The 144,179-nt window shown below is 44.0% G+C and overlaps 1 protein-coding gene across 1 annotated transcript; it reads right to left on the reverse strand.

The window, feature by feature from the left end:
• Positions 1-281: 281 nt before the first annotated feature.
• On the reverse strand, positions 282-66,696 carry LOC126210446 (arylalkylamine N-acetyltransferase 1-like). Its single transcript, XM_049939678.1, has 5 exons — positions 66,640-66,696; positions 53,216-53,414; positions 30,650-30,816; positions 16,567-16,691; positions 282-515 (listed from the first exon to the last, which is right to left on the reverse strand). Exons 2-5 carry the CDS (start codon positions 53,394-53,396, stop codon positions 314-316), a joined length of 675 nt encoding a protein of 224 aa, XP_049795635.1. The 5' UTR covers positions 53,397-53,414; positions 66,640-66,696; the 3' UTR covers positions 282-313.
• Positions 66,697-144,179: the final 77,483 nt, after the last annotated feature.

Here is a 144,179-nt window from a genome sequence, read left to right on the forward strand (position 1 = left end):
GCATGTGGGTACACAAGGACTGGAAAGATAAATCAAATGCCCGCATCTCGTGGTCGTGCGGTAGCGTTCTCGCTTCCCACGCCCGGGTTCCCAGGTTCGATTCCCGGCGGGGTCAGGGATTTTCTCTGCCTCGTGATGGCTGGGTGTTGTGTGCTGTCCTTAGGTTAGTTAGGTTTAAGTAGTTCTAAGTTCTAGGGGACTGATGACCATAGATGTTAAGTCCCATAGTGCTCAGAGCCATTTGAACCATTTTTGATCCATCAAATAACTAAGCACTGACATCAAGACAGATAGAATTTTATTAGAGGTACAGTTAATTTAACTTTTGAACGTATGTCGCAAGTTCATCACCAGATTCTTTTGTGGGTGGGAAAACTACTTTTCCATCACGCTGATAAGTATCATATCTGATGGAAAATACCTTCTTGAAGCCAAAATACTCACAAGCCTTGATGGAGTGTACACTACTGCAGTCAGCCCTCATAAGAGGTATCCCTTTTTCTTTTCCAATTTTTCTGTAAAAAATAATAATATAATGAATATGCGTGAAACAAGTTTCAGAAGCATATACATTTTTTGTTGTTGTAGCCTATAAGAAATGAATGAAGAAAGTTTAATGGCTGAGTAAATTGGATGTCTGTTCACTAATAAAAGGATGTGATCTTTCAATTTGACCTCAGCCATTGCCAAGATTTTTATCAGTTGGTCTTCTGATAAAATTATTTGATCAGGTATTTCAATATGTAATTACGAATATGTAATTATTCCTCAGTCAACTTTTACAGTGTAGCCTCTCAGAAGATTTACTCGTGTGCCAGAACAGCGCTGAAACCCAGATATTTTGAGCGTCTCATATCGTGAATCCTGTTTAGTACATAGTTTCTCAGGCAGCGCATATCTTACAGTAAACTAGAAATAGTAATGCGTTTGAAATGTTGAGAAACGTAGACTTTTTCTCATTCTTGATAATTTGCACTGTTACAGAACACTACCACTTTGAAAATAATGCATGCGAAATCGGAGTTTACTAGAACATTGTCTGTAAGACTGTCCCATTATGTAACATATCAAACAAGAAGGAATGCGCCTGAGTCACGTTATTCAAATTAAGTTACACTGTCTGCTACAAAAAAGCGCTGGCAACGTCAGGTGTACTTCGCAGAAGCTCAGTGGGCTTAACAATATCGCATTCAAGTGGAGGCTGGTAGTGTTTGTATACAGCGCCTTGTTTAAATTTACGAGAAAAGTTGTTTTTGAAGACACTGTTACATTTTTGACTTTGGTAGACTTACTTTTTTTGCGTTACAAATCAAATACCATTCTCTAAGAAAGTACCCCGGTGCCTTGCACAAAAAGGCAACGGCTGTAAAATTACCATTTTAAACTGATTTTGGAAATATCTGAAGAATTACAAATCGGGTTGATAAAAGGCATGAATAAAATTAGTTCGTCTCAAAGGGTCTCAGGAGGCAGGAGAGGAACTAGCTCTGGAATCTTAAATACGAACCCCCATTTCTTATTGCGAAAAAAAAGAGCAAATTTTGTATTAAAAACTTTTTTCGTCGCGTGATACGTGGCGCTGTAATCCACAAACATGAAGATCGGTTAGAAACAGTTGAAAATGATATCATCTCGAGATCATATTAGGATCTCAGGATGTTAGAAAGGTGCTTACTCTAAATCTTTTGTGAGAAAACGGGCTTTCATAGCAAACATCTTGGCTTCATCAACACTGAGGATGCTATACAAACTTACACTCAAGCGCCAAAGAAACTGGTATTGTTACGGTATATTGATAATTTTTACTTCTGGACCGTCTGACAGCAACTGAATTAAAAACAATTTCAGTGCCATACGCGTTTCGCCTTTATTTTCTGCAAGGCATCATCGGTGGCCTGGAATATGTACATATGTTAGCTATTTAATTTACATTTTTTGTCACTGTCCCTATAGGTTATAAACAGTTCTGGTGGTTGGTATTTTCTATTAAGTAGTAATGTTTTGAACTGTACTTACAGGTTGCGTGGACAATTTCTTACATATTACGCTCCTGTTGCAAAAGAAATGGCTCTGAGCACTATGGGACTCAACATCTTAGGGCATAAGTCCCCTAGAACTGAGAACTACTTAAACCTAACTAACCTAGGGACATCACACACACCCATGCCCGAGGCAGGATTCGAACCTGCGACCGTAGCAGTCCCGCGGTGCTCCTGTTACATTTTTGGTGTTGTTCTTCTTCTTATGAATGCCAATTTGCGGTTTTTTCCCCACATTCCACAGCACTATGAACTGAACGCATGTTTCAGTGCAATGTTTTGGTTTCTGTTGCCGACTGTCAAATGTTTTTGCCAAAGATCGAATGTTATTGCCAAACTTATGAGTGTAATTATTGAAGTATCTGTGATCTGATCGTGTATGCATTTGTGTGTGTGTGTGTGTGTGTGTGTGTATATATATGTGTGTGTGTGTGTGTGTGTGTGTGTGTGTTTTGGTGTGATATACTTTTTTTGTGCTGCGTGTGTGTGGTTTTTTTGTGTGGCATAATTTTTTTTTTTGTTTTTTTTTTTTTGGCTGTGTGGTGTGTGTGTGTGTGTGTGTGTGTGTATGAATGTGTGTGTGTCCAGATGGTGTGGGGAAGAGTTTTTTTGTTTTATGTTACCATTTCCTTTATTAAGTGTAGTAGGGAGCCTGCCCTGGTGTGTGTTTGTTCATTTATCACATGTTTGTTTTCTACTATGGCTTTCTGGATGTGGAAGTTTTCTTGCGTTTGTATAAGATGTTTGTCATGGTTGCTTATTCTCATTATTTTCATTTCTTGTTCCATGTTTGCAGGATGATAGTTATGGTGTTTTAAATGCTCTGTAAATGTGAAATGGTTTGTTTCATACTTCCAACATCTGGGAAAAAACCGCAAATTGGCATTCATAAGAAGAAGAACAACATCAAAAATGCAACAGGAGCGTAATATGTAAGAAATTGTCCACGCAACCTGTAAGTACAGTTCAAAACATTACTACTTAATAGGAAATATGAACCACCAGAACTGTTTATGACCTATAGGCACAGTGACGAAAAATGTAAATTAAATAGCTGACATATGTACATATTCCAGGCCACTGATGATGCCTTGCAGAAAATAAAGGCGAAACGCGTATGGCACTAAAATTGTGTTTTATTCAGTTGCTGTCAGACGGTCCATAAGTAAATATTATCAATATACCGTAATGTTACACGCAACTGAGGTAGACAGCACTAAAAAAGTTGAAGATGTCAAACTGGTATAGGCCTGCGTATTCAAATACAGAGATTTGTAAACAGGCAGAATACGGCGCTGCAGTCGGTAAAGCCAGTGTAAGGCAAGAAGTGTCTGGCGCAGTTGTTAGACCGGTTACTGCTGCTACAATGGCAGCTTATCAATATTTAAGTTAGTTTAAACGCGGTGTTATAGTCGGCGCACGAAAGATGGGACACAGCACCTGCAAGGTAGCGATGAAGTTGGAATTTTCTCATACGACCATTTCACGAATGTATCGCGAATATCAGGAATCCGATAAAAAATAAAATCTCCGACGTCGCTGCGGCCGGAATAATATCCTTCAAGAATGGGACCAACGGCGACTCAAGAGAATCATTTAACGTGACGGAAGTGCAACCCTTCCTCAAATTGCTGCAGATTTCAGTGCTGAGCCATCAACAAGCGTCAGCGTGCGAACCATTCAATGAAACAAAATCGATATGGGTTTTCGGAGCCGAAGGCCCACTCGTGTATCCTTGATGACTTCACGGCACAAAGCCTTACGCCCCGCCTGGGTCTGGCAACACTGACATTGGACTGTTGATGACTGGAAACATGTTTCCTGGTCGGACGAGTCTTGTTGGAAATTGTTTTCAATGGATAGACGTGTACGGGTAGGGAGACAGCCTCATGAATCCATGGACCCTGCATGTCAGTAGGGGACTATTCAAGCTGGAGGTTCTGTAATGCTGTGGGGCGTGTGCAGTTGGAGTGATACGGGACCCCTGATACGTCTAGATACGACTCTGACTGGTGACACGTACGTAAGCATCCTGTGTGCTCACCTGCATCCATTCATGTCCATTGTGCATTCCGACGGAGTTGCGCAATTCCAGCCGGACAGTGCGACACCCCGCACGCCCAGAATTGCTACAGAGTGGCTCCAGGAACACTCTTCTGAGTTTAAACACTTCCGCTGGCCACCAAACTCCCGAGACATGAAAATTATTGAGCATATCTGGGATGCCTCGCAACGTTCTGTTCAGAAGAGATCTCCACCACCTCGTATTCTTACGGGTTTATGGACAGCCCTGCAGGATTCATGGTGTCAATTCCCCCCAGCACTACTTCAGACATTAGTCGAGTCCATGCCACGTCGTGTTGCAGCACTTCTGAGTTCTCGTGGGGGCCCTACACGATATTACTCAGGTGTGCGAGTTTCTTTGCCTCTTTAGTGTATTACATAGCCAGACAGTTCATCTATTCCGGGAATCGAGGATACTGGCGATTTTTGTCTATTATCGACATTGGTACGGTAAAGATAACGGTCCCAGGTATCCCAAGACTCTTGAGAATGTTTTAAATCCAAATTTGAAGTCTGATAATAAATGGCATAAGAATTTCTTTTGCCTTTGATATGATTAAAAATACCAACTTCGGATTTTTCCGGTTGCTTGTGCACTTCAACTCCGCTTCTTGCCAAATTTCATGACTAGCTCAACGGGAAGTGCCCTGTCGGTTTTGATGAGTGGGTTTTTGAGTACCAGAATATGTGACATAAATGGCTATGTCTTTTTATACACTGACTTAGAAAGTTGTACTCTATAGTCTATTCGTTCCTGAGAGAAATGGCTCTTAACAGTTGCACAGATACACAAAACAGATAGACAGACAGACAAAGCGATCGTCTAAGGGTTCAGCTTTCACGGATTGAGCCACAGAACCCTAAAAATACATTAAGTCTCGGCAAATCGCACGAGGTACAGGAATTTCGAGAAAAGTGCTCTGCGCATACTGTTGTTGTTGTTGTTGTGATCTTCAGTCCTGAGACTGGTTTGATGCAGATCTCCATGCTACTCTATCCTGTGCAAGCTTCTTCATCTCCCAGTACCTACTGCAGCCTACATCCTTCTGAATCTGCTTAGTGTATTCATCTCTTGGTCTACCTCTACGATTTTTACCCTCCAAGCTGCCCTCCAATGCCAAATTTGTGATCCCTTGATGCCTCAAAACATGTCCTACCAACCGATCCCTTCTTCTAGTCAAGTTGTGCCACAAACTTCTCTTCTCCCCAATCCTATTCAATACCTCCTCATTAGTTACGTGATCTACCCACCTTATCTTCAGCATTCTTCTGTAGCACCACATTTCGAAAGCTTCTATTCTCTTCTTGTCCAAACTAGTTATCGTCCATGTTTCACTTCCATACATGACTACACTCCATACAAATACTTTCAGAAACGACTTCCTGACACTTAAATCTATACTCGATGTTAACAAATTTCTCTTCTTCAGAAACGATTTCCTTGCCATTGCCAGCCTACATTTTATATCCTCTCTACTTCGACCATCATCAGTTATTTTACTCCCTAAATAGCAAAACTCCTTTACTACTTTAAGTGTCTCATTTCCTAATCTAATTCCCTCAGCATCACCCGATTTAATTTGACTACATTCCATTATCCCCGTTTTGCTTTTGTTGATGTTCATCTTATATCCTTCTTTCAAGACACTGTCCATTCCGTTCAACTGCTCTTCCAAGTCCTTTGCTGTCTCTGACAGAATTACAATGTCATCGGCAAACCTCAAAGTTTTTACTTCTTCTCCATGAATTTTAATACCTACTCCGAATTTTTCTTTTGTTTCCTTTACTGCTTGTTCAATATACAGATTGAATAACATCGGGGAGAGGCTACAACCCTGTCTCACTCCTTTCCCAACCACTGCTTCCCTGTCATGCCTCTCGACTCTTATAACTGCCATCTGGTTTCTGTACAAATTGTAAATAGCCTTTCGCTCCCTGTATTTTACCCCTGCCACCTTCAGAATTTGAAAGTGAGTATTCCAGTTAACATTGTCAAAAGGTTTAAGTCTACAAATACTAGAAACGTAGGTTTGCCTTTTCTTAATCTTTCTTCTAAGATAAGTCGTAAGATTAGTATTGCCTCACGTGTTCCAACATTTCTACGGAATCCAAACTGATATTCCCCGAGGTCCGCTTCTACCAATTTTTCCATTCGTCTGTAAAGAATTCGCGTTAGTATTTTGCAGCTGTGACTTATTAAACTGATAGTTCGGTAATTTTCACATCTTTCAACACCTGCTTTCTTTGGGATTGGAATTATTATATTCTTCTTGAAGTCTGAGGGTATTTCGCCTGTCTCGTACATCTTGCTCACCAGATGGTAGAGTTTTGTCATGACTGGCTCTCCCAGGGCCATCAGTAGTTCTAATGGAATGTTGTCTACTCCTGGGGCCTTGTTTCGACTCAGGTCTTTCAGTGCTCTGTCAAACTCTTCACGCAGTATCTTATCTCCCATTTCGTCTTCGTCTACATCCTCTTCCATTTCCATAATATTGTCCTCAAGTACATCGCCCTTGTATAAACCCTCTATATACTCCTTCCACCTTTCTGCCTTCCCTTCTTTGCTTAGAACTGGGTTGCCATCTGAGCTCTTGATATTCATAAAAGTGGTTCTCTTCTCTCCAAAGGTCTCTTTAATTTTCCTGTAGGCAGTATCTATCTTACCCCTAGTGAGACAAGCCTCTACATCCTTACATTTGTCCTCTAGCCATCCCTGCTTAGCCATTTTGCACTTCCTGTCGATCTCATTTTTGAGACGTTTGTATTCCTTTTTGCCTGCTTCATTCACTGCATTTTTATATTTTTTCCTTTCATCAATTAAATTCAATATTTCTTCTGTTACCTAAGGATTTCTATTAGCTCTCGCCTTTTTACCTACTTGATCGTCTGCTGCCTTCACTACTTCATCCCTCAAAGGTACCCATTCTGATTCTACTGTATTTCTTTCCCCCATTCCTGTCAATTGTTCCCTTATGCTCTCCCTGAAACTCTCTACAACCTCTGGTTCTTTCAGTTTATCCAGGTCCCACCTCCTTAAATTCCCACCTTTTTGCAGTTTCTTCCGTTTCAATCTGCAGTTCATAACCAATAGATTGTGGTCAGAATCCACATCTGCCCCTGGAAATGTCTTACAATTTAAAACCTGGTTCCTAAATCTCTGTCTTACCATTATATAATCTATCTGATACCTTTTAGTATCTCCAGGATTCTTCCAGGTATACAACCTTCTTTTATGATTCTTGAACCAAGTGTTAGCTATGATTAAGTTATGCTCTGTGCAAAATTCTACAAGGCGGCTTCCTCTTCCATTTCTTCCCCCCAATCCATATTCACCTACTATGTTTCCTTCTCTCCCTTTTCCTACTGACGAATTCCAGTCACCCATGACTATTAAATTTTCGTCTCCCTTCACCACTTGAATAATTTCTTTTATCTCGTCATACATTTCTTCAATTTCTTGATCATCTGCAGAGCTAGTTGGCATATAAACTTGTACTACTGTAGTAGGCATGGGCTTTGTATCTATCTTGGCCACAATAATGCGTTCACTATGCTGCTTGTAGTAGGTAACCCGCACTCCTATTTTTTTATTCATTATGAAACCTACTCCTGCATTACCCCTATCTGATTTTGTATTTATAACCCTGTATTCACCTGACCAAAAGTCTTGTTCCTCCTGCCACCGAACCTCACTAATTCCCACTATATCTAACTTTAACCTATCCATTTCCCTTTTTAAATTTTCTAACCTACCTGCCCGATTAAGGGATCTGACATTCCACGCTCCGATCCGTAGAACGCCAGTTTTCTTTCTCCTGATAATGACGTCCCCTTGAGTAGTCCCCGCCCGGAGATCCAAATGGGGGACTATTTTACCTCCGGAATATTTTACCCACGAGGACACCATCATCAATTAATCATACAGTAAAGCTGCATGTCCTCTGGAAAAATTACGGCTGTAGTTTCCCCTTGCTTTCAGCCGTTCGCAGTACCAGCACAGCAAGGCCGTTTTGGTTAGTGCTACAAGGCCAGATCAGTCAATCATCCAGACTGTTGCCCCTGCAACTATTGAAAAGGCTGCTGCCCCTCTTCAGGAACCACATGTTTGTCTGGCCTCTCAACAGATACCCATCCGTTGTGGTTGCACCTACGGTACGGCCATCTGTATCGCTGAGGCATGCAAGCCTCCCCACCGACGGCAAGGTCCATGGTTCATGGGGTGGGGAAGTAGGATGGATGGCTCCGAACTGCTTGAACTTTTGTAGATAGATACAAATAGCACCCTATGATGATTTTGTTTCACAGATATTTTTCTCTGATCAACCAACTTCTACGAATCGTCTATCAAATCGGCATTATATCGATTATTAATCCCCACTGGTTAAGGAAAGTTGAGCGTCATCTGTGAAAGAAATTATACCAATAATGTCGACAAAGTAAAGCAGTTTTCTGCTATAAGGAACCTGATATTAGTTAAAGATTTCAGAAGAATCACCTTTCTAACCTCCTGGGACCCTAATCTGATTTGTATTTCTTGGGATCCTTTTTTCAACGGTTTTAACCAATTTTTATTTGTGTCAGTTAGAGGACGGAACGAAACTGACGGCAAATACACAAGTTACGTATTTTTTCCCAGAGAATCCGAATATGTAGTAAAGAGAGGGGATTTCTTTTTAAGATTTCCAAACTGGTCCCCCACCCCTTAGAGTTTCGACGGAGGGTCGAGTTCCAGATGAACAACTTTTTTCCGAAGCTTTCTCAAATTTTATTTGTAGTTTTCGAGTTATTTCCAAAAACAGTTTTAAGCGCCTCACCCTGTATACAGGGTGAGCCAGCTGTCCGTACTGCTGTCATCTTATGCAACCCCTAATGTTATCATAAACCAGGAGCGAGATTTTCATATTCTCTCGCTCGCTGCAGAATTTCCTTGCAGGAAATTGAATGTAGTTAAATTTTGTTCTCTGATATATTTTCGATAGAAGCTGTAGTTTTCCAGTTATCCAAGAAAAACGTACTGAAATGACCTTCAGACCCCCACACCCACACTCACGCCCCATCTCTCAAGAGTTGTAGTATGTTGTTCATGGCACTCCCTCCTACCACTGTACAAATATTTCTGATAGCACAAATTATTTCCCACATTCGACCTGTTTTGTCTTCATTGACTGGCCTTATTACGCCACGCGCTTATTCGAGCACATACAAATTGTAAAGTTGGAGTATGTGTAAATTTTACCTAACGATTTTGTGAATTTTACTAACTTAAAAAAACAATTACATCGTTGTAATTGTCGGCCTTCAGACTACGAAACTACTGTGCTTGTAAGGTTTGAGTTTAGATCGAATTGTCAACGTGATTAGTGTTATCGTAACGTTTACATAAGTCATATTTCGTTCGTTACTCTTACCGACACGTTTAAATTAATAGTGTTAACGAAGTAGCCAATTATGCCGGTGGCGTAATAGCCAAATCTATAGAGATAAAAAATGATCGAATATTGGGAATAGTTGGTGGAGTCGCAAATTTTCGTACAGTGGTAAGAGGAAGTGCCTCAAACAACACCCTAGAAATTCTGACTGATGAGGGATAAGTGAGAGGTGGAGGTGCGTTTGGACGTCACTTTTGTACGTTTTTCTTGAGTATCTAAAACCGTTGCCATCGGCGAAAACATATCCCAACGCAAAATTTAACTGCGTTAAATATCCTAGAAAAAGCTCTATTCACTTTTTTTGTCTAGGACTAACAGTTTGCGCGTAGTGAGCAAGTGAGTATGAAAATCTCGAGAGTGGTTTACTACGGCAAACTATAACATTGCGGGTTGCATAAAACGATAGCGGTAGAGGCAGATGAACCGCCCCGTATAGGGTCGGCAAAATACGAACGTCCAGTGAAATATTTAAAAGACAGACGCGAAATTCACCCGGCCAATGAACAGGGGAACTGTTCCATCACGTAATATGCTGGAAACCGTGATTTCATTGCACCAATCGTTTCTGTCACATATCTGCGCATGCGCTTCTCCTGCTTGCTCTGTCGCGAGTATCTTCCTGCGTCATGACGTTTGAGAGAGGGGAGCAGGAATGTACAGATGTAAGAACAAAAAATGGCGCTCACGATGAAACAGCACGTGTTCTCTGTCGAGTGTTATGCAAAGCGCAATTCGACGAAGGCGTGTGCTGAACTATTTGCACAAGGAGTTACGACTTTTAGTGTTTTGCAAAACCTCCAGCAAAATCTGCAGTGCAGAACTTAGCGGCAAAATGCCGCGAAACCGGCTTTGAAGCGAATAACAACTGTAACTGCCTGGAAAGTGTTCGAACACCAGAAAGGGTTGATCTATGAAGTGGCTGGGGCCAGTTTCATTTTGTCCACCCCATACACGTCATTATACCTCTTCCTACTCGTTATAACAGCTACAAAGCCTACATACAGTGGTCAAAATAAATGTTGCATCTTGCTTTATTGTTAATACTAGAGATGATAGGAAACAAAAACTTATTCTGTCTTTTCAGGTACAGGCATAAGAAAACAAAAATAAAAGTAATCACATTTCCCTCTGATAAGTACAAACAAAAAGTAAAGACAAAATTTTACAAAATGTTCCACTGCAAACATTATAATTTCTTCTCACATTTGTTTTGTGTAACACATTGTTTATGAAGCAAATTCAACATAGTACAATGAAGGCTTTCGCGACCAGATGAAAATTATTCCAGGTTCTATGGCGGTGGTCCATGGAACTCTTCTATCCCTGGCGCTTCGTCCAGAGCTACGTTGGACATCTTTGGAGGTGCTCCTGGTTGTGCTGAGTCTTTCTAACTGATGAGTCAGACGTCAAAGAGCAGCATAAATACCGTGAAAACTGGGCGTGGTTTGGATTTCACGTGATAGCAGAGATAAACCTTGTCAAAGATAAAATTTAACTATCGATCATAGTATGTCAAAGATAAAAACTTCTAATCGATTCTGTAGCGCCACTGTCCATATATGACACTCAGCAATATATGGACAGTGGCACTACAGAATCGATTAGAAGTTTTTATCTTTGACATACCATGATCGATAGTTATATTTTATCTTTGACAAGGTTTCTCTGCTATCACGTGAAATCCAGACCACGCCCAGTTTCCACAGCATGTATGCTGCTCTTTGACATCTGACTCGTCAGTCGGAAAGACTCAGCACAGCCAGGAGCACCTCCAAAGATGTCCAACGTAGCCTTGGACGGAACATCAGGGATAGAAGAGTTCCATGGACCACCGCCATAGTACCTGGAAGAATTTTCAGCAGCTGAAATTCAAAATAGAACAATGGAAAATTCAGTATGGAAAAATGGCAATATTAATGAAAAGGACAGACTGTTATTCACAATATAGCACAAATACTGAGTCGCAAAAAGACATAACAAAAACTCCACTAAGCACTAAGCTTTCAGGAAAAGGTCTTTTGTTGCTCGCCATATAGCAGAGATATTGAGTCATGGAAAGGCATAACTGTTGTGTCTAGTTCATACAGCATAGACACAATGAGGTAGCTAGGTGCACGCTAAACTAACGCAGACGGGCTTGAAGTTCTGGAACATGAGACTTATTAATGAATAAGAAGAAAAGTACGTAGCGTTTTAATACTTATCTTTAATTCTCTTGTTGGAATACATCTCTCTTGAATATTAGTACGCTATAAGCACTGATACAAATGGCGCCTTGCTAGGAAGTAGCTATGGACTAAGCTGAAGGCTATTCTATCTGTCTCTCGGCAAATGAGAGGAAAGCTTCGTACGTCTGGTCGCAAGCTATGTCTTCCGTACAACTGGGGCGAGGTCTATTCCGTGTCTTGTTACCTGCCATGTGGTGGCGCTAGGATTGCGATTACACAGTGGCGACACGCGGGTCCGACATGTACTACAGGACCGCGGCCGATTTAAGTTACCACCTAGCAAGTGTGGTGTCTAGCGGTGACACCACAATAACAAAAAGACCACTAAACACTAAGCTTTCTGGAAAGTTCTTCTTATGAAACAGAAGACAGCATATACACACATATTCACGCACAAAGGATTTATTAGAGAGGGGGCGGGGGGCTGTGGTAGCCGCCTGAGAGGTGGCCCATGTTTGAGTAAGAAAAGGATTTGACATGAGGCTGGGGTCATGGAGAATGGGAGTAGGTAGCCGCCCCCACCCCTCTTCCCACCAAGACAATCAGCAAGTTCATTACTCAGGATACCCATATGGCCAGAATCCTAAAGGAAATCAACTGAACAAGCAGCATTGCCAAGATTGGTGAGAAGAGGTCGTGGATGGCAGAGCCCAGGAGGCGGTGGAAAAAGCACCGAGCAATTGCCTAATGGCCACTCATTGTACATAACAAAATTTGGGTGAGTGAGGACTGCTTAATAAAGCAGAGGGGCCCCAATAGATTGCTATCAATTCCACAGTAAACATATTATATGTGGCAAACGAGAGATGGTGTTCCATGCCAATAGAAAATGTGATCAGCGGATTTAGAGCCATCAGTGTAAAAAAACAAGAGGAAAAGGAGGGAAGATGGAAATCATGGTGGGGAGAAGTGAAGTGGTGCCCAACCAGTAAACCCATCCGATGGTGAGCAGCAGGTGGGTGATGTCCCTAATCCACAAAAATAGGAGCAGGGGAAGAGTGAATACTTATGGTATAGAAATCAGCAGCTGGGACAGCTGAACCAAAAAGAGAGAGATCCCAGCATTTACCAGAAGACTACCAACAGGCTAGTGTGAAAGGCAGCGGTGGCTAAATTGATATCATGATGTGAACTGGGTCAAAGAGGAGCAGTGTGGAAGGGGCAACGGGTCAACAAACTTGGCAACCATAGTCCAGACGATACAGAATTAATGTCCGATAAAGGTGAAGAAGAGTTGAACGGTCTGTACCCCAAGAGTTGTGGGCAAGGAAGTGAAAACAGCCAACCTACAGATGGCAGATATGGATCAACCAAGTAAGCTGATTGTGAAAAGGAAGACCCAAGAAGTGGAACTGGGGAACCATGGTCAGATATTGGGATTTGCAGTAGAGCTCCAGATCAGGATGGACATTAGTACAGTGACAAATTCATTACCCTGGACTCTAGGGGAGAGAACATATTGACGGGCACCAGATGGCACCCTGAACCTGTCATTCCACAGAGGCTCAGAGTGGGAGCCAGTCCAGATACAGAAATCATCCACTTACAGCGCAGAGTCTCATGAAGACCACAAGTTCATTAATAGCATGAGAAGAAGGACACTTAATATAGAGCCCTCTGGAATGCCGTTCTGCTGTGTCTGTGGAGAGATGAGAACAGTGCCATTTTTTGTCACATTGATCATTCAGAGCATTAAGTAATGGGAGAGGGGCCCCAAAGACCTTACTCATGGAGTGTAAGTAGGATTTGTTGGTATCGAGCTGTGTTGTAGCCCTTATGAAAATCGAAGAAAACTGCAGAAAGATGGTGTAAACAGCAGCTGGGACGTATATAGAGGGGATTCAGCGCATTTGAAAGCCCAGCAAGGAAACCTGGCTATCAGGAGGCTGGAAGGGAATGAGAGAATCAATGGGAAATGGTCGCTGTCGCAGAGGTCATCGTTTGGCGACCATTGAAAGGAAGGAAAAAGTGGAGGGGAGGAAAAGTGAACGAAAGATAATGACAGAGAAAGTGCCATATGTGGCACTAAAATGAGTAAGGGAAGCATCATTAAGAAGGTATGGGTCGTGGTCTGCAAAAAATTGTCAATGAAGAGCCCCAAACTAGACGAAAAAGCACTTCATGTGCATTAAAATCCTTAAGCAGAAGGAAGGGAGGGGAGAAGTAGCTGAAAGAGGGCATTTAGTACACCAGCTGTAGGTGGCCTGTCATGAGGCAGGTAGAGACTGCAAACTGTGACCACTGTGTCCAAGTGAATCCAGGTGGCAACTGCTTTCAATGTGGTACAAAAGGGGATCCGTGTACTAACGACATTTGTATGTACCAATGTGTGAATGCCACTAGAAGCCCTCAAAGGGCCGACCTGGTTCCGACAAAGCATGGAACCCATGCTGAGTGAGAATCAGTAAAATGAGATACCCGGAAAGTGACACAAGCTGCTTCGTAAAACGAAATAAGGGATTGAAACTGTGGGAGCTGATGGTAGTACTCGTTGCAGTTCCACTGAATAAGGATGATATGGGATCCGAAAGGGAGCTGAACCAGCTGGAGCCAATCACACTATTGGGTCACAATCCATCATCAACTAGGACAGGGTGACATCCATAAATAAGAGGTCAGACTCAGGTTATGAGGTGGGAGGCCTTGTCCTGTATTTTTCTTCTCCTTCTCCTCCTTCATAGGTCAAGGAGGGCAGGGCACTGAGGAAGAGCAGGCTTCTGCACTTCTGGAACTGAAAGGGAGCAGGTGACCTTGGGATGCATAGATAGTGTGTCCCGTGGTCGAGTTGTGGCAGCAGGCCTACAGCCTGGGAGACATGAGGGAAGGGTCCTGGTAGGAAGCCCCATTACCAGCAGGCATAGAAGAAGTGAGACACTGGGGAAGGGAAACAGTACCTGTAGGGCAGGGCGTGGGAACTGCAGGAGAGGTGTGGGGTGGGACTTGAATGAGGTGGAGGGAGGAGGGGGAAAGGATATAACAGAGACATAGATGTCATCGACACATGGTGAAATTGGTCATATTTCTGACGAGCCTCAGCATAGGATAAATAATCAAGGAACTTATACCCCTGTATCTTCTTCTTATAAACCAGGCAATCTGGCGAACATGGCGATGGTTCTGACAATTAACACATACTGGCGGTGAAACACGGGGGCTCCTCCCATGGAATGAGTGTCCACATTCACCACGTAGAGGGCCATCGTACATTGGGAAGACATGGGCCCAAAATGCAAGCACTGACAACACCTAAAGGGTGGCGGGACGTACGGTTTCATTTCACACCAATAACACATAACCTTGACCATCTCTGGGAAGGTATCTCCCTCAAATGTGAGAATAATAACGCCAGTAACAGAGTGATGATCCTTATGACCTTTCTGAACACATTAAACAAAAAGAATGGCCCACCTTTCCAGACTGGTTCGGAGTTCCTCATCAATTTGAAGGATGAGGCCCCTATGAAAAATGACTCCCTGAAACACATTCAAGGACTGGTGAGGAGTAATGAACACTGGGACGTCGCCAAGACGGTTACAAGCATGAAGGCCTGCAGACTGGCTGGCAGAAGAGGTTTTAATCAACAGTGAACCCAACTGCATCTTATTGATAGACTCCAATTCGCCAAATTTGTCTACGATATTTTCCACAAAAATAATTGCTCGTTGATGGCGAACGTGTTCCCGTCAGTGTTAGTGCGGACTAGGCAGTGGGGAAAGTGTTTCAGTCCGCAGCTCGTGGTCATGCGGTAGCGTTCTCGCTTCCCACGCCCGGGTTCTCGGGTTCGATTCCCAGCGGGGTCAGGGATTTTCTCTGCCTCGTGATGACTGGGTGTTGTGTGATGTCCTTAGGTTAGTTAGGTTTAAGTAGTTCTAGGGGACTGATGACCACAGATGTTAAGTCCCATAGTGGTCAGAGCCATTTGAACCATTTGAAAGTGTTTCACCCCAAGCTGACGAGCTTCGCCTTCCTCCCAGGGTGTAGCCAGGGAAGAGAAGACTGCAGGGTCATATAAACAGCTTAAATATTCCATTAACAACTGAATAGATAGCCATAGAAGAACGTCCAGTTTTTTGGAGCTTAATACGTTTCACAGGCAAAGCATCCACCCTGATACCATCCAGTCAGATTGGAGGCTCTTGTCATGGGTGACACCCAGACATGACAAGAGTCTGTCACAGTGGCCACTGCTGGGCGTTCCGATGTTCCAGAATGACAAGCAATCTCTCCTAGGCATACACAGGGACGTGGGGAGGCAATGCTTCAGGCATCAGAAGTGTGACCCCTGTGTTGCCAGGGGGCTTGGTGACATAGTGAGGTGGAGGAAGGTCTATGGTGAGGCATGGACGGAAAGGGAGAGAGGTTTCCACATCATAAATGCTAGGGATGCTTCACCAAACGGCTCACAAAGCTATGAGGAGACAATGTAGACATGGAGGTCAAACCCCAAAAGGAAATCAAAGATGTCAAAAAGGAAGGTTGAAAAATAAAAGGCAAGGGAAACAAAATCTGAAGGAAGACAGGAAACTATGTGGACAGCCAGGTCGTCATAAGTAAGAACATCTAGACAGGGCGAGGAGGGGGGGGGGGAGAGGGGAAGGAGCGAGAACAAGGAGGGAAGGGCACGGGGGACGAAATGCAGCACAGGAAGGAAGAGTGGGCCCTGACAGCTTCGGGATTCATGTGTGCCTTGCATGAATTCACGGAAAAACCGCGAGCTCCTTGGAGGGGAGGGGCGGGGGAAGATCTTAATAAGGAACAGTATTTAGGAAGAGCTGTCTGGTGCTTATTTATTTATTTGCTACTGACCTGCTGTGTTCAATGAGATCCGTGATGATCCCACGGCGCCTTACTGCTGTATCAACGGATCCCCCGAGGACTTCCACCTGGTGATGGTCGATGTCAGGGTACATGTTACGCAGCTTCTCTGACACCTACAATGCGCCAAATATGTTATTAATGACGCATTCACAAATGATACTTCACCTGCATGAATAAACACACCAACCTTACACTATGTACTATTACTGATACAAGGTGTTTACACTTGCTTTAACCCATCTCTGTTGGGACCAGGATTGCAAGAAGAGCGGCCATACCCCCTCAGATCATTTTTGCGTTTGTGAGTGTGTGTGTGTGTGTGTGTGTGTGTGTGTGTGTGTGTGTGCGTGTGCAAGGAGAGCTGATATTCGGACATGCACAGGAAATTTGACAAGTTAACGAGCAGGACGTGGTAACTCGGTTCACTGTAATAGACATCCACTCCAGAATCACGAAATGATTGAAGTAACTAAAATAAGACTCATCAGTACGGATTTGAGTAACGTCTAAAGTTATCGTGACGTTGCTGAAATTCACACGGCGCCAGTCTGCTAATTTCAAACGCAGAGGCGCGAATTTAGCATTCTTCACAGCACCAGATTGGAAACGACATCTGTACTAGAGTGTACTTCACCGTTATGTGACCCTGAATGTTTTCTGAACCCTGCGCATCTCGAATTCTGACGGCGCAGACAAAAGAGCACCAAAACCGGCGTCAGCCAGCGAGAGATCGTGATTTGTTGAAACGAGATTTGTCAGAAATCCCATGCACTCTTCTAATTAGTACCAAAGAAGACCGCGTCAAAATATTAGTCACCAACCGGAGCTCTAGTCTTTTCGTTAGAGTAAAGAAACAATGCTCGCCTCTTACCCCTTCCATTACAATTATTTGCGAAACAGCTTACCTTGACCTTCAAAAAGGGCACGTCCTCGATTAGTTTACAGGCAACAGGCGAGAGGAGGCGTGTGCGGTACCTCATCCTCAACCAGATGCATATTTTCTCCGGTGCATTCCAGCTAAATTTCAGCGTGCCGAACCCCTGCCTTGCATTACAGAACCAGCGGTGGACCTTCTCCGACGTAGTGTCGCCTGTGTAAATTAGGTGAAGAAGAGTCCATTGACTAGAGAGAACAACAGGTGGCCGTGTAGGGCTGTTGATAAAATATCGATATACCCATATTTTTCTCCAAGTGTAACGATATGTATCGGCGATATTCTTCTCCGTCATGTATCCATATCGAAATGGCAACTTCGAGTACCGGTATTTTTATTTTATATTATATATTTTCGCAATTATCAATAAATATTTGAAATTGTTATAGTACTTGATTTTACCTTCGTTGTAAGAAGGAGTCGTACCTCTTTTTGAACTTTCATCACGTCCAATCTTTCTCTTTGACTCTTTGATGAAAGAGTATGTTTCAAGATTTGAAACATGGCTGACACAGCAACTGTTGAAATTCTTCACGGTAATTGTTGACAGCCAAAACAGTTGCAGGATAAAGATTTATTAAAATTCTTGACCAAGGTTTCGGTATATATAAATATACCTTCATCAGAAGTAAAATATCCTGAACAGGAACACACTTTCATTAGCAAAAACTTGGCATTGTTTCCATATTTTCTATTTTACATAGATGTTTTTAACTGGTTCTGATATGTTTTATTTATTAAGAAAGAAGGTTTGAATCAGCACAACTTTTAATAATTTTGATGCGCATGTGTATGTATCCATGGATTTTAATGTGCGCGAGTGTCTGGCACATACCACAAGTGCCCTCTCTCGGCGAAACCATTCGCCCTAGGGCTTTCACACTCTCGTCACGATAGTTCATAGGCGAAGTACTGATGCTAAACTGTGTTCAAATTGACCCTGTGTCCATAATCATGTTGTATAAATGGAGATGATGTCTTAACTGCTGACGACGCCTTTGGCACAATTGTTTTATTAATCTCCATTGCAAGAAGTAATTTTAGTAAGTGACTAAAAGTTTTTGTGCCTGTAATACTCTGGTAATTTTGCGGTTACCTAAGCTATAGTGTTTTTTCTTTCTCATTTCCGATGCCAAGGTTTTGCTAATTAAAGTGTCTCCCTGTTCAGGGTAATTTACTTCTGATGAAGGTATATTTATATATACCGAAACCTTGGTCAAGAATTTTAATAAATCTTTATCCTGTAACTGTTTTGTGTGTCATCATTTACCGTGAAGAAAGTATATGTGGTACAAAAGACGAAGGTTTGGGGGGGGGGGGGGCGCTGTGAATGGAATAACAAGATTTACAATGAGTAGACAGCACGCCAGTGGCGTCAAAAAACAATTTTTAACACAACTAGTGTGCTATTTCTTCATATCGACATTCTTCCAAAACAGTTGCTGAAAATGATGGACAAAGATCTAAATGACGAGGTTTTGTCTTTGCGGTAGGCGCAGACGTGTGAGCGGAAATGCTGACGTAATCGGCGCTCGGCGCTACCAACAGAACCTTCAACGTTTACCTCACCACGAAATTTTGACACTACAGTTTCTAGGTCGCTGGTGTTGGTACAAATGAAAAAACAGGGAAGTCGACATGAAGAGTCCCAGACATATCTTGTATGTGACGATACCGAGCGACGGACCCATCGGACACCTTTTATTGTGCCACTTACAAATACATGAAGTGTCATTTTTAGAAAAGTGGTTATCGGAAAGCGTGAACGTGCATCGTTTTCCTTTCAATTCTTGCTCTAAGGGGATACGCCGTTCGTTAATGTACAGAATATCTGATAATAAATCAATACTTGAATCTACAGCTCTAAAACCGGCAGTATATTTACAGTCTGAAGCCGATATTTTTATGGGCCAGTAAGTCCATATTTTTCCGTTGATATATCGATTCTTTTTCTCAATAGGTAGCGAGACGATAATGATATTTTTTTAACTATCGATATACTGGCTGTATTTTTAAAAATATCAGCAGTGCTACTGTGTACATTACGTGAAGGAAGAGTCCATTGTTTGTGAATTGCTATAATAATAATTATAAAAGGTGGCAATTTTATTTACGCACTGTCTTTTAACTAGATATGATGGTATCTGATACTCAAGTACTAATGCAAAGAAACGTAATGATGCTAAAATGCTTTAAATTCTTGCTATGATTTAATCTTTAAAATTTAATAATTCTCTTCCTGTTAATATTCAATTAATTAACTTACGTCGTTCACATTTCGTAACGCTGACGGCGTTAAAATTTAAAGTTGTTCAGTTCCTGTTTTGTTTTCTTTCAATTGTTGCGAGCCAGCGATGGTGCAATGCTGTTCGCTTTCAAGTCTACACATTTATGAAAATCAGGGCCAGGAAACACTTTTGTGATCACTGTTGCGATTTAGACGATATTCGCGTAATTGTACTGATTAAGAGTTATCGTTTCCGAAAGATGCAGGTTCGATTAAAGCTGTGTGCACTTTTGCGCGTATAATGAAAATATTCCTAACACGTCGCGTAACAAAAAGTAACAAGCTAATAAGAACCGTGGTCAAACGAAGAAAATATACGATGACATAAATGTTCTTCGCTGTTATTCAGGGCATGTTTAGATTAAACACTGCAATTCTCAGTATTTATAAATCACAAGACGATACACTTTAGAGATATTTGTTTTGAATAACTTGTATTTACCTTTTCTTATACAATATGGTGATTGTCCGCAAGGATTCTCTCTCTCTCTCCTTTTTATAGCCTTTATACAGTCACATTACATACATCGATTAAGAAACTTTTCTTTCTCTACCGACCAGTACGAGAACAAAATCCGCCCAGACAAAATGTCTTACATAGAATCAGTTCTCACTTAACAATCATATACAGTTTCGTAGTACAAACAATACTAGTTTATTCCGTGCACTAGAAAGTCTTTGATTCACTGAGCACAAAAATTAAAATAATAAAATTATAATGACATTTTTAATATCGTCAATTCTTCTTTATATCGTGAAAAAAAGGTTTTTCATCGTTGTAGCACTATATCTGGGGGAATAACAGTTGGCCTTACTCAGGATGCTCACGACTCAGATTACAGTCTTCTCAGGCGAAACAAATGTTAATAAAATCTGATTTGCCGGTTCCCTACCTTGTTAAGAGGAACATCTACGAGGGCGTAGTTCGTTTAAAGGATTACATGTTATTATTTGGTCGAATGTCCCACTTTGCTGAAGCAAGTTGCTACTCAGTACCGCTCGAGCGCTCATAAATGTATCGCGTAATATGGTGATGTGTAACTTAACTGTGTCGGAGCGTGAGAAATAGACCCTCAGCAAACTGAAAACGGGAATTTGAAGAGTTCTTCCACACATGGGGCACCCTCTCGTTCAGCATGACAATGCTGCGACATCTGCAGCAACCTTAAACCTCCGAATCGCTTTCAACGATCATCCTCCGTACTTGGCCCCACCCGATTTTCATGCGTTTCCAGAACCTTACGAACGCCTTCGAGGACTTCACTTTGATAGTGATGAAGCGCTGCAACAAGCAGAGGTGAGATTGTGGCTCCGTCAACAAAGATTCTACAGTGATGGTGTCAACAAACTGGTCTCTGAGAGAGATGTGTACGTGGTGACTACGTTGAATAATGAGTATGTAGACATGAAAGATAAGGATCTAGAATATCCATATAGTCTACTTTATTCCAAAACCTTTAAGAGCTTTCACGTGACAGACTCGGGTGCGTTACTTTTTAGCACGGCCTCTGTAATTATAAGTAAATGGTGGTAAAAAATTGGGTAAGTAGAAGTAAGACTCGGCAACGAGTGTTCCGTTCAAACTCAGTTACGCATATATATATAAGTTCATCCATTCCAGGAATCCAGAATCTCAGCGATTTTTGCGTTTTATATATATATATATATATATATATATATATATATATATATATATATATATATATATTGGCAAGATATCATTCCCAGAAATTCCATGACCGCATCAAAATCTCTACAGCAGTTCCTCACACTAGCCTGTACGTACAAAAAGAACCGAGCAGGGAACTTCAGGTTAAACAGAGTAAACGTTAATAAAACCGACAAACCGCAGAAACGGATTTCTGACTGGAAATGGGGGAAGAAAGGGCGTATAAACATGTGTCCGGAAATGGACGGAGTGCGTGCGACGATGACAAATCGTCGCGGTTGGTTGGTTGTTTGGCTAGAAGAGGGAGGAGGGGGGGGAGGTACCAAACTCCAAGGTCATCGGTCCTGTTCCCGGTAAAATAATTACGCAACGGAAAGAAGAAAAGAAAGTAGACGTACAGCACAATGACAGGAGAATGGAAGAACTAGAAGAACGACAGAAGGCCAACCAACACTACTATGGAACACTACAGGAAAAGAAAACCACAGAGAGAGGCAAGAAACAGGCAGAAGGGGTAAAAACAACAGAGCAGATAATCAAAATATCCACGAGTGTACTGCCGGTCTACAGTGTCCAACGGGCACAATATTTCGGCGATCATACATGTCGCCATCATCAGGTGAATTGACGGACTGAGCCCCTGTGAACGTGCCGGCATGGAGATCCGTACACTATGGCTGCTCAGGGGGAACTGGGTTCGGTCGCGGCGGCGGCCGATTTAAATACCCTCCGCCCGTGGCGCGCTCACTCCGCCGTCCGCGCCCCGCGCCACGGTCGCGCGGTGGAACAGATTGCGACGGCGTCTGAGATGACGTCGGTGTGATGGCTCTGTCCGCCGTGGTCGTCACAACTATACGTTTGCTCGATTTACTCTTGATTAACCCAGTCGCTGGTTCCCAAGCCTTCCTAAGATTATAGCCACAGTCACGGTGTATGAGGTCGTCATTGGTGCGAATTTCGATGGCCTCTCTAACAACGCTGTCCCAGTATCTTGACGTCTGTACCAGAATCCTCGTGCGGTCATACTCCATGGTGTGATTTTCCGACAAACAATGTTCAGCGACCGCCGACTTGCTCGGATACATCAGTCGAGTGTGCCTCTGGTGTTCACGGCATCGATCCTCGACGGTACGAATCGTCTGACCAATATACGACTCGCCACATTGACACGGAATCTGGTACACGCCGGCCTTCCTCAAACAGAGGTCATCATTGGCGCTCCCCACCAGTGCACGAGTTTTATTCGGAAGACAAAACACAGTTCCGATGCGGTGTTTCTTCAAAATGCGGGCGATTTTCCCCGAGAGTGCGCCTGTATATGCGATAAACTCAGTGCCTACCTCCTCCCTCGTGATTTCATCCATCTCCACAGGTTGTGCTATAGTGGTTGGGCGGAGAGCACGTTGAATCTGCAACTCTGAGTACCCATTTTTTCGAAATACAGTTCTCAGATGTTTGAATTCCTGGGGCAGACTCTCTGCGTCAGAGATAGTGCGCGCCCTATGTAATAGAGTTTTAAGCACCCCATTCCTCTGTGAAGGGTGGTGGCAGCTGTCTGCGTGCAAATACAGATCAGTGTGCGTTGTCTTGCGATACACCCCATGGCCTAGGGTGCCGTCAGGCCTTCTCTTGACCAAGACGTCAAGGAAAGGTAGTTTACCCTCCCTTTCAGTCTCCGAATAAAATTCGTGCACTGGTGGGGAGCACCAAAGATGACCTCGGTTTGAGGAAGGCCGGCGTGTACCAGATTCCGTGTCAATGTGGCGAGTCGTATATTGGTCAGACGATGCGTACCGTCGAGGATCGATGCCGTGAACACTAGAGGCACACTCGACTGATGTATCCGAGCAAGTCGGCGGTCGCTGAACATTGTTTGTCGGAAAATCACGCTATGGAGTATGACCGCACGAGGATTCTGGTACAGACGTCGAGACACTGGGACAGGCCATCGAAATTCGCACCAATGACGACCTCATAAACCATGACTGTGGCTATAATCTTATCAAGGCTTGGGAACCGGCGATTGGGTTAATCGAGAGTAAATCGTATAGTTGTGACGACCACGGCGGACAGAGCCATCACACCGACGTCATCTCAGACGCCGTCGCAATCTGTTCCACCGCGCGACCGTGGCGCGGGGCGCGGACGGCGGAGTGAGCGCGCCGCGGGCGGAGGGTATTTAAATCGGCCGCCGCCGCGACCGAACCCAGTTCCCCCTGAGCAGCCATAGTGTACGGATCTCCGTGCCGGCACGTTCACAGGAGCTCAGTCCGTCAGTTCACCTGATGATGGCGACATGTATGATCGCCGAAATATTGTGCCCGTTGGACACTGTAGACCGGCAGTACACCCGTAGATATTTTGATTATCAAATACGCCGGGAGAAACTCAAGAATCACAACAGAGCAGATGACCGTGGCTGCCCGACCACGAGAATTTTTTTTTTTTTTGGGAGGGGGGGGGGTTTAAGGGCGCTCAACTACTGAGGTCATTAGCGCCCAGTCACAATTGTTAGAGCACATAGAATCTAGTAAAACTCAAGGGGGGGGGGGGGGGACACCAGAAAGTTCTTACAAAGATGCAGATAAAATAAGGAAAGAGTTAGATGTCTTTGGACAAGCCAGTCAAAGTAATGAAACGAAGAACACGAGCAGCTGCTCGAGCGTCATCAGCTAAAATATCCGGTAAAGTAGATGGCAGAGACAGGACAACACGAAATTGACTAAAACGGGGACACGACAATAAAACATGGCGCACTGTTAATGCATGACCACAAGGGCACTGCGGGGCTGGGTCACCGGAGAGCAGGTAGCGGTGGCTAAACCGGCAATGCCCAATCTGCAACCTGATCAGAAGGACCTCTTCTCGCCGAGATGGTCGGGAGGAGGTTGTCCAAGCAGTTGGGAGCGGTTTTACCGCCCGGAGCTTGTTTCCGTGAAGTGATGACCAAGTATTCCACCACAACGACACAAGCCACTTACAAACAACCCCACTAACGTGAGATGACGGGACACAATGGGAGGCTGGCCGAGGCAGGAGGACTGCAGCCTTGGCTGCAGCATCAGCAGCCTCATTCCCAGGCACTCCTACATGGCCGGGAACCCACAGGAAGCTGACAGGAGAGCCATCAGCAGCAGAAGAATGGAGGGACTGCTGGATCCGTTGCACCAAGGGATGGACCGGATAGGGAGCTCCAAGGCTCTGAAGAGCACTGAGTGAGTCAGAGCAGAGTACATACGATGAATGGCGGTGGCGGCGGGCATACTGAACGGCCGACCACGAGAATAAAAAGGAAAAGCCAGCCACTCTGCGACACGTTAAGACATCCACCCGAAAGGCATTAGAGTGCCGAACACAAAGGGACAAACTGATATAGAATGATAAAACCCACAGTCACGTATAAAACGTAAAACTAAATTAGCCGAAGAGGCGTTGCCAGCTAAAATTAATGGCAACGAGTCCGGTAACCGAAAAGTCCGTTGCAAGGCAGCCAAAGAAGGACGGCTCACCAAGATATGGGCCACTGTCCCCGGGCGCTGCACCGACTCTGAGGTGGGTCATCACAGCGCAAGAGGCAGCCATGTATCATCCAAGTGTGGCCAATGTGAAGCCGGCAGAGAACCACAGAGTCCCGCATGGAGGACTGCCACATGTTCTTAGTCTCCTTAATGGCACGCAGTTTTTGTGCAAGCTGAGGTTATGCCACTTCGTCTCCCAAAGCCGCGAAACCTTGCGGCGTAGTATTGAATACAGGTCAGTTACAGAGAATCCGATCTCCATAAGCAGTTTCCGCGTAGCCTGTTTGACCAGCCTGTCGGCAAGTTCGTTACCTGGAATTTTCGACGTGACCTAGGGTCCAGACAAACGCCACTGAACGACTGGACCGTTCCAGGGCATAGATGGTCGCTACCAAGGGATGGCGAGCTTGTAGGCTGCTCAACGAGTAAGTACGCAGAAGAAACGACTCCCCAGGGCATGAACGGATGTTATTGATTGGCGACTCCATGGCGTGTTGTGTGCACCACGACCAAATAGTGGATAGAATTGGAAGGAAAATCAGCATTGGCCGTATTTTCTTTATTATCAGCAAAATCGATTTTCGGTCACTTAGTGACCATCCTCAGTGCTGTAACATACAATTAAAATTGGTAGGCACTGGTATCAAGCTATAACCACCGAGCCGTCGGTGCAAACCACTTCGTGGCCTCGGTAAATGTCAAGAATCGAGAGGAAGTGGCAGCGCAGAGCTGCGAGGTTAGCTGAGTCCTTAAGAGCCACGTGAAAGGTCCAGGCGAAACCGTGGCCTAGGTGTACACCATGGAGGTATACGTGAATGGACCTCATAGGCGGTAAAGGCAAGTACTCCAGTTCGGAAAGAAGGAATCAGACACGAACTGCGATTGGAAGCCGTGACCTGGGGCGCCGATGTGAGAGATGAACCGCCGTGGGTGGGTAAAGGAGACAGTGATTCGGATGCGTAGGAGAACGGAAAACAGGGCAAAGCTGCATCGCATCCACGTCACAACAGGTGTTCCAAGTGGCTCCCATATGATACAATGCACGCGTTCACACATCACATCATGGATTGCCGTGCTCTTTTGCACATTCTGGCCTCTCTCTGAATAGGGTCACAGGCGTCGTGAACATGCTGTTGAAGGGACTGCATATCAGGAACTGACTCGGCACACACAACGCTTTTCAGATGCTCCCACAGGAAAATATACAGAGGGTTTATGTCCTGTGATCTAGTAGGCCATGTTACAGGGCCACCGCGTCCTAAGCGATACTCGGGGAAGATGATGATGAGGTTTCGGCGAACTGTAATGCGGAAGCACTTGCCTGAAGCGATTTATGGAAATCACGAAAAACCTAAATTAGAATGTCGCACACGGGTGTTTATTAATGTTCACCCTGCTTATGTAGATATAGAAGATTTGATAAAATATTTTATATTTGGTTATTAATACATGGCAACAGCATACATTATTGTTTACATGCAGTAATAGTCGTCTGTTATGCTTTTGACGGATAATGAATGCAAAGTAGGCATATCAAAAGAAGTTTTACATCACCTGGCTTCCCAGAGTTTCGGAACCTGTATAGAAAATTAGAATAGAGATCAACATAAACATCATTTCCGCCATTTTTATTGCTCATGAAAACCACACATTGTATGTTGTACCACCATACAGCGAGACCTTCAGAGGTGGTGGTCCAGATTTCTGTACACACCGGTACCTCTAATACCCAGTAGCACGTCCTCTTGCATTGCTGCATGCCTGTACTCATCGTGGCATACTATCCACAAATTCATCAAGGCACTTTTGGTCCAGAATGTCCCACCCCTCAACAGCGATTCGGCGAAGATCCCGCAGGTGGTTGGTGGGGCACGTAGTCCATCAACAGCCCTTTTCAGTCTATCCCAGACGTGCTACATAGGCTTCATGTCTGGCCACTCTAGTCGAGCGATGTCGTTATCCTGAAGGAAGTCGTTCACAAGATGTGCACGATGGGGGCGCGAACTGTCGTTCATGAAGACCAGTGCCTCGCCAATATGCTGCCGATATGGTTACACTATCGGTCGGTAGATGGCATTCACGTATCGTACCGCCGTTACAACACCTTCCATGACCACCAGAGGCGTACGTCGGCCCCACATATTGCCAACCCCAAAACAGCAGGTAATATCTACTTTCCTGCATTCGCTGGACTGAGTGTCTAAGGCGTTCAGCCTGACTGGGTTGCCTCTCAACACGTCTCCGAAGATTTTCTGGTTGAAGGCGTATGCGACACTCATCAATCCTGAGCGGTCCATTCGGCATGTTGTTGGACCCTTCTGTACCGCGCTGCATGGCGTCGTGGTTGCAAATGTGGACCTCGCCATGGACCTAGGGAGTGAAGTTGCGCATCATGCAGCCGACTGCGCACAGTTTGAGTCGTAATACGACGTCCTGTGGCTGCACGAAAAAGCATTTTTCAACATGGTGGCGTTGCTGTCAGGGTTCCTCCGAGCCATAATCGGCAGGTAACGGTCATCCACTGCAGTACTAGCCCTTGGGTAGTAGCGAGGGATGTCATCGACAGTTCCTGTGTCTCTGTATCTTGTCGAGAGCCCTTCCTAGCACAAAATAATAATGCGGGTGCGATAGAACCGCAGTATTGACCGTCTAGGCATGGTTGAACTACACTAACACGAACCATGTACCTCCTTCCTGGTGGAATGACTGGAACTGATCGGCTGTCGTACTCCCTCCGACTAATAGGCGCTGCTCATGCATGGTTGTTTACATCTTTGAGAGGGTTTAGTGACGTCTCTGAACAGTCAAAGGGATTGTGTTCAAATGGCTCTGAGCACTATGGGACTCAACTTCTGACGTCATCAGTCCCCTAGAACTTAGAAGTACTTAAACCTAAGTAACCTAAGGACATCACATACATCCATGCCCGAGGCAGGATTCGAACCTGCGACCGTAGCGCCTAGAACCGCTCGGCCACTCCGGCCGGCAAGGGATTGTGTCTGTGATACAATATCCATAGTCAACGTCTATGTTCAAGAGTTCTGGGAACCAGGGTGATGCAAAACGTTTTTTGATGTGTGTATGCCGCAACGTCAAAAAGATTTTTGATGTGATATAATTACAATTTAACACTTTTCAAATGATTTTACTTGTACTGTGAAACCTTGCTTCTTGCCAAATTTCATTATTCTACGTCTAAGGGAGGTACCCTACAGGTTTTGATGAGTGCGCTTTCGACATCAAAATACGAGACAAATCACCGAATCATTTGCATGAATTAATTTAGAAGCTTAAATTTTTACGCCGCAAAGAATGAAAGGGTTCGGTGTGTGACAAATTTGAACTTGATACACCAACCTGATCCAAAGGAAAAAAGAGTGTTAAAATGCCGGACAGATAGATAGATAGACAAAGTGATCCTATAAAGGCTCCGGTTTACTGATCGAGGCACAGAACCCTAAAAAAGGAGCTAGCTATTAGACTGATTAAGCTGAAATAACTGGCGGAAATTAGTACTTAACGACTATTGATCACAGGTGGAGGGATATGTCCCTTAAAGTAGCTGCTTGGTCTAAGGCGCCTTGCCACGGTTCTCACGGGTCCCCACGTCGGAGGTTAGAGTCCTCCCACGGGCATGGTTGTGTGTGTTGCCCTTAGCGTAAGTTAGATTAAGTAGTGTGTGAGACTAGAGACCAACGACCTTAATAGTTTGGTCCCACAGGAATTTATCACCACCGCCACCACCACTATCCCTCACAGTACAAATAGTGAGAGGTACGCCAGCATCTTTCTATGATCCCTTTATTAATTTCTCTCTGTGTTGGCTGTTACCAGAAACAATTTTAAAATTCGCTGGCTGGGAATGCAGTAAGAAGTGTAGACCCATATCAATGTTAATTGTGTAAGAATACAATGGCTCGCTTCATTCTGAGAGGCTAAAAGCACAAAGAGGTTGAGAGTTGCAATATAACATGAAAAGTCAGGAAAGACAGAAAGATAAGGGAGATCTGACGAATTTCTCAAGATATTAGATTCCTCTACCACCTGCAAAATTTTGGCCGTACAGATTCCGGACACACTGCAATCAGCGTTGGTTGGTCAACATCTTCAGCTGTAACATCACTGTGTATACATCAGGACTACTGATAACCCTGTGGGGTGGCGGGTGGAATAATTGTTATTATAAATGTTCCCATTATTTATTTAATGCTGTTGTTTGCCGTTCTCAACACTGGCTCTCTAACTACAATATTGGCAACCAGAAAGTGATTAGCAAAATGTGAAGCCTGTAATTAGAATTCCTAGTGCCCACTTCATCTGAGAAATACATTTATAGCTACAGCTTACAGCTCTGAGGAATTAGGAGATTGTCTGGGATTCGTAATCAAAAACCATTCTCTCTAAAATGTTCACTATATTCTGAAAGTCACAGACCAAAAAGAATCCACACAATCTAACTACCAGAGCAGTTCAGAGTCTAATGCACTGATGCAACTATAACTGTTCAAATTAAATGTTTAAGTGAATGCTCGCCATAACTTGATGATAATGTTCATCAAACACCACGCTAATAATGGTAGAATGTCTGTCCTGCGGCGGCACGTGAAAATACGACATACACAAATTAAAGATAGATCATTAACGTCATCCCAAAATTAACACTTCACTCGAAAATGATTTCACGGTTACACGTATCCCGAGTAACTTATTACTGCATTCGAGGCTGTTTATATCAACGATACCGACGCGACGCGACGCGACTCCCGGCACAGGTGGTGCGCTAATCAACGTCTGGAGAGAACGGGGGCCTTCCTTCTCTCGCGCAGCGTTCTTACATATAAAGCTGCGGTGAGGACGGCTAAGGGAACGCCTGATCAAATCTGCTCTCCCGACTAGCCACTGGGCTAGTAATGCACCACATTAAATTATCGAATAAATCATTGCTTCCTTTGCTGATGGCCGATGAAGCTCTCAATTTAATTGTGCAATCAGCACACAAGTAAGTAATCGTAATAAAAGTCTGACGTGGCTAAGTCAAATATTTTGGGCGAGAGAATTAATTTAATTACACTACACGCAGTAGATGAGCTCTGAACTTGCTCTTTGGAGATACGCTATCGCTATAGTTTTATAGTTATTCAGTTGAAACTTCTCACATCTTTATGATTATAGCGGAGCTCCCTTCTACTTAAATTTAAACATCCTAGCTTTATTTATTCGCCTACTTAATCTATCTTGCTTCCTTAATTTCTAAGACGAAAACCAGAAAATGATGAATTTCAACTAAAATTTTAATTTGTGAGATCCAGAATACTGTTTCTACTAAATTATTATGCAAAATGAATCCAAATATAAATTTTTAAGTTTCTAGCTCTTTTCTGCTGCGCCAATGATTTTTACAGAAAAATGTCCAAATTTCGAAAATAGTTAAAGTTATTGAACTGATATTCAACGCGTATTGATTTAGTATTACTGCTGACATGCTAGAAACGTTTCAGGTTATTTACTTGATTTTTAAAGTATTGCGCAACATTTATGACGACAGAGCTAGTTACAGCAGACTAGGCTGGCACACAATGGAAAGACTGATGTGAATTTTATACGGCGTGAGCATGCTGCTTCCCTACAACTCAACAACACCTACGAGAATGCAGGGCAGTCACCTGGAGATCGACGAAGGTGACGAAGCGACGAATCTCACGGAATGCCGGGTCCCGCAACTTCTCTGCCCTCCTGATATTCTCCTCTTCGTGCCCCGCTCGGTGCAGACCATTCATGATGACTCCCAGTAGCCTTCCCGTCTCCACGTCCACCGCCTGCAGTGACAGGCCTGCCGGCACAGAGAGAGAGACACACACTAATCTGTTGTACTGAAACTGTGTAAGCGTAGGAGTAGGCATCTAGCGGTGTACATACACCGAAGCGCCAAAGAAACTGGTATAGTTATGCGTATTCGAATACAGAGACATGTGCACAGGCAGAATATGGAGCTGCGGTCGGCAATGCCTACATAAGATAAGAGTCTGGCGCAGTTGTTAGATCGGTTACTGCTGGTACAATGGCAGATTATCAAGATTTAAGCACCTGCCCGCGAAAGGCAAAGGTCCCGAGTTCGAGTCTCGGTCCGACACACAGTTTTAATCTGCCAGGAAGTTTCATATCAGTGCACACTCCGCTGCAGAGTGAAAATCTCATTTCTGGAAAGATTTAATTGAGTTTGAAAGTGGTGTTATAGTCGGCGAACGGGTGACGCACACAGCATCTCCGAGGTAGCGATAAAGTTGGCATTTTCCCGTACGACCATTTCTCGAGTGCACCGTGAATATCAGGAATCCGATAAAACAACAAATCCCTGGCTTCGCTGCGGCCGGTAAAAGATCCTGCAAGAACGGGACCAATGACAACTGAAGATATTCGTTCAAGGTGACAAAAGTACAACCCTTGCTACAGATTTCAGTGCTAGATCATCAGCAAGTGTCAGTGTGCGAACCATTCAACGAAACATCATCGATACGGGCTTTCGGAGCCGAAGGCCCGCTCGTGTACCCTTGACGACTGCACGACACATAGCTTTATTCCTCGCCTGGGCCCATCAACGCCAACATCGGACTGTTGATGACTGGAAACATGTTGCCTGGTCGGACGAGTCTCGTTCCAAATTCTATCGAGCGAATGGACGTGTACGGGAATGGACATAACCTCTTTAATCCATGGACCCTGCGTGTCAGCAGGAGAATGTTCAAGCTGGTGGAGGCTCTGCAATGGTGTGGGGCGTGTGCAGTTGGAGTGATATGGGACACCTGATATGTCTAGGTACGACTCTGACTCGACATGTATGTAAGCGTCCTGGATCATGACCTGGACCCATTCATGCCCATTGTGCATTCCGACAGACTAGGGCAATTCCAGCCGCACAATGCGACACTCCACACGTCCAGAATTTGCTACAGTGGCTCCAGGAATATTCTTCTGAGTTTAAACACTTCCAATGGCTACCTAACTCCCATTATTGAGCGTATCTGGGATGCCTTGTAACGTGCTGTTCAGAAGAGATCTCCACCCCTTCGTACTCTTACGGATTTATGGACAGCCCTGCAGGATTCATGGTGTCAGTGAGCCGCGCTCACTCTCAACTTTGCGTTTTCGTCGACTCCGCTGTCTGTCTGTGTTTGGTTTCCCGCCCTTGTTGCGGTTACGTCGTGGTTCTTCTTCCTTCTACGTGTGCCAGCAGCGATGTGTATCGATATTTGCACCGTGTACCATCTTTGGTTTTGTACATATAGTTTCTGGCTAGGGGGTCTGCGGTGACTCGGTCGGTTGGTGCGGACCAGGGAAGTTGTCTCTGCGCAGTGCAGTCGGCTGGATCCGCTGGCGGTCGTTGTGCAGTGTCGGAGCGTGTGTGGAGCTGTCCGGTCGCTACGAACTTGGTGGTTCACCGACCCAGGACGTCAAAGTTGAGTAGTGGTTTCAAGTACCCGAGCCACGTCTATTCATGTTGTGGTGGCTCGCGTCGGTGGTTCGCTGTTGGGGAGGTTTCCCTGTAAGTAACACAGAGTGTTTTTATTGCTGAAATTTAGCCGCCATGTGGTGCAATCAACCATAATGGTTGACTACAATTCGAGTGCACCAGCGTGATTTTATGCCTTGTGGCCGTCGTTAGTGTTTTGGTTACCTGACCTGGCCACTGACGTAAATTCAGGCAGTGTTCCTTTTGGGTGAAGTTAACTACACTCCTGGAAATGGAAAAAAGAACACATTGACACCGGTGTGTCAGACCCACCATACTTGCTCCGGACACTGCGAGAGGGCTGTACAAGCAATGATCACACGCACGGCACAGCGGACACACCAGGAACCGCGGTGTTGGCCGTCGAATGGCGCTAGCTGCGCAGCATTTGTGCACCGCCGCCGTCAGTGTGAGCCAGTTTGCCGTGGCATACGGAGCTCCATCGCAGTCTTTAAAACTGGTAGCATGCCGCGACAGCGTGGACGTGAACCGTATGTGCAGTTGACGGACTTTGAGCGAGGGCGTATAGTGGGCATGCGGGAGGCCGGGTGGACGTACCGCCGAATTGCTCAACACGTGGGGCGTGAGGTCTCCACAGTACATCGATGTTGTTGCCAGTGGTCGGCGGAAGGTGCACGTGCCCGTCGACCTGGGACCGGACCGCAGCGACGCACGGATGCACGCCAAGACCGTAGGATCCTACGCAGTGCCGTAGGGGACCGCACCGCCACTTCCCAGCAAATTAGGGACACTGTTGCTCGTGGGGTATCGGCGAGGACCATTCGCAACCGTCTCCATGAAGCTGGGCTACGGTCTCGCACACCGTTAGGCCGTCTTCCGCTCACGCCCCAACATCGTGCAGCCCGCCTCCAGTGGTGTCGCGACGGGCGTGAATGGAGGGACGAATGGAGACGTGTCGTCTTCAGCGATGAGAGTCGCTTCTGCCTTGGTGCCAATGATGGTCGTATGCGTGTTTGGCGCCGTGCAGGTGAGCGCCACAATCAGGACTGCATACGACCGAGGCACACTGGGCCAACACCCGGCATCATGGTGTGGGGAGCGATCTCCTACACTGGCCGTACACCACTGGTGATCGTCGAGGGGACACTGAATAGTGCACGGTACATCCAAACCGTCATCGAACCCATCGTTCTACCATTCCTAGACCGGCAAGGGAACTTGCTGTTCCAACAGGACAATGCACGTCCGCATGTATCCCGTGCCACCCAACGTGCTCTAGAAGGTGTAAGTCAACTACCCTGGCCAGCAAGATCTCCGAATCTGTCCCCCATTGAGCATGTTTGGGACTGGATGAAGCGTCGTCTCACGCGGTCTGCACGTCCAGCACGAACGCTGGTCCAACTGAGGCGCCAGGTGGAAATGGCATGGCAAGCCGTTCCACAGGACTACATCCAGCATCTCTACGATCGTCTCCATGGGAGAATAGCAGCCTGCATTGCTGCGAAAGGTGGATATACACTGTACTAGTGCCGACATTGTGCATGCTCTGTTGCCTGTGTCTATGTGCCTGTGGTTCTGTCAGTGTGATCATGTGATGTATCTGACCCCAGGAATGTGTCAATAAAGTTTCCCCTTCCTGGGACAATGAATTCACGGTGTTCTTATTTCAATTTCCAGGAGTGTATATTACAGTATTTCAAATTCAAGTGTACCAGCGGAATTTTCTGCCCTGTGGCCGTTAGCGTTCCGGTTACCTGCCCTGGCCACTAACCTAATTTCAGGCAGCGTCCTTTCCTCAGCTGTTGTCGCCGTCCTACACGGTGTGTAGTTTTGACAGCTTAACACATATTTCATTGTGGATAATCACATTTGTAACATTTTGTGTTTGAGTTCTCATGTACCGATTGGTGGCAAGCAAGTCGTTTTGTCGGTCGGCCCGTGACTGTCCCTTGGTTGTGTTACCGACGGATCAAGTGTAGTTGGGCTCACCACCTGTCTCACCTAAGTGAACGAGGGAAGACCGACCTCCCTGGAGACTTCTGAGTGACGTTGTCTTTATTGTCCTTCTCACTGGTGTTTAATTGTTGAAAGGTCTCTGTTGGATTCCTTTGATGTTTAATTTCTCAAATTTGTTGTCTTTTAAGGAATAAATTCCTCTTCTAAATTTACTGTGGCGTTTCTGACTATCTGGGAGGAGACTGAGTAGTGGAACGTGTTACTTTTACACGTAAACAAGAACGATCTCTCACACTACTACACTTTAAAGCACAGTTTATATGTAATTCTTATATGTAACTCATGTCACACAGTCTCATACGGAACCTACATCCGCTTTCTTTTATATACTGTGTATGATAAGATACTGTCATCCCCCTTCCCTTCTGTGTGAGAGGATGAATGATCAAATGTGTTTGTAGCTGCATGCTTGAGGGTAGCAGACAAGGCTGTCTGCTAGAGAACAGTAGGACCAACGTTGAAACAGGTAGCTACGGTTCCTAAAAGCAGAGAGGTTTCCATTCTTAGTATGGTCCGGTCCGTCCCCTGTCATGTTGGTATAGGAAGCTGCCCCTCTGGCGCCTTCCGTTGGTCTTTGTGAGCGACTCTCGGGAGCACGCTAGGTAGTTCAGTGGGAGTCTGGCAGCTGGAGAGTAAGCAGTTGGAGAGTTGCAGCCGAGCAGTAGGCAGTTGGAGTCCAGTAGTAGCGCAGGGCAGTCCAGCAGTAGCAGTCTGGCGGTAGCGAGCGTCTGAAGTGGTAAGATCTCCGGCTAAGCGCGTGTCTGTTAAGTCCATAGGACAATGGATTTGTTAAGTTCAGCTTAACTGAGAATTTAATCATTTTATTTCGGGTTAGCTTTAAAATAGCTAAGGTTATCTTTAATTGCAGCGGAGTGTGATTCTCGTGTCCAGTTCAGATTATTTGGCGGTAGTTGCTTTGTTATTACTTTGTGAGTAAAGTGGAACCACGTGTTGGTCAGTAACTCTAAGTAAGATCAATCTTAAAGGCAAATGCTTGTGTGATTATAACGTATCGTCTTGAAAAGATTTTGAATATACCAACTTTTCTTTATGTTCAACCCACGTGGCGTGTACTTTATGAGACCAGTACCACGTGCTTATATAACTGTTTGACCCATCAGGTTAATAGTAAGACGTTAGTAACCAGTTCGAGGTTTTTGTTTTGTAATTTGCTTTTTGATCTAATTTATTTTTATTATCTAAATTATTGCGGAGTTATACGCTTTCTGTAAACCAAGTTGACCACGTGAAGGGTAATTACAAGACGGACAGGATTGTGCTACGAAAGTAATTTCTTTAACTGAAAATTTGAATCTATTGGTTGTGGTTAACTTTCTGTTGCATGTGTTTCAATGTTCTTTGTGTGTTGTTTTATGAATGCAGTGTTGTACCCAGTCTCCCAATCTTGGCTCCATATTTTATGTGTTCCGTAATATTCCAATCTCACAGTCTCACAATCGTAAATAAGGCACCAGCTCAGTTATAACTCACGTATAATATGCTGAAATTTCAATGAACAATCTTTAAAATAAATTTGCAAATATAAACTGATTTCTTTCTTTTTATTTAAATTCTCCTTTTATATAGATATATTACCGGTTGTTGTATGACTGTAAAAGATTATAATCAATGTTAGTCTGATTGGTAAGGTGGTAAACCTAGACTAGTTACCTGCTGAAACAGTGGCCAAGTAAACGCTCGGTTAACCTCCCAAGACAGCTCACAGTTTTAAACCGCTATCATGGTCTAATTAGCACCCGATTTCAGCATACCAAATTCATGTAGAATTATTACACATGGCGAACCTGTTCTGTGATCCCGCTAGACTCTGGAATCTCTGAGACGTTAGATTGCAAGCGTTGTATAATCTTAATTTTTTTCCCTACAGCGCTCAAACAACTTTTGCGTTGTTTCCGAGCAGACGTTCAAAAGATTCACGGCGTTGTTGAGCGGCGTTGTGTTGTTTGTCTTGTTTTGTTTTCTATATTTGTTTGTTCTATATATGTGTGTTTTTTTTTCTCTTCGCTTGTAAATTCCACGGTTTCGAACAAAGATAAAAATTTGTTTTGCGTATGAAAAATTGCGTACTAGGTTGGGTATCTTTCTTGTGACTGTCGTAATTTTTGGGGGACACATTTATTGTGATTAGTGTGTTACGTACTGGGTGTAAATTGCACTAATGCTGACACGTAACCAAGCTAAAAGTAAGCGCTCCGACAACTTAAGCAACATGGACCAAGGGGATAATTTGATTTCCAATATTAACGCGTCGGGCGGTTCCGAAAATGCAATGGGGAATACTTCAGACGGAATGCAAAACAGCACGAACGGGCTCACATCAGAGCCAGAAATTAATTCGCCTCCAACTAACCAAATTGATTTGGCGGAATTCATGAAAGCCTTATTGCAACAAAATAAAGAATTGTTCCGAGAACAAAAAGAATCATCCGAAAAATCGATCCGCGAGCTAGGCGAACAAATAGACGAAAAACTAATCCAGCAGACAAATAAAGTCGACAAGTCGATGCAGAGAGTGTCCGACGATATCTCACAAAGAATAAACAATCTGGCAAGTGAAATAAAAAGTGACATTATGAAAGAATTAGGCCGAACATTTGAACAGATCGATGACCGTCTGCAAGCGTTAGAACAGAGCAAGCGCAGTGGCGAGGCCGAATCTAAAGAAAGCGAAGAACGGCTACTTAGGAATTTCCAAGAGCTGAGAGAACAATGCCAGGTACTCTCGAGGGTCCAAGAGGCTGAAACGCATTGTCCCACGGCCGTTAGCAACACAATAGCGGACAACAGTTTAGCGATCCACGCGTTGGAACTGCAGGTCGAACAACTGAAGCAGACTGGGGCGGAGGACAAGAGACAAATAGATGAGAAGATCGCGGCATTAGCGGACATTGTAGGCACGATGAAGCTGACGGAAAGCGAGAACAATATCACACAGGTAGCGGCCGCAGAGACCGAAGAAGTGCGTTCGCTTCTTAAATTCCAGAAGGGACAGTTTGAAGTAAACAGACAGCACAAAGCTGTAACAGGCGATTTACAAGAACGCGTGGCGCATCTGGAAAACCGCATGGCGTGTGATTCCGAACTCGCCAATAGCAATAAAAATAGCCGTACGAACAGTGCAGAGAGGGACTCCGGCCACGAGGGAGATTGTGACGACAGGGAAGAATGTAATTTAAGGGGCAGACATGAGACAAATAGAAACATTCAAGGGCCTCGCCAGGAGGAAATGCGGGGATTTGATTTCAAACATTTCCTTACGGTAAGAAAATTTGAGATATTCCGTAATTCTCAAAAAGGCATACATCCACGAGCATGGCTTGAGCAATTTGAGTTCTGTCTTCCTCCCGACTGGGCAAGTTCACATAAAATAGAGTATATGTGTGGCTATTTGGAAGGCGAACCGGCGAGTCGTATGAGGTCGGCAGCGCGTCACTGCAACTCCACTCGGGAGTTTCGACAAGCCTTTCTGTCCGCCTATTGGTCGGAAGCGGCACAAGATAGGGTCAAACATGGCATAATTATGCTGCCAAATTTGAACCAGTCTGGTTTCGGCAGCCCTGCACGCCTATTCGACCACATGCTGCAGGCAAATCAATTTTTATACGACCCATACGGACCTGCGGAACTAATTAGGATATGCATCACCAAATTGCCGATGCACTTGCGGCACGTCATTCTTGCGGGACGATGCAAAGAGGACGTGGAAACGTTTAAAACGCTTCTCCAAGAGATGGAATACAATACAGCAGAATGTCCGCCTAATCAGGCACAAAGTTATTACGGGGCACAGCAGCGCGATCGCAGTCGTGGCCGTATTACTAATCAACGGCGTGACTGGTCGTCGCGACGCGAACGAAACAATAATCGGGACAGGCCGTATAGAAACTGGGGTAACAGTCGCGAACACAGGTGGAGCAACAGAAATGATCGAGGACGTGGACAGAATCGTGAACGGAACAGTTACGGCAACCAAAATCGATACTACGGTGAACACGGTGGGAATAGGACTATAGGCGGAGCACCTCATGATGTTGAAATTCGGCCAGCTAACCCTAGACATAATCCAGCAAATGGAAACGAACAAAACCGGCAATGACAAACGATCAGCGCAGAAGGCGCCCAATCGGAACCAATGAACGACATGGCAAAGGAGTGCATACGGTATATAGAGAGGGAAGATATTAGAGAGGATCTGTTGCAAGAAACTACGAGTGCTAAAATTTCGGGAATAAATCCAGTCGTGACAGTTGCAGTAAACGAAATATGTTTTAAGTGTATCATTGACACTGGAAGCCCTTTCTCGATAGTGAGCGAGGCAGCATTTCAAAAATGCGAAGGGACTGGGACTTGGCCCGTTTTTCAAGTGCGAGGAATAAAGGTGAAGGGCGCAATCTACGGTAAGAGCGTAGAAATCCGAAGGCAGACTCGGCTTAATTTTACCTGCCAGGGAAGAGAGTTTGAGTACAATTTCTATGTGCTCCCAATGCTGAATGTGGCAATGATTTTAGGCAATGACTTCATGAATACCCACCATGCGGTAATTGACATGGGTGGAGGAGTAATGACAGTTCAAGTTGGGGATCAGCAAATTAATTTAGTATTTGATGAATGCATATTACGTGCCGAATCAGAAATTAGTTGCCTAAAATTTCAAGCTCAAACCGAGTCGCAACCCAAACTGGAGCTACTCGTGAACTATGTAAGTGAGTCGTGCTCTATGTCTGGTGAGCAGGGGAAAGATGTTGCTTTTGCTGATGCACTGAGAAAGAGCATCGCGGGTGTCAGAACCACGGACAGGGAAAAGGAGAAATTGTATTGCCTACTTAGGAATCATGAACGGGTATTTTCTGAGACTCCGGGGGCCATTAAGGGTTTTATGTACCAATTCAGAGTACGTGACCATCAGAAGTTTTCTGTTAGACCATACCCTATTCCCGTGGCGTATAAAGCACAGGTGGAGGAGGAAATAAACAAGATGTTAGAACAAGGAATAATTGAGCGGGCAGTAAGCTCGTACAACTCACCTTTGCTTGTCGTGCCAAAACGCGACAACTCAGTTCGTTTGGTGCTAGACTCGAGACAGATAAACACAATTATCATGTCGGAAACGGACAGGCCTGAGAGCCTTGAGGAACTCTTACAACGTTTCCACGGGGTAAAGGTACTATCATCTGTCGACCTCCGTTCGAGTTTTTGGCAAATCGTGCTACACCCATCTTGCAGATTATATACAGCGTTCCTGTGTTACGGAAATTGTTTCCAATTCCGGCGTCTCCCGTTCGGACTAAACGTCTCATCAGCTGCTTTTATAAGGGGATTAAATAGCATTTTACCTGATGATTTGAAACAGCGAGTGACAATTTACGTGGATGACATATTAATTGCGGAAAAGTCGTGGGAGGACCATAATGACGTTCTGAACAGACTACTGGATGTTTTTGAGAAGGCAGGTGTAACAGTCAACTTAGATAAGTCACAGTTCGGACGAGAGAACATAAAATTCTTAGGCCATATTGTCTCAGCAAATGGAATACAACCTGACCCGGAGAAAATTGCGGCGATAGCGGAGTGTGCAATGCCGACAAATAAAAAACAGTTGCGAGCATTCTTAGGCCTGTGTAATTTTTATAAGCGATTTATAAATTTTAGTGTACTTGGTACACCCCGTCTATGTGGACTAACAGGGAAGAACGCTTTGTGGGTCTGGGATCAAGAGGCACAGGATGAATTTTATAAATTAAAAAAGGCATTGGTAGAGGCTCCCATCCTCGTGCATCCCGACCTGACACAAGAATTCTGTTTAATGACGGACAGTTCCTTGTCAGGATTAGGTGCGGTACTGTTTCAAACGGAAGGAAATGATGATATTACAACTTGGAAAACAATCTCGTTTGGGAGCAGGGTACTCTCACGATGTGAAAAAAATTATTCCGTGACGGAACTCGAAGCACTCGCGATAGTTTGGGCATTCTCAAAATTTAGGTATTTCTTATTTGGGAGGACCACCAGGGTGTACACTGACCATCGTGCACTCCAATTTCTGATGAGCACAAAAATCACGCATGGGAGACTAGGACGCTGGGCACTATACCTACAGGAATATAACTTCACTGTAGAATACATTCCTGGACAGAAAAATGTAATTGCTGACGCTTTATCGCGCATTCCTATAGGTTTGGTTCACACAGAAGAAAGGGAACTCGGTGAAAATAATTTTAGCATCCTATACTTACAGAATGTAGCGTTCGAGAATTTTGTTACCACCTCTTTAGGGAGTATAGCGGACGAACAGGATAAGGACGCAGTATTGAAAGATATAAAGAAGAAGTGGGAGGACAAGGAGAATGTAGGAATACGCCAGTACTACTTAGTGCGCAACAGAATATTATTCAAGAAACGAGCCCCGGACGACTCCAGATGGGTGTTGGTGATTCCGGAGGAACTCGTAAACAAAATTATATGGTACATACACTTGAGTTATGGTCACTTCGGAGCACAGAAATGTTGTGAAAAACTGAAAGAGACATGCTATTTTAATAACATGCTACGGCGTATTCGTGGTGTACTTAGAGTGTGCGGACCTTGTCAGCGAGCAAAGGCGGCCACAGTGACTTATGCTGCATCATTGCACCCGATAATACCAAGCAAACTTTGTGATCTCGCGGCCGTGGATCTATTTGGGCCACTAATACGATCTAAAGCAGGTTTTGCATATGTTTTCGTAGCGGTAGAGCTAACCTCCAAGTTTGTGTGTCTGACTCCGTTGAAGCGAGCCACAGGAAGGGCAGTGGCAACTGCATTTGCAAAGCAGTTTCTGCATGAAGTTGGGAGCGTGAAAAGGGTTATCTCGGATAATGGACCACAATTTAGATCGCAATACTGGCAGCGGATGCTTCGAAGAAGAAGAATTAAACCTATATATATATCTCTCTTTCACCCCAGCTCGAACCCCAGTGAGCGTATTATGCGTGAATTAGGAAAATTATGTAGGTTATACTGCAGTCGTGATCACCGATCGTGGGACATACACCTAAAAGGGTTTCAGAATATAATTAATGAGTTGCCTAATACGTCAACAAAGCTTCCGCCAATCACTGTGCTAAAAAACAAGGAGCCCCCAAGCAAAATCAAAGAGGTGGTGCCTTGGCCACTAGAGCCGAGACTACGCCGGAACGCAATTGTTGACTTAGCTTTACGCAACATCAAGCGTGCAGCAGAAGCCAGAGTCAAGGCGTATAAGAAACACGTGAGAAAAACAGTGTTTCATGTAGGACAAAAAGTTCTTATCAGATCACACAAGCTGTCTAACAAACGGTCAGGTGTCTGCAAGAAATTTTTTAATCTCTTTAGCGGCCCGTATCGGATAAGGAGGATTCCCCATGAAAACGCCATAGAAGTGGAAACTCTTCGATCGAAGAAATCAAAAGGGCTACACCATGTGTCAAACGTAAAACCATACATTGAGTAGAAAGGACAGTGAGAAGTAGAGAGGACGGTGAGGAGAGAGAATTGATTAGTTTAAATTTATGGCGTAGGCATTTTGAATAATATGATGGTAAATATAGTGATAAAGATATTTTTATGTGATTGATTGAAGTGATGTTGTTAATTTGTTTTCTTTCCTTGTGCAATTAGGATTTAGTTTGATTCAAACGTAAAGATAAAAGGTTTCCTTGTGAACAAGTGAAATGCTTTTTTTTGTGTCAATTGAAAAGAGTTGCTCCTGAGAGAAGCAAGATCGTTGCTGAAATTGAAAGAACTCAGGGGAATATCCGATCTGTGGATATTATGGGTCTGGCAAACCCAGGTCCCCAGCTGTTAGTAGCCTTGTTTCCGATTTTCTGCTTTCAGTGCTACTATCTACCTATTACTATCCTATATCTGTCAGTATAAATGAGGATCTCTTACTATAGTATGCGTGCTGTATGAATATTTTAAGATAGGAGAACTCTGAGAAAGGAATGAGTAAATCTGGAATCGTGAAAACAGGATGCGATAATACGATTGTTTAACCATTGGCTTCCCAATATGTGATGATATGTTAATATTGATGATATATGTCTTTTTTGTTCTTTATAGCTGAGTACGTAGAGTGCTGTCTGTGGATTTCGTAAGTATATTGATTCCGTTCAAGGTGAAAGAAGAATTGTGGTTTGTGTAATTTACGTGGCTCTGAAATATTATTGTGGTAGTCAAATACGAGCAGTTTTTCAGCATATGGAGAATGGAACGGAAACATGGATCCTTTTTGTAGTCTTGATTGATGTTGAGCCAAAGCCCGAAAAATTATTCTGCGTTAATACTTGTCCTAGAAAAGCGACGTTTATGTGTTTTGCTGATGCTGTGAGCATTACAGCCTACTGTTTTCGCTGGTGCGGGATGCACTGCAGCGTATAGGATTTGTACTGAGGAAATTTCCGTCTTGAAGGTAGAGGATGATTAAATAATTTTGATTATGGGAACGAAGGAAAGCTTGGTTTAAGGTAATAAGGATGAAGCAAAACATTTGTCATTTAAACCACAGGAGGATTCGGGTCTTTTGTGTCTGTTGTAAGTTCAAATATGTAAAGATGAAACTGTTTTTACAGAATAGAGGTGACCACAATTTTGCCATTCATGGGAAATGAATCCAGAATAACCACCACAGGCGAAATAACTGATTTGAAAGCGAAAGGTAACGTAAAGAAGGAACGAAATCGAAGCAAAATGGGTAAGAAAATGTAATATAACCTGTATAATGCAAATAATTTAACCTTCTCAGAGCAATCTGTGTGATTAATTCTTGTAATAACGTAATTTTAGATGAAATTTTCTTACTGTGTTATGTGTGAATATATGAGTATGATAAATGTATAATTGCGAGTCTCTTTTCAGGTGTGCGAACTGGTATAAATGTTTTTGTGTGTAAATAACCATTGTTCTTTTTACTGTGTATGTTTAAGGAAGGTTTCTCCATTTATCATGTGACAAGACGTAGGCAGCGAGCGTCAAGAAGAGGACAAATTAGAACATTGCTGTAGTGGTGTATACACGGTGTTGGAAGTAGCATTGAAGTAGCTTGTTGGATTAATTAGTAGTGGATAGAAGTAGAATTTTGAGTAATGCATGTTTATGGGTAGTTAGTTTGTAGAATAGACAACAGGTGTGCATGTGTGTGTAAATAAAATGTGAACCCCATGCTCTCCTAACCTATACTTGCGCAAGGCATAACCCTATTCATTTTAATGAATTAATAAGTGGCATTTGATTTATTAAAACACAAGTGAACCACATTAGTGATGTGGATTTAAATATTGTATTGTCAGTTCATTTAATTTTTATTTTTACATTGTAAAGTCATTTCACTTTTATTTTTTATATTGTCAAGTCATTTAACTTTTAATTTTATATTGTCGATTCATATAACTTTGTTCTTAAAAATTGTGAAAGACAATACTAAGTGGTATTATGTATGACATTGTGTAATCACATAAGGATGATAAAAAATTTCGGTGAATGCAGTTGAGAACGTGAAAGCGAACCGGCAAAACTCTTAAGAGACAGCGGGAGCAGCCAGCTAGTTGTAAACTGGCGGGTTTCCCAGCGGGACACACTGTCAACCAGGCCACTTCGGGAGCGCGGCCGACAACAAAAGACCCTACGCCGCAAACACTTTCCCGTATACCTGCAGCTAATGGGCGGCCGCCCCGCGCGACCCTAGCTGAAGGGAATGACCTGAGATGGGCGAGCGGTCCACCACGCGGAAATCCATCTCCTGGCAACGCACCTCACGCACGCGACCGTGACGAGACGGCTGCGGTGTAACAACACAAAGGGCGTAGAGCCTTTTGACGGGTACTGTCCAAAGAAACTTGCAGACGTCAACGACGCCTATCGACATTTCCTGACGGATGCCTACTGTCAAGCGACAGTAATTCATGGTTAGATGTTCTCTGGTCGCTAAGGGTGACACGAAGAAGAGCCATTGAAGTGTCATCCTTGCCCAGGAATATCAACCTGGCATGTCAATCGAGGATACTGCACGAATTTGACAATACAAACATGGAACAAAATCGAGATGTTCGTGACACAAGAGAAACTTCATGAGAGGGCAGAGACGGCGGGATCGCACGCAACAGATGGACAAAAATCCCTACTGACAGCTGCGGCGACGAACCCCCTCCCCCACCCCTTATATTGTGCCACGGAACAGTGGAACTAGTGAGTGTATAAGTGAACAGTGATTATACGGTTCTTAGTTCAATGCATATACGTGTGTTTCTGTCACAGAAACTTTGACTCGTGTGTTTTGCAGGGACTCGATTTATTGGTGTTTATTAAACTCTGACTCTTGTATTTTGCAGGTGTTCTATATTTTTTTAAACTTTGACTATTGTATTTTGCAGGTGTTTTATTTATTGGTGTTTTGTTTTAGATGTTGACTATTGTACTGTTTTATTGATCAATGTTTGTTCTTGTGTTAGGTATTGGATCTGTGATATTTTGTTTCGAAAATTCATTGCTGTGGCACTGCTTCCTTTATGAGTCAGATAGCTATTCATTCTCATTGGACTGTGATCGATTAGCCTTTGCATGGGGCATATTTATTGTGAGGAACCCCTTAAGGGTAACAATCACACAATTATTGTAGTTTCAGTATAATGACACAGTGCTCATTGTTTGCTAACTAACTGAAATATTGTAGAGTGATTAAATTAGTGCCACATAGTTAGGTTAATTCTACAGATTATTAGTTTTGTAAGATATAGAATTTTTTTGCGATAACCGCTTTGTAAAACATGTTTTTTCTCTTATCAATTTTTTTTTGCTTTTGCGAATTGTGCATTGTAAAGTTCTGCTTTATAATACTGATGTTATTTCATGTTCTTTTTTTTAATTGCTGTGGCACCTTTGCTATTTTCAAAAATTTTGCCTGTTAATAAACAGTCATAAATTTGCCTGTGATCAGTTGGCTCTTGCAATGAGCAAATACTGGTGAACTCCATAAGGGTAACAACTAGAAATTGTTTTCATATTAATGACACAGGAACCATTGTTTTTACTTGCTGACCGATTTAGGTCTACATGATCTTTTAAATAGGTGTCACAGATTGTGTGTTTTTATTTTTCTCTCTTTGAAATTGGTAGATTGTAAAGATGTTTGAAATTATTGTGTTTTAGCAAGTAGCTGGTGACCTTTTGTCTTTTTCTTTACACTTTTGGTTTAAGTAGGGTGTGAGAAGCCTGCTTGGGAATGTCCTAGCATGGCCAGAAAATTCCCTGCACAGTCTTTTCCCGGAGCGTTGGGGTTATGAAAGGTCTCTGTTGGATTCCTTTGATGTTTAATTTCTCAAATTTGTTGTCTTTTAAGGAATAAATTCCTCTTCTAAATTTACTGTGGCGTTTCTGACTATCTGGGAGGAGACTGAGTAGTGGAACGTGTTACTTTTACACGTAAACAAGAACGATCTCTCACACTACTACACTTTAAAGCACAGTTTATATGTAATTCTTATATGTAACTCATGTCACACAGTCTCATACGGAACCTACATCCGCTTTCTTTTATATACTGTGTATGATAAGATACTGTCATCCCCCTTCCCTTCTGTGTGAGAGGATGAATGATCAAATGTGTTTGTAGCTGCATGCTTGAGGGTAGCAGACAAGGCTGTCTGCTAGAGAACAGTAGGACCAACGTTGAAACAGGTAGCTACGGTTCCTAAAAGCAGAGAGGTTTCCATTCTTAGTATGGTCCGGTCCGTCCCCTGTCATGTTGGTATAGGAAGCTGCCCCTCTGGCGCCTTCCGTTGGTCTTTGTGAGCGACTCTCGGGAGCACGCTAGGTAGTTCAGTGGGAGTCTGGCAGCTGGAGAGTAAGCAGTTGGAGAGTTGCAGCCGAGCAGTAGGCAGTTGGAGTCCAGTAGTAGCGCAGGGCAGTCCAGCAGTAGCAGTCTGGCGGTAGCGAGCGTCTGAAGTGGTAAGATCTCCGGCTAAGCGCGTGTCTGTTAAGTCCATAGGACAATGGATTTGTTAAGTTCAGCTTAACTGAGAATTTAATCATTTTATTTCGGGTTAGCTTTAAAATAGCTAAGGTTATCTTTAATTGCAGCGGAGTGTGATTCTCGTGTCCAGTTCAGATTATTTGGCGGTAGTTGCTTTGTTATTACTTTGTGAGTAAAGTGGAACCACGTGTTGGTCAGTAACTCTAAGTAAGATCAATCTTAAAGGCAAATGCTTGTGTGATTATAACGTATCGTCTTGAAAAGATTTTGAATATACCAACTTTTCTTTATGTTCAACCCACGTGGCGTGTACTTTATGAGACCAGTACCACGTGCTTATATAACTGTTTGACCCATCAGGTTAATAGTAAGACGTTAGTAACCAGTTCGAGGTTTTTGTTTTGTAATTTGCTTTTTGATCTAATTTATTTTTATTATCTAAATTATTGCGGAGTTATACGCTTTCTGTAAACCAAGTTGACCACGTGAAGGGTAATTACAAGACGGACAGGATTGTGCTACGAAAGTAATTTCTTTAACTGAAAATTTGAATCTATTGGTTGTGGTTAACTTTCTGTTGCATGTGTTTCAATGTTCTTTGTGTGTTGTTTTATGAATGCAGTGTTGTACCCAGTCTCCCAATCTTGGCTCCATATTTTATGTGTTCCGTAATATTCCAATCTCACAGTCTCACAATCGTAAATAAGGCACCAGCTCAGTTATAACTCACGTATAATATGCTGAAATTTCAATGAACAATCTTTAAAATAAATTTGCAAATATAAACTGATTTCTTTCTTTTTATTTAAATTCTCCTTTTATATAGATATATTACCGGTTGTTGTATGACTGTAAAAGATTATAATCAATGTTAGTCTGATTGGTAAGGTGGTAAACCTAGACTAGTTACCTGCTGAAACAGTGGCCAAGTAAACGCTCGGTTAACCTCCCAAGACAGCTCACAGTTTTAAACCGCTATCATGGTCTAATTAGCACCCGATTTCAGCATACCAAATTCAAGTCACAATCTTACGTTATTCAGTAAAGCAAATTAGAGTTACAATCTTACATTGTCTGTTTATAATCTATCATAGCCAATGATTTAAAAATTCTTGATTTCACTGCATTTTATGTATTTTTTAATGTTGGAAAATTAATTGTGAGCCTACAGCCCTGGAACATTATTCTTAAAATTACCTTTCAAGCTTAAACATTGCGGCCTTCTGCCTTTGGAAGGTTATGCTAATTTGTTTTAAAATCATAAAAATTTTACTGTGGGCCATCAGCCGTTTATATTGCTTCTTGTTTGTTTTTCTATCCACTTTTGCCTTGAGGCTGTCAACCTAGCTGTAATAAAAATATATTTTTATTATTTTATTTGCTATTTTAACTTCATTATATCTCGTTGATTTTTAAAATTTCTTGTTTGGAAGCCTTAATTCGTGAAAGAAGTGTTTTTTTGAAAGTCATTCTAAAGGTTCGGCTACGTGCCGTTTTGGTTTAAAGGTGTTATTAAATGACAATAACACGAGACTGCTACGGTCGCAGGTTCGAATCCTGCCTCGGGCATGGATATGTGTGCGATGTCCTTAGGTTAGTTAGGTTTAAGTAGTTCTAAGTTCTAGGGGACTGATGACCTCAGAAGTTGTGTCCCATAGTGCTCAGAGCCATTTGAACCATTTTTGAAATTACAATAAATTACAATTTTGAGTGAACCTGACCGACACCTTATTTGGCCATTACCACAATCCTAGTCACCTGTTCTGCCCAGCGGGTTTAGCGGGTGTCTCAATCAGTTCCCTCCGGCACTACTTTAGACATCAGTCAAGACCATGCCACGTCGTGTTGTGGCACTTTTGAGTGCTCACGGGGGCCCTACACGATATTAGGCAGGTATACCAGTTTCCTTCGCTCTTCAGTGTATATGAAGCAGGATTCACAATGAAATCAGCGTTGATCACTCCGTAACACGGAGGGTCAATGTTTTGACACCCTGTAATTGTCTCCCATTGCTACTCGAATTTTATGGCTCAAATGGCTCTGAGGTTATCAGTCCCCTAGAACTTAGAACTACTTAAACCTAACTAACCTAAGGACATCACACACATCCATGCCCGAGGCAGGATTCGAACCTGCGACCGTAGTGGTCGCGCGGTTCCAGACTGTAGCGCCTAGAACCGCTCGGCCGGCCGGCCTCGAATTTGAAACTTGGCTCAAAGGTGCCCGGTGGTGTACGAGCGCGGCACCCTGCGACGTCATCCGCGTATTCGGCGGCACTCAAAACAGTGAGGTGGGTTAATGATGTCACATTGGCACCAAATTTCTTAAAACGTTCTACCCAACTCCATCGTGGACGTGTCAGAGGATGCGAAGGTCGTTAACCCTCTACCCTTACCCACTTTCACCCATCATTTTGTCACTTCTGTGACTGTGATCAGAACCTCAGCGCCCAGCGTTGAAATCAGGCGGTTTTCTTATGGTTAGCCCAGGAAAACGTTTCAGACACACCGCAGCTCAGAACCTACACGGAAAAGTCTCAGGGGGCGGCAAAAGGAGTGTCAAAGAAACCACCCCTTCACTAGCGGCGATCATTTTCAGATATTTTGCAGTACGATGTGCAACAGGACTACGTCCTCGTCATCTTACATCTACATCTACATGGATACTCTCTATTATTTCAATATCTTACAGCACGCGGAAGAAACGAACACCTATATCTTTCCCGTGCGAGCTCTGATTTCCCTTATTTTATTATGACGATCGTTTCTCCCTGTGTATCTCGGCGTCAGCAAAATGTTTTCGCATTCGGAGGAGAAAGTTGGTGCTTGAAATTTCGTGGGAAGATTCCGCCGCAACGGAAAACGCCCTTGTTTTAATGGCGTCCACCCCGAATCCTGCATCACGTCAGTAACACTCTCCCTCCATTTCGCGATAATACAAAACCTGCTGCCCTTCCTTGAACTTTCTCGATGTACTGCGTCAGTCCTATCTGGCAAGGATCCTACACCGCGCAGCAGTATTCTAAAAGAGCACGGACAAGCATAGTGTAGGCAGTCTCCTTAGTAGATCTGTTACATTTTCTAAGTGTCCTCCGAACGAAACGCATTCTTTGGTCAACCTCCCCCACCACATTTTCTACGTGTTCCTTCCAATTTAACTTATTCGCAATTGTAATTCCTAGATATTTAGTTGAATTTGCGGCCTCTAGAGTTCACTGATTATCGTGTAACCGAAGTTTAGCGGATTCCTTTCGGCATTCATGTGGGTGACCTAACACTTTTCATTGTTTATGATCAGTTGGCAACTTCTGCACCATACAGGTATCTTTCCTTAATCATTTTGCAATTTGTTTTGATCTTCTGATGCCTTTTATAGTCGATAAACGACAGCATCATCTGACAGCTGCTCACATTGTCTCCCAAAATCGTTGTTATATAGATAAGGAACTGCAGGGCCTATAACACTAATTTGGGGAACGCCAGAAGTCACTTCTGTTTTACTCGATGATTTTCCGTCTGTTACTACGAACGGTGACCTCCCTGACACGAAATCACGAATCCAGTCACATAACTGAGACGTTATTCGATAAGCCTGATATTTCACTACAAGCCGCTTGTGTAGTACAGTGTCAAAGGCCTTCTGGAAATATGGAAATACGGAATCAACTTGCAAATAGCAATCAACACTTCATGTGAATAAAGAGCTAGTTGGGTTTCACAAGAGCGATGTTTTCTAGTTCCATGTTGACTGTGTGTCAATAGACCGTTCCATCCGAGGTAGTTGATAATGTTCGAACACAATATATGTTCCAGAACCCTGCTGCATAATGGCGTTAATGAGATGGGCCTGTAATTTAGTGGATCACTCCTGCTACCTTTCCTGAATATTGGTGTGACTTGTGCAACTTTGCACTCTTTGAGTACGGATCTTTCGTCGAGCGAAAGGTTGTATATGATTTAAGTATGGAACTATTGCATCAGCATACTCTGAAAGGAAACTAACTAGTATTAAGTCTGGACCGGAAGACTTGCTTTCATTAAGTGATTTAAGTTGCTTCACTACTCCGAGGATATCTACTTCTACGTTACTCATCTTGGCAGCTGTTCTTGATTTGAATTCTGGAATTTTTATGTCGTCTCCTTTGGTCAAGTAAGTTCGGAAGGCTGTGTTTAGAGACTGCTGACTCAACCCTTCTCTAAGGAACTGTAGGCCTGCAACCCTATTGAACGTGATATGTTCCCTTTGGAGTGCAGGGCGCCTACAATTTTTGCTCTAGTACACAGAATGGAAACCATTAGGAACTGTTCAAAACCATTCGACGAAATTTTCACGTGGTCCAAAGCAGCCTTTTTGTTCTGGGTCCCTCCTGTGGCGTGATCATGGGGGGACAACTCGAGCCGGCCGGTGTGGCCGAGCGGTTCTAGGCGCTTCAGTCTGGAACCGCGCAACCGCTACGGTCGCAGGTTAGAATCCTGCCTCGGACATGGATGTGTGTGCTGTCCTTAGGTTAGTTAGGTTTAGGTAGTTCTAAGTTCTAGGGGACTGATGACCTCAGATCTTAAGTCCCATAGTGCTCAGAGCCATTTGAGCCATTTTTTGGGACAACCCGATATTCACACGTGTGTGTATATAACCGTCAGAGGCTCCCTCTGAGACGCTGAGACGCTCCTCCCCCCCCCCCCCCCCTGTTGCCCCCAGTTCAGCTACACCTATTATGCCACCCACGCACATTTGTTCAGCACCTCAAATATATACGAGTCCCTATAGAGAGACTTCGATTCCAGTCACTCAGCTGCTTAGCGCTCCATGCTGCTGTAAGTATCCTCTCGTTGTCGCCATAAACCCAAAGCAGTGGATCTGTGTGACTTGAGCAGCGAACTGTACCATCAGATCAGTGAGTTTGAAAGAGGGCGCGTTGTTGTCATGACAGAATGTGATGCATCCATCAGGGAAACTGCTGCTCGACTGGGGCGAAGTGTTTCGGCAGTGCAGAGAATGTATGCAGAATGGTTCACGGAAGGCCGTAGAACACGACGAGATGAATCAGGTGGCGCCATCCACACCACCCAAACCCTCCCACCCTCCTCCCTCCCCGAGAAGATCGATACCTCATCCAAATGTCACTGCAGGACAGATCTGCGTCCTTCTCATCTCTGGCCCAACAGTGGAACAGGTCGTACACTATCAGGGGTTACAGTCCGTTGCCGTTTATTATGGCTCGGGTTACCTGTGCGTTGTCCACTACTCTGCCTACCTTTGACGAATATGCAGAAACGTGCTAGATGGCACTGAGAGCCACAGGCTTAATTTGCCGGTAGGTGGTGTTGCGCCGCAATATCGATGTCGCTGGCCGACATGGTTCAAATACTAATCATTTCTGCAGAACACACTAATGTACAGTCGTGGAGAAAACGAGCGAGACCCCTCGCCTTTTCGTTATGCTGATCCGCACAGCTTTAAAGTCTGCTACATAGTATAACAGGCAAGGGACGAAGTGCTACCAACATACTATGCACAGGCGTGAAACTGACAAACTATCCGAACTTTGTCAGACTGTTTTCAATCATATGTAATACTATACGAGGGTTGGAACTTAAATAGTGGCAACTATTTATTCACAACCGATACAAAAGAGTTACATATTTGCACCTGTTACTGTCCTTAAAAGTAGTCACCAGCGTTGTGTAGAAACCGTTGCCCTTACTCGGTAATAACATTATTTTGTTATTTCCATAAATATCCCGAATGATTGTCACATAAGCGGTGAGATAAAGGTAGAAAATTCATATTTTACAGTCCAGAAAGCTCTATGCAACAGAAACTACAGAGCATTTTGCCATTTTCATTGCGAAATTGCCGGCTTATTCATGTCTGAGGTAATAATAGAGGGCTGTTTGCCTGGTTTGTCTGCTAGCGTAGTGAAAGTTGTTTGCTACTGCAAGGAATGTCTGGTTTGTTTTCGGTTCTAATCTCGACGGAGGCAGATAGACTATCAGAAAAGCAATTTTAAGAAATTCTCGCTCCCCCAATACGTTTTATTGCTACATTTATTCTGTATTGGCACCCTGTGGATGTCAATATGAAACTCTTGTAGAATTTCATACTTGTTACTGCCTTCCTTTTTCCGCTTCTGTTAATCATTGAATTGATTTACGTGTGGCACTGAATGATTTTCAACTGAACTTCGTTATTAATCTCTTCACGCGTTGCTAAATTTGCACACTTTCATGGTAGGTGAGCAACGGTAATCCACTATGACTGGTCTGAAACTTGACACAAACCGTTTCGCGGCCGAATGCGCATAATATTTTGCTAATTCGTAACGATCTGGGATACTTTGTCTTACTAGAACAGTTGTGTTATCTCGATAAGCTGAAATTCATTTTTATTAGTACAGTTGATACTAATTAGCGTTTCTTCTTTAATTTATATCTTATATTTACGTGTTGTCTTTAATACACTAATCAGCAGTAATATAGTCTTACACATGATTGAAAACGGTCTGACAAAGTTCTGATAGTTTGTCAATTTCACGCTTGTGCATGTTGGCAGCACTTCGTCGCCTTGCCTGTTATGCTGTTTAGCAGACTTTAAAGCTGTGCGGATCAGCATAACGAAAAGGCGAGGGGTCTCGCTCGTCTTGTCCACGACTGTACGTGTCCTGCGAACATAACTTCCTATCTACGGTCGGTATTTGTACAGTGAGAGGAGAAGTTATACAAGTAGCGGTGGTAGCTGTACCGCGGGGCAGGGCGTCCAGCAGGAACTCCTCCTGCTCCGGGCAGGACTGCCGCCCGCCGGCCAGCAGGCCCACGGCTGCGTTGAGGTGCTCGTCCCTCAGGAAGAACCGACGCAGGAAGTCCACCAGCTGGGGCCCGTCCCTCTCTGTCAGCGGCCGGATGGCGTAGCGCAGCGACGACATGGCTGGCCTGGTTACGTTCTGTGCAGAGGTCGTTTCGTTACTTACACTATAAGAGAGAGAGAGAGAGAGAGAAACAAGGAGAGAGGAGACAGACAGACGGTGAGAGAGAGGCAGGGAGAGAGACAGAGCAGGCAGACAGAGAGAGGCAGGGGGACAGACAGACAGAGCAGACAGAGAGAGAGAGACTCTAGGAGGATACAAATGACTTGCACAGGATTTGTGATTGGTCTAAAGAATTGCAGCTAACTCTAAATATACAGGGTGTTACAAAAAGGTACGGCCAAACTTTCAGGAAACATTCCTCACACACAAATGAAGAAAAGATGTTATGTGGACATGTGTCCGGAAACGCTTAATTTCCATGTTAGAGCTCATTTTAGTTTCCTCAGTATGTACTATACTTCCTCGATTCACCGCCAGTTGGCCCAATTAAAGGAAGGTAATGCTGACTTCAGTGCTTGTGTTGACATGCGACTCATTGCTCTACAGTGCTAGCATCGAGCACATCAGTACGTAGCATCAACAGGTTAGTGTTCATCACGAACGTGGTTTTGCAGTCAGTGCAATGTTTACAAATGCGGAGTTGGCAGATGCCCATTTCATATATGGATTAGCACGGGACAATAGCCGTGGCGCGGTACGTTTGTATCGGGACAGATTTCCGAAACGAAGGTGTCCCGACAGGAAGACGTTCGAAGCAATTGATCGGCGTCTTAGGGAGCACGGAACATTCCAGCCTATGACTCGCGACTGGGGAAGACCTAGAACGACGAGGACACCTGCAATGGACGAGGCAATCCTTCGTGCAGTTGACGATAACCCTAATGTCAGCGTCAGAGAAGTTGCTGCTGTACAAGGTAACGTTGACCACGTCACTGTATGGAGAGTGCTACGGGAGAACCAGTTGTTTCCGTACCGTGTACAGCGTGTGCAGGCACTATCAGCAGCTGATTGACCTCCACGGGTACACTTCTGTGAATGGTTCATCCAACAATGTGTCAATCCTCATTTCAGTGCAAATGTTCTCTTTACGGATGAGGCTTCATTCCAACGTGATCAAATTGTAAATTTTCACAATCAACACGTGTGGGCTGACGAGAATCCGCACGCAATTGTGCAATCACGTCATCAATAGAGATTTTCTGTGAACGTTTGGGCAGGCATTGTTGGTGATGTCTTGATTGGGCCCCATGTTCTTCCACCTACGCTCAATGGAGTACGTTATCATGGTTATATTTCGGGATACTCTACCTGTGCTGCTAGAACATGTCCCTTTACAAGTACGGCACAACATGTGGTTCATGCACGATGGAGCTCCTGCACATTTCAGTCAAAGTGTTCGTACTCTTCTCAGCAACAGATTCGGTGACCGATGGATTGGTAGAGGCGGACCAATTCCATGGCCTCCACGCTCTCCTGACCTCAACCCTCTTGACTTTCATTTATAGGGGAATTTGAAAGCTCTTGTCTACGCAACCCCGGTACCAAATGTAGAGACTCTTCGTGCTCGTATTGTGGACGGCTGTGATACAATACGCCATTCTCCAGGGCTGCATCAGCGCATCAGGGATTCCATGCGACGGAGGGTGGATGCATGTATCCTCGCTAACGGAGGACATTTTGAACATTTCCTGTAACAAAGAGTTTGAAGTCACGCTGGTACGTTCTGTTGATGTGTGTTTCCATTCCATGATTAATGTTATTTGAAGAGAAGTAATAAAATGAGCTCTAACATGGAAAGTAAGTATTTCCGGACACATGTCCACATAACATATTTTCTTTCTTTGTGTGTGAAGAATGTTTCGTGAAAGTTTGGCCGTACCTTTTTGTAACACCCTGTAGATAAATGTAAATTAATGCAGATGGATAGGAAAAAGAATCCTGTAATGTTTGAATACTCCATTAGTACGTCGATTAAATATTTGGGCGTAAAACTACAGAGCGATATGAAGTAGGACAAGCATGTAATGGCAGTTGTGGGGAAGGCGGATAGTCGTCTTCGGTTCATTGGTAGAATTTTGGGAAGATGTGGTTCATCTGCAAAGGAGACTGCTTATAAAACACAAATACGACCTATTCTTGAATACTGCTCGAGCGTTTGGGATCCCTCTCAGGTCGGATTGAGGGAGGACATAGAAGCAATTCAGAGGCGGGCTGCTAGATTTGTTACTGCTAGGTTTGATCATCAGGCGAGTGTTACGGAAATGCTTGAGGAACTCGGGTGGGAGTGTCTGGAGGAAAGGAGGCGTTCTTTTCGTGAATCGCTACTGAGGAAATTTAGAGAACCAGCATTTGAGGCTGACTGCAGTACAATTTTACCGCCGCCAACTTACATTTCTCGGAAAGACCACAAAGATAAGAGAGATTAGGGCTCGTAGAGAGGCATATAGGCAGCCATTTTTCCCTCGTTGTGTTTGGGAGTGGAACAGGGAGAGAAGACGCTAGTTGTGGTGCGAGGTACCCTCCGCCACGCACCGTATGGTGGATTGCGGAGTATGACTGTAGATGTAGATGTAGAAAGAAAGAGAGACAGAGAGAGAGAGCGAGAGAGAGAGAGAGAGAGAGACAGACAGACAGACAGACAGACAAGGGGAGAGAGGGAGAGGGAGAGGGAGAGAGGGAGGGAGAGAGAGACAGACAGAACAGGCAGACAGAGAGAGAGAGAAAGGTAGGAGAGAGAGACAGAGACAGAGAGAGAGAGAGAGAGAGTACCAAAATTTCAGAAATACATTCATCTAGGTAACACAAGTAAATTATTAACGTTGGAAGATCAGAGATTAATGTAATTGCGAGATAAGCCATTGCAAATGTGACATGCTGGTACACTAATAGCCGGTGTAGCGCCCAGAATGTTGAATACAAACATGCAAACGTGCATGCATTGTGTTGTACAGGTGCTGAATGTCAGCGTGGGGGATACAGTTCCATGCTTGTTGCGCTCGGTCAGTACAGGAAGTGTTAATGCTGCTTGTGGATGATGCTGCAGTTGTCATTCAATGTTGCCCCATATGTGCTCGACTGGAGACAGATCTAGTGATTGAGCAGGCCAAGGCAACTTCTCGACACACTGTAGAGCATCGTGGGTTACAACAGTAGTAAGTGGCAATCAGTATACTGTTTGAGTACACCCCCTGGAATGCTGTTCATGAATGGCAGCAAAAAACGTAGAACCACCAGACAGGTATATAAATTTGCAGGCAGGCTGCGTGCAGTAAGTGGGAGAGTGCTGCTGCTCTCATACGTGATCGCACCCCACACCATAACACCACGTGTAGGTCCCGTGCATCCAGCATGCAGACACGTTGGGTGCAGACCCTCAACACGTCTCCTCCTAATCGTCACACGGCCATCACTGGCACCGAGGCACAACCAGCTTTCATCAGAAAACACAACTCACCTCCAGCCTGCCCTCCAACGAGATCCCGATTGTTGTTGTTGTTGTTCAGTCCTGAGACTGGTTTGATGCAGCTCTCCACGTCAATTTATCCCGTGCGAGCTCCTTCATCTCCCAGTACCTACTGCAACCTACATCCTTCTGAATCTGCTTAGTGTATTCATCTCTTGGTCTCCCTCTACGATTTTTACCCTCCACGCTGCCCTCCAATGCTAAATTTGTGATCCCTTGATGCCTCAGCACATGTCCTACCAACCGATCCCTTCTTGTAGTCAAGTTGTGCCACAAACGTCTCTTCTCCCCAATCCTATTCAATACCTCCTCATTAGTTACGTCATCTACCCACCTAATCTTCAACATTTTTCTGTAGCACCACATTTCGAAAGCTTCTATGCTCTTCTTGTCCAAACTATTTATTGTCAATGTTTCACTTCCTTACATGACTACACTCCATACAACTACTTTCAGAAACGACTTCCTGACACTTAAATCTATACTCGATGGTAACAAATTTCTCTTCTTCAGAAACGCTTTCCTTGCCATTGCCAGTCTACATTTTATATCCTCTCTACTTCGACCATCATCAATTATATTGCTCCCCAAATAGCAAAACTCCTTTACTACTTTACGTGTCTCATTTCCTAATCTTAATTCCCTCAGAATCACCCGACTTAATTCGACTACATTCCATTATCCTGGTTTTGTTGATGTTCATGTTATATCCTCCTTTCAAGACACTGTCCATTCCGTTCAACTGCTCTTCCAAATCCTTTCCTGTCTCTGACAGAATTACAATGTCATCGGCAAACCTGAAAGTTTTTATTTCTCCTCCATGGATTTTAATACCTGCTCCGAATTTTCCTTTTGTTTCCTTTACAGCTTGCTCAATATACAGATTGAATAACATCGTGGAGAGGCTACAACCCTGTCTCACTCCCTTCGCAACCACTGCTTCCCTTTCATGCCCCTCGACTCTTATAACTGCCATCTGGTTTCTGTACAAATTGTAAATAGCCTTTCCCTCCCTGTATTTTACCCCTGCCACCTTCAGAATTTGAAAGACAGTATTCCAGTCAACATTGTCAAAAGCTTTCTCTAAGTCTACAAATGCTAGAAACGTTGGTTTGCCTTTTCTTAATCTTCCTTCTAAGATAAGTGGTAAGGTCAGTATTGCCTCACGTGTTCCAACATTTCTACGGAATCCAAACTGATCTTCCCCGAGGTCGCCTTCTACCAGTTTTTCCATTCGTCTGTAAATAATTCGCGTTAGTATTTTGCAGGTGTGACTTATTAAACTGATAGTTCGGTAATTTTCACATCTGTCAACACCTGCTTTCTTTGGGATTGGATTTATTATATTCTTCTCGATTAACACCACTGAAATCGAAAATCGCCGTGGTTTTGGGCGAGTCGAATGCACGGTTCAGGGAGTCTGGCTCGAAACTGTCGTTGACGTAACCGCTTTGTAACAGTTGGTTGTGTCACTGTGCTGCTAAAATTGCTGCTGGATATGCAGCACGGTGTGCCAGAGCCATACGCCGTACACTACAGTCCTCCCTCGCAGCAGTGTCACGTGGCCATCCAGAGCCCGGTCTTTAGCGACCTTACATTCCCGTGACCATCGCTGCCAGCAGTTATGTACGGTGGCTACATTCCTGCCAAGTTTCTCTGCAGCATCACAGGAGGAAAATTCAGCTTCTCGCAGCCTTATTACACGATCTCGTACAAACTCAGTGAGATGTTTATAATGGCGTCTTTGTTGCCGTAAAGGCATTCTTGACTACCATCAACCCAACACTTCCAATTTCAAAGGTAGCTAACGATCACGTACGTTACAGCGTTTATTTGAGGGAAACCTGATTTGCATCCTCCCACTGGTGCTGTTAGCGCCTCTCTTATGCGGTTGGGTCCTCTAACAACCCTACCACAACAAAGGTCAAAAATTAATTATGATTGTAGTGTTGCTCACGCTGCTAAATATTGCATTTTCTGGCAACAACAAAGTTATACACTCCTGGAAATTGAAATAAGAACACCGTGAATTCATTGTCCCAGGAAGGGGAAACTTTATTGACACATTCCTGGGGTCAGATACATCACATGATCACACTGACAGAACCACAGGCACATAGACACAGGCAACAGAGCATGCACAATGTCGGCACTAGTACAGTGTATATCCACCTTTCGCAGCAATGCAGGGTGCTATTCTCCCATGGAGACGATCGTAGAGATGCTGGATGTAGTCCTGTGGAACGGCGTGCCATGCCATTTCCACCTGGCGCCTCAGTTGGACCAGCGTTCGTGCTGGACGTGCAGACCGCGTGAGACGACGCTTCATCCAGTCCCAAACATGCTCAATGGGGGACAGATCCGGAGATCTTGCTGGCCAGGGTAGTTGACTTACAACTTCTAGAGCACGTTGGGTGGCACGGGATACATGCGGACGTGCATTGTCCTGTTGGAACAGCAAGTTCCCTTGCCGGTCTAGGAATGGTAGAACGATGGGTTCGATGACGGTTTGGATGTACCGTGCACTATTCAGTGTCCCCTCGACGATCACCAGTGGTGTACGGCCAGTGTAGGAGATCGCTCCCCACACCATGATGCCGGGTGTTGGCCCTGTGTGCCTCGGTCGTATGCAGTCCTGATTGTGGCGCTCACCTGCACGGCGCCAAACACGCATACGACCATCATTGGCACCAAGGCAGAAGCGACTCTCATCGCTGAAGACGACACGTCTCCATTCGTCCCTCCATTCACGCCTGTCGCGACACCACTGGAGGCGGGCTGCACGATGTTGGGGCGTGAGCGGAAGACGGCCTAACGGTGTGCGGGACCGTAGCCCAGCTTCATGGAGACGGTTGCGAATGGTCCTCGCCGATACCCCACGAGCAACAGTGTCCCTAATTTGCTGGGAAGTGGCGGTGCGGTCCCCTACGGCACTGCGTAGGATCCTACGGTCTTGGCGTGCATCCGTGCGTCGCTGCGGTCCGGTCCCAGGTCGACGGGCACGTGCACCTTCCGCCGACCACTGGCGACAACATCGATGTACTGTGGAGACCTCACGCCCCACGTGTTGAGCAATTCGGCGGTACGTCCACCCGGCCTCCCGCATGCCCACTATACGCCCTCGCTCAAAGTCCGTCAACTGCACATACGGTTCACGTCCACGCTGTCGCGGCATGCTACCAGTGTTAAAGACTGCGATGGAGCTCCGTATGCCACGGCAAACTGGCTGACACTGACGGCGGCGGTGCACAAATGCTGCGCAGCTAGCGCCATTCGACGGCAAACACCGCGGTTCCTGGTGTGTCCGCTGTGCCGTGCGTGTGATCATTGCTTGTACAGCCCTCTCGCAGTGTCCGGAGCAAGTATGGTGGGTCTGACACACCGCTGTCAATGTGTTCTTTCTTCCATTTCCAGGAGTGTATTTTACAGAAACACAGTAGAATATTGCTGGTATCGAGAGGTTGAGGTGAGGTGCCGTAATGGTTACGTAATTCAAGTACCCTTACAGTCCGCAACTTGTGGTCTCGCGGTAGCGTTTTCGCTTCCCGAGCATGGGGTCCTGGGTTCGATTCCCAGCGGGGTCAGGGATTTTCACCTCACTAGGTGTTGTTATGTCGTCTTCATCATCATCATTCATCCCCATTACGGTCGGAGGCAGCGGCATATACCACCTCCATTAGGACCTTGCCTAGTATGGCGGTGTGTGTGTCCCGCATCGCTCCCCTAAACTCTGTCAAGAAGCGTGGGACTTCATTTCCATTACGCGACTGGCGCTAAATTTGAACAGACATAATCTTTCAGGTGTGGTAACATGCTTACCAACTTTCGTTTATGTCGCACATTTCCTTCTTGATGTTGCGACTTTTTTCCGCAAGTGTCGATGTGGAAGGGCTCCACTTAATATTTACAAAATCATGAGCGTAGGCTTGTTTGGAAGCCTTCCAGTCTTCGCCATTTCCCCTAAAGAACGTTTTGACGGTCCACCCGCAACCCCTATCACTACTGCTCTCCACACACTTGCCCTGCCACGCGCGTATCTGGCGACCACGTTATTCTGTGCACACTCCACCTTGTAAGAGCAGCGAGTTTTCTGTTGGGAGGCGGCTGAGTGGCGGATGGCCACATATGAGCTCGTCAGTTCCTCAGCCGAATTTACTTGTTGGTTTGGTGCGTTTCCATGGAGGAGGCTACATCTAATTCTTCTTCGCTGAGTTCTACTTGTTGTGAGACCATTGCGAACTCTCATCTGCTGTATTACATCTTAGAGCAGGACGAAATCAGTGAACTTATTTTGGTATAATTGAATGTTTATAGTGCTCGTAGACGTTCGACCGTCTCAGCGTTTAACTGTTCCTTTTATTTAAAATTTCCAAAGGGAGTGGTGGTGGCAGCTTGCGTGTGCCATAGGGGTTCCTAGTAAATGTGCGCTGTCTGGGTGGTACCTTACATTAGGCTGGTTTGCTGCCTAATCTTCTGAACTGGTACTGTTTTGTAAATACATTTGCGTTCTTAAATGATTAAAGGAAAAGGGGTCAGGAAAGGTGCCTTAAATTATGGGTGTACTCTTAAGGCGCTGTTGTATACATGTTAACGCCGTCGTTTTCCTCTCTAAGAGCTCTAAAACCTTATTGTATTATATTGTATTCTAACTACTCAGAATGAGTGGGGACTGCTTCTCGCTCCTAATGCGAATGTAAATACCAGCTCATGAACTAGTATTCAGGCTGAACCCTTTGTGTTCTTCACTGGTAAACCCCGGACTGTAATTCAAACTATTTTGCTTTAGTCGTATTTTTAAAATATTTTCTGCTAAGTGGTCTAATCTGATTTTGGGCCCATTTAAATAATACCTTCGTACCGTTACTTACTGGCTCCTTTCTCGTATTTTGGCTTTCGGGGTGTTACAGTGCAGTAATTTTATTACCTTAATAACAGTGTTCCGGTTAGCGGTGTGTGCTTAATGTAAATTTATGGTATTGAAGTAATTTTTTTAAATTTTGCTGCTGAATGTGGTCTCAGTAGTTTACCACTTCCGGATCCCGTTTCAGATTGAAGTGTTCATTTTTAGCATGCATTGTTTGATAGTGGAATTGTAGAGATATAATGTGAAAAGGTTCGATGAACCGTCTGCCAAGCATACAAGTGTGAACTGCAGAGTAGGCACATAGCTGTAGACGTGAAACGTACATTTAATGGAAATTTCAGATTTATCTACAGTGTTCGAGCATTTATGAATATTCTAGAATTAACGATTGTTTTCGAACTCTCTAGAATAGCCCAGAGTGTTCTAGATTACTCCAGAGAGTACTGTAATTCATTTGAATGATCTTGTATGTTTCAGAATGTTCTAAAATGTTTTAGAAAGGTCTAGAGACTTTTAACGTCCTAGAATATTAATTAATGTTTTGCAATGTTCTGGGTGTTCTATAAAGAGATGTATGAGTTAGTAACAGACAACTTTCTTGAAATTAGATTTAGGTGGAATACTTGAGTGGATTTAACAAACGTTAGAGCAAAATACCCTCAGACTTAAAGAAGAATATAATAATTCCAATCCCAAAGAAAGCAGGTGTTGACAGATGTCAAAATTACCGAACTATCAGTTTAATAAGTCACAGCTGCAAAATACTAACGCGAATTCTTTACAGACGAATGGAAAAACTGATAGAAGCCGACATCGGGGAAGATCAGTTTGGATTCCGTAGAAAAACACGTGAGGCAATACTGACGCTACGACTTATCTTAGAAAATAGACTAAGGAAAGGAAAACCTACATTTCTAGCATTTGTAGACTTAGAGAAAGCTTTTGACAATGCTGAGTGGAATACTCTCTTTCAAATTCTAAAGGTGACAGGGGTAAAATACAGGGAGCGAAAGGCTATTTACAATTTGTACAGAAACCAGATGGCAGTTATAAGACTCGAGGGGCATGAAAGGGATGCAGTGGTTGGGAAGGGAGTGAGACAGGGTTGTAGCCTATCCCCGATGTTATTCAATCTGTATATTGAGCAAGCAGTAAAGGAAACAAAAGAAAAATTCGGAGTAGATATTAAAATCCATGGAGAAGAAATAAAAACTTTGAAGTTCGCCGATGGCATTGTAATTCTGTCAGTGACAGCAAAGGACTTGGAAGAGCAATTGAACGGACTGGACAGTGTCTTGAAAGGAAGATATAAGATGACAATCAACAAAAGCAGAACAAGGATAATGGAATGTAGTCGAATTAAGTCGGGTGATGCTGAGGGATTTAGATTAGGAAATGAGACACTTAAAGTAGTAAAGGAGTTTTGCTATTTGGGGAGCAAAATAACTGATCAGGGTCAAAGTAGAGAGGATATAAAATGCAGACTGGCAATGGCGAGGAAAGCGTTTCTGAAGAAAAGAAATTTGTTAACATCGACTATAGATTTAAGTGTCAGGAAGTCGTTTCTGAAAGTATTTGTATGGAGTGTAGCCATGTATGGAAGTGAAACGTGGACGATAAATAGTTTGGACAAGAAGAGGATAGAAGCTTTCGAAATGTGGTGCTACAGAAGAATGCTGAAGATTAGATGGGTAAATCACATAACTAATAAGGAGGTATTGAATAGAATTGACAAGAAGAAGGGACCGGTTGGTAGGACATGTTCTGAGGCATCAAGGGATCACAAATTTAGCATTGGAGGGCAGCGTGGAAGGTAATAATCGTAGAGGGAGACCAAGAGATGAATACACTAAGCAGATTCAGAAGGATGTAGGTTGCAGTAGGTACTGGGAGATGAAGCAGCTTGCACAGGGTAGAGTAGCATGAAGAGCTGCATCAAACCATTCTCTGGACTGAAGACCACTACAACAACAACATGGTTCAAATGGCTCTAAGCACTATGGGACTTAACATCTGAGGAAATCAGTCCCTTAGACTTAGAACTACTAACATAAGGACATCACACACATCCATGCCCGATGCAGCTGCAGCACGGTTCCGGACTGAAGCGCCTAGAACCGCTCGGCCACAGCTGCCGGCTCAGTCGTATAGGGTCCAACTCGTATAGTCACTGCAGTCGATTTCGTGCTGTTAGCAAAGGCGTCAGTCATATGCTGCCATAGCCCATTTCGTCGCACTGTTCTAACGGATACGTTCGGCGTACGTCCCACATTGATTTTCGGGGCTATTTCACGGAGCGCTGCTGGTCTGTTAGCACTGACAGCTCTACGCAAACACCGCTGCTCTCGGTCTTTAAGTGAAGACCGTCGGTGACTGAGTTGCCCGTGCTCACAGGTAATACGTGAAATTTGTTGTTCTCGGCACACTCTTGACTCTGCGTATCTCGGAAATTTGAATCCCCTAACGATTTTTGGAATGGAATGTTCCATGTGTGTAGGTCCAGCTACGATTCGGTGTTCAGGGTCTATTAATTCCCGTCGCGTGGGCGTAATCACTTCGGAAACTTTTTCAAATGAATCACCCGAGTACATATGACAGTTCCGCCAATGCACTGCCCTTTTATACCTTGTGTAAGAGATATTACCACCGTCTGCGTATGTGTGTATTGCTATCCCACGACTTCTCACCTCAGCGTATTCTGCAAGTCCTGCTCTGTTTCTCGTTCCTGACATGACTTTTACGTAGGTAAGGTCAGCAATTGTAGCCTGGATTATCTTCTTGCATTTAGTGGTACTACATCGACTATGAAGTTTCCAAATTAGTCAGCTGTTAGTGTTTATTAATTTATATGTATTTTTACAGTTATTTAATATTTTTTTAGAGCTTATCTATAATGAATTAAGAATGAAATCTGGTCCCCATCCCGCGTCCGGCCATCCTGATTTAGGTTTGTGATTTCCCTAAATCGCTCCAGGCAAATGCTGGGATGGTTCCTTTGAAAGGGCACCGTCGACTTCCTTCCCCGACCTTTTCTAATCCGATGAGACCGATGATCTCGCTGTCTGGTCTCCTCCCCCAAAACAACCCAACCCTCTGGTGCAGGAAAAGATGAAAAATAGAACAGAGACAGCTCCCTAAACTATTATGTAAACTGCTGGTAGCACCGGGTCATTAAGTACATCAGAATTTGCGTGTTCATATAATCCAGAATTCCCCCTCTGCAGCAAAAGCAGAGAAACTTTGCCTGAATATGCTCCAACGTCTCCGCAGAAATCACTCACGAAGCAGACTGATTTGAAAGTTTTCACTAATATTAGTTAATGGCCAGAAAATGCAAGCTAATTTTCGAATATGAGCTTGTTAAAGAGAGGGACGACTGAACTACAGTATGGACGTGCATTTTTTCATCATCGGCTGATCATTTTCTAAGGGTTGGTTTTATGCGAAGTTAGAAAGCGGCAGGAGAGTTTTTAGGACATGGTTGTTGATTTCTCCTGTGCAATGTGCTATATTTTACTTTCCTTGCTTGCTTTTAAAAGAATAAAGAAGGGATAAGTTGTACTTGTCAGTCTGTCAGCACAACGTAGTTGAAAGGAAATGGACATTCCAACATAGACGTCAAAGGGTTTCACGAATGAACAAGAGAAGCGCCTGCCAGCGACAAAAGGCAAAAGCAATAACTGAGCAAAGAGTCCGCAACACGTGTATTTCGTTTAGTTTTGTTACCACAACCAAGATTCAAATTTCACACTAAGCCATTAATAGCAATTCAACGTAAAGGGTGCAGATGTGAGTCTCTCCGTGATGCAGAACGCCTCCATGAACAAAGGTGCACTTTCGTATTGTAATGAAAGCTACCGGAATCTTTCTGAACCGTGGGATATAGAATATGCAGCTCCTGCCAACCTCAGAAAATGAAACGAAAGAGCGGCCTCGTAAAATGTTTAAAAGCTTGACGCGACTCGTAGTGTGAAAACAAAGAACCTACTCTCCGATTTGCGGAACAAATTAATCAAGCTACGCAGCTGCAACTACACAAAGTGAAGCATTTTCGTCACTCATTGTCACATTAGGGGCACGAAGATTGCACGGAAATCGCGAAGAGTGCGGAGAGGGACAGAGCCCAATGCGGACAAGTATAATAAAGAGAATGGCAGCTGGTGGTCTACAAACGGTCTGCCGCACAGGCACCAACAACAGAACGTTGATACTTCCTGGTAGATTAAAACTGTGTGCCGGACCGAGACTCGAACTCAGGACCTTTGCCTTTCGCGGGCTGGTGCTCTACCAACTGAGCTACCGAAACACGACTCACGACTCGTCCTCACAGCTTCAGTTCAGCCAATACCTCGTCTCCTACCTTCCAAACTTCGCAGAAGCTCTCCTGCATACCTTGCAGAACTAGCACTCCTGGAAGAATGGATATTGCGGAGACATGGCTCAGCCACAGCCTAGGGGATGTTTCCAGAATGAAATTTTCACTCTGCAGCGGAACGTTGTTTTGATCCGTTTGCGTCATGCACTTTTTTTATTTGTGTTGTGTTTTTTCACAATACTCAAAAGAATATCTGCAGCTAATAGCGAAAGCTAGCAGCGAAGTGTTCAAGCAACGCGAACTCAGTACTGCAGATGACGGAATTCGTACGAAACATTTCGGTACCACATTGCACCGCTGTTTCCCTCGCGGTCATATTGGGTGTGCGAATAAAGGCTAACCGAGTAAAATCGGTCCTTTCGCCGTCTGTGAATCACTTTGTTATTCCGATTGAAGCACACACACTATTTCGGATAAGTGTACAGATTTCTACTTGGATGGATAACTGCACAGTTAAACTGCAGGCGTGCAGGCCCCTTTAGTCACCTATAAGACTCCTACATTTGCTTGCACAGAATTAGCCCACGGACGGTGAAGCATGCTCGAACAAAAGGCTTGGCGCTTGTGAAGCTTGTAGGTACTTGAGATGGGTACTCACCGATGTCGTACGACGCGGCGAACGAGAGAGGCAACACGCAGTTGCTGTTGTCGCCTCGGCTGTGAGCTGCGCGCACGGCTAAGCTGCCTGACAGGGGCGCGGTAATGACCCTCTCAGAGTTCAGTGACCTCTTCCACGTGACTGCCCTGTTCGACCTTCGACGTCGCTTTTAAGGGCTCTACACATACACGCACACATACCAACGGACCGACCGGACCGAGAAGCTTGACGTGTGTAGGCGTTTTGACCGACCGATCATCGAACTTTCCTTATCGGAATGTCGGACGGGTAGAAGCACCCCACACCCGAAATCCTACCCTCCCATCAGTCCACCCAATACATGGTTCCGTGTGAAGCGATGCCGTGCCAAGCGCCAGACAAAAGTTCGTCCTTTGTCACTGCGTACGGGATTAAATGCTGTTCTAATATAGATGATAGTGTGCGAGGCGGACGAAACTTGAAGGACAGAGTTTCTGAAGAAACTTAAAGACTGCAAACGTTTGTGGAACACGTCCTGCGAGGAGTATAGGAATATGAGAGAAATGAAGCACTTCTTCGTTTTTTTTAAAAAAAAACTCCATAATGGTTTCATCTGGCATATAGATTGAATGAAAGTCCGTAGAGTCCGCAGCTCGTGGTCGTGCGGTAGCGTTCTCGCTTCCCACGCCCGGGTTCCCGGGTTCGATTCCCGGCGGGGTCAGGGATTTTCTCTGCCTCGTGATGACTGGGTGTTGTGTGATGTCCTTAGGTTAGTTAGGCTTAAGTAGTTCTAAGTTCTAGGGGACTGATGACCGTAGCTGTTAAGTCCCATAGTGCTCAGAGCCATTTGAACCAAAGTCCGTAGACCTTCCGTATCTATGATTTTAGGCTTTATTTCCGATACGTATCGGAAATAAAGTCTAAAAACCGAAATATCGACATTTAATGGACATTAAGAGCTGACAAGTGCGAAAATTATCGCACAATCAGCAAACAGCTCATACGTCCAACTTGCTGACAAGAATAATATACAGAAGAATGGAAAATAAAATTGAGGATGTGTTAGATGATCATCAGTTTGACTTTAGAAAGGGTATAGGCGGCAGAGAGCCAATTATGATTTCGCAGTTGATAACGTAAGCAAGACTAAAGAAAATTCAAGACATATTCACAGGATTCGTCGACCTGGGAAAAGCGTTCGGCAATGTCAAATGGTGTAACATGTTCGAAATTGCCGGCCGCGGTGGTCTAGCGGTTCTGGCGCTGCAGTCCGGAACCGCGGGACTGCTACGGTCGCAGGTTCGAATCCTGCCTCGGGCATGGGTGTGTGTGATGTCCTTAGGTTAGTTAGGTTTAAGTAGTTCTAAGTTCTAGGGGACTTATGACCTAAGATGTTGAGTCCCATAGTGCTCAGAGCCATTTTTTTTGTTCGAAATTCTGAGAAAAACAGGGGTAAGCTGTAGGGAGAGACATGTAATATGCAACATGTACAAGAGCCTAAAGGCAATAAGAGTCAAAGACCAAGAACAAATCGCTCGGATTCAAAGGAGTGTAAGACAGGCACGTAGTATTTCACTTCTACTCTTCAGTCTATACATGGAAGAGACAATGACGGAAATAAAAGAAAGACTCAATCGTGGAATTAAAAGTCGAGGTGAAAGGATACCAATGATAAGATTCGCCGATGACATCGCTGTGTTCAGTGGAAGCGAAGAATTACAGAATCTGCTGAATGGAACGAACAGTCTGATGAATACAGAACATGGGTTGAGAGTAAATCGAAGAGAGACGAAAGTAATGAAAAGTAGCAGAAATGAGAGCAGCGAGATACTTTAAGATCACTATAGATGGTCACGAAGTAGACGAAGTTAAGGAATTCTGCTACTTCGCAAGGAGGAAATCGGAGGCACTGGCAAAAATGTCATTCCTGTCCAGGAGAAGTCTGCTAATATCAAACATAGGCCGTAATTTGAGAACGAAATTTCTGAGAATGTGCGTTTGGAGCGCAGCATTACATGGTAATGAAACGTGGACTGTGGAAAAACCGGAACACAAGAAAATCGGAGCACTTGAGATGTGGTGCTACAGACGAATGTTGGAAATTGACTGATAAAGTAAGGAATGAGGAGACTGTGCGCGGGATTGAAGAGGAAAGGCATAAATGGAAAACACTGACACAAGAAGGGACAGGATAATAGAACATCTGTTAAGACATCAGGGAATAACTTCTACACTAGTAGAGGGAGCTGTGGAGGCTGAAAACTGTAGAGGGAGACAGTGATTGCAATACATCCAGTAAATAATTGAGGACGTAGATTGCAAGAGCTACTCTGAGATGGACAGGTTGACGCAGTAGAGAAATTCGTGGCAGGCCATTTTAGACCAGTCAGATGACTCAAAAAAATCAACAAACTGACTTGCTTCATTGATAGAATTGTTAAAAAAGGCCCAGTCTATATCCAAGCCCTCTGTTATGAAGAGCAAGGTATTTTTTTTGCCGTTCTAACAGTTGCTAAATGCTTAACTTCTCATGTATCTGTTGTTGCATTTATTAAATGCTGTGCGCGATCACCATGTGTAGCCTTTCTTCTGCGGATTTGAAATGAGTTTCTTAAACTTATAGGTCGTCGTTTATGCTACGTATATAAATAAAGTAATAATGTTTACGCGAACGTCTTTTGTTTTATTTATATCCTCAGTCAACTATAAATCACATTGCAGGTGTCAAGAATCATTTTAGGTAATGATTCTGATGATACAATAGACGAAATCTGAGGTCCTGTTGATTTCTGTCACTAACTAGGTAGGAATCGTAATGTAGCTAACTGCCTCTCCTTGCAGCTTACAGCCTCTCTCATAACTGTATTATTCATCATTAAGAATTGTTTGATGGTGTGCAGCGGCGCCGCAATGCATGTTACATTCATTCTGAGATAATTACGAAAATTATTCTCTACCAGCTGCGTAACTAGCACACAGTGGGTAAATTTCTTTCCTTGCGTTGGTCACTTCTTTGCCCACAGCCGCCGGCCGCTGTGGCCGAGCGGTTCTAGGCGCTTCAGTCCGGCACCGCGCTGCTGCTATGGTCGCAGGTTCGAATCCTGCCTCGGGCATGTATGTGCGTGATGTCCGTACGTTAGTTAGGTTTAAATAGTTCTAAGTCTAGGGGACTGATGACCTCAGATGCTAAGTCCCATAGTGCTTTGAGCCATTTGAACCATTTGCCCACAGCCTTCTCTCAGCTTTTTCTGACCTTGTTACCCCTAAAACAGCCAAGACAAATCAAATCCCCCTTTCTTGTTTCTCTGTAAAACCATACGGGATCTCGTAGGACGTAAACAATGGGCGTAAGATAAACAAATAACAACAGGAGGGCGGCGCTGTAACCACTGATTTCGGTCGCTTCGTACGTGTGTGGGCTGTCACGAAATATACATATATACACTCCTGGAAATGGAAAAAAGAACACATTGACACCGGTGTGTCAGACCCACCATACTTGCTCCGGACACTGCGAGAGGGCTGTACAAGCAATGATCACAAGCACGGCACAGCGGACACACCAGGAACCGCGGTGTTGGTCGTCGAATGGCGCTAGCTGCGCAGCATTTGTGCACCGCCGCCGTCTGTGTCAGCCAGTTTGCCGTGGCATACGGAGCTCCATCGCAGTCTTTAACACTGGTAGCATGCCGCGACAGCGTGGACGTGAACCTTATGTGCAGTTGACGGACTTTGAGCGAGGGCGTATAGTGGGCATGCGGGAGACCGGGTGGACGTTCCGCAGAATTGCTCAACACGTGGCGCGTGGGGTCTCCACAGTACATCGATGTCGCCAGTGGTCGGCGGAAGGTGCACGTGCCCGTCGACCTGGGACCGGACCGCAGCGACGCACGGATGCACGCCAAGACCGTAGGATCCTACGCAGTGCCGTAGGGGACCGCACCGCCACTTCCCAGAAAATTAGGGACACTGTTGCTCCTGGGGTATCGGCGAGGACCATTCGCAACCGTCTCCATGAAGCTGGGCTACGGTCCCGCACACCGTTAGGCCGTCTTCCGCTCACGCCCCAACATCGTGCAGCCCGCCTCCAGTGGTGTCGCGACAGGCGTGAATGGAGGGACGAATGGAGACGTGTCGTCTTCAGCGATGAGAGTCGCTTCTGCCTTGGTGCCAATGATGGTCGTATGCGTGTTTGGCGCCGTGCAGGTGAGCGCCACAATCAGGACTGCATACGACCGAGGCACACAGGGCCAACACCCGGCATCATGGTGTGGGGAGCGATCTCCTACACTGGCCGTACACCACTGGTGATCGTCGAGGGGACACTGAATAGTGCACGGTACATCCAAACCGTCATCGAACCCATCGTTCTACCATTCCTAGACCGGCAAGGGAACTTGCTGTTCCAACAGGACAATGCACGTCCGCATGTATCCCGTGCCACCCAACGTGCTCTAGAAGGTGTAAGTCAACTACCCTGGCCAGCAAGATCTCCGGATCTGTCCCCCATTGAGCATGTTTGGGACTGGATGAAGCGTCGTCTCACGCGGTCTGCACGTCCAGCACGAACGCTGGTCCAACTGAGGCGCCAGGTGGAAATGGCATGGCAAGCCGTTCCACAGGACTACATCCAGCATCTCTACGATCGTCTCCATGGGAGAATAGCAGCCTGCATTGCTGCGAAAGCTGGATATACACTGTACTAGTGCCGACATTGTGCATGCTCTGTTGCCTGTGTCTATGTGCCTGTGGTTCTGTCAGTGTGATCATGTGATGTATCTGACCCCCGGAATGTGTCAATAAAGTTTCGCCTTCCTGGGACAATGAATTCACGGTGTTCTTATTTCAATTTCCAGGAGTGTATACACATATATACAGTCGGGTCCAAAAAAAGCATCCATTGTTTAAAAGTCTATAACTTGCAAACTAATTGACGGAGTTGTCTCATTTTTGGTGAAAGTGCAGCTTAAAGTCCAACTTAATGCTATCCCTGTAGGTGTTCGAAATGGTCACCATTAACATCCACACACAATCGATGCCGCCGAACTGCAGCACGAACTACTGACTGCAACGTGTTCAGTTGGATATTTGCACATGGATGTTCGATGGATTCTCGAGGTTGATCCAATGTGCGTGGCTTTTGTCGATAAACGACGTCCTTTAGTGTTCCCTACAGGTAAAAGTCCACAGGAGTTAGGTCTGGGGAACGTGGTAGATACTCCACAGCACCTCTACGGCCTATCCATCTTCCTAGTAGCTTTTCGTCGAGATACGCCGTAACACGATTTTGGTAGTGGGCTGGGGCACCATCTTGTTGAAAGTAAACTCTTCCGTTTCCATATAGGTCTCGAATGGCAGGTAAAATGGATGTCTGAAGCTTCTGAAGGTACACCTCACCGGTAACTGTGCCATCAAAGAAGACTTGTTACTGTTACAGGTCGTCCAGATCGTTGTTTGTGATCATCTTTAACACAGCCTTCGGCTTCAAATTTGTCTCGAATGCGACGAATCGTTAAACGTGTCGGTGTCTCTGTTTGATACTCATTTCGCGATTGCCATTGAGCCTCATTGATGTTTTCGTACTTAAAATACCACTTCAAAACTGACTTCCCTTCATCGAATGTAAGCCTTGCGCCATCCATGTTTACTCGAGTAACTAGGTGCAACCAAGAACAAAACACTGACTATCTGGCGACTGTCGTCTGACAAAACAAGACAACGCAATACAACGCTTGTGTGGCGATTGCCGGAACTACAAACTATTACACTACCAAAGATGAGACAACTAGGTAAATTAGTTTGCCGGTTATGGACTTTTAAACAGTGGATACATTTTTTTGATCCCTCTATATCGATCACGCAGTGACCAGTTTTTGCCCAAAGAGCTGGCCGAGTTCATTGGTTTTTCAGAAGGGGACGCCGACACTATCTGCCACCTTTCGGCCGGTCGGCGCTGACAGAATCTACGCGCACGCCCAGCGATCTATCTCAAACGATTTTACAGAAACTATTCAGTGAAAAAAAATCGTTTTTGCTTTACTTGTAGCTTTATATGTCATGTCCGTTACGGTGTCATAGTTACTGGGATATTTACGTAGAAGCTACGCACTGCGCGGAATTCGGAAATGATTTTGCGTCTGGTACATATTACATAATATGTTGCTGGGTATGAAATCTAGCTAACATCTTGAATTTTTCTTTAGACTTGATTGGAGGTCTTTATCTGTCACCAATCTCGAGAAAATTGATCCAACGTAAGATATTCACTTGCGATCCCACCGCGACAGCCAGAGTGAAACATCCACAACATTCTTCACATTTAATAAACGGTTTGAGATATCGAAATGAGGTTTTGGCAAATGATAGCACACAAAGAGGAGAGAATTTGGACATATGGTCAGTATGCAAAACTTCACTATATTCCGTGTTATTCTGCTAACTATAGACTTTTTCGATGAAAGAATGTATTTTTTGAGGGTCATCGATAGCTGGTGAAACGAGAAATGCTATAGTTCTTGGAACAACATTAGTGAAGTCATTAGATGCTTATTTTGTACTGGGGATGTGCTTTTTCACAAGATGCTGACCTTACTTTTCCTCAGTGCTTCACTTAATAAACTTAATAAACCGCAGTTTCAGAATTCTCTTTCATAGTACTTGCAGTGGATACTAATGTAATTGTCGGCGGTCTCCGTCGATCAACAGACGAGGTCGGCCTCTACGCTTTAGTGCTGTACGTGTCCCTTCACGTTTCCACTTCACTATCACATCGGAGACAGTCGATCTAGGGATGTTTAGGAGCGTGAAAATCTCGCGTACAGATGTATGACACAAGTGACACCCAATCACCCGACCGTCTTCGAAGTCCGTGAGTTTCGCGGAGCGCCCCATTCCACTCTCTCACATGTCTAATGACTACTGAGGTCGCTGATATGGAGTACGTGGCAGTAGGTGGCAGCACAATGCACCTAATATGAAAAACGTATGTTTTTGGGGGTCTCCGGATACTTTTGATCACATAGTGTACATCCCTCCAGGAAAAGTTGGACGGACGATTGGCAGAAGCAGCTACACATGTTCAGCTAACCACAGAGGGCCACTGGATTAAATGAAGTTCTGACTGAGCAGATCAAAAATTTCGGACCGAAAGCTAAACAATGGCCACTGAACGTGTTCAGCGACTGTATACAACAGCGCAAAATTCCTAGCATCTGGCGGAAAGCCAAGATCATAGTTATTCTTAAACTGGATGTAAAGCAAGCCACAGAAGCACTGCCTAGACTTCGGCTTACGCCATACTTGTAAAGTTTTCGGAAAACTGACACAAAGCCACCTCACACTGGCTGTGGAATCTATTCTCACACCGTAGCAGGCTGAAGTCCGTCCTGAAAAAAGCTGTACCACACAAGTGCTCAATCTGACTCAACACATCAAGGATAGCTTCTAAGGGGGAAATGTGACGTTTTCATCGACCTTACGGCAGCATACAACACCGTCAATCTCCGACTCCTGCTGCAGAAGCTGTATGCTACAACTAAAGACATTAATCTTATCGTCAGAGGCTCCTAGTGGAATTTCAGGGAAAACTAAACAGATGGAGAAACCAGAGGAATGAGGTGCCATAGGGAACTGTTTTGGCGAAAATACTCTTTGACATAATACACCAATGACCAACCCCTCCCTGCAGGTACAAATAGCCACATATATGCAGCTGATAGGAAAATTACAGAATAATGGAAAACATACGAGGTAGTGGGACAATGTGTGAGTAAAGCCTTAGTAGAGCTTGATCTGTATTAACGAAATACTTAGTTGAAGCGAAATTCGACGAAGACACAAGTACGTTCTTTGGAACAAGCGGGTTGACAGAAAACTACAGATTGAATACGAGGGCAGTTCATTAAGTAATGCAACACATTTTTTTCTGAAACAGGGGTTGTTTTATTCAGCATTGAAATACACCAGGTTATTCCCCAATCTTTTAGCTACACAACACTATTTTTCAACGTAATCTCCATTCAATGCTACGGCCTTACGCCACCTTGAAATGAGGGCCTGTATGCCTGCACGGTACCATTCCACTGGTCGATGTCGGAGCCAACGTCGTACTGCATCAATAACTTCTTCATCATCCGCGTAGTGCGTCCCACGGATTGCGTCCTTCATTGGGCCAAACATATGGAAATCCGACGGTGCGAGATCGGGGCTGTAGGGTGCATGAGGAAGAACAGTTCACTGAAGTTTTGTGAGCTCCTCTCGGGTGCGAAGACTTGTGAGAGGTCTTGCGTTGTCATGAAGAAGGAGAAGTTCGTTCAGATTTTTGTGCCTACGAACACGCTGAAGTCGTTTCTTCAATTTCTGAAGAGTACACTTCAGAGTTGATCGTTTGACCATGGGGAAGGACACCGAACAGAATAACCCCTTCAGCGTCCCAGAAGACTGTAACCGTGACTTTACCGGCTGAGGGTATGGCTTTAAACTTTTTCTTGGTAGGGGAGTGGGTGTGGCGCCACTCCATTGATTGCCGTTTTGTTTCAGGTTCGAAGTGATGAACCCATGTTTCATCGCCTGTAACAATCTTTGACAAGAAATTGTCACCCTCAGCCACATGACGAGCAAGCAATTCCGCACAGATGGTTCTCCTTTGCTCTTTATGGAGTTCGGTTAGACAACGAGGGACTCAGCGGCAACAAACCTTTGAATATCCCAACTGGTGAACAATTGTGACAGCACTACCAACAGAGATGTCAAGTTGAGGACTGAGTTGTTTGATGGTGATCCGTCGATCATCTCGAACGAGTGTGTTCGCATGCTCCGCCATTGCAGGAGTCACAGCTGTGCACGGCCGGCCCGCACGCGGGAGATCAGACAGTCTTGCTTGACCTTGCGGCGATGATGACACACGCTTTGCCCAACGACTCACCGTGCTTTTGTCCACTGCCAGATCACCGTAGACATTCTGCAAGCGCCTATGAATATCTGAGATGCCCTGGTTTTCCGCCAAAAGAAACTCGATCACTGCCCGTTGTTTGCAACGCACATCCGTTACAGACGCCATTTTAACAGCTCCGTACAGTGCTGCCACCTGTCGGAAGTCAGTGAAACTATACGAGACGAAGCGGGAACGTTTGAAAATATTCCACAAGAAATTTCCGGTTTTTTCAACCAAAATTGGCCGAGAAAAAAAAAGTGTTGCATTACTTATTGAACTGCCCTCGTAAATAGGGGTATTATTAGGTCATTGTCCGAGCCCGAAATACTTGGACCTCACATACAAACAGCACTGCCTTAACAGCAAACTAATACCTAGCAGAAGAAATAATATCATTTGTAAGCTGACAAGCTTTAGATGGAGAGCCAGATCCGAGGTTCTCAAAACGTCAGCTTTCGACATCTGCTGGTGAGTGTGCGTGGCCAGTTTGTTGTAGAACAGTACATGCAAACCAAGATGACGTCGTCCTCAAACAGACAAGCAGAATCATCAACTGGTGTATGAAGCCACACTCCGGGACAAGAGCCACGACCTAGCTGGCACAGACATCTGTACAGAGGCAGCAGCATTTAAAGAACGATATAAAGCAACAGAATCCTTAACTGTCTCCAGCCAGCTCACTAGCGATTAAATTCGAGGTGAAGTTCCCTGATACCGATCGAAGATTACGAAGAACCTAAAACAGAGTTGTGTTTATTAAACTTATGGAACAACGCTGCGAACGTATTTAGTAACTGAATACAAAGTCCGAAACCGGTCGCATGTGGACCTGATAAAGTTCTAATTAAGTAACCGGAGTGGCTTTTCATTGACTGAACACTAGCTGCGGAATTAACATCATCCAAACATGTAGAAATTATTAAAATGATTAATATTCAGGCACTCAAAAGTGTGATACGATGAAGCACCAGCCGGATATTTATCAAGCTTGGCGGAGATGTTCATAACATAACGGGCACTCAATTTTTAAAATTTTATTCCATTCCTGATACCCATCATCAGTATGAGTTGTGCCCCCCCCCCTCCCCCCCCCCCCCCACTGGCTCAAATACACTCATGTGTTCATTGTGAGCCGGACGGTGTGGCCGTGCAGTTCTAGACGCTTCAATCTGGAGCCACGTGACCGCTCCGGTCGCAGGTTAGAATCCTGCCTCGGGCATGGATGTGTGTGATGTCCTTAGTTTAGTTAGGTTTAAGTAGTTCTACGGGACTGATGACCACAGATGTTAAGTTCCATAGTGCTCAGAGCCATTTGAACCGTTTGAACCAATGGACCGGCAGTACACACGTGGACCGTTCGAGCAAGAAATACGCCGGGAAAAACTGAAGAATCACAACACTCCAAATGTCATCTGGAGCAATTTGCCACACCTAAAGCACATGGAGTCATTTCGTGGCATCTGCTGGCTGGAACTTCGTGTGAAAGTATACAACTTCACATCATATCCCATACTTGTTCTACGGGTAGCAAGTGAGTGGGTTGGTCATACCGTAACTATCCGACTGTTAAACGTAATCGCTATACTTTGATGTTGGTGAGAAGAACGCTTTTACTTTGGAGCCGATTGAAATGGAACTGGAAGGCAATAATTATCACAAATAGTCCAGATTTCATCGAATAAATGATAGAAAGTAATTAATTTTAAACACATAACTGTCAGTGTTGAATGAGTAGGTCCAGGATTCATCGTCATAAATAAACTGGTACCTTTTGGCACAGAATCTCAATCAGTAGCACCACTTACATTCACGTTTTCCTACTACTTTCGTTTTTATTTTTTTTTCAAATCCAATACAAAACTAATTACAACAACCACTGACTCATGAGTGTTGAGTCGTAAAGTATACAAACATAAAACTGGAAGTGAAATGAATTAACTTCAGAGGTGGCACGCCACTCTTTCAATTTAACGACACCGTTCATCAGATTAATATTCATAACTTAGATCATGATTTCCGTGCTCCGCAGTGCTAAATTTGGTATGTGTAATTTACGACTTTTTTACATGAGGAAACTGTGGGCAGATTGTTCATATAACTGCATGTGTAGCCTGTAGAGAATTTGTACCCTAGGGCCCGTTGTGAAGGCAATGCAGAACAGGAAGAAAGATGGATTGTGGGGCATAAATGTTGTGTCCAGCGACCTGATTGTGCGAGTGATTTAGGGAAGCAGAACTCTGTGAATTGCACCTGCAGAGGGACTTCGGGCTGTGGCGCTACGACTGTTCCCACTTACGGTTGGAGCAGGAGGTCACCAGATGGCAAATCATTTTAAGTGAACCAGGCGAGAGACCATCGCGAAGGCGGCCAGTTGGCGGAAAGTGAGTGGAGAGAGCCATTTAAGTGAGACTGCTGTATTCTGAGCTTTTGTGCAAATGGTGGGACGTTCATGAAACTCCAAGCATTCTCATGTTAGAAGCTGGGAGTATATGAACAGAGCGGCTGGTGGACATGCTAAGTGGAGGCAAGATTGTGACTTCTTGTTGCCAGGAAGTCACCAGGTTTTTTCAGTGAACGGCAAAAACATAAATTTCATTGGCACGACTGTCTGGGAAGCTTAACAGCCAACTGGAAATGTTTGGCCTGGAAAGATTCGATCTCTCCTTTCAAAGGAACTTTTGTGGCGGCTCCTAAACCCAAGGTCCTCGGCAGTACTTTTGAGGCAGCCACCACGAATTGTATAAAGCGTGGGTAGTGACCAGGAGGTAGCTATGTCTGTTGGCCCTCCAGTACTAAATTGGTGATCCCTTGATGCCTCTGAACATGTCCTACCAACCGGTCCCTTCTTCAAGTTGTGCCACAATCTTCTCTTCCCCCAATCCAATACCTCCTCATTAGTTATGTGATCTACCCATCTAATCTTCAGCATTCTTCTGTAGCACCACATTTCGAAAGCTTCTATCCTCTTCTTGTCCAAACTATTTATAGTCCACGTTTCACTTCCATACATGGCTACACTCCATACAAATACTTTCAGAAACGACTTCCTGACACTTAAATCTACACTCGATGTTAACAAATTTCTCTTCTTCAGAAACGCTTTCCTTGCCATTCCCAGTCTACATTTTATATCCTCTCTACTTCGACCATCATCACTTACTTTGCTCCCCAAATAGCAAAACAACTTTACTGCTTTAAGTGTCTCATTTCCTAATCTAATTCCCTCAGCATCACCCGACTTAATTCGACTACATTCCATTATCCTCGTTTGGCTTTTCTTGATGTTCACCTTATATCCTCCTTTCAAGACACTGACCATTCCGTTCAACTGCTCTTCCAAGTCCTTTGCTGTCTCTGACAGGATTACAATGTCATCGGCGAACCTCAACGTTTTTATTTCTTCTCCATGGACTTTAATACCTACTCCGAATTTTCATTTTGTTTCCTTTACTGCTTGTTCACTATACAGATTGAATAACACCGGGGAGAGGCTACAACCCTGTCTCACTCCCTTCGCAACCGCTGCTTCCCTTTCATGCCCCTCGACTCTTATAACTGCCATCTGGTTTCTGTACAAATTGTAAATAGCCTTTCGCTGCCTGTATTTTACCCTTGCCACCTTTAGAATTTGAAAGAGAGTATTCCAGTCAGCATTGTCAAAAGCTTTCTCTAAGTCTACAAATGCTAGAAATGTAGGTTTGCCCTTCCTTAATCTATTTTCTAAGATAAGTCGTAGGGTCAGTATTGCCTCACATGTTTTTCTACGGAATCCAAACTGATCTTCCACGAGGTCGGCTTCTACCAGTTTTTCCATTCGTCTGTAAAGAATTCGTGTTAGTATTTTGCAGCTGTGACTTATTAAACTGATAGTTCGGTAATTTTCACATCTGTCAACAGCTGCTTTCTTTGGGATTGGAATTATTATATTCTTCTTGAAGTCGAGGGAAGAATATAATATGTAATACGATAGCAAATATCCCACTGCAATGGCTCCGCTATAAACTCCACCAAAGGCTAGCAACAGACAGACAGTCGACAACAGACTGTCTGTCTCGGGGCCAGCGCTCCTCCTTATACGCAAAAGGCAGCTGGGGACTCGAGCTCAGCCGTGGCGCGACCTCTTCCGTCGGCGGTACTGCCCTGAGACACCGACGGCCGCGACAGGAACAGTGGCCAGCGATGTCACGGTCAGGGCCGCGTGCGCGACTTGGTTGGTTGATTGGGGACCGTGGATACAACAGGAACCGTCCCGGCATTTGCTTCAAGCGATTTAGGGCAATAACCGAAAACCTAAATCAGGAGGGCCGGACGCGGGTTTGAACCATCGTTCCCCCCCAAACGCGAGTCCAGTGTGCTAACCACTGCGCCACCTAGTTCGGTGCGACCGCTCCTGCCCTATATCGGCCTTAACCGTGGGTATGGCTCCAGGACGGATTTCACAAATTTATCGTTGGCATTCCCGGTGACCAAAGAACTCACGGCGACGTGCTGCAGCTCGTGGATGAATTTCTACACGAGCGACCCGTTCGCACATTTGTCTCATCTCACTGCCCACCTCATCCTCATGTGTAGTCAGACGTGTTTGCTCGTCTTTGGTTACTAACATCTCTTCCTGTGTCTTTTCAGCTACTCTCTGTCCCTGCTTAAGAGCAGAAATAGCCTTCTCGGTTGCGCTCACATAGACCTTTGCCAGCGATGCCTGATCTAGCGCAATTTGGTCATTTTTCCGTGCATCCTTCTGGTCCAAATGGCTGTGAGCGCTGTGGGACTTAACATCTAATGTCATCAGTCCCCTAGACTTACAACTACACTATTGGCCATTAAAACTGCTACACCAAGAAGAAATGCAGATGATAAACGGCTATTCATTGGACAAATATATTATACTAGAACCGACATGTGATTACATTTTCACGCAATTTGGGGGCATAGATCCTGAGAAATCAGTACCGAGAACAACCACTTCTGGCCGCAATAACGGCCTTGATACGCCTGGGCATTCACTCAGAGCTCGGATGGCGTGTACAGGTACAGCTGCCCATGCAGCTTCGACACAATCCCAGACTTCAGCAAGAGTAGTGACTGCCGTATTGTGACGAGCCAGTTGCTCGGCCACCATTGACCAGACGTTTTCAATTGGTGATAGATCTGGAGAATGTGCTGGCCAGGGCATCAGTCGAACATTTCCTGTATCCAGAAAGGCCCGTAGAGGACCTGCAACATGCGGTCGTGCATTATCCTGCTGAAATGTAGGGTTTCGCGGGGATCGAATGAAGGGCAGAGCCACGGGTCGTAACACATCTGAAATGTAACGTCCACTGTTGAAAATGCCGTCAATGCGAACAAGAGCTGACCGAGATGTGTAACCAATGGCACCCCGTACCATCACGCTGGCTGATACGCCAGTATGAGGATGACGAATACACGCTTCCAATGTGCGTTCACCGCGATGTCGCCAAACACGGATGCGACCATCATGATGCTGTAAACAGAACCTGTATTCATGCGAAAAAATGACGTTTTGCCATTCGTGCACCCAGGTTCGTCGTTGAGTACACTATAGCAGGCGCTCCTGTCTGTGATGCAGCGTCAAGGGTAACCGCAGCCATGGTCTCCGAGCTGCTAGTCCATGCTGCTGCAAACGTCGTCGAACTGTTCGTGCAGATGGTTGTTGTCTTCCTAACGTCGCCATCTGTTGATTCAGGGATCGAGACGTGGCTGCACGATCCGTTACAGCCATGCGGATAAGATGCCTGTCATCTCGAATGCTAGTGATACGAGGCTGTTGGGATCCAGCACGGCGTTCCGTATTACTCTCCTCAACGCATCGTTTCCATATTCTGCTAACCGTCATTGGATCTCGACCAACGCGGACTGCAATGTCGCGATACCATAGCCGGCCGCGGTGGTCTAGCGGTTCTAGGCGCGCAGTCCGGAACCGCGCCACTGCTACGGTCGCAGGTTCGAATCCTGCCTCGGGCATGGATGTGTGCGATGTCCTTAGGTTAGTTAGATGTAGGTAGTTCTAAGTTCTAGGGGACTGATGACCACAGATGTTAAGTCCCATAGTGCTCAGAACCATTTGAACCATTTTTTTGCGATACCATAAACCGCAATCGCGACAGGCTACAATCCGACCTTTCTCAAAGTCGGAAACGTGATGGTACGCATTTCTTCTGCTTACACGAGGCATCACAATGGTTGGAAGCTTTCCTCATGTCAGCACGTTGTAGGTGTCGCTACCGGCGCCAACCTTGTGTGAATGCTCTGAAAAGCTAATCATTTGCATATCACAGCATCTTCTTCCTGTCCGTTAAATTTCGCGTCTGTAGCACGTCATCTTCGTGGTGTAGCAATTTTAATGGCCAGTAGTGTACTTAAACCTAACTAACCTACGAACATCACACACATCCATGCCCGAAGCAGAACTCGAACCCGCGACCGTAGCAGCAGCGGGGTTCCGGTCTGAAGCGCCAAGAACCACTCGGCCACAGCGGCCGGCTTGTGTGTCTGATCTGGCTGTCCTAGTCCCACGTCTGAAATCTATCGCTAGTTCTCGCATCTCATCAGAAGTTTTCCTGTCTTCAACCTCTGCTTTTACAGCCTGAACTTAATTCCTGACCTAATTTACGTTTCCAACAAACTCATCAGCCCACTTTTGAATTTTCATAATTTCTTTCATTACTTGATCCTGCCTCTTTTCCTCCTCCTCTTCTGAACTCTGGTCGGCCGCGGTGACTGAGCGGTTCAAGGCGCTTCAGTCCGGAACCGCGCAACTGCTACGGTCGCAGGTTCGAATCCTGCCTCGGGCATGGATACGTGTGATGTCCTTACGTTAGTTAGGTTTAAGTAGTTCTAAGTTCTAGGGGACTGATTACCTCAGATGTTAAGTCCCATAGTGCTCAGAGCCATTTGAACCATTTTTTCTGAACTTTCCTAATTTCATTAATGAGGATCTCCTGTCTTTGGTCTCTTTCCGGTCGTCGTCTCTTCTCTGTGCCTTGTGTAAACTGAATGATCGATTCTAACTGCTTACTTCCACTAATATAGCCCGGACTAGACGCACGCGACTCTGCTATTCCATGGCGCATCGGTCGCGAAATCGGACTGTTACTTTCCCCGACTGTACCTCTTTCCGTGTTTACACATCGTACGTGACCTGCCACCTCGGCGTCATTTTCACTTTCATTTCGTGAGTGAACTGAACCCTCATTATCGGAGTATTCTGCATTTGACAATTGTGCCCCGTTTGCCCAGTGATTTAAATGAGCTTCTTCCTCCTCCCTATCTTGTTCTGAATCAGTTACTGGCTCGTGTTCCATTTTGGACGACAATAGCTCGCAGCCTTTCTCACTACACACAAGAGCTTTTGTTCTCGTAAGCATTCAAATCAGTTGCTACTTCCGCAAGCATCTGACTCTGATGCGTCACGCGCCACAACTCCACTCTGATCTTTCTTCAAATAATGCACACATTTATACCGAGCGAGGTGGCGCAGTGGCTAGCACACTGGACTCGCATTCGTCACGCCATCCTGCTTTAGGTTTTCCGTGATTTCTCTAAAGCGCCCCAGGCAAATGCCGGGATGGTTTCCTTCGAAAGGGCACGGCCGACTTCCTTTCCTAGTCCGATGAGACCGATGACCTGGCTGTCTGGTCTCCTCCCCCAAAACAACCCCACCCACACATTTATGCCTAAGCCCATGAAACAAAACCTACTCTCAAATGTCGTACATACCGTCATAAACAAATTTGCTCCACAAAAGGTTGCACAATGCAGTTGCAACAAGTGCGTCAGAAGTCACAGACAAGACATTAGAAACAAGAAATAGGTGACACAGACAATACATACAGTGAAATAAAATGACTACAACACATTGCAAATTACTGAGTTACAACATACAGCGCCGAAACCAGGTCTAAATGTTCGCAGTGTACAATAGCCTCACTTCGAAAAAAAAAGAAAGAAAAACAAGCTCCTGTTCCACAAGATAACGCACTAACTACGTCACAAAAGTGCCATCAATCGAGATCCCTGCCAAGGTTCGCCCACTGCAAGCGGTCGCTTGCTTTAATCATCAATATATGTCCAAGTGATGCTAAATGTCATTATCTTTACATAAAGAAAAGCATTATCTTCTCAACAATCTGCAAATCGTGAGCTATATCCTTAAATTTTATGTATGAGATCAGTGAATTTACCCATGGCACTTTTGTTGCCTATGTCTGCGGTCACTTTCAGAACTCAAATTCATAATCAAATTAACTATTTTAACACGACTGAATTTCGAATTGCTTCTGTATCCACGTATCACCACAATAAAATAAAAACACTCAATTGTTGGAGGAGTATAAATGAGAACAGTAGCGTGTTTAAGTTTAGAAAGAAAAATGACAAGTTTTTTTCATCCTTTTGTAACTACAATCAAGCTGAAAAATAAAAAATAGCAAACATAAATCAGAAAGAGTAATGGTGTTTGATTGGCAAAGCATTTGCTGGGGTGGAATCGATACAAATGCTTCCCTGAATCAATCCCTCTTACAATGCAATCTGACTTTATTTCCACTGTGAGGCCCAATCCTATTCAAATGGAATAACTACGACCAAGTGCACCACAAACTATGGTTCACGGAGAACAGGGAACTGTGAATATCATTTAACAAATACACGCCGGTGCAGCAGTACTTTAGCCTTTTACGACTCAGGCGGCAGCAGGAAACGGCGCGCTGTGGGCTATAAGCGGCTCGCTGCGGCAGCTGTAATATTCTGACGCGTCCACTAGAACTTGCAAATTACGCGGTCTGGCGGTCTGATTATTAGAACGCGGGAAGGTTCCCTATCAGAGTCTTAATATCCTGGTAGATTTCAGTGTGAGGTGCACTCTTTCGATGGTCTGGCCAACCAGTTTGACTGACAGGCACGAAGGCGTGTGCCGAAACTGTCAGGCTCTAATTTTTTTTTTTTTTTTTTGGATCTGAAATTTAAAAACCTCTCTCACACCGGCCTGATTTAGTTTCACTGATCAGGATAGTAAAAAAAAAATGGCTCTGAGCACTATGGGACTTAACATCGGAGGTCATCAGTCCCCTAGAACTTAGAACTACTTAAACCTAACTAACCTAAGGACATCACACCCATCCATGTCCGAGGCAGGATTCGAACCTTCGACCGTAGCAGTGGCGCGGTTCCAGACTGAAGCGCCTAGAACCGCTCGGCCACCACGGCCGGCCAGGATAGTAAAAAACATGCGTTTATTAAGGGAATTTTCATTGACAAAGCAGGCTTATCACATTCACACAGTTCGATACTGTTCTATCCTGATTAAATCGAGCTTAACTTAAATTCCATAAGGCAGTGAAGCAATTTCGAAGTCTCGGTGCGACGAAGATTGTCAGTCGATCTCCTGAAAACATTTGTAATAATTATTAACTTTCGGTGATCACATGGGGAAGAGCGGAGATCTGCTGGTAAGACCGTGTTAGCGTATTTATTGTAAGTAATGAACTGGATATCTTGAGCATACAAAACGGCAGGTTCGTCCAGTATAAATCAGACGTTCCCCACGGATCCCGTGCAACACAGCGTAGTAAGCAGACACTGTCAATAATAATAAGTTAAATAATACGCGAACACACTTACTTTAGTTTAGTTCATGTATTAAATTCCCTCTCATACAGAATCTCATCAAGATGGCGACTAGCTCAACAATACATACATATACACCTTCGTTCTTTCACGGCTAATCGGCAAGATCTCAATCCTTCTTTTCGTAAGAGAAAACAGATAGCAGAGAAGCTATTCCATGGAGTAAATGCATGCTCCAAGGAATAATACGGCTTGAAACTACTTACCACTGATAATCATCGTATATTAAAGTTTAGGAATCGGTAAGATAAGAAGAGATATTTCGAGATATGTACTGAGTTATATAATTCATAAAAAATTTCTGAAAATATCGCGGAGAGACCGCTGCAAGACATATTACAAGGCTTCACATGGCCGACGCAGGACGAAAAAGTTCACCCTCATGGGAATGGAAATGAACGTTTGGCGTCATTGGCCGGGAGGCCCCTTACGGGGCAGGTCCGTCCGCCTTGGTGCAGGTCTTACTACATTCGACGCCACATTGGCTGACCTGCGCGCTGGATGGGGATGGAATGATGATGAAGACAACACAGCACCCAGTCCCTGAGCGGAGAAAATCCCCGAACCAGCCGGGAATCGAACCCGGGCTCCTTAGGACGGCAGTCTCCCACGCTGACCATTCATGCTATCAGGGCGGACAGTTCACCCTCATGACACAGTTCCACTGTCTGTACAGTTGGGAACTACCACTTGCTCCGTCCACCAAAAGTATCACCCAGTAGGGAAAGACCTAAAGTTCTCCCTAGGAGAGGACCAGAAGACGAAGAAAACAGAGAATCACAATTATTTTCCACCAAGCCTCAGCACGGGAGCCGAATTAACAGAAAAAAACCGCCTCCATGTTGTACAAACCAATCGAACTACCCTCTACTCATTGACTTTGCCCTCTTGATTATTCTACTGGCCTGGTAGCCAATCCAGACACAGGATTGAGGTTCCCATGCTGCGGGAGAAAGCCTCTGCTTTGCATATCCTGAGAGGAGCCAATCACTGACTCAAAATCTCTCTTTTCCGAAAAAAAAAGATTTTTAGATAGGTGTCATTTTCACGGTAAGCATGGCCACATTTCGGCAAAAAATGTCTACCTAGATGGGTCCACAGTCCTTCATTTATGGAGAGATCTAATCTTTCCAGCGCAGTTACCTTGCCCCGGTGGATGCACCGGTTCCCGTCGGATCACCGAAGTTAAGCGCTGTCGGGTGTGGCCGCCACTTGGAAGGGTGACCATCCGGGCCGCCATGGGCAGTTGCCGTATTTCGTGGTGCACTCAGCGTCGTGATGCCAGTTGAGGAGCTACTCCACCGATCAGTGGCGGCTCCCGTCGCAGAAAACCATCGTAACGACCGGGAGAGCGGTGTGCTGACCACACGCCCCTCCTAACCGCATCCCTCCCTGAGGATGACACGGCGGTCGGATGGGCCCGATGGGCCACTTGTGGCCTGAAGACGGAATGCTTTAATCTTTCTAGGACAACCATTTCCAGTTTGAGAAAGAAGGCTATTAAGCTTCCCAGACAGTCGTGCCCCTGAAATACATGTTTTTTTTCCATTCACTAAAAAAATCTGGTGACGTCCTGGCAACAAGGAGTCACAGTCTTGCCTCCATTTAGCATGTCCACCAGCCGCTCTGTTCAGATACTCCCAGCTTCTAACAAGAGAATGCTCCTAGTTTTATGAATGTCCCACCATCTGCACAAAAGCTCAGAATACAGCAGTCTCACTTGAATGGCTCTCTCCCCACTCACTTTCCGCCTTCGCGATGGTCTCTCGCCTGGTTCACATAAAATTTTTTGCAATCCGGTGACCTCCTCCCTCAACCCTAAGTGAGAAGAGTGGAAGTGCCACAGGCTGAAGTCCGTCTGCAGGTACAGTTCACACAGTTCTGCTTCCCTAAATCACTCGCACAATCAGGTCGCTGGACTCAACATTTATGGCCCACAATCCATCTTTCTTCCTGTTCTGCATCGCCTTCACAACGGGCCCTAGGGTACAAATTCTCTACAGGCTACACATGCAGTTATATGAATATTTTGCCCACAATTTCCCCATGTAAAAAATCGTAAACCACACATACCAAATGTAGCACTGGGGAACACGGAGAACGTGATCTAAAATACGAATATTAATCTGATGAACAGTGTCATTACATTGAGAGAGTGGCGTGCCACCTCTGAAGTTCAGTCATTTCACTTCCAGTTTTATGTCTGTATACTCAACACTCACGAGCCAATGGTTGTTGTGATTATTTTTGTGATGGATTTGAAAACAAAAATAGAAACGAAAATAGTACGAAAATATGAATGTAAGTGGTGCTAAGGATTCAGGTACTGTGCCAAAAGTTATCGGTTTATTTATGTCTATGAATCCTGAACCCGCTCATTTGAGACTGAGAGTTATGTATTTAAAGTCTATCCAATGAAATCTGGACTCTTTGTGATAATTATTGTCTTGCTGCACCACTGTAATCACCCCGAAGTAAAAGCGCGCTCCTCACTAACATCAAAGAGTGGTGATTACATTTAACAGTTGGATAGTCGCGGTGGAACAGGTATGCCCAACACACTGATCTGCTACCCGTAGATCAAGTATGGGATATGATGCGAAGACGTATACTTTCACACTTGCCTCCAACCAGCAGATGTCATGAACTGACTGCATGTGTTTCAGGTATGGAAAATTGCTCAAGATGACGTTTTGAGTGTTGTGATTCTTCAGTTTCTCCCGGCGTATTTCTTGCTCGAACGGTCCACGTGTGTACTGCCGGTCCATTGGTTCAAACGGTTCAAATGGCTCTGAGCACAATGGAACTTAACACCTGTGGTCATCAGTCCCGTAGAACTACTTAAACCTAACTAACCTCAGGACATCACTCACATCCATGCCCGAGGCAGGATTCGAACCTGCGACCCGAGCGATCACGTGGCTCCAGACTGAAGCGCCTAGAACCGCACGGCCACACTGGCCGGCTGCCGGTCCATAGTGTCCAACGGGCACAACATTTCGGTGATCAGACATGTCGCCATTTTCTTCAGCGCACCTGACGGTGGCGACATGTCTGATCAGCGAAATATTGTGCCCTTTGGGCACTATGGACCGACAGTACACACATGGACTGTTCGAGCAATTTGGCGTGTTGTTTACTTCCATGCCACAATGAACACTTAAGCGTATTTGAACCTGTGGGCTGGCCAACTCATACCGATGATGGGTATCAGTTAGGAATGGGATTATATTTTAAAAACTGAGTATCCGTTATGAACATCTCTAGCAAGCTTGATAAATATCCGACTGGTGCTTCATCGTATTACACTCTCCAGTTTCGTTGAGTGCCTGAATAAAAATATTTTTTTAAATTTCTTCATGTTTGGATGATGCTGATTCCGCAACTGCTGTTCAGTTGATAAAAAGCCGCTCCAGTTGCTTAATTAGAACTTTATCAAGTCCATACACCACCAGATTCGGGCTTTGTATTCTGTTGGTACATAAGTTCGCAGCGTTTTTCCGTAAGTTTAATAAACACAACGTATACACGTAACAGACTCTTAAGTCGTGAATAATACACTATGTAATCACAAGTATCCGGACACCCCCAAAAACATACGTTTTCCGTATTAGCTGCGTTGTGCTGTCACCTACTTCCAGGTACTCCATATCAGCGACCTCAGTAGCCATTAGACATCGCAAGAGAGCAGAATGGGGCGCTCCGCGGACCTCATGGACTTCGAGCATGGTCAGGTGACTGGGTGTCACTTGTGTCATACGTCTGTACGCGAGACTTCCACACTCCTAAACATCCCTAGGTCCACTGTTTCCGATGTGATAGTGAAGGGGAAACGTGAAGGGACACGTACAGCGCAAAACCGTGCAGACCGACCTCGTCTGTTGACTGACAGAGACTGCCAACAACTGAAGAGAGTCGTAATGTGTAATAGGTAGACATCTTCCCAGACCATAACACAGGAATTACAAACTGCATCAGGATCCACTGCAAGTACTATGACAATTAGGCGGGAGATGAGAAAACTTGGATTTCATGGTCGAGCGGCTACTCATAAGCCACAAATCACGCCGGTAAAAGCCAAACGACGCCTCGCTTGGTGTAAGGCGCATGAATCTTGGACGATTGAACAGGGGAAAAACGTTGCGTGGAGTGACGAATCTCGGTACACAATGTTGCGATGCGATGGCAGAGTATGGAGGTGGGTATGGAGAATGCCCGGTGAACATCATCTGACAGCGTGTGTAGTGCCGGCAGTAAAATTCGGAGGCGGTGGTGTTATGGTGTGGTCGTGTTTTTCATGGAGGGCTCTTGCACACCTTGTTGCTTTGTATGGCACTATCACAGCACAGTCCTACACTGATGTTTTAAGCACCTTCTTGCTTCCCACTGTTGAAGAGCAATTCGGGGATGGTGACGGCATCTTTCAACCAGATCGAGCACCTGTTCATAATGCACGGCCTGTGGTGGAGTGGTTACACAACAATAACATCCCTGTAATGAACTGGCCTGGACAGAGTCCTGACCTGAATCCTATAGAACACGTTTGGGATGTTTTGGAACGCCGACTTCGTGCCAGGTCTCACCGACCGACGTGCAGAACTCCGTGAAGAATGGGCTGTCATTCCCCAAGAAATCTTCCAACACCTGGTTGTGATATTGGAAGCTGTTATCAAAAATGGCTCTGAGCACTATGGGACTTAACTTCTGAGGTCATCAGTCCCCTAGAACGTAGAACTACTTAAACCTAACTAACCTAAGGACATCACACACATCCATGCCCGAGGCAGGATTCGAACCTGCGACCGCAGCGGTCGCGCGGTTCCAGACTGTAGCGCCTAGAACCGATAGGCCACCCCGGCCGGCAGCTGTCATCAAGGCTAAGGGTGGGTCAACAACATCTTGGATTCCAGTATTACCGATTGAGTGCGCCACGAACTTGTAAGGAATTTTGAGCCAGGTGTTAAAATACGAGTACTTTTGATCACATTGTGTATATTTTTCTTTACTATTTACAACAAATGCCAACTCTGTTGTAACGTTTTGATGGTGTGGTGGCAGAAATCCCGCGGTTTTTGAGGTGAAGAACTGGGGGAGCCATGTTCGGAGCGCAGGTTTAAGGCTGTTCAATAGAGAGCAGAAAAGGTGAAAATCTGAGTGTGCAAGGTCATATGAATAAGGTGAGTGCGGAATGAATTCTCAACCAAAATTTTTACACAATGTTTTTTGTCAGTCTAGAAGTAGCATCATTCGCATTCTTCGATTGCGTCTGCAAAATGTCTCAGTTGTTGGCAATAAATGTCATCGGTGATGGTTGTATCTGAGGGAAGCAATGCATAGTACATCACGCCACCCCTGTTCCACCAGACGCATGACACTGTCTTTACTGGATGCGCACAGCTCGTTGTAAGGGGTGCTACCGCTCAACTATTCCCTTATTTTTCTTACCTTAGCATATAGACACCCTTTTTCTTCACCAATAAAGATAAAGGTCAGGAAATTTTGGAAATTTGTGGTAAGTTCCTATGGGACCAAACTGCTGAGGTCATCGGTCCCTATGCTTAGACACTACTTAATCTAACTTAATCTAAGATAAGGACAACACACACATCCATGCTCGAGGGAGGACTAGAACCTCCGAGGGGGGGGGGGGGGGATCCGCGCGAACTGTGACAAGGCGCCTAAGGCCACGCGGCTATCCCTCGCGGAAGGATAGGAATGGTCGGTGTTGAAGACGAGCTAGGAGAGATGCACATATGGCTATTCACTGATTTTTCTGATTTTGGCTTAGAGCATGCAGTATCCATTCACCAGATTTTTGAACCTTCCCCACTGCATGTAAATGTCGTCCGATATTAGACTGGTCATAGTTAATCACATTTGCCAGTTCTGCAGTACACCGACGTGAATCATTGTGGATTAATGCGTTTAAACGATCTTCGTCAAGACCCGAAGGTCTTTCTTAACGCCGGCTGCTGTGGCCGAGCGGTTGTAGGTACTTCAGTCTGGAACCGCGCTGCTGCTACGATCACAGGTTCGAATCCTGCCTCGGGCATGAATGTGTGTGATGTCCTTAGGTTAGTTAGTTTTACGTAGTTCTAAGTCTAGCGGACTGATGACCTCAGATGTTAAATCACATAGTGCTCAGAGACGTTTGAACCATTTTTGAACTTTCCTAACGTGGAGAGTCCTGTCTAAACGATCCTCCTCCAAACGACAAAATCATTTTCTTGCCGTGTTCTGTCCAGTGGCTTTATCCCCCCATACATGACGCGAATATTTCTGGCTGCCTCTGTGTGCTGTCATCCCTCTACTGAATGCGCGAACCGTACCGCCAAATCAGTGAGTTTGGAAAAGGGCGCAGTATTGGCATGGGAGAATGTGATTCCATCCGGGAACGGGTGAGTGCAGAATGGTTCACGGAAGGCTGGAGAACACGACGAGATGGGTCAGGTCGCACCATACCCCCAGGGAAGATCGGCACCTCATCCGAAAAGCATTGCGGCACATATCTGCGTCCTCATTGAATCTGGCGCTAGAGTAGAACAGTGTAACACACCTTACACTGTCCGTCGCCGTATATTACGGCGTGGGTTACGTGAGTGTCGTCCACTTCTCCACCTATCTCCGACGATTGCGTAGAAACATGCTTGACGGCAATGGCATATACACTCCTGGAAATGGAAAAAAGAACACATTGACACCGGTGTGTCAGACCCACCATACTTGCTCCGGACACTGCGAGAGGGCTGTACAAGCAATGATCACACGCACGGCACAGCGGACACACCAGGAACCGCGGTGTTGGCCGTCGAATGGCGCTAGCTGCGCAGCATTTGTGCACCGCCGCCGTCAGTGTCAGCCAGTTTGCCGTGGCATACGGAGCTCCATCGCAGTCTTTAACACTGGTAGCATGCCGCGACAGCGTGGACGTGAACCGTATGTGCAGTTGACGGACTTTGAGCGAGGGCGTATAGTGGGCATGCGGGAGGCCGAGTGGACGTACCGCCGAATTGCTCAACACGTGGGGCGTGAGATCTCCACAGTACATCGATGTTGTCGCGAGTGGTCGGCGGAAGGTGCACGTGCTCGTCGACCTGGGACCGGACCGCAGCGACGCACGGATGCACGCCAAGACCGTAGGATCCTGCGCAGTGCCGTAGGGGACCGCACCGCCACTTCCCAGCAATTTAGGGACACTGTTGCTCCTGGGGTATCGGCGAGGACCATTCGCAACCGACTCCATGAAGCTGGGCTACGGTCCCGCACACCGTTAGGCCGTCTTCCGCTCACGCCCCAACATCGTGCAGCCCGCCTCCAGTGGTGTCGCGACAGGCGTGAATGGAGGGACGAATGGAGACGTGTCGTCTTCAGCGATGAGAGTCGCTTCTGCCTTGGTGCCAATGATGGTCGTATGCGTGTTTGGCGCCGTGCAGGTGAGCGCCACAATCAGGACTGCATACGACCGAGGCACACAGGGCCAACACCCGGCATCACGGTGTGGGGAGCGATCTCCTACACTGGCCGTACACCACTGGTGATCGTCGAGGGGACACTGAATAGTGCACGGTACATCCAAACCGTCATCGAACCCATCGTTCTACCATTCCTAGACCGGCAAGGGAACTTGCTGTTCCAACAGGACAATGCACGTCCGCATGTATCCCGTGCCACCCAGCGTGCTCTAGAAGGTGTAAGTCAACTACCCTGGCCAGCAAGATCTCCGGATCTGTCCCCCATTGAGCATGTTTGGGACTGGATGAAGCGTCGTCTCACGCGGTCTGCACGTCCAGCACGAACGCTGGTCCAACTGAGGCGCCAGGTGGAAATGGCATGGCAAGCCGTTCCACAGGACTACATCCAGCATCTCTACGATCGTCTCCATGGGAGAATAGCAGCCTGCATTGCTGCGAAAGGTGGATATACACTGTACTAGTGCCGACATTGTGCATGCTCTGTTGCCTGTGTCTATGTGCCTGTGGTTCTGTCAGTGTGATCATGTGATGTATCTGACCCCAGGAATGTGTCAATAAAGTTTCCCCTTCCTGGGACAATGAATTCACGGTGTTCTTATTTCAATTTCCAGGAGTGTAGAACGACGTCACTGGGCCAGGAATAGCATCAGATAGTGTTTTTGGACGAATCCAAGTTCTGTTTGTTTGAAAACGATGGCTTCATTTTGGCTCGCCGCAGACAGAGGCAGCTACATCACAGTGACTGCATTCGCACAAGACTTACAGCACCAACTCAAGGTCTTATTGTGCGGGTGGTATTGGGTACAACCGCAAATCACAGTTGGTGCGTGTTGAGGGCACTGTAATTAGTATGACGTACGTGAGTGTCATCCTGGGAGCGGTAGCTGTACCCTTTCCGCACGACACCCCAGAAGCCATTTTTCAGCAAGACAATGTACGACCACATGTTACTGCACGAATGCGTTGCTTCTTGGTGTCACTGGATGTCAGCCTTTTGTCTTAGCCCCCCCCCCCCCCAGATCACCAGACTACTATCGCCAATCGAAAATGGGTGGGATATGGTGGAACGGCAGGTGCAGCGCTGTGACCCAATGCCAACCACCACAGATGAACTTTGGAACCAGGTGAATGCAGCGTGGGTGGCTATACCATAGGATTCCATTGGCGCCCCACACGCGTCGATGCCATCACACGTAGAACAAGTTACCAGGACCCATGGCGGACCCTGTGGCTACTAGGCAATAGGACATGCGGAACCGAGGTGACTGAAAAGTTAATCATGTCTTTAGAAAGTACTAACGTACATGTCCTGTGAATATGAACGTTCCATCTCTAGTCGTTCAAGTGGTTCGTTTCTTTCTGAACGTAAGTGTGTGCTCCAAAATCCTACGGCAAATCGAGATCGGTGTGGCTAGTGTAACTTCCCAGTACTTACGTACGAACCTTTCGTCGAGCAAGAAGTGCGGAGCTACAAGTATTGCATCAGCATACTCTGAAAGGAATCTGGTTTGTATACATTCCGGACCTGAAGATTTGCCTTTGTTAAGTGATTCAGGCTGCTTTCCTACACAGAAGATAACTACTTTCAAGTTACTCATCTTTGGAGTAATTCACGATTCGAATTCTGAAATATTAACTTCGTCTTCTTTGGTGACGAAATTTCGTGAAATCGTATTTAGTAAATTCGCGTTATGGCACTGTCATTAGTAACATTACCATCGCTGTCGAGCTGTGAAAGAATTTGTCTTGCTGCTGGTGCATTTCACGTATGACCCTCTTGATTTTCTGTCAGATTTCAAGATTTACTGTAGTTTCGGTGGGGAAACTATTGAGAGCATCTGGCATTGAATTTCACGCTAGATTAGATTTAATTATTCATTCCGTAGACACACAAAAGAGGGGATCCTCCTGGTTGTGGAACATGTCAGATAAACACATTACAAAAATGAAATTAGAAAAACTTGAGTTTCATTAATTTTAATCATCCTCAGTCAATAAACAGTAAAATTATGTACATGAATTAAAATTAAACTTCTAATATTTACAGGTTTAATACTTACATCTACTTTCATTAAATCCATCATTCACATAGTAGCTAGTTATTTGGCTATTACGAGCAAGTATTGTCAAAAATTAAAGTAAATTATTCATTTCAATGATTCTTAGTTAAGAACTGTGATATTATGTGCAAGATTTAAAATTAAACTTCAACTATTTACATACTTAGGACTTACATCTGCTTTCCATACATCCGTCATTCACAGAGTAGGTAGTTAGTTACTTGGCTGTTACAACTAAGAATTATGAAAAATTAAAGTATAATAAATTTTCATTAAAATGGTCTGCTGCACTTGTTGTGAAATTCATGGATGGAATACAAAGAGTGGGCCACCAAAAATTCTTTTAAATTATATTTAAATTGTGCCTTGTCGGAAACTAAACTCTTAATGGTTGCTGGTAACTTACTGAAAATATGCGTTGCTGAATACTGGACTCCTTTCTCGGCAAGAGTAAGTGATTTTAAATCTTTATGTATATTGTTCGTATTCCTAGTATTGATACTGTGTACTAAGCAGTTAGTAGGAAAAAGAAATGTATTATTTACAACAAACTTCATTAAGGAAGAAATATACTGAGAAGCTGTGGTTAGTATGCCCAATACTTTGAATAGGTTTCGACATGATGTTCTTGGATTTACACTACACATTACTCTTACTATACGCTTCTGTACTCTAAAAATTTTTTCTCGGTTTGTGGAGTTACCCCAAAATATGATACCCTATGACATAATGGAGTGAAAATATGCCAGGTCTTCGTATATTTTTTTTTTCATTACTGCTGCAACAGTGTTATGTGACCCATTTCGTGTACCATGGTGGTTGAGTGGGGGGTGGGGGTTCAGTTCCGTCTGTTATTAATTGCTTTGGTATAAATCTCTCCATTACTGCTAATGCTATTTCTGCGAATTCAACCTACATTTAGTCTACTCTGAAATCGTTAGCTTGGAAAGAACAGAGACTCTCTCTTATGAAAGCGTCAAGCGAATTTTTATGTGCCTTTTTAAACAGATATATTTTGCCGTTATTTCTGGTGGGTTTCGATGTATGTGGTGTCACCGCCAGACACCACACTTGCTAGGTGTTAGTATACGTCGGACCAGCGTGTCGCCACTATCAGTGATTGCAGACCGAGCGCCGCCACACGGCAGGTCTAGAGAGACTTCCTAGCACTCGCCCCAGTTGTACAACCGACTTTGCTAGCGATGGTACACTGATAAATACGCTCTCATTTGCCGAGACGATAGTTTAACATAGCATTCAGCTACGTCATTTGCTACGACCTAGCAAGGCGCCATTATCAATTACTATTGATATTGATTCATGTACCGTCAAGACTGACGTTCTTCATTAATGGATTAAAGTATTCCACCAGCTAAGTCCTTTTTTCTAAATTCTAATTTCCTTGTCCTGTTCCAGACCTCACGCCAGCCTTCATGAGCTAAAACGCGTGCCTTTTGGCCTCCTCTAGTAACACGGTGTTCGCTCTCCTGCCAACCAAAACATTGGCGACGAGGCAAAACCGCGTTCTTATCGATATTGCCCTGATTTACTTGTGTAATGGCTTCACCACAATCTCCAGATGTACTGTCCGAATTTTATCGCTTACAGAATCAGCAGACACAGGCCTTACTGGATGACCTTGGACAGCTCATCCAGGGTCAACGGGCAATGCAAAACGATGCGGCAGCCGCCGCTCCAACGCTAACGCAGCCACAACACGCTGTTGCACCAACTTTTCGACGTTTTCATGCTGCACTGGAAAGCTGGACAGAGTGGTCACGCCAATTTGGATTCCATCTCGCCGACTACAGAATTCAAGGTAGCGAGTGGCAGCCTTTTTTGTTATCATCAGTCGGGGTGACCATGTACCATGTGGTAGTCAAATTATTTCCCCCCACGCGACGTAGCAACTCTGCCATACGACGAAATTTTGTCTGCATTAGATGCATATTTCAAAGAATCAGTCAATGTAGTTGCGAAAAGGTATACCTTCTTTCGTACAAAACGTACGGCAGGTCAGACTAATCGGGAGTGGGTTGCAACTTTGCAAGGCCTTACTAGGGATTGTGCTTTTGAGTGTGAATGTGGACTCCCTTATTCAGATACTATGGTACGTGATGCAATTGCACAGAACGTTTCTGATGTTCGTGTAAGGGAACAAATTTTGAAACTAGTCAATCCCTCCCTTCAACAAGTGATGGACATATTGGATCGGCAGGACACACTTGACTTTGCTCAGGAATCATTTGAAACTTCGCCAGCCATGTGTCAGGTTAACCGGCCCGCCGGGCGCGCTGCACGGAGTCGTAAACAGCCCTCGCGCCTGGCCGCGCCGCTGCCGCCAGGCTCTCAGCCACGTGTGCCGCGCAGGCAAGCAAATGTACTGCTAAAATCATGCCCGCGGTGTGCTACTATATATTCGTGTGAGAATTGCCCATCACGCCAAGCTATTTGCTTTTTCTGTAATAAAAAAGGACACGTTCAGGGTGTTTGCCAGAAAAAGCTCAGATCGGAAATACACAACCATTCCAGGCCCTTTGCTTCGCGCCGAATTCGAACCAAGGATACTCAGGCTCGTGAAACTTCGCCCATGGAAATTCATGTAGTTCATTCCACTCCGCCCAGTGCCACTTTCTCTCTCAGTGACTGTGTTCGTCCCACAAATAGTGTGTGTCGACATCGCCGGAAATCCCGTCAAGTCGCAAGTGATTATGTGCCAGTGTCAGTTCCCGTTGCACGACACAGTCGCTCTTGTCGTCACCAGGACAATAAACTTTTAGTGGACTTGGACATTAACGGCAAAATAATACCATTCCAGCTCGATACCGGAGCTGCAGTTTCACTGATCAATCAAGACACGTACAAACAGCTGGGCACACCTCCGTTGCGCGCCGCAAATGTTAAGTTAACTAGTTATTCAGGTCAAGATATCCCTGTGTTAGGACAGTGCAGCCTTCTTGCAACATACAAGGGACACACAAAACTTGTGTCATTTTACGTCCTTCGTTCTTCTTCTGCAGTGAACTTGTTTGGTTTCGATTTATTTCAGTTGTTTAATTTGTCTATAGTAAATCAGGTCCTATCAGTGAACCAGACTGTGCCTACAGACAGTGTTTCTCGTCTATGTGAAGAATTTGCAGACATTTTTGCACCGGGCCTTGGTTGCGCTAAGAACTATGATGCACATTTGGAACTGAAAGTAAACGCGCAACCGAAATTTTTCAGAGCGCTCAATGTTCCCCATGCATTGCGTGATGAGGTCACAAAAACTTTACACGATTTGCAATCACAAGGTGTGATTGAACGTGTGCAGGCTTCTCTCTGGGCATCACCCTTAGTAATTTTGCCAAAACCTTCAGGAAAATTGAGACTTCGTGTGGACTTCAAGGCTACAGTGAATCCACAACTAGGTTTGCAACTTTTCCTTTACCCCGCCCGGAAGATCTTTTTGACAAACTGTGCCCGGGTAAATGTTTTTCAAAGTTGGACCTAGCAGATGCATACTTGCAAATACCGGTGGACGAAGAATCCCAGCGCGTTTTGGTGGTTAACACGCATCTTGGTTTGTATCGATTCAAACGACTGCCATTCGGGTGTGCATCCGCCCCTGCATTGTTTCAGCAATATCTCCAAACTGTTTGGGCGTCGGTCCCTACTGCAGCAAACTATTTGGACGATATTGTGATCTCCGAAAAGACGGAAGAAGAACATTTAGCCAATCTCAGAATATTATTTCAGGTCTTGAGACAAAATGGTATTTGCTTGCGGAAGGACAAATGTGTGTTTTTTGCTCATGCCTTGGCCTACCTGGGACATACATCCCAGTCCCGAGCACCTCCGTGCCATACAAGACTTGCCTTCGCCGCAGAATTTGAAGCAGCTACAGAGTGTGCTGGGAAAAATTAATTATTATCACCGTCATATCCCACACGCCTCTTCCATTTCAGCTCCGCTTCATCGCTTACGCCGTAAAGGTGTTCCGTTCGTCTGGACGACGGAATGCGAACGCGCCTTTCGCCAGTTGAAATCGGCGTTGCTTTCACATACTTGCCTTACACCATTCGATCCACAGAAGCCCCTTTTGTTGATGGTGTATGTATCGGATTTCGGGATCGGTGCTGTGCTTGGGCTCAAAGATGGATCACACGATCACCCTATTGCCTTTGCGTCCAAATTGCTCTCGTCTGCGATGGTGTATGTATCGGATTTCGGGATCGGTGCTGTGCTTGGGCACAAAGATGGATCACACGATCGCCCTATTGCCTTTGCGTCCAAATTGCTCTCGTCTGCGCAAAGAAATTATTCACAGATCGAGAAAGAAGCATTGGCTCTCGTATTTGGTGTTACAAAGTTTCATGATTTCTTGTATGGTCGTCACTTTACCATCATCACAGACCACAAACCTTTGACATCGCTTTTTCATCCGAACAAGCCTGTACCTCCACGTACAGCGCAGAAATCCATTCGCTGGTCTATTTTCCTCTCGCAGTACCGCTACGATATCTTGTATTGGTCCACTGCTAAGCACGGAAACGCCGATGCGTTGTCCCGTTTGCCTGTTGCTGAGGATAGAGCATAAGATTCCTCCGAACTTGCTTGCATGTTCATTGATTCGGAAACCGATGACCTGGTCGAATCGTTTCCGATTGATTTTCATCGTGTAGCTACAGACACAGCTGCAGACCCTGTCCTTGCTTCCGTTTTGCGTTTTGTTGCTACGCAATGGCCCTTGTCAAAGTCACGGAACGGGGACGCGTTGGTTCGCCGATTTTTTGCTCACAAGGAGAGACTTTTTGTTCGACGTGGTGTTTTGCTGTTGCGTTCTGATAATGATCAGTCTAGGGTCATGGTACCACGTTCGTTACAGTCCTCTGTCTTACAGCTTCTCCATCAAGGACATTGGGGTATAGTGAGTACTAAACAACTTGCTCGTCCGCACTGTACTTGGTTCGGAATCGATGCCGCGATTACGAATATGTGCTCTTCTTGCATGGTGTGTGCCGAACAACAATCAGCACCACCGCGGAAATTCTTTGCATGGCCAAAAGCCACTTCCCCTTGTCAACGCTTACACATCGATTTTGCTGGTCCATTCTGGAATGCTCGATGGTTGGTTGTGGTAGATTCATTCAGTCATTTTCCTTTTGGTGTCCGGATGTCTTCCACGACGTCATCTGCCACCACCCAAGTGTTATCTGCTATCTTTTGCATTGAAGGTCTTCCACAGACTATTGTTTCCGACAATGGCCCACAATTCATGTCGCAGAATTTCAGTCATTCTGCAAGGCCCATGGTATTCAATATTTGACGTCCGCGCCGTTTTCGCCACAGTCAAACGGTGCCGCTGAACGATTGGTCAGGACTTTCAAGTCACAGATGTTGAAGTTGAAAGATTCGCATTCTCGGGAGGACGCGTTATTGCTCTTTTTGTCCTCGTATCGCTCTCAGCCCCGAGATGGTCGCTCGCCGACTGAGTTGCTCCACGGTCGTCCTCATCGAACCTTGATGTCTTTGTTACATCCGCCGCATCAGGTTACTGTGCAGCGGCAGCCACCTGCTTTTGCTCCAGGCGACGTTGTCTACTATCGTCACTACCGAGGTTCACGGCGTTGGCTCGCAGGGCACATTCTTCGCTGCCTCGGACGCTCTATGTATCTGGTTTTGGGGGCCTCTGGGGAGGTGCGCCGGCATCTCAATCAGCTGCGCCTCTGTCGTCGCCTGGGTTCTGCCGCTCGCTGTCTGCTTTCAGCGACGGTGCCGTCCGGTCAGCGCCCTGGGGATCCATCTACTGGCTCGCCTCAGCCCCAGGTGTTACCGACGCTGCCTTCCATTTTGCTCCATGGCGACGCGCCGCCTGTTCTCCCGCCAGCGACGCCCGCAGTGGACGCGTCGCTGCAGCCGCCGGGCGCCTCCCTGGGTCACGCGCCGCCGATCGCTTCCCGTGACCAGATGTCCTCCGACATGGAACTCTTACCGGCTCTGGACCATATGCCGTCTTCGCCCATCGGGTGCCCTGACCCGATGGAGGTCAACCCTTCGGCCCTTCCTGTCTCTCTGCGGGTGCATACACCGCATGTTGGCGTGCACTCCGGAGCAGGTTTTCAGGCGTTTCCTAGCTCCCCGCGGTTCGAATGGCAGGGTGCGGGTGGCACAGCCTCGCCTGTTGTTAGGCTTCCCACCTCGTCGCATACGTCAACATGGGGTCCTCCCCACGGCGGGCGGAAGCCTTATACCACAACCGTCCGCCGATTTGCGGGGGAGGAATGTGGTGTCACCGCCAGACACCACACTTGCTAGGTTGTAGCCTTTAAATCGGCCGCGGTCCGTTAGTATACGTCGGACCCGTGTGTCGCCACTATCAGTGATTGCAGACTGAGCGCCGCCACACGGCAGGTCTAGAGAGACTTCCTAGCACTCGCCCCAGTTGTACAACCGACTTTGCTAGCGATGGTTCACTGACAAAATACGCTCTCATTTGCCGAGACGGTAGTTTAGCATAGCCTTCAGCTACGTCATTTGCTACGACCTAGCAAGGCGCCATTATCAGTTACTATTGATACTGATTCATGTACCGTCAAGACCGACGTTCCTCATTAATGGATTAAAGAAGTATTCCACCAGCTACGTCCTTTTTTCTAAATTCTAATTTCCTTGTCCTGTTTCAGACCTCACGCCAGCCTGCGTGAGCTAAAACGCGTGCCTTTCGGCCTCCTCTAGTAACACGGTGTTGGCTCTCCTGCCAACCAAAACACGGTATTTGTCCTCATTACGGCGATCTTGTCTTCACTAACCCCTGTAACCGGTATAATTCACCCTATTTGAGCGGGACTATTTGCTGCTAAGAGGTCGGGTATGTTTTCCCAACTACTTACATTTCGAGTGGGTTCCAGAACTAATTGTTAAACATGAATTTCTGAGAAATTATTCACCATGGTTTTGAACGACGTTTTATGTCTATCACCTGATTATGTATTTTCGCCAACATATCGATGGTAATTGAAGTCTAAACCAACTATAATAGCATGAGTGGGAAACATACACACATCAAAAAAAGTTTTGCATCGCCTCGGATCCAACACTTCCGGAACCTGTACCCAAAATTGGAATAGATATCAACATAAACATCATTTCCGCCGGTACCTTGCATTGATGCATGCCTGTATTCGTCGTGGCATACTATCCACAAGTTCATCAAGGCACTGTTGGTCCAGATTGTCCCACTCCTCAACGGCGATTCGGCGTAGATCCCTCAGAGTGGTTAGTGGATCACGTCGTCCATAAACGGCACTTTTGAATCTATCTCAGTTATGTTCGATAGGGCTCATGTCTGGAGAACACGCTGGCCACTCTAGTCGCGAGATTCGTTATCCTGAAAGAAGTCATTCGCAAGATGTGCATGATGGGGGCGCGAATTGTCATCCATGAAGACGAATGCCTCGCCAATATGCTGCCGATATGGTTGCACTGTCGGTCAGAGGGTGGTATTCACGTATCGTACAGTCGTTATGGCGTCTTCCGTGACCAACAGCGGCGTACGTCGGCTCCACATAATGCCACCCCTAAACATAAGGGAATCTCCACCTTGTTGTACTCACTGGACAGTGTGTCTAAGGCGATCAGCCTTCAAACACGTCCATGACGGCTGTCTGGTTGAAGGCATATGCGACACTCATTGGTAAAGAGAACGTGGTGCCAATCCTGAACAGTCCGTTCGGCATGTTGTTGGGCCCGTCTGTACCGCACTGCTTGGTGTCGTGGTTGCAAAGACGGATCTCGCCATGGGCGTCAGGAGTGAAGTTGCGAATCATGCAGCCCACTGCGCACAATTTGAGTTGTAAAACCTCGGCGTTGTTGAACTACAGAAAACACGAGCCGCGTACCTCCTTCCTGATGGAATGACTGGAACTGATCAGCTGTCAGAACCCCTCCGTCTAATAGATGATGCTCAAGCATGGTTGTTCAGATCTTTGGACGGGTTTAGTGACATCTCTGAACAGTCAAAGGGACTGTGCCTGTGATAAATATCCACAGTCAACGTCATTCTTCAGGAGTTCTGGGAACTGGGGTGATGCAAAACTTTTTTTCATGTGTGTATTTGAAATGAGGCTCAAGTTTCCTTTGAACTATTCAGCAACTGTATCATCCGAGTCGTGGGGTTGGTAAAAGAAGCCAATTATTAATTTACTCCTATTGTCAAGTATAACATGCATGATATTTCAATTTCGCTACATGACAGGCTACTTCTGACAGCAACGAACACACTGCCACCAAGTGTATTTAATCTATCCTTACTGAACACCGTTAGGTCCTATGTAAAGATTTCGGCTGAGTTAATCTATGGCTTTAGCCGACTTCCAGTATTTTGTATTTTCCGTAAGCGCTTGGAGCTCTGTCTCTTTCCCATTTACGAAATTTATTACTCTAATACCTGTGGTTCCTATGTCTACCCTTGCCTTGGTTGACCTGCACGCCTTGGGACTGAAACCCTTTCCACCCCCCCCCCCCCACCCCACCCCCACCCCCCGACCTCCCAGTTCTCTCCGCACGACCTCAGCTACCCATGTAGTTACTTCCTGTGTCTAGTTGGCACCTGACTATAAAGCGGGACACGATACTTCTTGTACTTAAAAACAAACGATAATCTTCAGTAAATGTCTGTAGTCATAAGAAAATTTGAACTATGTACAGTTCCTGTAGTTTTAGGAAACCGTCAAGGTGAAAATCTTGGTGTCTTATTTTTGTTATTACTTCAATTTATCAAGCTGGTTCGTTCTCTTTTGGACAAACCACATTAAAAACTATATAAACGATATATTATTGATATCGTATTCAGCAGTGCAGGTTACCGTCCGCTTGGCGCGCCACTGCCGCAGTGTGTAAGAGAAATGAGCAGAGCAGTTCAGCTGTCGCAACACTGTGTGCCAGACTGTGTTTCAGCTGCTTAGACCTTGGTTAGTTGACAAATGAATGTCGCGACCACAGATAAACCGACGTGCGCCTTACTCAGATTACGAATATTTATGGAGTGGGCGTGCAGATATGCAGAGTAGACTGTTTATCGGCTACGTACATTCACTCCAAATGCCACCTGACTATATTGCGGCGTAAGGTTTGCCCGCAAGCAGATTTTCAACGTCTTTACATCGCTATAGATCAGGTCCAAAAGTACTGTGGATTTCACACACTCATTTCATGGGTATCTTAGAAATTTGCATTCGATATCTGCAGTGTACATGCCTTAAACATTCGAAGAGATGAATGCAAGGGAATTTCTATTGTTTACGACAGATGTCACAGCTTAGATGTCGCTAACTTTTTTTGGCGTAGGAGAATAATGGAGAACCACCATTGTTTCTTAGGTTTTGACTCCATTTGGTCCTTTTCTGAGTCCTGTTTTTATAAATTACTAACACAGAAACCCGGCGGTGTTCAAATATTTATTTATAGCCGTGCGTCCATGCCTGTACCTCGCAGTTTCTGGCCCTTTGCTTCGTACAGTATTTATGACATCATATCTAATTGAACTGTCTGTCGTGCAATGATATAACATTGTAGTTACACTCAGCGACATATGTGGATTTGCGAAATTTATTCCGAATAGAGTTAGTAAAAAACTAAATAAATTTAAACTCCATGCTAGTTGCTGCAGTTTTTCACGCATCTCATTGTTTATAACGTCAAATCTGCTGAATTACATGTTTCACAACGATTAATTTTGCAGTTGCATTCAGTGCTATGTGTGCATAGAAGTAATAAATTTTAACGTCATGCCTTATGAGGCACTCCTATTGCATGAACTGCAAAAAAGTAGTAATCGATAAACTTCTTTTCCTTTCGTCAAACTGTAGGGGTCGTCAGCGAGAGGAAGTTTCGGAAAGGTTTGAAATTCTGGGTAAACTTTGTTGCAGGTCGCTAGGTGCTCTCATTATGGGTGAATAAGGTCTGGGAGTGCACGCGTTGATAGCTATGTTTCTTTTCTTCCCCCAACCGCCCCCCCCCCCCCCTCACATACACACATTACTCTAATAGGTAACATCCGTTATCTGAAAGTAGGAATATGTGTACCAAGTTATACTGAAATCGTTCACACGCGTGAGCACACGTATATGTACTGTATATAACGTGGATGCTTTGAGAAATGCCTTAGGGTACGGGAAAGCGGTAGAGTCTCGAAAAAACATGGAATTTGGAGCTATCAAATGCAGAAAATTACCGATAACATATATTCAGCGACAAACTAACGGGTGTCCGGGAAGACGAATTTGAATTTTGCACCATTTTGTCATATGACGGTTGGCAGCCGTGGTTTTTCCATGTTTGTTACATGCGATCCTTTCCATTTAGACACTGATAGCTTTTGTGTGGTGAGCATTGTTATTTGATGTTTATTTTCGTCATGGAGTAGATGACAACTGAGCAATGTATCCAACTGATAAAAAGTTACTACAAAAACAATGAAGTCCCACGGAAACAGTGAAGTGCGAGTGATACTCGGACCTAATGCTGCTCCAACCAAATCGTTAGTTCGGAAGTTGGTCCGGAAGTTTGGGAGCACGGTTTCTACACTCCTGCAAATTGAAATAAGAACACCGTGAATTCATTGTCCCAGGAAGGGGAAACTTTATTGACACATTCCTGGGGTCAGATACATCACATGATCACACTGACAGAACCACAGGCACATAGACACAGGCAACAGAGCATGCACAATGTCGGCACTAGTACAGTGTATATCCACCTTTCGCAGCAATGCAGGCTGCTATTCTCCCATGGAGACGATCGTAGAGATGCTGGATGTAGTCCTGTGGAACGGCTTGCCATGCCATTTCCACCTGGCGCCTCAGTTGGACCAGCGTTCGTGCTGGACGTGCAGACCGCGTGAGACGACGCTTCATCCAGTCCCAAACATGCTCAATGGGGGACAGATCCGGAGATCTTGCTGGCCAGGGTAGTTGACTTACACCTTCTAGAGCACGTTGGGTGGCACGGGATACATGCGGACGTGCATTGTCCTGTTGGAACAGCAAGTTCCCTTGCCGGTCTAGGAATGGTAGAACGATGGGTTCGATGACGGTTTGGATGTACCGTGCACTATTCAGTGTCCCCTCGACGATCACCAGTGGTGTACGGCCAGTGTAGGAGATCGCTCCCCACACCATGATGCCGGGTGTTGGCCCTGTGTGCCTCGGTCGTATGCAGTCCTGATTGTGGCGCTCACCTGCACGGCGCCAAACACGCATACGACCATCATTGGCACCAAGGCAGAAGCGACTCTCATCGCTGAAGACGACACGTCTCCATTCGTCCCTCCATTCACGCCTGTCGCGACACCACTGGAGGCGGGCTGCACGATGTTGGGGCGTGAGCGGAAGACGGCCTAACGGTGTGCGGGACCGTATCCCAGCTTCATGGAGACGGTTGCGAATGGTCCTCGCCGATACCCCAGGAGCAACAGTGTCCCTAATTTACTGGGAAGTGGCGGTGCGGTCCCCTACGGCACTGCGTAGGATCCTACGGTCTTGGCGTGCATCCGTGCGTCGCTGCGGTCCGGTCCCAGGTCGACGGGCACGTTCACCTTCCGCCGACCACTGGCGACAACATCGATGTACTGTGGAGACCTCACGCCCCACGTGTTGAGCAATTCGGCGGTACGTCCACCCGGCCTCCCGCATGCCCACTATACGCCCTCGCTCAAAGTCCGTCAACTGCACATACGGTTCACGTCCACGCTGTCGCGGCATGCTACCAGTGTTAAAGACTGCGATGGAGCTCCGTATGCCACGGCAAACTGGCTGACACTGACGGCGGCGGTGCACAAATGCTGCGCAGCTAGCGCCATTCGACGGCCAACACCGCGGTTCCTGGTGTGTCCGCTGTGCCGTGCGTGTGATCATTGCTTGTACAGCCCTCTCGCAGTGTCCGGAGCAAGTATGGTGGGTCTGACACACCGGTGTCAATGTGTTCTTTTTTCCATTTCCAGGAGTGTATTTCAAACGTCAAGAAAACAGGACGATCGCGCTCTGTTCAAACACAACAAAACCTTGCTGTCGTGCGTGACAATGTGACCGTAAGCCCCAGAAAATCGAATCGCCGACGAGCTCAACAACTGAATTCATCATCAAATTCACTGTATTAAATTCTTTCAAAAGATCTGAAAATGCATGCGTACAAGATTCAACGTACACACGAGTTGATGCCTGCAGCTCATGGAAAGAGACATCGATTTGCTCAATGGCTCTGGGCTCCACAAGCGTAGAACGAAAACTTCACTTCGCTCCTGAACAACATGCGGTCATAACTGGCACAAGAGGCAGATCCAGCTTTCATCAGAAAACGCAGCAGACTTCCACCCTGCCCTCCAATGACCACTCGCTTGGAATAAATGTAAAACCAGGTGAATTTCACTGTTTCAGAGGCATAAGCTACAACTTAATTCATGAAGAAATACTCTCGTACATGTGTACAACTGGAGCTGCTCCATTGAAAGTAAGAGAAGGTGAACATATTTTAACGCATGAGAGGCATAAATTTCTATTCTCAATTTTTATTATGATGAGCAGTTTGTTCAACGCATAATAATTTTATATGTAGTCGAATGATTTGCACATTCTTATACTTCGCTCAAATTTATAATACACAAATATTGTTGAAAATCTAATTACTTTTGTTTCATCAGGTAACGTGTTGCAGATTATTGTCATTTGTCCCTCAGATGTGGCAGCAGTTGTGGAACTGGATTCTTCTGTGTTCCGAAACAGTTCTATTCCTTTTGACGTTTTGTTATTTCGCCCGTGCGGTTTTCCTTTCGGATACGGTTGTGGTGGCTTATTTGTTACACTTAAGGGGAGGTTTACTATCTTTGGCCCGAAAAAAGCATGTTCTTTGAGAATTTTTTTCTCGGCATGTGTTATAGACGTCAATGTCAAATTTTCTCAAAATGTTTATTGATATTTACTCTACGAACTGGATTTTTTTCAACCGGAAATGTCGAAGAGCAAAGGCAGAAGTGCCGTCGGAACGAAACAAAATTTCGATGTAGACATGCACGCGCGGTCAGTCGGCTCGTCTGAAATCAAAATTGAGTTAACGTAAGCGAATTATATCTTTAGGAGTTGTACCTCGTTTAAGTTATTTGGACCATAGGAAACAAAATGACGGCCATTGGAAAAAAAATTGGGTTTTTCATCGATTTTTCGACTTCGTCGCCCAAGTAAAAATATTTATAGTTGATGGATCGGAATGAAAGTAGTACAACTCCTAGACAATTTAGTTAGCTTCGCCGGAAACAAAGAATCATGACAATCGGTTCGGTAGATTCGAAGTTACCATACCGCGCGATAAAAAAAAATCATTTCGAGAAAAACGAGTTTGAAGATTTGACTACATATAAATGCAATATTATGCAACTTACGTTCAATCTGCTATTCCGGGTCTATAAACTACCCCTTCCTCTTCCTCATAGAGGGCGTTCTTCTCGATCTGGGCCATCCTGCGCTGCTCCAGAGCCGCTCGTACGGCCGGCGACAAGCGGTTTTCGGCCGCTTGAATCCGGTGGTCGTCCGAATGCTTGGCGAACTGCTTCGAATAGAGTCCCAGGGTGACGTACATCGTTGTCATGGTCTTCAGTATAGCTGAATACCCCTCGTTGAAGCTGCTCACTGCCAGGAAAGTCGGAACCTCCACAGTCTTCGCACGAGAATGCAAATGCTTGGGGGCTAACTTCCAAACTACTTACAAACACATGCGTTCAAACTTCCATTTAAATTTTGTGTGTTTCCTCCCAAGCACCGGTACAATAACTCCGAAAGGGCCTCGTACATCGGATGAATCACTATTTGAACTTCTTTGGAGAGCAGCTGGTCGTGTTGATATTCGTCCAGATGTCCGGTAGCCTCTGCAATGCGCCACCTGCACCAACTGGTTTCCCCAGCCGGACAATTTTGGTGTTGCGGGTGGTCATCCGTCGAACACTTGTGGAAATACGTTGCCCAAATTGCCTTCTTCATCTGTTCCAGCGAATTGGAATGCCGTCGGCTTGGCAAGCCGTAGTACGTTGTAAATTCCTTGATCACTTTATCAGTTTTAGTCATGGGCAAGCACATAGAATAATTTTCCGCTGCTACAAAGTAGAAATTTCCGAAAAAAAAACTGATGCGTGAAAAAGGGCGATTTCAGGTTGGTGCGTTTTTTTGTGCAACCACGAATAACAAACATTTTCGTTCGGAAAAACCGTTTCAGCGGTGGATTCTAAACACTTTTATGGATCCAAAAATGCAATTTAAAAAATCGATTTTTTGAACCAAAAGATAGTAAACCTCTCGCTAATGTACGTATTGCACATCATAAAAGTTTCGTACAATCTGTATTCACTGAGTGCAGTGACGAAAACTTCACATTGTTGTGTAGACATACGACGTCTTTCTGCAAAAAGTCAGGTCTTCTGCTTTTTTAGCCATTTAATGTCTGTAAGCTGCAAAACAATCCAAAATAAATTGTACTGCAATGATTCTACCGTATCATAGCACCCAGAGAATTTAGGAAACTAAAAAACCAATGTAGTGTCATCTTTTATTTGTTGACGATTTTTAAGGCGCTAAACATGCTCCCTGTTGTGTGAAAAAAATTGTTACAAATCAATATAAATGATACTACATGCACTCATCGCTATCAAATTCGGAAGTGTAGCTTCCGCCCGCTTGGAGCGCTGCTGTCAAAGTGTTTATCAAAAGCGAGTAGGAGTAAAGTGACTAAACGTGTTAGACTGTGGTAGAAGTATGACACAGATTTAAATTGAACCACGACGCATCTCAGGCGTCGCAGACATGTGGTACTAGACCAGAGAAGCAACTTATTCTCTTTCATAGACATAGTATATGAAATTACTTTCTGTTGAAACCAAGTGCGTAAAAATTATCGGTTTGGACTTCTATATAGAGGGGTCCAGAAAAATCGGGACGCTCTTTGATAGTCAATATTAATCGGACAATATGACTTACCGTTACAATCCTTGCAAGGAGGGCGGGGGGGGGGGGGGAGAAGTTATTTTGTGTGTTCAAAGTGACCCCATATTAGCAGCCTAATAACACCAACGCCGCTGAATTGTTGACCCAAATACGGCTGTCAGTGTTGTAGGCGTGATTGCTGCATTGGATGCATCAATGGTTTCTAGTAGCACGTCCAGTGTATCTAGCTTCTCTTGATAAACTTCATTTTTCAAGATCTCCAATCGGTAGAAACCGAGATATGAAAGGTGGAAACCGTGGAGGGTATTCAACAACTCCTCTCGAACTATCCATTCTTCCAAGTAGATTTTCATCCAAGTAGGCTCTGACATCTCTATGTTAGTGCAGCAGAGCGACGTCTTGTTCTAGGTAAGATCTTTCATTTCCAAACACCTCTCTGACAGCGGGTGAAATAGATGTTTGCAACATATGAAGATACCCTCACCAGTTACTGTACCTTCGAAGATGGATGGGCCAATCAAACTGCGTGATGACAGACCACACCAGCATTAACACCTGGTAGATTAAGACGTTTGTCTATGTGAACGTGAGGGTTTTCAGAAATCCTTGTCCTCCATATTTTCCCCAGCTCTGAGGATTCGACAATGTTTACATTTTGGGTGGGTAACGTATTCACATAGATTTTTACAATAATCCTTACAAATCATTTGCTATTGCTTACATGAAGTATAACAAACAGTAATTAATTTGTGTATAGCTGTTTAGAACGACCTTTTCATATAACTGAAAAACTGAAATGTAAAAATGTAATGTTACACAGCTATAGAAATGAAGGTTCGGAACTTGTATGGTAGTTTGTAAATATTAAATGTAATGAGTTAAGAACTCAGTACCAAATATGGGTACTTCAAATATGGGTATTATGCAATAACAGCCCTTGCATATTCATTAGTTTTTGCCTGTATATAGGCACTTGAAAAAGTAATGTTTCTTTTTTAACCATAAGTACGTAGTTTAAGAAATGCGGCATTTTTGTTATACAGAGGAGGAAAAAGTATTGTTTCATGTTACAGCGAAACAAATTTGTTGGTTGTTTAGTTGTCCTCGGAACTTTAATCCTTGAAGGTTATGTTTACTGTGCAGGTTCCCTCACAATGACAAATCCAACACAAAAATTTGAATTCTCACTTGTCCTGCCATACTTATATAAGAAATGGATTCAAGTATTATTCAATTTGTATATGTATGGTTATAACAACGACGCTTAAGTACAAAAATGGCTCTGAGCACTATGCGACTTAACAACTGAGGTCATCAGTCCCCTAGAACTATTTAAACCTAACTAACCTAATGGCATTACACACATCCATGCCCGAGGCAGGATTCGAACCTGCGACTGTACTAGTCGCGCGGTTCCGGACCGAAGCGCCTAGAACCGTTCGACCACAGCGGCTGGCGTTTCAATACATCACAATAAATATTCCTCTCCACTCTGCAAACTCCATAAATATATCAGGAATCGAAAAATTGTGAGACAAACTGCTTCAGTACAGTTTTGGCTAGGAGAAGAAAAGTAATAGTATAGCCTACAACTGGTTTCAAATTTCTAACTACTTTTATTAACATATACTGGCGATACACAACTGAGCGCCATGTGCTGGTTCCCAGTTTTCTCTGTGGCAATATGACCCAACTTTTTCTTTGTTTGGTCAGTGCAGTTCATCAACTAGATTAGATTTATTTTCATACCAATTTATCTGTAGGGAGGAGGTCCTTCAGGATGTATAACATCCCAGAAAAACAATAATACGTGAGAAATATTTACAACTAAAACAAATAAGGTAATGTACCTTCCACAGGTCTCAAGTGGAATGATCATTTACTTTAATGAACACTAAATGGAAGAATCATTTTAAACACTCATTTACTAAGATCACATTAATGCACTGAGTTTAAACTTGAAAAAATGTTTTTTTTTATTTATAAGGTAATAAACATATAATAGAACTACTACAATACTTATTTACAACGAACACATTACTGCACTGAAGTGGTGCAGAAGTTAGAGTTGTTTTCTTTCGAGTCATGAAAGTTGTTTGATCAAGAATGCCAGCTTGAGTCGTTTACTGATGTACTACTAATTTTGTTCGTAGTTGTAAGTCCTTTGTTGAAAAGTGTTTCGTTGTATGTGCAAAATACAAATTTCTCAGAAGAAAGCAAATTAATATCGATAAAATGTTAGCTCTCTACAGTAATATGCTTCATTGATTGAAACATTCGGTAGCGGAAGATTTATCTGGTAATCCAAACAGACCGCTTTCTTAATCACAGATTTTCTAGCCTTCAGATGTTCAGAACGTTTCATCTCATACAGCTCTCTGCTTTCCTCTTGCGTTGTTTCTGCTTATTCAAGGTTGGTATCTGACTTGTATCTTTCTAATTGTTCATATGTAAATCAAGATTAGAAGAGTCGCTGTGAATTTGGCACAAGCTGAATGTGTGTCAATGCTCGTTTACCTAAAATTTACGCCATAGTTTGTCACAAAAATCCGTCGATATTGTTTGTGTGATACAGGATTTGCAGGATTTTTCTCTTTTTATAAAAGGTGTAACTTTTGAATATTAAGATCCTCTGGTAGATACAACCGTTTGCTGCCATGAATGTAATAGTGTGGTTTGCGGTCTCTCAGTGGCTATATGTGAGGAGCAACTTTTCAAAACGCATGATGTCACAGAAAGTAAAATTTTCAGAAGAAGCAAAAAACATGTTGTTGTTGCGTTGTTGGCTCAAGTGGCTCTGAGCTCTACGGGACTTAACATCTGAGGTCATCAGTCCCCTAGAACTTAGAACTACTTAAACCTAACTAACCTAAGGACGTCACACACATCCATGCCCGAGACAGGATTCGAACCTGCGACCATAGCGGTCGCGCGATTCCAAACTGAAGCGCCTAGAAGCGCTCGGCCACTCTGGCCGGCTGCGTTGTTGTGGTCTTCAGTCCAGACACTGGTTTGACGCAGCTCGCCATGCTACCCTATCCTGTGCAAGCTACTTCATCTCCGAGTAACTACTGCAACCCACATCCTTCTGAATCTGCTTAGAGTATTCATCTCTTGGTTTCTCTCCACGGTTTTTACCCTCCACGCTTTCTTTCAATACTAAACTGGTGATGCCTCAGAACGTGCCCCACCAACCGACCTCTTATTTCAGTCATCATCTCTCCAGTTCTATTCAGTACCCCCTAATTAGTTACGTCGTGATCAACCTACCTAATCTTCAGCATTCTTCTGTAGCTTCTATTCTCTTCTTGTCTAAACTATTTATTGTCCATGTTTCACTTCCGTACATGACTATATGCCATACAAATACTTTCAGAAAATATTTCCTGACACTTGAATCTATACTCGATGTTAGAAATTTCAGTTCTTCAGAAAAGCTTTCTTTGCCATAGCCAGTCTACGTTTTATATCCTCTCTACTCTGACCATCATAAATTATTTTGCTCACCAAATAGCAGAACTCATTTACTACTTTAAGTGTCTCAATTTCTAATCTAATTCCTTTTGCCATCGCCTGATTTAATTCGACTACATTCCATTATCCTCGTTCTGGTTTTGTTGATGCTCATCTTATATCCTCATTTCAAGACACTGTCTATTCCGTTCAACTGCTCTTCCACGTCCTTTGCTGTCTCTGACAGAATTGCAATGTCATCGGCAAACCTCGAAGTTTTTATTTCTTCTCTATGGGTTTTAATTCCTATTCCAATTTTTTTCTTTTGTTTCCTTTACTGCTTGCTCAATACACAGATTGAATAAATGGAGTATAGGCTACGTCCCTGTCTTACTCTCTTCTCAATCACTGCTTCCCTTTCATGCCCCTAGACGTTTGTAACTGCCATCCGGCTGCAGTACAAATTGTAAATAGCCTTTCGCTCCCTGTATTTTACCCTTGACACCTTCAGAATCTTAAAGAGAGTATTACAGTCAGCTGTACCAAAAGCTTTCTCTAAGTCTACAAATGCTAGAAACGTAGGTTTGCCTTTTCTTAATCTGTCTTCAAGGATAAGTCTGAGGGCCAATATTGCCTCGTGTGTTCCAACATTTCTACGGAATCCACACTGATCTGCCCCGAGGTCGGCTTCTACCAGTTTTTCCATTCGTCTTAAAGAATTAGTATTTTGCAGCCATGACTTATTAAACTGATAGTTTAGTAATTTTCACTCCTGTCGACAGGTGCTTCCTTTGGAATTGGAATGATTATATTCTTCTTGAAGTCTGTGGGTATTTCGCCTGTTTCATACATCTTGTTCACCAGATGGTGGAGAGTTTTGTCTCCCAAGGCCGTCAGTAGTTCTAATGGAATGTTGTCTACTCCCAGGGCCTTTTTTTGGTTCGGGTCTTCCAGTGCTCTTTCAGATTCTTCACGCAGTATCATATATCTCAATTCATCTTCATCTACTTCCTCTTCCATTTCCATAATATTGCCCTCAAGTACATCGCCCTTGTATAGGTCCTCTCTATACTTCTTTCATCTTTCTTCTTTCCCTTCCTTGCTTAGGAATGGTTTTCCATCTGAGCTCTTGATATTCATACAGAAGTTCTCTTTGATTTATCTGTAGGCAGTATCTATCTCATCCCTAGTGATATATGCCTCTACATTCTGACATTTATCTTTTAATCATCCCTGCTTAGCCATTTTCATTTCCTGTCAATCTCATTTTTGAGACGTTTGTATTCCTTTTCGTCTGCTTGATTTACTGCATTTTTATATTTTCTTCTATCATCAATTAAGTTCAATATCTCTTCTGTTACCCAAGGATTTCTTCTAGCCCTCGTCTTTTTACCTACTTGATCCTCTGCTGCGTTCACTATTTCATCTCTCAAAGCTAGCCATTCTTCTTCTATTGTATTTCTTTCCCCTGTATTTGTCAGTCATTCCCTAATGCTCTGTCTGAAACTCTCTACAACCACTGGTTCTTTCAGTTTCTCCAGGCCCCATCTCCTTAAATTCATACCTTTTTGCAGTTTCTTCAGTTTTAATCTACAGTTCATAACCAATACATTGTGGTCAGAGTCCACATTTACCCTTGGGAATGTCTTATAAATTAAAACCTGTTTCCTAAATCTCTGTCTTATGATTAGATAACCTATCTGAAGTCTTCCAGTGTCTCCAGGCCTCTTGCATGTATAAAACCTTCTTTCATAATTCTTAAACCAAGTATTAGCTATGGTTAAGTTATGCTGTGCACAATATTCTACCAAGTCGCTTCCTCTTTTTTTCCTTACACAAAATCCATATTCACTTCCTACTTTTCCTTCTCTTCTTTTCCCTGCTGTGGGATTTCAGTCTCCCATGACTATTAAATTTTCGTCTCTCTTAACTATCTGAGTAATTTCTTTTATCACATCAAACATTTCTTCTATCACTTCATCATCTGCTCAGCTATCTGGCATATAAACTTGTACTAATGTGGCAGTTACGGGCTTCGTGCCTATCTTGGTTACAATAATGCGTTTACTATGCGGTTCGTAGTAGCTTATCCACGTTTCAATTCTTTTATTCATTATTAATCCTATACCTACGTTACCACTATGTGATTTTGTGTTCATAGCCCTGTATTTACCTGACCAGAAGTCTTGTTCCTCCTGCCACTGAACTTCACTAATTCCCACTATTCTAACTTTAACCTATCCATTTCCCTTTTTTAAATTTTCTAACCTCTCTGCCCAATTAAGGTATCGACATTCTAGGCTCCGATCCGTCAAATGCCAGCTTTTTTTCTGCTGATAACGACGCAAAAACTTTCATCGCAGAAAGTATTTCATTAACTTCCCCAGAATTTACACGTAATACTCAGATTGATGCAAATGTGTTCATTACAACGTAAATTTTAGGTTTTACTATCGAGATAAGAGGATTTACGTGATGGACTAATTGCGTTTTGTAGTGTCCTATTGGACTGGATGCATTTTGGTGTAAGCTATTATAGACATTTTGATTAGTTTTCGGTGATAAAGGACCAGTAAATAAATTTTATTTTTTGAAAATTATCTATTTAACACTAATCAGAGTACTTTAACACCAGAAATAGAAACAAATAAATAAATGTGCTTCGTTTACAATGACAGTGTTCACATTATTTGTCTGAGAACAGGCGTCTGTTATAAACAATTACAAATAGTATCTTGGACAATCAGTTCGTTACATGGAAGACTGATAGCCTCGTGAAAAACTCAGGTATTTCATTTTCTCTCAATTTTTTCTGAATCTGAGATTTAGTAGTTTTTCTGCAACTTATTTCTTCTCTTGTTAAAGACAGTGAAAATTTAGTGCAAAAAAACTCTTTTGAAGTGATTTCTGCCGTAGATTCAGTGAACACGTCGGAAAGGATTGAAATGTTGGGAAACAAAGTAGGCAAACCGTTGCTCGTTGTAAATAGGTCAAACAGTGAAAATTCTGCGTCAGGAGATATTCTAAAAACTCCGAAAATAAGTGCGCACACCTGCACTACCAGAGACTTCAATGCAACAAGGAAACTACCGGTACGTTAAAAAACGTATCTCCAGCGAAACTGCAAACTGAAGAACATTTAGAGTACGTGCGACAAAAAAACAACACTAGCCAGGTGAGAAGAAGAACCTTAAATCCTCCGGTTTCAAAAAGTGTGAAACACAAACAATCTGTGTGTTAGGTGATAGTCACGGCCGTGAAATTTCTGCAACGTTGATGAGAACATGTAGTTTCAAGGCATCTGGTTTCATAAAGCCAGGGGCACCATTGAGTGAAAAAACGGACCTAACAACATCAACTGACGTAGCTAGTTTGAATAAAGACGATTTCGCCGTGTTAATAGGAGGATCAAACGACGTCTATAGAAACGAGATATACAAGGTGATTACAGAAATGAGGAAATGTTTAAATAACATCCCGCATCGTCATGATTTACCATCCTGGTCGTGTGTGAACCGCGAAATTAATGTTGCAAACGAGTGTATCACTGAAATATGCACTAACTTTAAGAATGTCGATATTGTAGATACAAACAGGTTGGAGCGAAGGTTCCATACAGTCCATGGACTTCATTTAAATACGCCAGGAAAGAAATTACTAGCCGAAAAAATATGTACTCGCATTTAGAAGAAGAGTGAAGAAAAAAGTATAAGTGACAAACAAACGGAGGTTAAGAAGTGCTTTAGACGAGTTACAAGCTGTGCCATCGGCCAAACGCAAATTACCAAGTGGTTTAAACAGATTAGGCAAGAAACAATTAATCAAGTCGTCAGCCAAACTAAAATTACGAAATGGTTTAAACCGAGGAGGACAGATGTGGATGAAGCAAAACTTATACAAGCTCCAGAAGTTAACTCACCTGCTGATTGCCACCAGCGAACAGAAGCCACACACAAGAAAGATACAGAAAATTGTTCAGGGTAAGTGCTGTATTAGAAATGCCATTAGATAAAGAATCAGAAACCGTTTCAACTAAAGTTACTAAATATTCATATTTTGCTATACTACACCATAACGTTCAGTCACTCACAAATAAAATTTCCATGTTGGAAGCACTACTCCAGTATGCACTAAACATAGACATAATTTGCATTACTGAACATTGGCTACGAAATGACGAACTAAAATTAACCTCAATCTCAGGAATAGATCTACATCTACATCTACATTCATACTCCGCAAGTCACCCAACGGTGTGTGGCGGAGGGCACTTTACGTGCCACTGTCATTACCTCCCTTTCCTGTTCCAGTCGCGTATGGTTCGCGGGAAGAACGACTGTCTGAAAGCCTCCGTGCGCGCTCTAATCTCTCTAATTTTACATTCGTGATCTCCTCGGGAGGTATAAGTAGGGGGAAGCAATGTACTCGATACCTCATCCAGAAACGCACCCTCTCGAAACCTGGCGAGCAAGCTACACCGCGATGCAGAGCGCCTCTCTTGCAGAGTCTGCCACTTGAGTTTATTAAACAACTCCGTAACGCTATCACGGTTACCAAATAACCCTGTGACGAAACGCGCCGCTCTTCTTTGGATCTTCTCTATCTCCTCCGTCAACCCGATCTGGTACGGATCCCACACTGATGAGCAATACTCAAGTATGGGTCGAACGAGTGTTTTGTAAGCCACCTCCTTTGTTGCTGGACTACATTTTCTAAGCACTCTCCCAATGAGTCTCAACCTGGTACCCACCTTACCAACAATTAATTTTATATGATCATTCCACTTCAAATCGTTCCGCACGCATACTCCCAGATATTTTACAGAAGTAACTGCTACAAGTGTTTGTTCCGCTATCATATAATCATACAATAAAGGATCCTTCTTTCTATGTATTCGCAATACATTACATTTGTCTATGTTAAGGGACAGTTGCCACTCCCTGCACCAAGTGCCTATCCGCTGCAGATCTTCCTGCATTTCGCTACAATTTTCTAATGCTGCAACTTCTCTGTATACTACAGCATCATCCGCGAAAAGCCGCATGGAACTTCCGACACTATCTACTAGGTCATTTATATATATTGTGAAAAGCAATGGTCCCATAACACTCCCCTGTGGCACGCCAGAGGTTACCTTAACGTCTGTAGACGTCTCTCCATTGATAACAACATGCTGTGTTCTGTTTGCTAAAAAATCTTCAATCCAGCCACACAGCTGGTCTGATATTCCGTAGGCTGTTACTTTGTTTATCAGGCGACAGTGCGGAACTGTATCGAACGCCTTCCGGAAGTCAAGAAAAATAGCATCTACCTGGGAGCCTGTATCTAATATTTTCTGGGTCTCATGAACAAATAACGCGAGTTGGGTCTCACACGATCGCTGTTTCCGGAATCCATGTTGATTCCTACATAGTAGATTCTGGGTTTCCAAAAACGACATGATACTCGAGCAAAAAACATGTTCTAAAATTCTACAACAGATCGACGTCAGAGGTATAGGTCTATAGTTTTGCGCATCTGCTCGACGACCCTTTTCTTGAAGACTGGGACTACCTGTGCTCTTTTCCAATCATTTGGAATCTTCCGTTCCTCTAGAGACTTGCGGTACACGGCTGTTAGAAGGGGGGCAAGTCCTTTCGCGTACTCTGTGTAGAATCGAATTGGTATCCCGTCAGGTCCAGTGGACTTTCCTCTGTTGAGTGATTCCAGTTGCTTTTCTATTCCTTGGACACTTATTTCGATGTCAGCCATTTTTTCGTTTGTGCGAGGATTTAGAAAAGGAACTGCAGTGCGGTCTTCCTCTGTGAAACAGCTTTGGAAAAAGGTGTTTAGTATTTCAGCTTTACGCGTGTCATCCTCTGTTTCAATGCCATCATCATCCCGGAGTGTCTGGATATGCTGTTTCGAGCCACTTACTGATTTAACGTAAGACCAGAACTTCCTAGGGTTTTCTGTCAAGTCTGTACATAGAATTTTACTTTCGAATTCACTGAACGCTTCTCGCATAGCCCTCCTTAAGCTAACTTTGACATCGCTTAGCTTCTGTTTGTCTGAGAGGTTTTGGCTGCGTTTAAACTTGGAGTGAAGCTCTCTTTGCTTTTGCAGTAGTTTCCTAACTTTGTTGTTGTACCACGGTGGGTTTTTCCCGTCCCTCACAGTTTTACTCGGCACGTACCTGTCTAAAACGCATTTTACGATTGCCTTGAACTTTTTCCATAAACACTCAACATTGTCAGTGTCGGAACAGAAATTTTCGTTTTGATCTGTTAGGTGGTCTGAAATCTGCCTTCTATTACTCTTGCTAAACAGATAAACCTTCCTCCCTTTTTTTATATTCCTATTAACTTCCATATTCAGGGATTTTAGCTGAGAGTTTTCCAAACATGGTGGCTCTGCTATCTTTGTGAAAGAACAAATAAAGTTCTGTGATGTCAGTAAAACGTATATTGACTCAACTGAAAAAGACTTTGAACTTACCATTACCAAACTGCCAGAGCTTAATTTCATAACTGTTAACATACACTCCTGGAAATTGAAATAAGAACACCGTGAATTCATTGTCCCAGGAAGGGGAAACTTTATTGACACATTCCTGGGGTCAGATACATCACATGATCACACTGACAGAACCACAGGCACATAGACACAGGCAACAGAGCATGCACAATGTCGGCACTAGTACAGTGTATATCAACCTTTCGCAGCAATGCAGGCTGCTATTCTCCCATGGAGACGATCGTAGAGATGCTGGATGTAGTCCTGTGGAACGGCTTGCCATGCCATTTCCACCTGGCGCCTCAGTTGGACCAGCGTTCGTGCTGGACGTGCAGACCGCGTGAGACGACGCTTCATCCAGTCCCAAACATGCTCAATGGGGGACAGATCCGGAGATCTTGCTGGCCAGGGTAGTTGACTTACACCTTCTAGAGCACGTTGGGTGGCACGGGATACATGCCGACGTGTATTGTCCTGTTGGAACAGCAAGTTCCCTTGCCGGTCTAGGAATGGTAGAACGATGGGTTCGATGACGGTTTGGATGTACCGTGCACTATTCAGTGTCCCCTCGACGATCACCAGTGGTGTACGGCCAGTGTAGGAGATCGCTCCCCACACCATGATGCCGGGTGTTGGCCCTGTGTGCCTCGGTCGTATGCAGTCCTGATTGTGGCGCTCACCTGCACGGCGCCAAACACGCATACGACCATCATTGGCACCAAGGCAGAAGCGACTCTCATCGCTGAAGACGACACGTCTCCATTCGTCCCTCCATTCACGCCTGTCGCGACACCACTGGAGGCGGGCTGCACGATGTTGGGGCGTGAGCGGAAGACGGCCTAACGGTGTGCGGGACCGTAGCCCAGCTTCATGGAGACGGTTGCGAATGGTCCTCGCCGATACCCCAGGAGCAACAGTGTCCCTAATTTGCTGGGAAGTGGCGGTGCGGTCCCCTACGGCACTGCGTAGGATCCTACGGTCTTGGCGTGCATCCGTGCGTCGCTGCGGTCCGGTCCCAGGTCGACGGGCACGTGCACCTTCCGCCGACCACTGGCGACAACAACGATGTACTGTGGAGACCTCACGCCCCACGTGTTGAGCAATTCGGCGGTACGTCCACCCGGCCTCCCGCATGCCCACTATACGCCCTCGCTCAAAGTCCGTCAACTGCACATACGGTTCACGTCCACGCTGTCGCGGCATGCTACCAGTGTTAAAGACTGCGATGGAGCTCCGTATGCCACGGCAAACTGGCTGACACTGACGGCGGCGGTGCACAAATGCTGCGCAGCTAGCGCCATTCGACGGCCTACACCGCGGTTCGTGGTGTGTCCGCTGTGCCGTGCGTGTGATCATTGCTCGTACAGCCCTCTCGCAGTGTCCGGAGCAAGTATGGTGGGTCTGACACACCGGTGTCAATGTGTTCTTTTTTCCATTTCCAGGAGTGTATATAGAGCACCAAGTGGAAACCTGTCAGTCTTCATGAATAAACTAGAGGTTCTGCTGAACAGGATTAGTATACTGAATATGTATGTAGTGCTTTGTGGGGTTTTCAGTATTGATTTTTCAAAAGGCAGCAACACCAGAGATGCTTTGATAAATATGACCAACACACTCAATATGATCCCCACAGTACACTGTCCAACAAGATTAACAGAAGGCACAAATTTCATTATTGACCAAATATTAGAAACAACTTACAGATTCACAAGCAGAATACAGAGCATGGGTTATAGTGATCATGAGGCACAGCTGCTGTGTATAGAAATGACAACAAGTAGCAGTTCCGGAAAAGTAGTTGGAAAAAGAACCTTTTCTGAAGATAACATTAGAATTTTTAATCTCTTACTGGCGAAGGAAAACTGGGAAAGCATCGCAGCTCAGAACAATGTTGACAGCATGTACATGTGTTTTCAGAGCATCTTTCTTCACTGTTTTAATGTAGCATTTCCAAAAACAGTAAAATCTAACAATAATAAGCAATGGGCAAATAAAGGCATAAAAATTTCCAGTGAGACAAACAGACTTCTGCAGTACTCTCGTAAGAAATATAGAGTAACCCAAGAATTCGCAGGTTATTCAAAAGCCTACCAAAGAACCTATGGTAGAGTAGTCAAAGAGGCAAAAATTTTGTGGGATGAGAATTTGATAAGAAGCTCATCTGACAAAATGAGATCCACGTGGAGAGTTATAAAGAAAGAAACTTGTAGTTCAGTGCCAAAGAAAAAGAATGTATCATTAACACTAGAAGGCTCAAAAGTCACAGACCCAAATACACTTGTGGAAAAGTTCAGTGAATACTTCACCCCACTAGCTGAAGACCTCCAGTCCCAAGTTTCTCCAGCAAGTCGGTGGTCTCGACTGCTTCTATGCATGTGTATCAAACAAACCCCAATGAAATTATAAGTAAAATTAAATCATTAAGCAATAAATTGTCAAGTGGTCTTGATGAAGTACCTGATTTCATATTAAAAGCATGTGCTCACCACATAGCAAACCCCTTGGCAAGAATTTTCAACCTCTCTTTACAAACTGGTGTATTTCCATATATTTTTAAAATAGCAAAAGTTTCACCACTGCTAAAAAAAGGTTCTTCTGAAAAAATATCAAACTACCGACCCGTGTCACAGTCAAGTTCATTCTCAAAAATTCTAGAAAAACTCTTCTAACAACATGGTTTTAGAAAGTCTAAATCTACACAGACAGCAATTTTCGAGTTCTTAGACTGCATTTTAAAATCCCTTGATCAGCATAAATTAGCTGCAGGTATTTTTCTAGATCTCTCAAAAGCCTTCGACGTCCTGGCCTTGATATGCAAATGTTTTTAATCGATTATTACTACTGATGAATTCATGTGTATATGTAATCAATAAAGAAGTGTTGCAACTTCAAACTGGTGGTGTTACTGGTACACAACGTTAGTGTGCAATTGCCACACCAAGAGGGTTAGCTGCTTTCTGTATTAAAAAAGAAATGAGTAAATGGATCAATGGTGAACTTGAATAGGTGTCACAGGACGTCTGCCCCAAACAAATGCAATGAAAAATAACGAAAAAATAAGATAATTAAAAAAAAGTTGACTACTGCATGCCCCTGCTGTGGTGTTCGACTTGGAGGTTTAGTAGTTCGAATCCTGGTGGCAGAAAATGTTCATTCCTCGTATTTTGCTGTCAAGGGGGAGAGCTTGTCTGATGATGTGATAGGAGCAGGTGGCGCTAGAGAAAAGATACCATATATAGCATTAGAGTCAGAATTTCAAAGAGCTTTGGAGGGCTTAATATCAAATAGGGCAGAAGGGATAGGAAACATTCCATCGGAATTGCTAAAATCACTTGGGGGGGGGGGGGGGGAAGTGGCAACAAAACGACTATAGTGCGTAGAATATATGAGACTGGTGACATACCATCAGACTTTTGAAAAAAACGTTATCCTTACAGAGGGTTATCGCACATACAGTTTAACAGATCATGCATCCAAGTTCCTGAGAGGAGTAATATAGAGAAGAATGGAAAAGAAATTTGAGGATCTGTTAGATGATGATAAATTTGTCTTTGGGAAAGATAAAGCCACCAGAGAGGCAGTTCTGTTGTTCCGGTTGGTTATGGAAGTAAGACAGAAAAAAAAAAACAATCAAGACACGTTCAAAGGATCTGTCAACCTGGAAAATGCGTTTGACAGCTTAAAATGGTACAACGTATTTAAAACTCTGAGGAAAGTAGGAGTAAGCTATGGGGAAAGATGGGTAATATATAAAATGTACAAAAACCGAGAGCGAACAGTAGGAGTGGGAGACCAAGAACCAAATGCTTGGTGTACAATAGGGATGTCTGTACATCAAAGACACAATGACAGAAATAAAAGAAAGATTTAAGAGCGGAATTAAAATTCAGGGTGAAAGAATATCAATGATAAGATTCGCTGATGACATTGTTTTTCTCAGCGAAAGTGAAGAAGGATTACAGGATCTGTCGAATAGAATGAACAGTCTAATGGGTCCAGAATGTATCGAGAGCAAATCGATGAAAGACGGAAGTAATGAGAAATAGCAGATGTGAGGTGACAAACTTAACATCAGAATTGGTGATCAGCTGGTGAATTAGACGAATCCAAGGAATGCTGCTACCTAGGCAGCAAAATAACCCATGATGGACAGAGTAAGGAGGACAGAATAGGCAGACTAACAAAGGGCATTCCCGGCCAAGAGAAGTCTACTAGTGTCAAACATAGATCTTCGTTTGAGGAAGAAATTTCTGAGAATGGACGTTTGGAGATGTGTATCGTGTAGTAGAGAGACATGGACTTTAGGAAAGCCGGAACAGCACAGAATCGAAGAATTTGAGATGTGCTACAGACGAATGTTGAAAACTAGGTGGACTGATAAGGTAAGAAATGGGGATTGGGTTGTTTGGGGGAAGAGACCAAACTGCGAGGTATTCGGTCTCATCGAATTAGGGAAGGATGGGGAATCAGTCGGCTGTGCCCTTTCAAAGGAACCATGCTGGCATTTGCCTCGAGCGATTTTAGGGAAATCACGGAAAACCTAAATCAGGACGGCCAGACACGGGATTGAACCATCATCCTCGTGAATGTGAGTCCAGTGTGCTTAGCCACTGCGCCACCTCGCTCGGTGGTAAGGAATGAGGAAGTTCTGTTCAGAACTGGAGTGGAAAGAAATATGCCGGAAAATACTGACAAGGAGAAAGGACAGGACGACAGGACATCTGTTAACATCACGGAATAACTTCCATGCTACTAGGAGTAGCTGCTGAGGGTAAAAACTGTAGAGGAAGACAGAGATTGGGAGGCATGCAGCAAATAATTGAATATGTGTGTTGCAAGTGCTATTCTGAGATGAAAAGGTGGGCACAGGAGAGAAATTCGTGAATGGCTGCATCAAAATAGCCAGAAGACTGATGGCTCACAAAGAGAGAAATAAAAAAGAAAATTGAGAGACAGTTACGACTACTTAAAGTGAACAAGGCAGCAGACCTTGACAGAATCTCAGTTACATTTTATAGTGAATATTCCTAGGAATTAATTCCTTTCCTAACTCATATTTGTTGAGAATCAAATTCACAATAAGTAGTGCTGTGTGTCTGAAAAACAGCATAGGCCGCTCCCATTTACAGAAAGGGCAAGAGATAACACACATCAAGTGTGTGGCCTACAGAGAAATAGTGTGGACTTCCATCACTTACAGTGTTGTGCTGGATGAAATACACTAGCCTGTACAATGGGAGGAGACTGAGTGGATACTATAATATGTAGGATATTAGTTCCCTTCATTATAAAATAGACAAGAAGAATTACTTGACTTTTTACAGCCCATTTCCACAGGGATGTATTCACTACTGTCTCTGAACATTGATGTGTCACTTGATACCGGCAAAAAGCAAGCCTCTCACTCAAGAGTACATTTCACAATAACTTTCGCTTAGTGTTCTGCCCAACACATCAATCACACAGCTGGCCTTGTAGATAATGATGCTAAATCTTACTTGATGATCATGGACTGGTATGAGCCGTCCTGGGCTCGATCTTAAGTAGAGGACCCAATGTGGCAGCATAGTGAAACGTTTCTGGGTATGACTATGCCATTGTTGCTCACTCATTGATGCAACTTGCGGCAACTATAGTTTCATGTTGTTACATTGTGAGGAACTAACCTTGCTTTTGCTCCTCACTCTTCAGGCGGCATCACATTCATCTCCCCCAAACCTCAGCACCATAATCATGTAGTGTGGTGGCATGTGATGATGACAGGGGAGTAGCCCTAAATGAGAACGCATATAAGGAGACAAGGAGTGTAACTGTAGCCATTGGGAGCTATCTGCCCACACCCTGGTATCCACCTAGGAAGTGACCAGGAACACATGCCGAGAAAACTGGTCAGACAGTACAAACCTGTCTCCAGAGACACAGATGTTGTAGTCAGACAAACAGCAAGTGCATCTTCTAGGGGAAGCGTGATGACCGTCTGGGCGTGTCTCGTCCAGAGACATAAGTTCGGGATGCAGGATGGGCACTGACATTGGTGACAGCGAAATTGTGGTGGCGGTGGCAGCAGTGGCAGTGGGGTGTCATCCTCTATGGGCACCTCTGCAGATGGTGCTAGCCGCAACTGGAGGTGGAGGCAACTGCTGGTGTGAACCTCAGTGGCGTTCTGGGTCTGCAGGTAAAAAGGCTGTTGCAGAATCACTGACATACTAGAAAGCATTCTGAAGCTGGATCTGGTGACGCTGATGCAACCCAGTGGAACCTCGTACGATGCAAGAACAGTGTCCAGTGGCTGTTGTAATGACACCGTGCCCCCAACTCTGTTTCTTGCCAAACACTTTGAAGGAGACTACATCTTGTAGCTGCAACTTTGTCTGATCACGTTTAGCCACAGGGGTGCAATGGGTTACGGTGTCTACAGCCGTGTAATAATTCTGCTTGTGACTTCATATCAGGTGCCTAGTAATGATAGGAGAGCAGAAGAATCTTGAAGGCTTGCTTCCACTCGTGGGGGCAATAGGGTATCTCCATGTAAATTTTAAATGTTTGAATGAACCATTCAGCTTCACTGTTAGACTGAGGGTGAGAAGATGTAGCAGTCACACGGTGGATGAAGTTTGTGTCACAAAACTGTTGAAAATCAGCTGACATGAATTGTGGTCCATTGTCCAAGACAATGACCTTAGGAGGACCTTAAAGACAAAAAGTAGAAGACAAAGCTGATGAATGTACTCACAGTAATGGTGGATTTCATGGAACAACAAAAGGAAATTACTGTAAGCAACTACTACCAATCAAAATATACCAGCAAAATCAATGTCAATGCATTTCCATAGCCTGGATGGACATGGCCACTTCAAAAAGCATTGTGGCAGAGATTATTGATGTTCTACATAAACAGTCTTATTGTTTATATAGGTTTCCCATAACACTGTTTGAGTTTATCAAGTGGAACTGTATTTATCTTTGTTATTTTTGTTTTCTTGCAGCTGTGTCTGACAGAACAAAACATATTATGTCCAGTATTGACAATAAAGCAATTTGCGACATTTATTTTGACCACTGTGCTTCGAATAGTGGAATGACTGAATGAATGAAAAAATGCAGACATTTTTGGACTCAACTGGGCCCTAGTTCGAAGACAATCGCCTCTAACAGGAACACATTACTTTGTTTCTTTTGTGTTAGAATTCAGCAATGAAATTTTCCAGTGGAGTGCAGGAACATGTCTGCGGAACCACTGAATGTAGGTGATCAATTTTCATGTGAATTGTCATTGCATAAGCACACAATTCAAGGCCAAAAAACTCATGTGCTAATACTACAAAGCAAGCAGTCTTTTTTTTTTCATAAAGATAGTATGCACATGCATGATGAAATGAGGGATCAAACTTAATTACACATAGTGATTCAAAAGATCACACAAAAATTGAAGGAGCTAATATATGAATAAAGAAAATAAACGAAAAATTTGGAATAGAAATTAAAGTCCAGGGAGAAGAAATAAAAACACTGTGGTTTTCTGGCGATATTGCATGAGGGTTGTCCAGAAAGTAATTCGCAGAATTTTTTTTTCTCAGCTGAAAACAATGCTATGAATACAAGATGCTATGGATGTATTGTATGAAGTCTACTGAGTGAGCACGCCAAGTTTCTGTCACTTAAGAGAAATAGCATAGCTACAGGAAAGTCTCAAAATGGTGCCTACAGGTGATTTCGTTACAAACAATATGCCATTGAATTTCTCACTGCAGAGAAATAAACTGTGAGAAATATTCACAAACACAATAGAAGTACAGTTAGTCACTAGGCATGGAGGGAAATGTCATCAGAAGACAGTTCGTCAGAGCTCCACAATTTGCAGTGCTCAAGGAGACCATCCACGGCTGTCACACCTGACATGTTGCATCGAACTAATGTTGTCATTTGTGAGGACAGACACATTAGGACTTGACAGTTGGCAGTGCATCTGTCAATTAGCAAAGGGAGTGTGAATGCAATTATCTGTACTCTTTGATATTCAAAAATGTTTGCAAGATGGGTCCCACAGTGTCTAATGGTGGGTCACAGATCACGCATAAAATCATCTGTCTTGATTTGTTGCAACATTTTGAGGCTGAGGGAGAGAACTTCTTGTCCTGGATTGTGACAGATGATGAAACCTAGGTTCACCATTTTGAGCCTGAAACAGAATGACAGTCGATGGAATGATGCCATTCCCACTAGCCACAGAAGAAAATATTCAATAAATATGTGCACAAATCTGTATATTTTTAACCAATAATGTAAAAAAGACAACAAACATCTTTACCGAGCTTATCTATAGCAGACAGGAAAGAAAATATAATACTGAGAGATTATCAATTGCAGACAAGAAAAAATACTTAAAACAGCTAAGACACAAGGCACACAATGCACCACTGAAACAATGAAGTGATATCTCATACATTTGGTTTCAAACAATGAGCCAGTGGTCTCCAAACAGTTGATGCATTCAATGCTAGATCAGAGCACTACACAGATGTGGGACTTCCACATCCATGTGAACTCAGAGAAATAAATTCATATGTGGGACAGCTGGCCGCGGTGGTCTAGCGGTTCTGGCGCTGCAGTCCGTAACCGCGGGACTGCTACGGTCGCAGGTTCGAATGCTGCCTCAGGCATGGGTGTGTGTGATGTCCTTAGGTTAGTTAGGTTTAAGTAGTTCTAAGTTCTAGGGGACTTATGACCTAAAGTGTTGAGTCCCATAGTGCTCAGAGCCATTTGAACCATATGTGGGACACACATCCCATGCTTGCTATGAAAGGGTTCTGAATTTATTTATGTGACAGTGGGATACATATTATTTGTTTTACACTTATGTCCTGGAAGCCTGTTGGAGGTAAAATGAAATGTGAAGATCAAAATTTTCACAGTGTCCTTCTATTTGACATTTTCTGCATCTTAAATACTGTCTGCATAAGTATGGAACATTACCAGAATTTACAATTTTAAATTCATTATCAATACTGTTTAGTTTCTTCTCACATAATACATCTCATTCTACTGCAGATTCCTTTTAGAACATCCACATAAATTAAAATGATTTGGTTTGTGGGATTCATGAATGAGCTCATTATTAAACAGTTGAACCGTCTATCTCATAACAGGGTAATTAACTTCAGTTTTAAAGCTGCAACATTAAGCAAAAACTATTTTCATTAGTGAGACTGTAGGAGATACATACAAGAATAAATGTTTGTTTAGTTAACACATGAAACTACCATAACAATGTCAAGATGCAAAGTCAGTTAAATTAATTCATAGGATCATAACCAAAATAAATAAAAGTTATTCTTCTCCTTGTCTACTATGCAGAAGCAATAGAGAAAAGAAAAATGACTGTACTTACATTATGTTAGTAACTACAACAGATCAATCACAGTATAGTCTATGTGGGACATATCAATGATTAATAGAAGTGTTTGTATTCATGATGATTCAGAGTTGCAGTGTAGAGTGGCCAGTGGTGTCTGCAATGAATTTAGCCATTTTATTAAGTGTCTTTCAGAAGCACCTACCCACTACTGGTCATAACACACATCCTGTGTCAGAAATTAGTCAAGAGATAAAACAGAAATATTTGATTTCACAAAGTTTCCCACAAATATTGTAGTGTTGGATATCTCTTCATATTTCACACTCTGTGTAGTGTCGGCAGACTTGCCAACACTACGCACACTAATTGAAAGAGGCAGCCAAGATGCACGCGCTAACTCACGAAGGATGGAGTGAGGTCTGAAACAGGAGACTTAATGAATGTGATAAAGAAAATACGTATCTTTGGAATATACTTAACTTTTAATACATCCTTGTATACATCGTTCTTGATGAGACGTCTGGAGATTGTGGCGATACAAGTGACTCTTTATATACAAGCTATTTAAGGCTAATGGCGCCTTGCTAAGTAGTAGCTATTAACTTAGCTGAAGGCTATTCTAACTGTCTCTCGGCAAATGAGAGAAATGGCTTCGTCCGTATAGTCGCTAGCAACGTCGTCGTACAACTGGGGCGAGTTCTCGTACGTCTCTCGAGACCTGCCGTGTGGTGGCGCTCGGTCTGCGATCACACAGTGGCGACACGCGGGTCCGACATGTACTAATGGACTGCGGCCGATTTAAGCTACCACCTAGCAAGTGTGGTGTCTGGCAGTGACACCACACTCGGCAGTGGCATTTTCTTCTTGTGGTACACAACAATACCCAATACCACCACAACCAGGAACATTATTGTCTTCAGTTAAATGACCACCAAATTTGCCAGTACTTTCTTTCAGGGCACATTTATCACCTGAAAATCAATACAAGAGGGCCAATACAATATTGCCAATACAATATTTGTGCAGTACATATTAACCTGAAATACTTCATGCACAGTAATAAAAAGCATAGAACTTATATAATAACTCTGCTATTTTATGTAGTGAAACAAACAACAAGGTAGCAGGATGGCTGAACCCACTTCTGTTTCCAGTCATCTCGACAAAAATCTGTGTGGATTTCAAAAGTAACTACTTGTACTATGAAATCAAACTTACTGTCTCTTTTTCCAAAGTGCAATCTAGCAAAAGTATGTAGAAGTAGGACACAATGACATACTAGAACCACTACCAAATAGTGTATGGCAAGGTTATATGTGAATCATTTTATTGCTTAGAGCAAATTTACAGAGCTTCCACAGCATTACAACATCACTGCTAGTCTCTGGTCCTCCCCCCCCCCCCCCTCCGCCCATCCCACACCAAAGATCCTCTCCCTGGGATGTCAGAGGTTTCAGAATCTCAAGAATCTCAAGGTTCCCACAAGTATAGTGGCTGTCATCTGCATGTTCTGTAAGTCCTTTAATACAATGCTGCATAATTGATTAACCAAGTAAGTTGCAAGCTCATGAAAAATTTGATCAGAAGTGCCACTGGATCATAGATTTGAAGCTAAATAGAATTCAGAATGGAATGACAGTCTGAAATTCTATGATAATTAAATCAAGACCCTACACTGCTGACAGGCGTTGATATACATCAACGGGGACAGTTGAAAATGCGTGCCCCGACCACGACTCGAACCTGGGATCCCCTGATTACATGGCAGACGCTTTATCCATCTGAGCCTCTGAGGGCACAGAGAATAGCGTGACTGCAGGGACGTTTCCCTTGCATGCTCCCCTTGACACCAATATTCCCAACTTAATGTCCACACACTACATTTGTAGTGCCCCTGCCCATTACACTCATTACTCATGGCAGACAATCTTACCGAGTCCTGTAAGAGTTTGGGCAATACGTGTGCATCCGCACAGAAGAAGGAGGTCAATGGCCAGTTAGCCTTAACTATATATGAAGATGGTATCTGTTCTTTTGGACATGTCCGAAAGAACAGATACCATCATATATAGTCTGAAATTCCTTATCAGAAACATAAAGCAGTAATTTCATTTCTATAAAACTTACTGAGAGTTATTTGCAGAAAATTTGTGACTTCCAAGTGATCCTTAATGGAATGCAAATGTGTATTTGGATAATACTGCCTATATTGCTTCAATATATCAACAATCTGCTCGCAAGTGAAGTAATTCAAAGATATTTTTACGCCCCAGTGGATGTATTAGAGGGAAGATCATATTAAGACTACTCAGTGGGATGTTGTTGAGGATTTAAGTCATTGGAGGGGGGGAGGCGGAGGAGGAAAAGAAGGAAAAAAATTAGCTCAAATCACATCGCAGCAATCCATATGCATTTACTATTCAGACTCTGAGGATGGTTAAAGTATAAGGTTGGATAAATCTAAAGAAGTGTTGTCCAATTTATGACAACTTTAACTGAGCAACATGAATGTTACATTGTTATCCAAGAAACTACAGTTTCACAAACTACCAGAGATATACATCAGTAAAAAAAAGTAGCAACATCAAAAAATAATTAATGTAGAGTAATGAAATTTTGAGAACTCATTTCTCTAGTTAATGTATTGAAGAGATCTCTGGTTAATCTAACCGTGAGATAAGCCTTCAAAAATGTGAAATACTGGTACATAAAAAACCAGTGTAACTACCAGAATGTTGAATGTAATGCGTGTATTGTGCTGTACAGGTGATGGATGTCAGTTTGTGGAATGGAATGTCTGTTGCACTTGGTCAGTCAATACAGGGGTGGTTAATGCCATTTGTACATGATGCTGGAGTTATCACCCAATGAGTACCATGTCATACATTGTTTTGCGAGGTTGCTTGAGTAAACAAAGAGCCACTCATGTAATTTTCTTTGTTTACTGCAAATAATCAAAAGCAAATACAAGAAATATCATTTAATTACATTTGTTAGAACATCCTTACTAACAAAAGATTGCCAATAATGATGGAGTGGAAGTTAAAATGATGCCAACAGAACAGCATTTGAAAACTGAATAGGGCAAAAAGTGCAAAGATAGGCCAGGAAATGTGGAGTAACTTTTCAAAACGTGATTAGTCCACAAATAAAAATTTTACTGGAGAAGCAAAAAACTAATATTAGTCAAAGTTGTGAAGTAAATTAGGAGTTGTGTATGCGAAATTATTAAGCTTTAACGAAGAAGAATGGAATGAGTGAGACAAATGTCACTCTTTATTTAAAGGCAGTGTTGCCAACGGAATTTTTGAAATCTATGGACTTTTCTCGTTTTGCAGCAGTCAAATGGACATGATGTTTTAAAACAAATTTACATAATTGGAAAACAGGAATCCAATCTTTATCCTTCATTTACACCAATAAGACACAATACAAAGGAAACAGGAACAAGTATCCAGTTGTTGTTGAAACAAAAAAATCAAAATTAGTCATTTGATTGAACGTTTTTCTCGAAATTATCTAAAACTTTTATAAGAAGTTAAATTGAAATTATTAATAATTCTTTTCACATCTTAGTTAATTTATTATTTTAAAATAATTGTAAAATTAATTTTTATGAGGTACTGAAAATAAAATCATATTTTGGAGATCACTATCAAAAACATCATTTCAATTTTCCCATGTATAATTAAAAAATAATGTTCAGAATTTGCTGGGTATTATTCCTTCAAACTTTCTTCAAACATTTGATATCCTGGTTGCTCCTCCAAGCAATCACACTCTACATCTTCAGCTTTATCTTCCTTATTGGTTACCACACAATCTCTCTGCAGTACATCAACATAAAATATTAAGGACTCATCTTCGTTCCAATTATTACCAAATCATTGTTTCAGAAGGTAGAATAAATCATTCTCTTTTCTCATTTTATTGGCTGTACCAAACTGACAACATTTGGGTGATGGATCTGATCTGTTGCTACACCTCTTTTTAGCAAGGTCGTATAACTTTTCGATGGATCATCCATATGAGAGCTCCATCCTAAAAACAACATGGATTCTTTTCCCCTTCTGTTTCTCTTTGAGTATAATCCATTTCATGTCTCTTATCCCCACTGACTTTCTCAAATTTTGGCAGAGGTCCTCGAAGTTCAGAACATCCCAGTCTATTCCTAGTTTCTGAACATTCCCAATTTTCTGATAAATCCTGTGATACTGTTCAGGAGTTAGTATTTCAGATTGTTTCTGAAGGCTTTTTTCCACAGTACCAAACAGTTGATCTACAGGTAAGTAGGATTGACCATGCACTGCAAAAGTAATGCGTATTTCCTTTATCGAGTCTGGAGATTTTGTTAACAGCCACCAGTAGAGAGAATGAACCATATGAGCATTCCTGTTTTGTCCAGTGCAGGCATCACAAAATAATGTTAGTGATGAACTGTTTTCTTTATATCTATGCTTACTCAGAGCTTCTATTAAGGGTGAAGCTACTTCATTTGAACATCTACCAGCATGGTCTTCAGTCCAGCAGGAAAAGCTTGGAGACTTATTGTCAGTATCTGCAATCCAGAGAGCACAATATGAGAGTTAACGAGTTTTGGCAGAGGTTGGACTTGCTGCAGATCAAAGCATAAAGACAAGCTGTTGGGCAGTTTCTCTTTCATAATTTGGTAAAACTATGTAGCTTTCATTTTATAAGCAGCAAGCTCTGCTTGCACCATTTGTCTTTTGATCAACTCTTTAGTTAGTTTTCTTTCATGGTTCATTCTACAGCAGTAACTACAAACATCTATGGCAGGATCACCAAACCCCAAATTAAATTTTTTTGAGGATATGTTGCTGTAGAACCACCTTTTTACTTTTAATGATTCAGGGACACTTTCATTATACATTTTAAAAAGTCTTGTGATATTTCAGTCTGAAGACAGATACTGCCTTTTACTTTTTTGTCTGCTATAGTGACACTACCTAGCCTCCAAATTTGTGATGAACTGAATCACACTATTTTTCTTTGTAAAGTTTTGTTTTGTTCTGCGATTCCCTCCTCTTTTTTCAGAAATGACATTACCAGCAACTACTGAGGAAGCAATGCTATTAATCTGAGTTGATCCTACACCAAACAGAGCTCTAAAAACCTTAATACACACAGGAACTTACATGCTGTCTACTCTCACCTGAAACTTTATAGTTTGAGTTTTCAGTTTTGCATTGTCTTTCCAAGGATGTCATAATTTTGGATTGGAGACAACCATAAACGAAGCCAGAATCCTGCCCTTCTGTAGTTTAAGTGTCTGTAGACTTTCATCCTATTTCTCATTAGATGGTATACAGGGATATCCACAGGAGGCTCAGACTCCATCATTTCAGGGTCTGTATCATGGTATCTGAAAGAGTTACATAGTACACATTTAAGCAGATTCCTATCCAGAAATTAAAGTGATACATGTAGTTAGTATGTGTAGTAAAATCAGTTTAGTAGACAGTCTCTCAAAAAGTTATCTTTTAAAACATCTTAATTCTCCATCTGCTCTATCTTCCTTTTCACAACGTCCTTCTACTGCTTACTAGATCCAGAGGACTGGTGCCTTACATGTACAACTCCTTCCACGTGAGTCATATTTTTCACAAACAGCAAGCTCCCACATAAACAAGATACTGGCCAAACAAACTGTTTCATGTGACAATGCACTGGCTGCAATAATAAGTGGTATGGGTATACAACAGATACATTGTAGTGAAGTTTTGGCGCCACAGCTTTTATTTGTCTTACTGAAAAACTTTAGTTAGCAATCAGCAGTAAATGGACTTATCATGATTTGAACCATTTTCCTGATGGGCTTATTGCACTTTGAACCGAAAGTCAAATTTTTTACCAGATTTAAATAGTTAAAAATATCGTTTTGAATGAAAACAACACCATAGCTTGATGTAGCACACCTTGTAGCATAGAAATTCGCTTCAAACTAATTTTTGACCACGAGTGGACTTATTATGTTTTGAAATGTCAAATATGAATGAAATTTAATCAAAACATCAATAGCAGGTTGTTCTATTGATGTATCTGTCCAAGCAAAATACAAAAGAGGGGATAGAGAACTAACCGGTGGGAAAAAAAATCTTATTAAGGACCAAAAAATGGCAAAGAGAAAAGAATAGTAAAAGTCAAATAAATTATTGCGCCACAGGATGGAGTAATTATAGCCAGATTTCAGCAGGAATACAGAGGAAAGAAACTCCATGTAGAAATGGCTGTGGGGAGAGAAAAATTGGGATCAGTCAATCAGAAACATTAGACAGAGAACATCAAAAAATATTTTCTAGCTCACTAAAAAGTATGAAATCAGGAAAAGAAGAGTTAAAAACAAAATATGAGCAGAAGAGTGAAACATCATCAGAGACATAAAAGGTATAAGAGAAGAGAGAGGGAGGTCTCAAACTTGTTTGAAACTGTGTGCCGGACTGTGACTTGGACTGTTGCCTTTCACGACCAAGTGCTCTGCCACCTGAGTATGCCAAACATGAATCATGACCCACTTCACAGCTTTACTTCTGCCTGTGCCTCAACTCCTAACTTCTGGAGATGATGATTTATTTTGAAAATTTGTTGAAGAGGGGACAAAGGACATAATGAACACTGAGTTACTAATCTGCTTGAGAAAGAGAACCACCAATTTAACTGCACAGGAACAGAAAAGGCTTTTAAACAAATGAAAGAAGGGATATCTCCTTGATACAATCAGTTAACTGCAGGTATGATAAAGCAGCAGGGATAAATGGAATACAACAGTTGTACCTAATTCTGGGAGATATATGGAGGGTGAGTGGGGTAACAAGCGACTGGTAAAAGGAAATTATTTTACTGATACTTAAAAAAGGAAATAGGAAAAGGTGCACTGATCATAGAGGAATCACTTTATTACTGTACTGCCTAACAATCATGGAAAATATTCTAGGAAAGAAGTTGAGAGTTATCCTAGAACCTCACTTTGAAGAACAACAGCATAAGTTTAATATTACCGGTGGAAAAACTGAAATTTTCTTGAACTCAGGCAAATGTTGACAAAAAAGTGAAAGAAAGGAAAAAACCTTGTAATATTGTTCCTAAATTTGGAGAGAGAATCTAACAGTTCAATGAGATAGGAAATGTTGGAGTGCTTGGAAAAACTGAAAGTCCCTAACTTTCTAATTACCTAAATTCAGATGTTGTAAAGACAAAGAGGCTTAGAAGAAAGAGAGATGTCCAATAATGCAATTATCTTCCTTCGTTACCCTACGTCATGCTCCAGGATACAATAATGAAGGACTTCAAGATAGTTCAAAAAAAGATATACCTAGAAAAGGAAATAGAAAAAGGTGCACAGTAAATGTTGGTGAAACCAACATGGAGGTACAGGAGTTCAAAGAGTTTGGTTTACCTATGAAAAGAAAAAAGACAGTGGCACTGCAAACACCCACTCCATATTATCTATTTTTGGAGAGGAAGAAGATGGAGAATGTGAATACCCGTGTCTTTGTAATGTTTTAGTAAGTGATGGGAGTGCCAAGGCAAAGGTTTGGAGTAGAGTAATCATAGGAACCAATTTCTTTAATTTTGTGTGAAGACATATCTGTCATAAGTATGTTTCTGTAAAAGCTAAACAGACCAAGTTCAAAACTTTCAGTCTGTCCATAACATCCTATAGTTTTTACTTAGCTCTGCTCTGCTGGCAACAAGGAGAGATGATGAGAAAGAGGACAATCTGGAAAGGCTGAGTGTAGTGAAACTGAAATGGCTTGGTCACATTAATCACATGCAGGCTTGCCAAATTCACCATCAGTACCTGGAATGGAAATATGTCAGGGCAAAGACCGGTTGGACATCCAAAAAAGACATGGTGGGAGCAAATTAAAGAAGATATTAAAAGTAAATAAGACACATGGAATGCTCTGATATGGAAGGAAGTGTATAAGTACAGAAACAGTTGGAGGCAAGTCATTCAAAAATGTCCTACCTAGATTACTGAAACAACTTCCTGTTGACAGGGCACTTTTTCAATGACTGCAAAATCTGCATCATTCGATAGAAACCACATGACCTATTATAAATTGTTGCTTAAAACCCCTTGCCTCTTTACATCTTAGTATAGGAAATTTGATTTGGAATACCTATCAACCCCCCCCCCCCCCCCCCCCCCCCCACACACACATACAACCATCAGAATTTACAATTTATCCTTGATTTAATTTTATGTGGTCCCTTTCATGCCATGAGCGTATCTTCACTCCCTAGGTCATGAACTCCAAAATTATACACATACAATTGTTTGCAATAATATGCCAAGTTTTCTGAAATGTCAGGGCATGCTAAAGTCATTTATAAATCAAAGCTGAAATATGTTTCTCGAGAAGTTTCATTCTTTGCTTTTATGAGGTTCTCTGTTACTTCCTCTTTCTTCTGGAAATTTATTTTGAGTGTTTTCTTTTGTCTTTTATTTCGAATCTGGTTATAATTTTTTAATTTATCATCTATTTTGCAGGAGTCATTTTTTTTGGAACATCAAAAGACAGACTGAAATCTTCCATAGTATATTTCAATGGTGCTACTACTTAATGTGCTGTAATTTTCTTTCTCAGCAAAAACTCCCAGGTTGTTTCAATATGCCATCCTCAGGTCGCCAAAATGTTTGGGAGGGATTTTTTTTTTTTTTTTTGGTGTGTGTGTGTGTGTGTGTGTGTGTGTGTGTGTGTGTGTGTGTGTGTGTAAGGGATGTCAGTGGTCAAAATTCATGTACTATTTGTCATTAGTAGGTTTAATGTAGATGGAGCCATCAGAGAGGAAGAGGTCAGCATCCAGGAAGGTGGGTTGTTGGGATGAGGAGGATCATGAGAAGTGGATGGGAGAGAAGGTGTTGATGTTGTAAAGGAATAAGGATAGGACGTCTTGGCTCTGAGTCCAGGTTATGAAGGTATCATAAATGAACCTAAACCAGAGCAGGGGTATGGGATTTGGGAGACCAGGAAGGTTTCCTCTAGACAGCCCATAAACAGGTTGGCATAGGAGGGTGCACCAGGGTGCCTGTGGCTGTGCTGCAGATTTGTCTGTATTTCTTCCCTTCCAAAGTGAAGTAGTTTTATGGTAGGATAAATTTAGTAAAGTGTATGCAGAATGAGGTAGTGGAGCCTGATGTATGTTGGAAAAGGTAGTGTTCAATAATAGCAAGACCATGGGCATGAGGGATGTCTGTGTATAGGGAAGTGGCATCAATAGTAAGTGAAGGAAGTGGTTGGTATCCTTGACATGGGAGGCTCGATTGGGGCAGTTGATTGGAGGTGTTTGTCAATGAGGGCCAAATTCTTTCATTGGGGGCACAATAACCAGCTGCAGTAGGGCATCCAGTATTATTGGCTTTGTAGATTTTGGGGAACATGTAGAAAGCTGGTGTGTGGCATGTCACACATGCGAGGAGGGAAATCGATTCAGTGGAGAACTTCTTGGGAGGGCCTAATGTTTTAAGCAGGGATTTTGAAGGTTATGTTAGGCTTCTGAGATGCGATCACAGGTGGAGGGGTCAGATAATTGGCAGAGGCCTTCTGTCGGTTAGTCAGAGCAGTTCATAATGACAGTGGTGAAACTTTTGTCTGTAAGTAGGATGATCAGGTCAGGATTCGTTTTTTGGCTGTGTATGGCTGTCCTTCCTTCTGCTGAAAAGTTGGTGTTCTTAGGAAGGGATCTGGGAAGGGATTGTGGGGCCAAGCTGCAGGTAAGGAATTTCTGGAAGGTCACCAGGGGGTGGTTAGGTGGGAGGGGGAGGGAGGGCCATGGTTGGATGGTGGTGTGTGTATGATTAATTTACAAACTTAACTTGTGTGGAGCTTATGACATGACACATTTTGCAAAAGTATATAATTTATTTCCATGCGTATATAAAACCTTTTGTTTCTGTTACATTTCTAAAAATTTTCATTAATAAAAATAAAATTTTATTTATATTTGTATCTGCCACAAAAAGTGGAAACATTGCTGTTAATCAGTTTGACTAACAGGATGTTCCAGATGTTTCAAGAAGAAATTATGTTTTTGTACCAATATATGATAAAATTCACACCAAAGATTTCACTTTCTCACTTGCATTCAGTCAGTTCAGTTGGCCACTTCAGGTAAGCATCTCCTTTAAGCTCTTAGAACAATGAGATACTGTGCAATTAGTATTTGTTTGAAGATTACGATATTGTATACATGAAAATATTTCTGAGTTATCTGTAAACATAATTTATGAAGAGTGAATTGAAGATAAAAAGAGTTCATATAAAGAATATGGCATTAATCTTCAATTTTATCAAACAAAACAACAAGTGCTAATTGTAGTTTTATTCAGGTTTTGAAATTGAAGCCAAGCTTGGATGCTGCAGCCATATTCAAGTTATGTTGAAGTAATATCATGCCTTTCCTTACAACAATACAACTTAAATTGCAAAATTCATGTGTGACACCAGCCTACAATAAGAGTTTAATAATACATCTAAGGGGGACTTTACACTGAGATGACATAAGAATGATGTCCTTGATGCCAACCAGCATGGACTTGGAAAACATTGAGCGTGTACAACCCATTTTTCTCAGATGACCTACTAAAAGGTTTGGATCAAATAAAATTAAGTAGATGCTGTCTTTCTTGATTTCCAAAAAGGCATTTCACTCACTATCACACCTATGCCTATTGTCAAAAGTCCAATCATATGGTGTATCAAGTGAAATTTGTGACTGGACTGAGCACTTCTCGGTATGGAGCACTGTTGTGACTCGCCGATCTTTCAAAGTGCCGCCACGCAGTTACGCGCGTCCTCTACATGCGGCGCTGTCTGCCAGCCATGCAGCAGCCGCGCCATCTAAGCGGCCAGTCAGACAGCGGCCGCTAGACTTGGACTCAGTGCTGATATGACTGTTACAGGGTACACTCACCTTACTTTGTTTACTTGATCTGTGACTTACATGTATTGAGTCGTCCTAGAAATATATTTGTTCAACTTGACGTTATAACAGTTGTGACGAGGTAGTGAACTTTTCTTTTTCATCGTTGACCCATAGGTTTCCTTGGCTACTTTAGAGCAACTATTGCAAGGTCTCATTGAACAGCAAACGCTTCTCACATCTGTGATTCATGATTTCGTCATGGCATCCAATGCGGGGCGTCTCTCGTCGTTGTCTATACCTCCTTTTCCTCCTTACGACGAGACGGCGGAAGAATGGTCTGATCACGAAAAATGTCTTCGACAGCACTTCTTGGCATTTCATGTCGCGGACGAACAAACATGTAAGTCTCTGCTCCTTTGCTGGATTTCACCTCAAATGTATTGGTTGTTGTCGCAATTGGCTCCTTTGAAAGATCCTGCGTCTTTGTCCTTTGCTGAAATGTGCTCACTTCTGTCCATCTATTTTCAAAAGTTAATGCATGTGGTAGCCTCTCGTGTTGCCTTTTATCGTTGTCAAAAACAACCAAATAAATCCTGTCGCGCTTGGAAGGCTGAACTTCACGGCCTCAGTCGAAAGTGTCAATTTGATACTGACGTTCACAAAGACTCCTACGCCGATTCCATGGTACGGGATGCTATTATCCAGTCGGCGCCCAACAAAGAAGTTAGGCAACGTGCCCTTAAGTTAGCAAATCCGACTCTAGATGAAGTCCTATCCATCGCTCAGTCTTTTGAAATTTCTAGTGCCACTGGGGCGCAAATAGAGGCGTGGGCTGACGTCGGGGAAGTACAACCTCTGTGCGCTGTTGACGAACCGTGCAGCGCGTCCATGCCGGCCAACGCGGCTGCAGTACGCTCCCAAGCACAGCCTCGGCCTAACCGTAAACAAAACCTCTAAGCAACTGCAGCAAAACCCACGGCAACTTCCTTCATGTCCGCGGTGTTTTACGAAACATTCACGAGAGGATTGTCCACAACGTTGGGCCGTGTGTTACAAATGCAAAATGAAGGACCATGGGGTCGACAGAAGCGTCCGATCCCACGCGTTGGCTTTGACCCGTGACGTAAGGGTGTTGTCGTGTGACGTCATGACGACGCGGAGTTTGGGTGTGTGTGGCGTGTTTGTAGATGTCATCGTGTTGTGGTTTGTTGTGCTCTCTGGTGGTATGTTCAGGGTTTTCGTTTGTGTGGTGTAAAGGCCTCAGTTTGCTTTTGCTCATTATCCAGAATTGTTCGAGTGTCGGCTGTGTTTGTAGTTGAATTCGTTTCAGTGAGTTAACGATTTTGTGTGAAGGTTAATTTAGTGTTGTTCGCTGCACATCGTGTGGTAATTTTAGTAAAATTAATTGGTTGTTGTTTTTGTTCAGGAATGGATATGACGCATAAAATTAACAGTGCGCAGGTCAAGGGAAGTGTTCGTTCCCAATGTGTGGCTGTGTATGTTGATATTGGTATCAGGAGATGTTTTTGAGCTCTATAAGCCAAGGGAAATGTTTGATCCTAATTTATGGGATCGGGAGCTGCTGTTAAGCTATATAGGTCAAGGGAAGTGTCCGATTCCAGATGATATTGTTTAGTGGTATTTGGGGAGTTTTGTGATGTCGGTTTTTTTCGTGTCGTTTCGTGTGGTTTTGTATGGGGGTGGGTGTCTAAATTTGATTATATTTAGTTTGCCCCCACCCAAAAACACCCCATTTCCCGCGCTTGTCCCGTTAGTGTTATTAGACTTTATGTGGAAAGTGTGTGTGTTTGTGTTTAGATGTATTTTCGTCCTCATAATGTGTACACTCTTTGACATAAAACTTGACCGGCGGCCGGCCGCTTCAGAGGCTAAGTCCGCGCCGATCGCGACATGGGACAAAAAAATTGGCCAACTCGCTAATTCTCTAAGTCCGGTTATCTGCACAATCTGGCAACACTGTAGACTGCGGCACTTCCTGGAGGAAAACTTGTCCCATGATAGAGAAACTCTAGGCTGATTACGCCTGTGGTCTAGCGGTAGCGTGCGTTGTTTCTGTTCATAATGTCAGTGGATCGAGAGCAGCTGGCATAAAATATTTTTATAGCCTCTTCTGTCTGAATGCTGAAGACGTGAATGTAATGGTAGCGCAGATTCAATCTATTTCGCTTTGTGACACACCGATATCAAAATTTTATCCAGTAACGATTTTGCGGCAGATATCCTGCAGACTGTCCTCCTCTGGACGCCGTATGCGGCAAAGCTCCGGGATCCATTTGCTGGCTACTGGCAGCGGCCGTGGCGACAGCAGCGGCGCTGCACTCCCCTGTTCTTTATCGAAAGCGCCTGCTACCGCTCATCGCTTTTGATGATTTAAAACGCTTTATTATTAAATGTTGCTCCACAGAAAATTTCTACAATTTCCATTCACGCTCAAAAGCAACGGAGACGGACGCCCTGATTAGTAGGCGGGTATTATATTACATTAATCGGCAAGAGCTGAGTATGGGCCGAAATTAATTTTATAGACTGGGACGAAATTAAACCACCTCACTACATTCGATGAATTTATAAATGCTTCATACCTCGTTTCTTTTCCTTTCAAACTCAATTATTTGTGCAACTTTTGGTCAATGTTTGGATGTTTTCGTCAAGCCAGAGTGAGCGTCTGTGGTGTAAAGTGTATTACAGTTCTTGTTTCATTCCTTATGGTAAGTCTACGCGATAAACTGTGTGAATACCTTGCAATGCATGCTCTGTAGCAGTGCAGTAACACTGCACATTTGGAGTTCCATGTATGGGTTCATGAAGTATTTATTGTTGATCGGAAGTGATAGTTAAGGTCATCAGATTTAAACCAGAAAAATTTGTCGTTTTGAAGGAATTGCTAACGCCGGTATTAGAAAACGTCTACAGTTAAATGCTACTGCAAAAATTTAGAAGAAGGGAACTATATTAATGAACATGTGCACTTCATAAACAACCTTCTGACATGTTAGACCTATATGACGAACAAAGCTCAAATTTATATCGTTGACAGTCGGTTTGAATCTTTTCAGGGTCTATTTTACAGTGAAGCACCTTGGAATTTGCAAAGCAGAAATCCATGATATTAACTTAATTTACTAAGTCGAAATCGGACGAAGATTGATGTTTAAAGGCATTCTTCAGATTTCGCATAAGAAATTTTTACTAGCAGTTTGCAACTCCATTAATTAAAATGGAAAATAAAACGTTGTAGTCAGCGGCTTCTACCGTGATTCGAACTGCTATGTCTTATAGTACAAGCACTGCAACGCACAAGGGAACCTCTGAGCTAACGACACACTGGCGGCCAGAGGCGGAATATAGTCACTGCGATGTTGCCTGAGCCTCAAAACGCAACCTTAAACACACGAACAGAGGAGGTGGAGATTACTGTTTTAACGTCCCGTCGACAACGATGTCATTAGAGACGGAGCACAAGCTCGGATTAGGGAAGGATGGGGAAGGAAATCGGCCGTGCCCTTCCTAAGGAACCATTCCGGCATTTGCCTGAAGCGATTTAGGGAAATCATTGAAAACCTAAATCAGGATGGCCGGGCGCGGGATTGCACCGTCGTCCTCCCGAATGCACACACAAACAGGTGTTACTTATGTGAAGAACGCCGTTCTTGGAGTCCAGAAATTAAATATACTTGCTAATTGTGTCATCTTGCAGTGGATTATATCGTACGAGTCTTCGATGTGGAAAACGAATGTCAAGTGAATTTAGCGAGGTAACGCCGACCTACACCCGGAAGTAAATGCACTATCAGAGTGTTGACAAATACTTGATACGACGCTGCCATTTCTAGGCTCTCTGACGAGGCAGCTCTTCAGCGAAATGCTTGCCGTGATTCTCCGATACGGTTCTTCAGAGTGGAGACGCGCGCGCACGTTTGGTTTTTATGCGGCGTTCTCCCCTGATTGTTTCTGACGTCGCCTTGTGGGCTATGTATACATATGAGACATTCAATTATCATTAATCCAGAATGATACAAGTTTCAGCTTCCGACGTGGAAGAAGGCTGTTGACGCCGACATTATATCATTTCAACGTAGGGAAAGCAAAACGGATCATTCAATGTTTCTCATTCAACATAAAGCATGTGAGATAATTTTCCGTAACGTTCATAATCATCTAAAAATACAAACGAAGTAAAAATACACCGGAAGCTTATTCGAATTGAATATAACGCTTTGCACCTCGATGTCGAATTTATCCACTTGCAATCTTTTGCAGCATACACATAGAATG

This window comes from Schistocerca nitens, chromosome 10 (genome assembly GCF_023898315.1).
Source record: "Schistocerca nitens isolate TAMUIC-IGC-003100 chromosome 10, iqSchNite1.1, whole genome shotgun sequence".
In the NCBI taxonomy this organism is placed as follows: domain Eukaryota; kingdom Metazoa; phylum Arthropoda; class Insecta; order Orthoptera; family Acrididae; genus Schistocerca; species Schistocerca nitens.

Bases quoted from the DNA above. Each gene is read 5' to 3' on its own strand.
- LOC126210446 (XM_049939678.1), bottom strand. From the start codon at position 53,396: ATGTCGTCGCTGCGCTACGCCATCCGGCCGCTGACAGAGAGGGACGGG. The intron at 30,817-53,215 runs GTACAGCTACCA...CTGTGCCGGCAG, and splicing joins GCTGGACGCCCTGCCCCGCG to GCCTGTCACTGCAGGCGGTG. The intron at 516-16,566 runs GTCAGTAGCAAA...TATTTTTTACAG, and splicing joins GATCTCATTGAACACAGCAG to AAAAATTGGAAAAGAAAAAG.